At 41.5% G+C, this 136,699-nt stretch overlaps 5 protein-coding genes across 5 annotated transcripts; 1 reads left to right on the plus strand and 4 right to left on the minus strand.

Moving 5' to 3' along the window:
- Positions 1–33,894: 33,894 nt before the first annotated feature.
- On the minus strand, positions 33,895–42,582 carry dhx58 (DEXH (Asp-Glu-X-His) box polypeptide 58). Its single transcript, XM_080724275.1, has 12 exons — positions 42,483–42,582; positions 41,572–41,762; positions 41,222–41,426; positions 40,705–40,895; positions 39,405–39,518; positions 38,834–38,966; positions 37,113–37,298; positions 36,781–37,031; positions 36,111–36,422; positions 35,567–35,757; positions 35,381–35,480; positions 33,895–34,279 (listed from the first exon to the last, which is right to left on the minus strand). Exons 2-12 carry the CDS (start codon positions 41,746–41,748, stop codon positions 34,091–34,093), a joined length of 2,049 nt encoding a protein of 682 aa, XP_080580401.1. The 5' UTR covers positions 41,749–41,762; positions 42,483–42,582; the 3' UTR covers positions 33,895–34,090.
- Positions 42,583–43,410: 828 nt separating this feature from the next.
- Positions 43,411–54,103, minus strand: kat2a (K(lysine) acetyltransferase 2A). Its single transcript, XM_080724102.1, has 18 exons — positions 53,864–54,103; positions 53,456–53,579; positions 52,918–53,063; positions 52,692–52,781; positions 51,824–52,005; positions 51,291–51,482; positions 49,956–50,062; positions 48,939–49,043; positions 48,664–48,800; positions 48,326–48,534; positions 48,103–48,229; positions 47,902–48,012; positions 47,646–47,789; positions 46,877–46,991; positions 46,747–46,783; positions 46,324–46,387; positions 45,691–45,775; positions 43,411–45,177 (listed from the first exon to the last, which is right to left on the minus strand). Exons 1-18 carry the CDS (start codon positions 54,086–54,088, stop codon positions 44,984–44,986), a joined length of 2,394 nt encoding a protein of 797 aa, XP_080580228.1. The 5' UTR covers positions 54,089–54,103; the 3' UTR covers positions 43,411–44,983.
- A 1,442-nt stretch (positions 54,104–55,545) lies between these two features.
- rab5c (RAB5C, member RAS oncogene family) lies at positions 55,546–71,152 on the minus strand. The gene is made up of 6 exons (XM_080724619.1): positions 71,080–71,152; positions 61,808–62,129; positions 58,233–58,384; positions 57,387–57,509; positions 57,096–57,189; positions 55,546–57,000 (listed from the first exon to the last, which is right to left on the minus strand). The coding sequence occupies exons 2-6, from the start codon at positions 61,971–61,973 to the stop codon at positions 56,870–56,872; spliced, it is 666 nt and encodes a 221-aa protein (XP_080580745.1). The 5' UTR covers positions 61,974–62,129; positions 71,080–71,152; the 3' UTR covers positions 55,546–56,869.
- Positions 71,153–87,097: 15,945 nt separating this feature from the next.
- On the plus strand, positions 87,098–91,857 carry LOC308282900 (E3 ubiquitin-protein ligase TRIM39-like; the record flags this gene model as incomplete). Its single annotated transcript, XM_080723289.1, has 2 exons — positions 87,098–88,491; positions 91,851–91,857. The coding sequence occupies 2 exons, from the start codon at positions 87,098–87,100 to the stop codon at positions 91,855–91,857; spliced, it is 1,401 nt and encodes a 466-aa protein (XP_080579415.1).
- Positions 91,858–91,859: 2 nt separating this feature from the next.
- Positions 91,860–121,631, minus strand: kcnh4a (potassium voltage-gated channel, subfamily H (eag-related), member 4a; the record flags this gene model as incomplete). Its single annotated transcript, XM_080723290.1, has 17 exons — positions 91,860–91,874; positions 91,969–92,123; positions 92,589–92,742; positions 93,197–93,273; positions 93,615–93,694; positions 93,783–94,150; positions 95,058–95,272; positions 95,857–96,106; positions 98,186–98,385; positions 99,388–99,582; positions 101,980–102,187; positions 103,087–103,244; positions 105,791–106,040; positions 109,133–109,266; positions 110,020–110,154; positions 110,558–110,791; positions 121,556–121,631. The coding sequence occupies 17 exons, from the start codon at positions 121,629–121,631 to the stop codon at positions 91,860–91,862; spliced, it is 2,904 nt and encodes a 967-aa protein (XP_080579416.1).
- Between the last annotated feature and the right edge of the window lie 15,068 nt (positions 121,632–136,699).

Here is a 136,699-nt window from a genome sequence, read left to right on the forward strand (position 1 = left end):
CATTGAAATGATTAACAATTAAATCAAGTGAATGGATTCCTGAGTGTGACCCTTTCTTTGCAAATATAGTTAGAAGTTAGATCTCAGCATTAAATCATGCAATGACATTCAATAGAAGAGCCAGCTGTAAAAGTGATAATCCTGCACACAGCAAATACACTATTCCACGTTTCCAGAGTCAAGCCATTGACACGAATTTACTGCAAATGCCATAAGTTCTTCAAAGTCCTTGACAGTTTTTATTTTCTTTGTTTAAATCAGTCCACTGTCAAGATCGACTGATGATTAGGGATGGGAAGATATGAAAATTTCATATCACGATTACTGTGACAAAAGAAATCGTGATTTACGATATTATCACGATAATCATTATATAATCATTATACTGGGGGCGGAACATTTGCCAAAAAATAGCCGATCTACAAGCTCACAACGCGCCACGTTGTGATGCGTTGTGAGCTTGTAGATCGGCTATTTTTTGGCAAAGACATCTGATAGAGTGGAAAAAACTGTATCAAGTACTATATTATAAGTCAATTATAGAGGGTTTAAGTGGTACCGGATATGCAGCTCGGCAAGTAAAGTGTAAATTGATCCCAGTGCATGACGGAGTACAATATCACGATAAATTAAATCTCCACGATACGATTATCGTAAGTGTTTTTTATCATGATAAACGATAATATCACGTATCGTCCCATCCCTACTGATGATGTCAAACTTCAGAAATTAATTCATAAGCATAAGGCTGCAACATCTGTCATGTGTGCATGGTCCAGTGGCCCTGGGTATATGTGCAGAATAACTGGCCATCTTGAGGCATAGCTTATCTAAAGTCTCACAAGTTACAATGTATAAAAGTTTGCCCATTTTAGAGACTTAAGATATGCGAAACACGACTCAAACCTCTTCTAGTAGTTTCTTACAGGGTGTCTAGAAGACACTTTACAGTCAAAAGTCCTTCAGGTATACTTTCATTAAATTGGCAAACTGTTTGCTTCCCATGCCAATCTAATAAAAGTACATGAATGACATTTCTGTGAGTGCTGGTAATCCCTCCGAGTCTGACAACTTTAGAGACTGCCAAAAGAAACTCTGAATCAATGTCCAGTCAAAGATTCATTATGCTGCCCTTCTGATGTCTATTCCCACAACTACAGGTAGGTCAATATTATCAAAAATAGCCTATCAACTTTGGTAGCCCATACTCTCTTTAGGACTGATATTTCACCATGACACAATTTAATTCTATAATAGTGAAAACACAGTGCAGACCATCATGGAGGACATTATTGACCCCTTCTAATTGGATAACAGGTGAGATCACTGGGTGCACGCACAGGGCAGAAGGAGGACAAAGCAGGGGTGTCATAAATGTTGCCAGTATTGACCCAATAGCCTATAAGTAAATTAAGTATACTATATGCTAGCTAGACTACCTGGTCTGACCTGCAAGATGTGTTGGAACAGGCCTATTCTACTCCCAATTAGGCGTATAGTGAAACAATGTGTGGAGAAATGATCTTAATTTCCAGTCTTAAACCAAATTAATTTCCAAGACTTTGCCTTTGGGCATCATCAATAGGGGCTTTTTACTGTAGCCTACTGTATGTCTCATATGAACAGGTGAAACCACATTGATGATGACAAGGTGATGATCTCTCAAAATAAAGTTGAATCACTAAATTGTTTTTAATTACGCTGATTAACAATTCTAAAATAGGATTCTTGATGAATGTAAATAAATAATACCCAAATAAATCTAAATACGACATAGGCTATAGGATACACAAAAGTTGGATTCATCATTCAGGAGTCAGGACTCCTGAATCTGTTTTTGAGACTGTCACGTGGAGCTCAAACGGAACTGAACCGCAAAACTTTGTTGGAAAAAGAAAAGAAAAGAAAGAGACAAGCAGCAACGTAAACAAAGAACAAAGACATCGCTGTACCTGTCCCGCTCCGTTTGCGATCACCCCGATGGTCGTCCGTGGTGCCCAACATCATTCATTCGCAGAGATTCACTGACTGCTTGCCAACGTCCAGCTCGAGCGGAGTCGCCAGCCAGCAGAGCTTTGAAAGCGCGCTGTCACAAAACCAATAATGCGCCCTCAGAGGTGTCCACGCACGCACCGACGCATGGTCGTGACCATTCCTTCAAGTGACACCCTTCTTCTACCTCACGACTTTTCTGCTCTATTATAGCCTAAAAATTAAACACAATTCATTTGAAAGCCTATTCATGTTTATTTCCAAAGTAGGCTATCTCTCTTTTTCTCTCTCCCTCTCTCTCTTTCCCGCCCCCTCTCTCTGTATAGCTCTCTCTCCCTCCTCTTGATCATCCCTGCGCCTTACATCACTCACGTTATTATTACTTTTTTCAGTGATTTTCCAGATCATTGTTATATCGACTCATATTCCAAATATAATGAAGAAAATGCGAGCCTCTTGTCCAAATTAACACACACACACACACACACACACACACACACACACACAGGCCTATATATATATATGTTACAGTATATTTGAAAAACCAGTAAGATTGGGAAAAGAGCGCTTGTTTTAGTTCACCTTATGGGCAGTCCTTGGAAGAAGCCCATGTCACAGTGGTAGAGCATTTGACTGCATTGGTCCCACGTCTCATTGTTCCTCCATTGTTCCCATTAGTCCCACACTGGTGAATGCTAACCTGGTGAATGCTACTATGCCTAAACCTAACCTAACCTAACCCTAACCTCAGTAAAACTATGCTTAAACCTAACCCTAATCCTAACCCTAACCTCAGTAAAACTATGCCTAAATCTAACCCTAATCCTAACCCTAACCTCAGTAAAACTATGCCTAAACCTAACCCTAATCCTAACCCTAACCTCAGTAAAACTATGCCTTTACCTAACCCTAATCCTAACCCTAACCTCAGTAAAATTATTCCTAGTTCCCCGAAGGAGGCACCGCTTGCTCCACCTTGTGCCCAAAAACGAGCGCTCCTGTTCTCAATCTTACTGAATCTCAAAAACACTGTGACATATATATATATATATATAGACCTATATATGTGTGACACACACACACACACTATAGCCAATATAGGCCTATATATATATATATATATATATATATATATATATATATATATATATATGTGTGTGTGTGTGTGTGTGTGTGTGTGTGTGTGTGTGTGTGTGTGTGTGTGTGTGTGTGTAGGGGTCTTCAACAGGGGGTCCGTGACCCCTAGGGGGTCCGCGGAGGTACTGCAGGGGGTCCGCGAAATTATTGCTTGAAAAAAAAAAAAAAAAAAGAATTTTCAAAAAATGTTTTTTTTTATTTTTTTATTTTTTTTTTGCCATTTTCCACATTTATGTTAAAAAATAAATCATGATTCTATCCATTTTGAATAGCTTGAATACATGATTACTATGCAATTGACAGATTGTTGATATTATTGACATTTGTTCTCAGTTAATAAGTAGTATGTTTAGAAATGGTAGTGGTACAGCCCACCCTGCTCGCTGTAACTTGTACTTGTTTAAAATAAAAAATATGTCGTAGCCCCGACCCCCCCACCCTACGAGGTGGTAGGGGGTCCCTGCTCCATCTCCCCATCAGTTTGGGGGTCCCCGGCCTGAAAACATTGAAGACCCTGGCTATAATAGCCTATACACACACACACACACATACAGTAGGCACACACACACACACACACACACACACACACACACACACACACACACACACACACACACACACACACACACACACACACACACACACACACACACACACACACACACACACAAAATATATAGGCTATATTATGCTCTTCGGCACACAAGTCATGTTCCCTTGGGGAACTAGCTGTCTGTTCCCACTGGATGAGTGATGGCAGTAGCTTATTCAACTTGACCTCATATTAGCCTATTCATCTGCCTGTGCTTCTATCAAGGAACGTGTAGTAGCCTTACTAGCCTATAGAGTTGGCAGTTTATTTGCCCTCTGAATGGGGTGCTTATCTTGACCGATGTGATGTGATGTGACTAAATTTTGTAGTCCCTATAGACTAAATAAACGCATAGCCTGAATAAAGATGAACCTCCTATGGTTTCTTTTCTCTAAACTAGAAGAATAATAGGCTATGCTTTTTGATTAATAGGCTATAGGCCTACTATTTTATGGTTACCTAGATGCATCGTTTATATTTTAATCAAAATGTGTTGTGGCCTACTATTTCAAAATTGGCCATGGCGATTTTAGCTGTGTGTAAAAAGGTTTGTGTGAACGGACATAATGGCCTAGTGCGCTGCCACAGCGCACAGAGAATAGCCTCTACGAGTGGCGAGCTTCTAAATCACGGAGTTACAAGGAAAAGGTTGTCAGCGGTGAGGTGATGAATGCTCTTGGATACCTATTTGAGGGCTCCAGATATGTCCTTCTCTGCTTCTCCATGTAAATGCATGCGCTGGCACACCATTCGATCATAAAAATAACCCACGGGAAAGAACATAGCGCCCATGGTGAGCGAAACACAACACCATCTCTCCAACAACAGCTTCACCTCCTTCAGCTGACCAACAAACACTCTGTGCCAGACCAGTTCAAAGCCATTAAACCAGGGGTGTTCAACACTTTCAGGCCAAGGACCCACTAGGCTATAGCTGAGAGAGATGAATCAGGGACAGACCCCCCCCATATAGTATGAAATTGTGTTGCAGATACTTTTTTTAAACTTGGTTTGCTTTTTTCCCTTCTACGCCACACCTCTTTGCCAAAAATAGCCGATCTACAAGCTCTGTTGTAAGTTTTTAGATCTGCTATTTTTGGCCAAAGTTCTCCTCAGAAAAGGGAGGCTAGGGTTGATAGAGTGGAATTGACCCCCTATTTGAGTCTGGAAATAACCACGCAGTGAAGAGACAGAAGTACAACAGTCCTTGGTTTTACTCGGAGAATTCTGAAGCATACATTACAAAGAAGACCATTATATACCATAAGCCCTTCCCACAACCTCAGAGAAGGTCGGACAAACATCTTAACACCTACGCAGACTGAGACAAACTTCACACATGGATATTTACAGAGAACAATACTGTCAAAAGACTCCCAATACATTAAACGCAGACAGTCGTTGATTAGCAATCTGAAACAATAGAGCACACTACATGGGTTGGGTGAACCAAACTGGTCAGAGAATATGGGGGGTCCAACCATCACTCTGTCAGGTTTTCGAACATTCAGAATGCAATTCAGAATGTTTGAGTGAAATGCAATGTTTAATATAAACATAAACTATTCTCCTTATCAATCCCCCATTTGTTTATTTTAAACACATGTATTTCACTTGCGTACATAATCAATTTGCAACAACGGGAACACAAAGATACAAATCATTCTCTCTCCTAAACCTGTGAATCATGTGAACTGAGGAAACCTCTTTTTTAGGAAACTCAGGACTATATATGGGGCGGATCCATTATACCATTTGGCCATGATCACGTGGACAATTATTTACATTTTATAACACAAGCTTGGGCGTTTCTCCGAACCGACTTCCAGAGTTGGAGGTCAGATCCTTTCCAGTGTTCAGGGGAAGTTAGTTGCACTGTCTGTTCAAGTATTTGGGGTTGAGAAAATAGCCCAGTCCATTTCTCCATCGTTAATGGAATGTTCAGTGACAGGGAAGCTGAAGCAGCATCTGTATCGCATGTTATGATGAAAAACCCCTCCGCGATCACTCAGCTTTGCAGATAGGAAGAACTGGGGAGAGCAGGATGGCGGCGGTTGCCGTGTCACTTCATCCTTCTGTGGTGTAGAGTAGGCTAATTACAATTTCGTCTCTGGTAGTCCTTCATGAATCCAGTAACCAGGAAGCTAACACACCATCTCTGAAAAGGAAATAGAATAGTTAGTACAAGTCAAATCATCACGTTTTATTTTTTACCAAGGTTTTGTTCAAAACAAATTAAATCACATCCGGATTGGACATGTGCGGTAGGCTTATACAGTAGCTTAGTCAATATACAGATTCATATAGTAGGCTAAAACATGCACATGTCTAAATAATGTTTAAATAATTCACGGCAAGAGGTGATCAAGAAATTATTGCAGTACGATTAGAGAAAAATACAATGTTTGAACAGAAACATATAAATTCCCCTTATCCCCCGTTTTTTCTTTTTAAACATTTGTATTTCTCTCGCATACCTCTTTTCACAACATTCTTAGCAACCCCTCAAATGTGTGATACAAACCATAGATACGTTTACCAAGCCCAAATGCACCTTCTTGACAGACCCTTGTGGTGTTGAGTCCTTGAAGATCTGCCATTCCCTTTTACTGGACAAATAATAATAAAACATCCGACGCGCATGCCAAGTTCAGTTAGAATTAGTAGTTAGTTAGAATTAGTAGTTAGTCGTTAGTCACTCACAACACACATCTTAGGAGAAGTGACACAAATATAAATTCACATTAAAACTGCAAGCATACCCTGAAGGAAATTGGGACATTAAAATAATTGTTACATTAGACAACCTCCAAACCATTTTTATACAAATACCTGGAGAAGAAACACAGATTAAATGACAGACTAAAAGTCTGACGTGTAAACGGTTAAAGAGGATTGCAAACAATTCACCAATGACCTGTAGCCTAAACGGTTTCTGCCGGGCGTCCCCATGCCAGAAACCTTAAAAACTAGGCCAAAAGTTGGTCCCTCAAATAGTGTACATATAACATATAAAACAAGACAACACTTATTAATACCAACTGACTTCAAGTTGGCTAGTAAAAGACAAAATACTGAAACATAAAACAGGCATCAATCTTGTTTTTGACATCTTATATTAAATAGTTGGTAAATAATGGTAAATGGTGCCTTTTATATCGCCGCTTCGTTTGATCCAAGCCGCATTATATCGTGCCTTCCACACACCAATAGTTACCCAAATAATATCATCAATTAGCTTGCTTGTCGCACTGAAATATGAAATCAAATTCAAACACATAAATACCAATTGACCTCAAATTGGCTATGAAATACAAACATGTAACACTAAGACAAACATGTAAAAAAGACAAGACACTATACATCACACGACATCCTAAATAAAACCCGGTAGGCCCATCTTCCTGAATTATTTAGACATAAATACAACTTGACTTCAAGTTGTCTACCTTAACTTTTGCACTCTGGCAAATTAAAACTCTTGCACTCTGGCTTGCTATACTTGCACTCTGGCACTGTAAATAACTGTCAAAATAAAAAACATTTTTTTTTTAAAGTCTGTTTTTAGAATTTAGTACATAAGCAGAATTAATACAAAATATACTACATCAGATCTCCACCTCTAATGTAATATAATTTTATATCCAATTGATCAAATTAACCTATTTTAACGAATAAAACCAATACTTAACCGAATTTGCCGTAGTTCTTTTACTCGTCAATCTGAGCAGTCTGCTGCGTGTAGGCCTAGTTTGTTGAATAACCACGTCCACAGCACAGCAGGCGCAACAGATATATTGAGTTTCCCGGTCAGGGAACCAATTGATAGAGTGGAATTGACCCCCTATTTGAGTCTGGAAATAACCACGCAGTGAAGAGACAGAAGTACAACAGTCCTTGGTTTTACTCGGAGAATTCTGAAGCATACATTACAGAGAAGACCATTATATACCATAAGCCCTTCCCACAACCTCAGAGAAGGTCGGACAAACATCTTAACACCTACGCAGACTGAGACAAACTTCACACATGGATATTTACAGAGAACAATACTGTCAAAAGACTCCCAATACATTAAACGCAGACAGTCGTTGATTAGCAATCTGAAACAATAGAGCACACTACATGGGTTGGGTGAACCAAACTGGTCAGAGAATATGGGGGGTCCAACCATCACTCTGTCAGGTTTTCGAACATTCAGAATGCAATTCAGAATGTTTGAGTGAAATGCAATGTTTAATATAAACATAAACTATTCTCCTTATCAAGGGTTCAAGTGGTTAATGTAAAAACAAATATCATATAATCACACAAATATTTGGCAACCCCCAGTAACTCTGATGACCCCCTACTTAGGTGTCCCGGGACCCGGACCCCCTGTTGAAGTCCCTTGCATTAAACCATTTGGTTAGAATTTCAAGATCGGGTAAAAAAAGATGTCCCATCCCATGCTCTCAAGTTAAGCCTTTAGTTTATATTTGTTTGTTTTGGTTTAAGCTGTATTGGCAGTTCTCAATGTCTGCAATCAGATCCCCGCTTAACGGGGAAAGGCCTGGTCGGAAGCCAAAAATGAAAGACTTAAAAAGGTATTTCACCATCCAAATGATACTGTACATCAATCACACTATCACAGTGGCACCTGCTGCAAAGAAGGCGTTGTCCTTGCTCTTAAATGTCACTTGCCCTTTCAAATCATGGCAATGATTATGAACTGTGTCCAGCAAAGTAATCATCAAGAGACAGGTAGGCCTACTGTAACTCATCTTCAAACATCTGTTGATGTAATTCATGTGGAAACAGATCACAGGTTTCTATAACCGTTTAATCTATAACTCTTGACCGGTCTGTCCATCCTTTGAAACTCCCACTCTCGCCCCAAAATCCTGCCATATGTCCCGGCCTGGTTTCCGTAGCAACCGAAGGTTCCATGATGAACCCTAAACCTCATTTCAACAGTGGCTGGAGAGAAGGGCAAGCGACAAAGACACTTTAAGCGGATGTGTTTCAGTGAGAATACAGCCAAAGGGAAATCTGTAAAAAAAACAGAATATGGAAATGTTAACAGTAGGCTAGCTATGTTAAAATAGAGGGTATGCGCGTGACATCATACCCGGAAGTCATGCGGGAACGCCTACTGAGTGGCAAAAATCTACTTCCTGGCCTTGACAGCACCAACATCCGAAAAGTCCTATCTGATTGCATTAAACAACGTTAAACTCACTTTGCCACTCAATTTGCCACTCGATTTGCCATTCACTTTATGCATGCGCATACCCTCTATTGTTGACAAAAAAGGAATGGATTGTAAATATGCTCAACAGCTCTATTTACATAACGCTGTCATACAGTTGACAAAGCCATACTTTCATTCTTGGTAATTAAAGTAGGCTACAGTCACTTTGGTTGTGTAGCCGTCTTTGTTGGCATTCTGGTTTGTCCTTCAGGATTAACTGACAAACTGATGAAACACCCCAGCACAATCATGCATGATTTCATATGAATGACCTTGCTTGAACAAATAGCAGCCATCCATTCAAACATGACTCAAATGAAAAAAAGAAAAAAAAATTTTTTTTCTAAAAGCTAACATTTTCATGGTTTTGTATTGCCCATTCCATCCACTGCTATTTGGCTGCTGTTTCCTGCACAATGCTATCAAGTTTCCTGCAAATCAGTCATAGAATAAAGTGTCCATCTGGTGTGTCCATGAATCGCATGGCAACTCAAAATACCGTAATCATTCAACTACAGCCAGTATATGATGCTACTGCTCGGTTTATGGCCATTGCCCTTGCCATTGGTCTGTAATTATAAGTGTCCAGTGGGTTTACTATGAAGCTAATTATCCCAGCTGCCTATTGTGGCACTATAGTGGGCTAAATGGCGGGGCAAGATTCTGACCCAGGTAAGGGAAAGAGAGGAAGTGATTTAAATGTTGCTTTGCCCTTGTTTCAGACATGCATCGACCTTTTCCTGTTCATCTCCTCCACATCCAGTGTGACTCAGGCTTGAGCTTCGGTTGTCCCTCCAGGCTCAATCAATTCCCCACTGTCACAACAGCATGCCAGCAGGGGAGACAGATTTGCCTGTGATTGGCAGTTGCCCAGTGAGAAATCATTGCTTACGAATGGAGATGCGTATCTCTCTGAGTAAGATGCTCTGACTGAGTATTTGTTTGGATGCTGTGTTAAGAAAGGAAGGAGACTCTATATCAGGGGTCTTCAACGTTTTCAGGCCAAGGACCCCTTAGCTGAGAGAGAGATAAAGCAGGGACCCCCACTACGTATTGTATAAAATTGTGTTGCAGATTAAATATTTTCATAGATTTCTGAGACAGCTTAGACTTGTTGGACAGCAATATCATTAGTGTGTTGGTTTAATGTGTCTTTTTGGACATTGAACGACTTGAACCATCAATACTTAGTCTGCTTTTATTTTCACTCTACACCAAACCTCTTTGCCAAGAATAGCAGCTCTACAAGCTGAGCTTGTAGATCGGCTATTCTTGGCTAATGTTTCAAATCCACACAGAATAGGGATACTAGGGTTCAAGTGGTTAGTGTATAAAAAAATAAAGTTCTTATCACACAAAGATTTGGAGGACCCCCTGTAGTCTTCAACAGGGACCCCCTGTTGAAGACCCCTGCTCTATATCTCCCTACTACCAACTGATGACTTCTTTGCCAGCTGCCTTTCTGTCCCTTCACTCTATACTGTCGCATGCTCAAACTCAATGATGGCCTGGGTTAAAATAACAAGTTTGTATCGTATCCAATTTATAAAAAAGGCAACTTCTGTTACAAATTGATGATAGACAATAGCAAAAAAAGAAAACTCACACAATGGAATATTAGAAACTGAAAAACCTTTGCACACTAAAGCCAAACATTTCAGTCAATGTCTTTGAAACATGAACTCGCAGATTTCAGAGAATAACTTCATCGAAATCTGTTAATAGCATTTTGGAATGGGAGCACTACTTGCTCGGGGGTTCAGTTGTTCCAGACTCAATCGTTTGGTTATCATTAACAATGACACAGTAAACACGCTGCAGCAGACTCTTTTGGTGTACACCCAGGGGTGTCGCACCACATTCTGGGCCCTGGGTACAAGTATTCACTGCAGGCACCCCATGAATGCTCTTCATAGAGGGAGGGGGTTTAACCCATTTAGACTGGGTGGGAACGCATTATTTTGTGCTTTAACTATTGAAAAACAGCAGATATACAAGCTCACAAGCTATATGAGCTTGTAGATCTGCTATTTTTGAAAAAACGAGGCATTTTGTGCAAGTCTTTGAATGTTTCAAATCCTTCTAAGTTAAAACCTATGTTTCTACTGTATGTCAGTGGTGCGCAAGAAGGACCCCCAAAATTATATGTATTTGGCCACAGACCCCCATCTCAAGCAGAGTTCCAGGGACCCCCCAGAAGCAAAATTTGAGTTACAAATGTTTGCTTAAAAAATACACATATTCAAAGATTTGCACACATTTTCATGCCTTTTCAAAAAATAGCAGATCTACAAGCTCGCAGCGCGGCACTCGGTGCCACGCTGTGAGCTTGTATATCTGCTATTTTTCAATAGCTAAAGTATAAAATAATTAAGGCCCCTCCACCTTGGGCCCTAGTAACTCAGTCACACCTTTCCCCCCCTTGTGACGCCCCTGTTGGTGTACACCAACTGGGTCATGATGATATAAAAGCATCCATAGCCCACTGTCCAGGGTGATGTATGACTTGGCAATTAACCCTCCGGACCTCGCTGCCCCAGGAGTCGACTCACAGCTTCTTTCTCCAGTAGGGAGCCTCGGAGCTCGCTGGAGTACAATGGCCCTTCAATCTCTCACACTCCTATGCACTAACAGCTTTGTATTCCACAGGGAGAGCGCGCTCATAAAAAGCCATACATATTAATAAGCCCAAATGCATACTCCCACACCTACGTACACAGAGGACTCTGCATAGTGCCCAACCACCGTCAATTTAGAAAGAGCCGCGCACCTTCCAGCTTGTACAGCTTATGTGAGCATATTTCTATGAGTACCATCTAAAAATAGCTTACTGAACAACATCTATACTGTGCCTGTAATGGCATGAATTATAATATAAATGCTGATAACAATCTATAAATCATGTGGTCTGCTGGTCTCAGCAAACAGCCTAGTTCAGTCCAGGATCGAGTCACTTCACTGTTACAGGCTGGGGCTTTTTTGATTTGATTTGATTTAAGCTTACATTAAAGATGATACTCAGTCACATACCAGAGTTGTATTTGTTAAAGCAGAACAAAACAGATATGAGGCAGTTCTGGAATTTCTCTTCCACTCAGTTTGCAATCTGGGACACCGGGTGGTCTTGAGATCAATACTTTGGAGCAGACAGTTTCTTCCCTTGAGTGCCAAAATGTTATCCGATTTTTAGCTATCTTTGGGTTTTAAGGTTTATTATTAGACAGTGGAATATTACATTCAATACAGCCATTCTTTGTATTTCCTGTTTGGCAAATAACTACGACTAGACTTGAACTTTATAGAATAGAGATAATAGGCTACATTATATGAGGCATACAAGAGCGCAGCATAATGTTTTCAGTTGTTTCCAATGGAAGTGCTGCATATTTAGACTATGCTAGAAATACTAGCTGCGTACCATCTAGTATTCTGTGCTGAGCCGTACACATCTGACGATTGTATTTCTATTTTGCTTAAAGTTTTGCTGAAAGTAAACATTTTCAACTTTTGGGTGAGCGCAGGGGTGTCGCACCAAATTCTGGGCCCTGGGTACAAGGATTCACTGCGGGGCCCCCATGAATGTTCTTCATAGGAAAAACAAATGTGAACATTTTCTTTGAATATTTCAAATCCTTCTAAGGTTTTTTGAAAAACCTATGTTTCTATGTCAGTGGTGCTCAAACCTTTTCATGTGAAGGACCCCCAAAATGATATGTATTCTATTGATGTGATCACCCATGCTGCTGTTAATTATTTGAAATGTCACTAGAAATGTGACATTTTGTTGGAAATGCCTTTTGTCATGAAGTTGTAATTTTGGAGTAATTGACTTCTTTCCTGAATATAAACCCTAAGTGTCACTAATTGATTGTGTAAATTAAACCCAAGGGAATACACTTAAAAAAAAGAAAAGAAAAAAAGAAAAAGAAAACACGGACAGACACAGACATGATGTGCCAATTCTCATAGTAAACGAGAAGCCCTTCATTGCAGCGTGCAGAACAGGGCGGGGACGGCCCTGGGATGAGAACCAGGGGCCGTGGCTGGGTCGCGGCGCCCCCCCATACCTGTCTCCTCTCCCCGGGGGAGAGGGGTGGATGCAGGGGGTCTCACGGAGAGAAACCGTGAGACCCCCTGCATCCACCCCTCTCCCCCGTGAGACTGTCACGGGAGGACACAGAGGGTGTTCACGACTTTTATTTTTTCAGTCCATACATATGCCAAATCATCATTAATATTACATTTATAGCCGTTATTCTAAAATCTGTGTCGGTGGTCAGACGAGTTGACTTGGGGGGCTGAATCCCCGCTTACTCAGATCACTGCAGAGTGCAGTGGGAGACGGCCGTCCCCGCCCAGTTCTGCAGGCTGCAGTGAGGGATACTTGTAATAAAGTAAGTAATATATATACTGTGTGTGTGTATATAGATATATATATATATTATATATATATACGTATTTCATTACATATAACTTGTGTAGACATCTACATCTGCAAAATAAAGGGAACTAACTAAATACTTTCCACAGTTACTAATGGCAAAGTAAGACAAAGAAGCCATTTGTGGGAAATAAGGTCTCTTGTAATCAAAGTCCATTAGCCACACAGCCACAGAAAATCACTTCCTCTTTCCCTCAGTTTCTCCTGAATTATGTTTGTTCTGTCTGATCAACTGATAAATAATTCTTCCCTATACATTGAGCTATTATTCTTACTCTATTTATAGCTAATGTTTACCCAGCAAGCATGCAATCTGATAGCAATATGCTTTTGGTGAATATTCTATATCACATATGTACAGAATGTGCAGTGTGCTTTCCTGTTACTCATGCCCGTGACAATCTGTTCATAGGTCATTTAACCATTAAATGAATTGATTTCTGTATAATTGCATCTAGTGTGCAGCTCTGAAATTAAAGGTCTATGTTTGAGAATCAAAATGATAATTCACTTGGTAGCTATTACTTTTTCTTTTTCAATTAGTTCCATGGGGGGGGGGGGGAGAAACACTGCACTCCTTCACTGCACCTCTGATTGAAAATGAAGGCGAACAAGTAGAACACAGACTGATTGACATGATTACATGTGCACTGAATGAATATCCACTCACACATACAGACAGTGAAGAGGAGCACTTGTGATGATGCTCATTACCATGTTAAATTTAGTGAGGAAAAAGTGTTCACTCCGTTAAGTACTGCAGAGCTATGATTTGTGATCTGTGAGACCATTATTTTATTCATTTTATGAAGAATAATTTATCTGTCTTTTCATATCATTGCGTGGTGTTCAAGGTTGAACAATTTGAAGCGTTTATATCGGTGTTTGAGAAGGCAGTGAGGTGGAAAGTTGCCAAGAGAGCCTGAGGTTTCATTATTTATTTTCCTTGATCCTCGTTTCTTTCTCTTTTTTGGTGGGGCGTTGTCCATTTGACCTCTGTATGACCCTTGTTCATCTCCTCTTCAACCTGTCAACCTGCTTCCTGTCAATCACTCCTCTCATCCTTCCTTAAAGCAGTGGTTCTCAACCTGTGGGTCGGGACCCCCAGGGGTCACATAACCAAATTATTTTGGGGGGGTCCCCAGATGATTAAATGAATGTGCAACATTGTTTTCTCACTTAACAGTAAACAAATCAACGTAACATTTAAGTTTATAGAGGGTATCTGCACATTTCTAAAGTGACAATTTAAGGACTTTGTAATACCTCTAAAATGACAAATTAAACATTGGCCAAATTGTCAAATATTAGTCAGAAATTGTTGCGAGGCGTTGTGAGCATGTAGATTGGCTATTTTCACAATAGAACTGTGTTTACAAAATGTAATGTCTCAACTCTTAGTGCTCGTCAGGGTGGGGGGTCCCCAGTTAAAATATGATTATTTTTGGGGTCGCGGCCTGAAAAGGTTGAGAACCACTGCATTAAAGGACCACTTCTTCATGGTCCTCACCGCTCATTACGATGTGGTACTATTTTTGTCTACTCTGTTCAGAAACCTAGCGAACATCATCAGCAGGCAGGCTTGGTCATTTCAAACAAGATTTCAAACTTCACAACAATTATTTGTATTAATACAAGAACAGTGACTTCTATTTCAGCATGCTAACTTTCCAAAGAGTTTCTATCTTGGAATCTCCATGGAATATATCATTGGTAGACTGAAATGGGTGTTCTGGATCCATCTTATAATGAGCATTAGAACCAATTATATGAACATGATAAGGTTGAAAATGGCTGAAGAGCTCCTTTAAACCATTAACACCGGGAAAGCCCACAGCGTGTCACTTTTGTCCCTCGCTGCCTGCAAACTTGTACATCAGCTATTTTTTAAAAAAATGGAAAAATCTTAAAATGTGAGAACCAGTGATTTAGGAGGCATTTGTAGAATTGTCCGCATGTCTTAATAGGTTAGCCCACAAATGGCTGGAAAATAATTTCTTGGGCGTTTTGGTCTGACTGTACTTTTTCTTGTTGTTGTTCCCTCACAACTCATCATCCTTCAATGCAATGACTTCTTCTATGCCCCCTCCCCCACCACTCCCCTCTGCCTTTCTTTAATCGTTCCGTTTTCTGCTGAAGGTTACTCTCGCCTGCAGGGCTATGAAAATGTCAGGAAGGCCCACTCCATTTTCAGCTACATAAATAGCCATTTCCCGCCAGAGCAAACCCACTTTCCCAGCTTTGACCCGCCACGTTGCACATCACTCAGACTTCCCGCCTCCTTCTCCACACCACCTGGTCCTGCTGCAGAGGGTGGGCTGGGGGTGGGGTGGGTTGGTGGTGCTGGGGGTGGGCTGCTGTGTGTGTGTGTGGGGGTGGGGGGGGTAGATTAGCAGCTCACTTTCATAATTGTAACCTCGCCTACCAGGCTTTCTGAGGGAAAGCCTGGTGTTCGTTCACAACAGGCCGTTTGGTTTCCGCCTAAAGCGCGGAAACCACTAGAAGAAGCGGCGTTGCTTTGATTTGGTTCCCACCGTTTGTTTCCCCAATCCCAATTAAAATGCTCGAGTAGCCTAGTGTGGTCTTGCCAGTTGCTAAGAGTTTGACTAAAAGATGCATATACCAAACGATCTTTTCAAAAGCACAACTACTCCGCAATCCGCATCAAGGAGTTTATTAGGTAGGCCCTAAAAGTATGTCCTTGAGCACAGGGGAATATTTGGGGTTAAAACTGAATCCGGTTTGATCTGGGCACAATGGATGGAAGTCTGTAGCCAAATACATATCTTAATTTGGGCATCCGTGTCAAGAAATAATTTGAGAAATAGTGATGTATCCGACTACCCCCTCGTCATTTTACCTCTAATACTGTAGAAATTGAAGCCATAGTAGGCCTACAGCATTTTTATTGGATACACCATAGTGTACATTCTAAGTTCAAATGTATTTTACCTGTATGCCTACTTACTTTATATATACTCATTGTTTTATCGCTTATTTTGCATTTTCTTCAAAAGGCTAAACATTTTCTTTTGTAATAATTCAATCTCATGAACATTAAAGACCAATATTCTCATTGTTAGTTAAATTGAAATATTGAAATATTAAAATGTCATTGTGTGAATCAGCCGTACTCGAGGAGAATGTTAATTTTACTTTCTGGGGCTAACAAAATGAGCTGAAATAGACTTAATATCATTGTCTCCAACCAACCTGTATTCCCCCTGAAATGGGCTATTCACAATATTGTAATTTTTCAGCATGGAAAGAAATATGGAAATCTGTGTTCACTGGCAGACAAAAGAAACGCACTTATGGATTTCAAAGGAACGAGAAAAGGAATCCCTACTCTTTTGAAATGACTGGAGGCTTCAAATAAAAAATTTGTCCTAGAGCTTCGCTATCTTTTTACTTGCAATAAATGTTCTCTTGAAGGTGTGTGTGTGTGTGTGTGTGTGTGTGTGTGTGTGTGTGTGTGTGTGTGTGTGTGTGTGTGTGTGTGTGTGTGTGTGTGAGATTGTAATGGAGTAAAGTGAATTATAATAGGTTTTCTGGTGAAATATTGGTAGAAAACTGCCTGTGAATGATAATAATTAATACTGTGCCTGTGGTAATGCTTGGTCTGTGGTAATGCTTGGTGCATCAAAAGTTGTTTTGCATATATGGGTGTAGAAGACCAACTTAGGAGGTCAGCAGAAGAGATACCTGCACATCAATGTCCCTGGGATAGAAAGCAAAAAAACGAAACTAAAGCCAGTTTACTTGTTGAGATCAATGTTCTCAACTTGTCTGAGCCGTTCATACTTGATAAAAGAAAAGTCAGCAAACGTTTCAGTCCTTAACTTCAGAATCATGCACTGATCTCAGCATGAGGACTGTTTTTGCAGGCTTCCTAGCCCAGAAATATTGTTTTGCGGATAAGTCTGCTGTCAACCACAGGGGGACACCAATTATTCAGGGGCTTTTCAGAGAATTCAAAAAACTTAAAGAACCTACTAATTTGCACAAAGTGGAGCGCAAATCTGCGCCAGAAGGCACATCCCATTAATAATACTAGAAGCGGCCAATACTAGTTGGCGCCCTGGCCAACTCAGGAACAATGTAAATAGGGGATGAATGCCCCGCCCTTTAATGCAAACCCCATTATACCTGTTGTCATAGGATCTGTTTTGACCATCTGTTTGCGTGTGTCCATTTATGCCCATATATGGGGATATCTATCTGTCTACGTCCATTTTATGTCCATATATGGAGATCTCTGTTTTGACCATCTGTTTGCCTGTGTCCATTTATGCCCATATATGGAGTTATCTGTCTGTCTGCGTCCATTTTATGCCCATATATGGAGATCTCTGTAGGACCTGTATTGACCATCTGTTTGCCTGTGTCCATTTATGCTCATATATGGAGATATCTGTATCTGTCTATCTGCATCCATTTCATGCCCATATATGGAGATCTCTGTATCTGTTTGTCTGTGTCCCTCTATGCCCATTATGGAGATCTCTGTATCTGTCTGTGCCTCCGACTGTGTTGCAGACACAGTGCCGGTTCCCCCTTTAATACAAACCCCATTATACCTGTTGTCATAGGACCCGTTTTGACCATCTGTTTGCCTGTGTCCATTTATGCTCATATATGGAGATATCTGTATCTGTCTGTCTGCATCCATTTTATGCCCATAAATGGAGATCTATGCAGACACAGTGCCGGTTCCGGAAAACCCTGATGTCAGACATCAGAATCCAAACCTGTCGTGCTGGTTCCAGAAAATCGTGTATCGGATCGGGTCGAGGCCGGGCACTGCACTACCTGCTGCGCCGGGGAACGCGCGTGCCGAATTTGAAATAGGGAATGAATGCCCCACCCTTTAATGCAAACCCCATTATACCTGTTGTCATAAGAGCCGTTTTGACCATATGTTGAACATCAGAATACGTAACCATGGCATTTTTTGTTGACTCATGTGGCGTACGTGATCTCAGAGCCTTTTATGATGTGATGTCACAATGAGTCAGCGCTTGCGCCGATTTCCTCCGGAACAGCCTGATGTCAACAATCAGCCCGCATAAGGAGTTTCCGAACGTTTCGCGGCGGTTAGGGAAAACCCGCGCGGCGGGTCGGGTCGAGGCCCGGCACTGCACTCCGTGCCGCGGCGGGGAACGCGCATGCCGAATCTGAAGCCGGTGGGACGAACGGTTCTCGAGATACGCGGATTACAGACAGACACGCAGACACGCACGCACGCAGAGACTTCTCGTATTTATAGATAGATACTAACGCAGTAACGTCAAACCGTTGGCTTTGCCAATACACACGTGAGGCCGTCATAGGGATCGTGTGGTCAGTGATAGTAATTGTGCCGTGGGTTACCCTTTGAAACTAGCCATAAAGTAATTGTCTGATTGCACATGTGCCCATGTCATAGTCATAGTGCATGGGTTGTTGTTGTCACATTTATTCATGTATGTTGGTGTACTGTTAATCAGATGTGGGTCTGTGTCTCTCTCCCTCTCTCTCTCTGACAAATTATAAAATAGTCGAAAGTGCTGCGATTTGGTGTCAGGTTGCGCAAGACACTTGCTCGGCTGCTCGCTGATACTACTTTGCAAGATTAGCTGCAGAGATTAACAGACAGAATGGAGAAGACATAGCCCACTGTAATTAACCTTTGCCGGCGTGTTTTTACAGCACCCATGTCTGTCCAAAATGTCAAAAATAATAAAGCATTTAGAGCAGGCAGCCAAAGCACGGCAACCAGCTTATCAGTCAATCTATGAAAGTAAATCAAAGTGTGATTGCCCCGACACAAGTTGTGGGTTGCAGCTGTCAGGGAAGCAGCAGAGGAAAATAGCATTTCTATGACATATGGTTTAACTTTTACTCTTGCGGCGCAAGTAGTGTAGTACCAGCCCTGGCAGAGACTGATATAAACTCAAATTGGCAGTCTTGGCTGGCAGGGGGCCTCTGTCTGCTCAGACAAGCATCAATTTGTCCCATCACTTTGGGTTGCCTTTTTTTTTGCAAGACACTGGCATTACTTTTTTATTGTTTTTTATTAATGCCGTTCAATATCCAACATACCAAATATGCACTACTATGGCATTTGCAAATTCAAATTTACATCTGCTCAGTGGCCTTGTGGTTAGAGTGCCTGCCCTGAGACTGGGAGGTCAGGGTTCAATTCACGGTCGGGTCATAACAAAGACTGCAAAAATGGGACCAAATGCCTCCCTGCTTGGTACTCGGCATCAAGGGATTGGGGGGTTAGATCACCACTACTGATTTCCCAAGTGCGGCAAGGCTGCGGCTCACCGCTCCAAGAGATGGGTCAAATGCGGAGAACAAATCTTGCATGCAGCAATGTATGTGACAAATAGTTGGAATCTTAATAAGCCATACCTCATCCAGTTCATCCCCGGGGCTGACTCTGCATTCTTTGGCTTGGGGATCCTGGTGATCTTCATAGAACCACCCACACGGGAGGCCTGCATTGTGTCCTTGTTGCTGCTCTAGCCTCCCCTACTGGTTGGTAGGTCGCCTGCTCAATGTAGAAGGGAACTGGGAGAGATGGCCTGATGAGCATTGGACTCTCCTCGCTGTCAGGTGAAAAGAAAGAACTGTTGACTCCAGCCATGTGTATCCAAAGAAGCACATTAGCTAAAATGCACACTCACAGGCAAACAATCAGGCTAATTTAACTTGGTGTACTCAGTTCTGTTCCTTTCTGAGCAGTAAATGTGGCACGGCTGTGGTCACTCCATACCACTCTGCTGTGACAGACAATAGCTTTCGACAGCTTGATCGAATTAATTGGCTTGATGTTGGGTAGAAGGGGATAGATATACCATTAGCTATTGTAAAGTGAAAGACTGACAAGTACAGCATTTTTCTCCGAAATAATTGAGAGGGAGAGGGAGGACTGAGGATAGTAGGAGAGTGATTGGTACAAAGGAGAAGGGCCTCAGATATGGACAAAGAGATATATTTTGTGAGGAAAATGAGACTGCTTTGTTTCCCCTTCCACAGTCAGTGTCAGATGTTCCGCTGTGCTCCGTCTTGTGACTCCCTTTTCTCCTTCGACACAAAACCTATCATTTGGACATTTATGGATAGAACAGAGAAAACAGCTTTCCGCGGGGACAGGAATAGACTGGTGAGAGGGATGGGAAGTGTGGGGGTGTGGTGACGGCATGAAAAAGTATTCAGAGTCGGAAACGGAGGACATTTGTCGCTGAGAAAAGGTCATGTTACCAGTAGTACTGTCTTCTGAACATATTCAGGGGCAAGATAGTACACATAAAAAGTCACTATATGACTAATTGCTATTATAACATACCTTGCCAGGCTGAAACGGCGTGCCAGTGACGCTATGGTGAAGATGCTGAAGGGAGCAGCATTGCAGACTGAATATCTTGGGCAGACCACAGGTCTGAAGAATGCTCCTTGGAGGTCAAGGCTAAGGACAGGAGGCAGGAGGACGGAGGACATTCTAATTGGATCTGTCAGATCTCAGTTAATGTAGTGCTTCTATTAAGCAGACCTGCATCTCAAGGCTTGCACAGCCAGAACCTCCTACAGCTCACCAGCCCTGATCGATGGCTTTGTTTTGCTGCTTTGCTGTTGGTATTAATGACTGATGATGGCTGCATTGTTGTCTCTGATGCACCATTTCTGAAATGACCACGCAAATATGAACGTGTTTAGTGATACACCACGCAAAGGAATCACTATTACGCTCCAGAGTCTTACAAATAAATCTGTTCATGGCATTTGACCTCATCTAACTGTGAGGGACCAAAGTTGGTCGGCCAGAGAGACACCAGGACAAGAGTGTAGTTTTCTTTAAAAAGTAAATTTTTTAGTACATACTTTTATTTTCTATTATTAAAACATTTCAATAAGTGATTCTGTCCCAAAATCAATGAGGGCAAACCAAAGTGCACTTGACATCATGACAGACTTAACCAAAATAAGACAGGAGGGAAACATATATAGTGGGTGATCAGTCCACTATATATGACACACAGGGGAAAAGAAAAGAAAAGAATAACATTTAAACATAAATCACTACAACATAACCCACTACAACACAAACTCATATTAAATAAAGAAAGAAATTTAGAACTGAAATCTCAAAATACATTTCTTCACAATTGTAATACATTCAAACTCATAATAAATGCCTGCCAACCCCCATATGCACAGGGGACATGGCGCAGTCCAATTACTAATCAGGTCCTTCAATAGATCTGAAGCAGCTGGTCATATTGCCATCCATCTTAACTCCAGCACCTAGTTTCAACTGATTACTCAACAAAATCCCAATAACCGTAAATGACTTCTGATCAAACAATTTGGCATTGATAATAGAAACTTAATGGCCATATAAACCGCCCATAACTTTATCACCACAATTGCAATAAACAGTATGTCATTTAACTCGTTGTTGTGCGTAGTCCTTTATGTATAGTTTGTAGTACTGAAAATAGACATAAACTAAACCAATAACCCAGAAAAAGACAAGTGTCCACCATGTTTTACCAACTTTCTGTGGCAGCTGGTGTGGCCAACATATGTGGCCATCACACTAACATATCTCTGGTTCCATGCACTGCCCAAGTGGGTTGTGAGATTAGCAGGCCCATGGAGACCGCTCTGTCATTGTCCATCTCCCACCGCATCATGTCTTCTCCTGAGCTTGTCCTTGTCCAGGCCAGGTCACAGACAGGGGCGTCACACCAAATTCTGGGCCCAGGGTACAAGGATTCACTGCTGATTCACAGCTTGTAGATCTGCTGTTTTTGAAAAATTGTGAAAATGTGTGCAGGAAACCTGTTTCCATGTCAGTGGTGCTCAAACATTTTCACGTCAGGGACCCCCAAGATGATATGTATTTGGCCACGGACCCCCATCTCAAAATATTTAGTTCTGGGGACCCCCCAGAAGCAAAATTTGAGTTACAAATGTTTGCTTAAAAAATATATATATTCAAAGATTTGCACACATTTTCACGACTTTTCAAAAATAGCAGATCTACAAGCTCGCAGCGCGGCACTCGGTGCCGCGCTGTGAGCTTGTATATCTGCTATTTTTCAATAGCTAAAGTTACTAGGGCCCCTCCACCTTGGACCCTAGTAACTCAGTCCCACTTCCCCCCCCCTTGTGACGCCCCTGGTCACAGATGACGCATGACATCAGCCAAAACAGCCCTCATAATAGTCTTTCTCCTTCATGTTTCTCTTCCTCATTTTCTCTCTTGATTTCATTCACTCTCTTACCCTTAATCCCCCACTCCTCCTTATAAGCTTCTGCCAAGTCTCTTGAATATCCAACCCTTTTCTCTATTCACCCACCCTACTCTTTGCTCATTTCCATCTTTTCCGTCATTTTCCCAGGTAGGTCATTTGCTACGTTTTCCTCTTTCATTTTTGTTTAGTTTGTTCTGTGTGAAAAAATATGGTAGGAAGTTTAAGTTGCTTTATAATGTGGCCTCTTAGATACCTTTATAGGTTATTTTGCCTTGTTCGCTATTTCACCCACACAGCTTTGCTTTGAACATCAAGCCTCCCCCATACATATATATGTTACAGGATGTTTGGGTAACCCAGGACGTTCATTGTAAGAGCGCTCGTTTTGTAGTTCACCACACACTAATCACCACCAGGTGGCGTACGACAGCCATTCACTCATACTCTATGCATTTACTAGTGAAGGCGCTGACGTCACTCGTTTGCGACTATATTTGCGACGTTGTTTACGTAGCCTAGCCTAGCCTAGCCTAGCCTAGCCTAGCCTAGCCATTATCGTGCGCTTGCCCAGGCCTTACGGCCTGGGCAAATATTAATATAACGATTGCGTCCACCACGGCTTCGTAACTCGCGCGGCGCTCCGCCGGCCGCGCGGCCCTGGCCCGCTCTTCGCGGCCACTCGCGCCTACGGCGCTCGGGGGCGAAGAGCAGGACCAAGGACCGCTGGCCTTCGCGCCGCTTGGGGCTTCGTGGATACAGGGGGGCTTCGTAACTCGGTTGGGCTTCGTGTCTGGGGCTCCGCCAGGCTCCGCCTGGAACACGTTGCTGTGGGTGCCCCGGCGCCGCCCCGGCGCCGCCCCGGCACCGCACGGCGAACGCTCCGCGTCTTGAACGTGCTGGTTCTCTATTAGACTATGACATATATACATACACAATTGTACAGTAAGCCTACAGTATATAATTATTATACAAACAAAAAACTATGCCATTATTACCAATTGTTAGTGCAATATAATGAAAAATAGGCTATCAAATCATTGAGATGAATCCACAATAATCCCTATCAACCTGCCTGACTCAACATTACAACGGATTAATAACAGGGATTTAGGAAACAGGATTTCTTTCAGTATATGACCGAAACACCCACCCACTACAAACATACACACACAAACTCATCACAGACATGTATGTGCACACTCACTCACATGACCAATGTCCCACATAAAAAAAAAAATCCTAAATAAAAAGATTTTATACATGCAGAGAATGTTAGAGAGGCAGGGGCTAAAATTTCTAAAAAGGCCTTTTGGTGAAAATATTGAAAATAGCAGACCTCCAAGCTCGCGTTGTGAGCTTGTCGGGTGAATAAATACCAGTCAAATACATTTGCATTACTGTGAAATCTACCAGTAAAGTTAACTTCAAAAACCCAATTACTTTAACTTGTAACCAGTAAGACTCCCTAATCGGGAGGTAAGCGACTGTCAGGTCACATGTATACACAAAGAGGGCTGTAACTGCCATCGCTTCCTAGTTGTGTGGGCAACGTATAGTCTTGGTTGGCTGATAAAATGTGGGGTTAGCTGTGACATGGTTGCGTTTATGTGGGCAGAAAACGTGTAATATGTAGCTGTTGCAAATGTGTAACACAGTTAACTCTCCCCACGCTTTGAACGTTAACGTTCGCCCCATTTTTTACAGAACCTCGATGCCAATACGGCGCTCGTTCGGTTCGTTCGTCTGATGACTGTAAGCTGATGAGGGGTCGCGCGGCCGTGTACTGTAAACACATTTTCCGCGGTGATGGTGTAAAAAATCCATTATGAGTTAACATCAACGGAGAACAATTCACTTCCTTGTTGATTTCCTCTGGCTGTAAGGCTCTGTGGCCAGTGACTGGTCTTCTTCTTCTTCAACACATAACAGGCAAATTCACATTCATTCTCGCATGACGCCGCCCTCTGCTGCCTGGCAGACCAAAGTGCACTATTGCACAATAAAAAAAAAAAAAAAAAAAAATGTCTGTCTATCTACTATAACGTCGCAAAGGTAAGCCGCTTTTTGATGGCACCAGACCCAATAAATAAATAAACCAGTAAGACTCCCTAATCGGGAGATAAGCGACCGTTGGTCGCTTATCTCCACAAATATCACAGCCTCCACCTCTCACGTCATACGGGCAGCCATAGTTACACCTGGAATGTTGAATCTCCATATATGGAGATAACCTACCCATCACACAAAGTCTGACCTCACCAGCCCATACCTGGGCATGGACGACTTATATCTCCATATACGGAGATGGCCATATATGGAGATACGATGACATCACAGAGTCCACAGCTGATGATGTGGCATGATGTCATACAATACACAAACAAGCCCTATATAAAGGGGCAATTCTCACCAGGGAAGAGAGCATTCCCCACTAGCTGAGTATCTTAAGATGGTTGGATGTGTTGATAAGCCACAAATAGGCCAAAAGTTTGTTTTACCAATTATCAAGACATACGGGCAGTTGACAGTTTGCCATTGTTACTCATTGAAGTTGAATCTCCATCTGAATCCCTTTTATGCCCATATATGGAGATCCCTGCTCTGAGTATCTGACATCACTAATCCCTTTTATGCCCATATATGGAGATCCCTGCTCTGAGTATCTGACATCACTAATCCCTTTTATGCCCATATACAGTATGGAGATCCCTAACAGAATCCATTTTATGCCCATATATGGAGATACCTGCTCTGAGTATCTGACATCACTGTGATGTCACCTGTTTATGCCTAAATATGGAGATCCCTGCTCTGAGTATCTGACATCACTGCGATCTCACCTGTGATGTCACAGTGACACATCACCTCAGTATCTGTGATGTCACAGTGACACATCACCTCAGTATCAGGCGTTACACGTATACATTGAGCAGGGCAAAGGTGTGACGTGTGTGACGGACGGACGGACGGACGGACGGACGGCCGGTGGAGGTTTTCATACTAAACTGCGACCTTACGGTCGCAATGAGTTACGGGTAATCTGTTTCTCACATTAAAGGACAACTTTGTTTTTTTACAACAAGGGTTCATATTTTAGAATGTAATTAGAGAAAAGAAAAAGTGAGTGTTAAAATGTTTTCATTTGCTTCGTTCTATTGTTTTATCGCGTTTACCGTGCTAAAATGTGGGGCATGCGTACGCATGGGGGCATGTGTACAAGTGGCTAAATATGTCTTTTTAGACACAATAAGCCAGCAGTTTCTTTATTGCTATTTACTGTAACACTTCTAGCCCCCATAAGTCACATCCAACCATGAAAGCTTTCGTTGTATCTTGGGAATGGGCTTATTCTGTGTAAAATGACATATTTAGCCACTTGTACGCATGCCCCCAACCACTGAAATAAGAATCTCTAAAACAATAGAAATAAGTAAATTAATTAAATAATTTTAACACTCATCTTTTATATTCTTTAATTACAATCTAAAATATGAACCCTTGTTGTAAAAAACTAAAGTTGTCCTTTAAAGACACAGCTCTAATCAAACAAGTGCTCGGTCCAAACGGTGGCAGAAAGCAAGTGGCAGGCAAATGCAAAGTCCCAAAGTGGCGGAGGGAAAAGAGGCTGACAGACATGCTGCTCCCCTTTCATCTGCTCCATTATGGAGCATGAAATGGGCTGCTTAACGCTTGACTCTGGCTCCACACCAACACTGCAGTCTGCTTCACAGAACTACACACAGTCAATCAAATAAGACTGGAGAGAACAAAGCTAGGACTATAATCACTTTTATGGTACCCTGAAAATAAACATGGAATGAGAGAAAATGTCTTTTCAAGCATGCTCTCTTGATCTATTCTGAAATTGTTCTGTTTGGGGTTTATTTTAAGGAAAAGGGCTGTAACCTTCAGAATTCTTCTGGTGTTGTGTGTTTGGAGATTTCAGACACCAGACACCGGCTGGCAGCATGACAAATTGCGTATTTTTTTATTGTATTGTATTTGTTTGTATTTATTTTTATTTTTTAATATATATTTTCTTTTTGGCGGGGGGGGGGGGGGGGGGGGGGGGAGGATAAGCTACTTATTGAGGTCACGTTGTGTTAGGAAAGGGATATCAAAGCCACCCACCCCAGTCCTCTCATATCCCTATGAACTCCACGCCTCCTCCAAACATAGATACCTTGAGCACTGTATGTCGCGTGAGCTGGCGGACCCCTTTGAACTAGACGCACGACAATGGTAATGTCATCAGCTCCCTTGACACCGATGGTAACTCGATCCACTGCGGCTGCTGTGAAGAGAAAGACGTACAAGTGCCATCACCTGCCTCTCTCTGCCGGAAGACTGGCCTGAGCCAGTTTACTGCCAGAGAGAACAGAGCACTGTGCTCATACAGCATGGGCAGCTGGCTGACAAGTAGTCCTATTCCCTGAGGCACATACTGTATGTCCCAATGACCGACACAGTGTACACACAAATTGTACAAGGTATTCGTTTGTGTGCGCGCGGGGGCATGTGAATAAGAGAGAGAGAGAGTGTGTGTTCCTGTGTTTGGGTCCCAGCGAGAGAATACTGTGAACACTGGTTGAGCAAGTGAATCTGCAGACACGCTGTGGGTGTTGTGCTAGACTGGTCTGTCACTGATGTCAGTGTCACAGGGGTATAACTTCCAGGCTGCAGCCAAGAATTCTATCTTGCAATGTTATATGCAGTCCTATACTGTATAATACCCACTCCCCGGTTTACTCAAGTAGGTCGGGAGTGGCTTATTGTTGGTATCAGCCGGTAACACGCAGGAGTCTGTCCCCGTTACAATGAGCTAGACCCCTGGGAGATGGATTGCTGAGGTGGAGCGCCACACCTACCATCAGCTCCCAGTACTTGCCGCATGACTTGTTGCACCCAAGCCGTGCTACTCATACGCTGAGTTAGCTGTGCCCAGGATTGAACCCATGACCTTGTGGTCCAAAGGCGAGAGCTCTACCGCCCTAGTCATCTAGTCATTGCCTAGTCATTTCACATTACTTTCTCCTCATTGGCTGGCCCCATAGCAAATATGGCCACATACATCTATACCCACATGACGTACTGCCATACGCACAGCCATCATCACCCTATTTGCGTGCTCTGATGGTGCAAGTAATAAATAAATGGTAACATAAATCAACATAACACAACTCTCTTACATACCATACATTGTCATGGAGGTAGATCAGACCAGACATCTGCTCAAGGGACCCAGCCAGGACCCTCTTGATCAATTGCTTGGAAGTGGCAGGGGCGTTGACTCAAAACTGATGATAGAGAAACGGTTTTGGGTTGAACCTTTAACCAACTGGAGCCCGGTGTTGACAAGGGGGTCATCAATGCAAGGCAGCATGTAGTATTTGTGGGTCACCGCATTCAACTGGCCTGTAATCCACACAGAAATACGAGAGGGCCAGTATCTTTGGCTGAATTGGTACCATCACCTTGTCTGCTTGCTTGCATTCAACTACTATAGCTTCGTCTCAGCCTCTTCCCCAAGACACTGGAGAGCTGTGATTTCATCAATCTCATCACACTTCTGCCACCAATGTAAAGACCAGTGGCTTTCCGCTGAGGAAGTCATCATGACAAAAACTTTTGATAGAAACACTTTTGAGTGTAATCCAATCATAAACTCCACAAAGTGGGCACCACTTTTTGGGGCATGCCATTAAAGGCAAACATTACATTTTCTTTTTCAGATCTACAAGAGGTTTTTTTTGTGATAAAGTGGCTCAATGTTTAACCACTTAAACTATCTATACTTAGTAAAATAATACTAGTTGACCAGGGTCAATTTACTTCTATACCAAATCTTTTAGATCTGCTATTTTCAGCGAATGTTCAAGTGGTTATGTGGTTTCCCTTGAGCTGGGTACAGTCCTGACAGACTGAGGAGGCAGGAGGACACAGGACACAAGTGAATAAAAAGAAGTAGTAGTTATGGAAAACAATAAACGCAATAAAACACTACAGAATGTGAGACCTGGTGTTCAGCGTGCTTAAACTGCTAGCACACATATTTTCAGCTATACAGAAACACAAACAGATGTTTGCTGTCAGGGGCGTCACAAGGGGGGAGGGGAGTGGGACTGAGTTACTAGGGCCCAAGGTGGAGGGGCCTTGATTATTCTATACTTTAACCATTGAAAAATAGCAGATCTACAAGCAAATCTTTGAATATATGTATTTTTTAAGCAAACATTTGTAACTCAAATGTTGCCTCTGGTGGGTCCCTGGAACTAAATGTTTTGAGATGGGGGTCCGTGGCCAAATACATATCATTTTTGGGGGTCCTTCATGTGAAAAAGTTTGAGCACCACTATAGAAACATGTGTTTTTCAAAAAACCTTAGAAGGATTTGAAATATTCAAAGACTTGCACAAGTTTTCACGATTTTTCAAAAAATAGCAGATATAAAAGCTCGCAGCACAGCACCCAGTGCCGCGCTGTGAGCTTGTGTATCTACTATTTTCAATAGTTAAAGCATTAAATAATTTAAGTGAATCCTTGTACCCAGGGCCCAGAATTTGGTGCGACACCCCTGTGCGCACACACACACACACACACACACACACACACACACACACACACACACACACACACACACACACACACAAACAGGCACGGTATGCACACACACAGACACGTCACGTACGCAACACATACATCACATTCAAGTCTCATACAGAGTGGTTGCTAAACTACTCCAGGCAGCTTTAATTAGCACAGAGCTAATTACAATTAGCATGCACAGAGTGTTCAGCTACAAACTAAAAGGAAGTAATCAGCAGTGATTATAGAGCCTGATCACAGTAAATCACACACTGTGTATGGCCTCCATCACTCTCTGAATCTGCAGAAAAGCATGACACCAGAATACAGCCCGTTTACATCCCTTTTTAAATCCCTCACAGTCACAGCCATTCTGTCTCAGCTCTCTGCTACATTTGAAACGCTTAGGAAACAACAAACAAAATAGAATTAAACCAGAGTGAAACATACCAATGGTAACTACTGTATGAACATCAAGGGACAAATACAGAATTATAGACTTGACAACAGATTTGAAAGATTATTGGGGCTAAAAAAAGGCCATTGAATAAAAAAATAAATGGTTATGGAGGGTGCACACCTAATATCTAATACCTGTTGGTGTGCGCAGCCACGTTTAAATCAAACATAATGGCAGTAACTAGCTCTGCCACCTTTCAGTCTAGTGAGTGGCTGTCTAAAACTCAGTGGTTTTCAACTCTTGAGAGCATAAAATGAAACCAAATCATTTGGTTTAATTTTACACTCTCAAGAGTTAAAGATCTAAGGGTCCATTTGGTTACCAACACTCTGTCATCAAGCTGGGGACCACCTGGAACACCCTCAAGGACCACTTGCGGTCCCCAGACCTCTGGTTGAGACCACTTCACTGGGCTAACTGAAGATATACACAAGAATATGTCTGGTAGTAGGTGAATGATGGAGTCTACCCAACACAGCGAACATTGCCCAACCTGAAATGAATGGTTTCTATGCCAGTTGCCGCTATTTCATAACTTGGGTTTGTTTTGGAAAGTGCTCATTATAGCTGTAGCAAAACTATACTCAGCTTGATTCGTGTATGAAAACACACCAGCAAGAATGAGACTGTAAACAGTTTGAGCAAAGCCAAGACCTTCTGTTCTGTAATTAGTTGTCTAAATCTATCCTTTGGGGATTGCTAAAAAAACAAACATGTTTATTGTGGTGGGTAGTAGAAAGGTTATGCAATTGAACAGATTTGTTAAATATATTTGATTAATTAAGCTTAGCATGTAGTGCATTAGGATGTTACCAGCATTGTAATTAATCATACATTACTATTCACTTTTTTCAATATTGTTAAAAAATAAATTCTAAAGAAATGTTGGTTTCAGTGGCTACTACACATTTATGTTGGGAAAAGGCATGGAGAGATACAACCATATACAGGTCATTCTGTGTAGTATTATTAGGCTAATTGTGCTCCACCACCCTGTCCCACAATCTACTACTATTATATTATAGACAGAGTAAGAACTGTGACCTTATCCATAACAGAGCAGATAAGCAGAGGAAGAATAATATAAGAGGGGACGTTATATATGATGAAGTGAAATCCCCTTGGTGTGTGCACATAGATAAAAAATTATATAGCAGAACCAACAGTGACATCTAGTGGTGTAGTATTTAAAAGCAAAGCAAAACACAAGATCACTTTTGACCACATCCGGTCAACTGCTGTACTGGTCAGCTCCTGGGTTTTAGTGTGTGTGTGTGTGTGTGTGTGTGTGTGTGTCTGTGTGTAGGCAGGCCAGGGCGCTGCTGAAAATGAGCAATTGTGCTCAGCAACTACCCTGGGTAAATAAAGAACAAAACAAAAAAACGTATTCGCCAAGCCGTAGGCGTGGCAGGGACTATGTTTTCGCCCCTGTCCGTCTGTGTGTCAGTGTGTGTCTGACAGTGAGCAGCTAATCTCCAGCACTGTTGGACTGATTGGCGTAAAACTTTGCACATAGGGCCTACTCCTTAAAGGCCAAGTAAAAGCTTTCTCACATCGGCCTGTTATAGCGCCACCAGGAGGCCAATTCTTTCCCAAAACACATTTTTTGATAATTCTCCGAACACGCACATTGGTACACATAATCTCTATGGTCGTCTGAGACCATAGAGATTCATATTCCATCCTGATTGGCTAAGGCTTCCAAAGTTTGCAGGAGTGGCTCGTTTTGAACAAAATGCCTCAAATCATGAACACAGTGTCCAATTACCGTTTAACATTGCTGGCCCAATAACCTTACCTGACCTGGCGGAGACCTGTGCTCCGAGGAGCACATTATTCTAGTTCTAAATATAATTTTATGACATTTATATTAAAACAGACATCAGAAAATTGGCAAGGAAAATGTTAAATGAAATGGTGATCATATTTGATTAGCTAAATGTAAACTCACAAAAATGAGTAGTAATGAAAACAGTTAAGTGAATTGTGAAATGTATTCATCTGTAGTTTTATGTCATATTTGCCCCCCATGTACTGCATATTAACACATGTGCAATACATAACATATTACGACACTGCTATTCTGTCTCTTAACAGAATCAGAGATTCATTAAGTAATAGAAAAGTTCATGTGAATCATTATGAAACATTATGTAGCTCTAAGTGCAAATTCAATAAAAATATCTAAACTGCACTGAAAGCCTGCAGAGATGGAGAGTCCCTTGGGCATAAACAAATGTGTCATGCCAATTCTAGCCCTAATGGAAGTGCAATGGGTTCAGCCTGCCTCTAAATCACTGGCAGCACACACAGGTGATGGCAGCATTTACCACAACAAAAGCAAACTCAAGAAATTAAAAATACTTTATAGAATTTAAAGAATAGGTAAAACATTTGGGAAAATGACAGCAATTAAAAATACTTTCATGTGTCTCATTACTCTCATGTGCAGTATACAGTAAACGCTATATTCATGGGTTGCATTTAGTCCTACACCGTCCATGTTAAGGACCAACACAGGCGTTTCAATTGTCTGATTGGCATAGAACTAATGTGTTGGTCCTTAACATGGCCCCTGTAGGACTACAAATATAACCAATGAATTCTTAAAATTGTGGTTCAAATAATTACTTGATCTGGGAATGAGTCACCACCACACAATTCTCTGAGCAAATGACATACACACATACAGTTTGGTGCAAGAGGATAAAGCCTGTATTTATGTATACTTGGTCGTACAACCATGTTGCTCACCGAAGGTTTTCTCACTGCAAAATCCATCAGTTTTGACAAGCAACATGGACGTACCAGTTGCGATTCATTGGTGTGATTTCTTTGCACCTCAATCATATTTTTCAAACTTATACCCAGTATAAAACCCTGTATAGATATACATTATATTATATTTACTTATTTTAGAACACGTTCGACTAAATTACTTTACCACAGTTAATTAGTCCTCAACATAGGACATACAGGGTATGTGCAAATGTATTTGGTGATAAATACACGTAATCTAACTTGAATGACTGAGTTGGCACTAGAATACAAAGGATGTTATTTTTGTTTAGTTTCTTTTAGGCCTACATGAGGCCCTAGACCAGTGGTTCTCAAAGTGGGGTCCCGGGAACCTTGAGGGGTTTCCATGAAAATGGACCCTTACAGGTTGCTAACTCTGTGAGAGTACAATTACAATTTACAATTTAGGCATTTAGCAGATGCTCTTAATCCAGAGAGACTTACAATAAGCAAGGACAGCACAAGGTAATACATCAAATGCATAGAAATGGTCATCTAAAATCATAGGTAAACCAAGAACCTATCATCAGTCTAACAGTAGAATAAACACAACAATCAATAATTTGTACATTGAAGCTATAACAGGGTTCCCACACATTTTTACCAATTAATTTCCAAAACCTTTCCAGAATATTTAACCCAATTTCCAGGACTATATAACAATAATTCAGCACAATAACAAGTCGCTTACCCCTATGCACAATGCCCGCAGACAGGTAGTGTATGCCAGTGGTTCTCAACCTTTTCAGGCTGTGACCCCCGAAATAATCATATTTTAACTGGGGAACCGGCACCCTGACGAGCACTAAGAGTTGAGGAATTTTGTATAACACGTTTCTATTGTGAAAATAGCAGATCTACATTCATTTCAGAGGTATTAACAAAATCAATAACCAAAGACAATGCATAGCTATTTTTTCCAGGACCTTTCAGGACCCTTGAGCAATTCCAAAACTTTTACAGTACTGGAAAATATTTTTGTAATTTCAAAATATTTCCAGGAATTTCATGACCGTGGGAACCCTGACTATAGGATGCCAGGTCAAAAATGACCTGGTATCAGTCTACATAACTAACTAATACTATCTAAAGCCTGCAAGGTTGTCAAGGCTAGGGAAAGTGCTACAGTGCAAAGTGCTATGGACTAAGGTGAACAGGGGTGTCGCACCAAGTTCTGGGCCCTGGTACTTTAACTATTGAAAAATAGCAGATTTACAAGCTCACAAGCTTGTAGATCTGCTATTTTTGAAAGTTTGTGCAAGTCTCTATGTCAGTTCTATGTCAGTGGTGCTCAAACTTTTTCATGTGAACGGACCCCCATCTCAAAATATTTAGTTCCAGGGACTGCCCACCCCCCCCCCCCCCCCCCCCCCCCCTTGTGACACCCCTGAAGGTGGAGTCTGAATAAGTGAGTCTTCAGGTTAAGATCAGGAGTGAGTCAGCAGTTCTACTTGCAATGGAGAGTTCCTATCACAGTTTGGGGGACGAGTGGAGAGTTGTCCTGGTTGTTTTAGTATACAAATGGAACCAATTCCATTTGTATACTTGTATACTAGTTATGGGAGTGCTTGAAATTAAAAAAGGTTTGAGAATCACTGCCCTAGTCGTCAAACAGATCTGGGTACTTATCTGTGCAGTAATCAGTAAAGCTAAACTCATCCACAGTGAATGGGACATCCTTCCATTTCTTAGCTGTGATCCTACCCTCTGGGGTCTCCAGGGCAAAGTTCTTGATGGACATATTGGGCAATATGACAGACTTCTTGTACTTCATCTCAAATCCCCAATCCTGTGGAAGCACATAAACAAACAATGAGGGCCTGATTATCTAAAAGAATCTGACAGTATTACAACCTTATTTTATACTTTGTCCTATGATATGTCACGTGAAAGTTATTGATACAGTCTAACGACGTGCCCAAAATATGGAAAAAAATCTAAATATGTGCCGTGCATAGTTATAATATGGGTGCCGTGTCGCAGACTTCAAAGGGAAGTTTTAGAGACGACGAAACTTTGATCTGCGTGCACTGCTCATATCCAAAAATGTAAACATAAAGTGCCTGCATGCGTTGAACGGGTTGAGAGTGAAAGTGTCCCACTTGATTAAACAGCAGAGATACTGAAGTGCATACAGTGTCATTCTGAATAACAGTGATCAAAGCTACTGAAGCAACAAATTAAATAATGGGTTGATCTTTAGTTATACAATCATGCTGTTTATTGTGCATGGTGTGGGCTAGAATGCATGTCATTATGAGAAATACAGCAGGAGGAACAGGCAGGAATGTGAGGAATTGGAATGTGGCTGTCAGTCAGACAGTTCAGCCTGCTTGATTCCTCTGGAGAGTCGAGACTTGCATCTAACGTGTGAGTGGAAGATTTGTTTTGCTTTATATAGGTATGGTTTAAATAAAGTATTATCCGAGTGTTGCTGTGTTGTAGGTATGGATATGCTATGTGTAAAAAAAGTGACTGTCCCACTCGGCAGTTATTGATTGGATTTAACAAATTCATTTGGAATGCGCAATGCCTTTGATATGAGGAGGTGCGCTGATTAGTGACAGCCCGGCCCGGCAAATTCGGCTCGACCCGTAGGGTCCTGACTCTGACAGGGGTGAAAGAAAAAAACTTTTGCGGCACACAAGGCTGATGTTTACCCTCCAAGTCTGCCCTCCACTCAAAAGTAAAGTAAGGCACGGCTGTATTTGCCCTAACAATGCGGCTAGTATCGGGTCGCCCAAACCATAAACTTTTAACCACTGAACAACTTAACCACAGATTTTCTAATTTATTTTGAAAATAGCCAACACCAGGGTTAACCCACAACAGAATAGTGGCCAATTTAGTTGTCAAGTGACATTTGGAGTTGAGGCCGATCCAGGCTCACCTTGTTGCAGTTTCCATTATTACAACTGATCACACGCCCAGGTTCCCAGTCTTCAAAACTCCTTTCTAGGACAACCTGACCACCAGCCTTATAGTACTGTCTGAAAACAAATACAAAGGATGAAAGGTTCTGTTTTTAAATGTTCTGGATATATTTGTTTCGGATCGCTAAAGGAGCACAACTTACTCAAAGTTAGGATTGATGTTGACATAGTGCACATTATCAACAAGTCTGATGTCATTTCCATAGGCGACAGGCTCAAAACAGCTTCTGCACCGGAGCTGAATACTAGCAGCGCTGTAGCGACTCTTCTTCTGCACCTTCAGGGTTTCTGCAAAGCGGCTACTTATCACAGCCTCAACCTGAAGGTCAGTTATCTGGAGAAACAGAGAGTGTTGTGTCAGGCAATATGGTAGCAGATCTTCAAAACATGAACAGGGCTGAAGTAGGACAAAATAATATACAATGATATTTTTGACCAAGTATCTCTCAAGTATCTTTTTTCCCTGAAAATAGCAAAAATATCATCATCAATGCATCACCATGTGACATACTGTACATAATAGAAAGAAATAAGTGATTAAAACAAGAAAAGACAACACTTATCATGATATTCTCATGCCATAATCCAAAATCCCAGACGATATCTAGCCTCATATGACGATATCATTCTAATAAAGATATGCTGTTTTGCCCAGCCCTGGGATGAAGCTGTGCAGTGCAATCTCACCTTGCGGCGGAACTCTTTGGGATCCATGCTTTGGACCTCACTGATGGCTTTGCCAGTCAACTCCTCCAAGTACTCATTAGTGTGTTCCCTTCGCACCTCGCGTCCCCCTGCCTCGGCGACCACTGAATAGACACTGTCGCGAGCACGGGCACGCCCACTGGCCTGCTGCTGGGCAATCTCATTTGTAAGCAGCCCATAGCGCACCACCAGGTTGCATTCCTTGATATCGAGGCCTTCTTCGGCCACACTGGTGGAAATCAGGAGGTTAAGACCACCTTCTCGGAATTTGCGGATCGTGTCTCTTTGCTCATTCTGCAAGCATCCATATATAACACAAAGGCAGAGATCCATCAGCATACTAAGACTAAACAACATAAACATTCAGGGAAAAGGCTCGCAACTCACTTTTTTACTGCTACAAACTTTAGAATTCAGTGTTTTGAAGCCTGGATCGAAACACAGTGAATGATGATGTTTGGAGCAGTAAATACGTGAGTTGTGAGTCTTTTTCCTAAATTAATTTGTTGTCCTTACAGTTTGTTTCAGCAACAAGACAGTGGGATACATGTGCATTGAGCTGAACTTGAATACACAACCCATAGAGAGGTCAAACTGTAATTTAAGAATTGTGATAATTGACATTAAGGATGAACATTAACCTGAAACATACCTGAGTCATGTAACTGATGCCATTACCTGCACCAGTCAGGATGGCCGCCTTGATTCCAGCTTCCTTTAAGGCTGGGTTTTTGCAGACCCAGTCATGCAGGCAATTTGTACTTGTACGTGTTTTACAGAAGAGGATACCCCTGGAATTCTCTGTGGGCCCAAACTGTTCCAGCAGAGTTCTCTGGAGTTGGCCCATCTTGGGGTTCTCAAAGCGAGCATCTCTCGCCAGTCTCTTCAGCTCGGCCTGGTTTTCTGAGTAAAGGGAACGACAAAAACTGTGATTACTTGCACATTAATCTCACTCACCTAATAGGTATGAGCAGACAGACTCACCTTGGAAAAGTCCCAGCAGGAAGAAGTCTGTTCCGTCCATGGCTGTGGCATCCTTGGTGCTATAGAAGGCCTCCAGGGAGCAATAGGCATCGCTCATTCGTAGCGTGTCATTGATGAGCAGAGCATCATTGTATGCCCTAAGGTGGAGTGCACACTGTGCAAGCGGTCTGCTGCGGTCATGTATACCTAATACCGGAAAGAAAAAAGAAAAGTGAAAACTAGTGACTGGCTGTGCCTGTGAACATTTGTTATTTTTCAGATGGACTCACTGGCTCCCTCTACAGTTTTCTTTCAAGCAGCCTTAATCACATAAGCCTTTATACTTCATCATACAATAATGTTGTGTGGCGAAAATAGCCAAACAAAAATAAAATTGAAAAATAAATGTCACAATTTGTGGTTAAAGGGTTATACTAGTCTGGCATGTTTAGCCAGAACACATTGAATTGTCTTATTGACTGATTCACAGTATACTTGAGTTGACATTACTGCTGCTGACTATTTTATGAAGCATACCATTTGTTATATTCTCGAGGAAGGCATTGGATTTTATTTAATCAACTAGCAGAGCCCTGAGACTTGCTTGACATAGGTAATCCAACACAGTGAAGTTATTCTTGGGTTTTAGTGCATATTAAAGCGCAGCTTGATCTGAAATGTCTAGACAGAAATAGTGCATGGAGAAAAGATATATGGCCAAAGCTGTGAATAATTACATGTATTGATGTGGTCTTGATATGGTCCATTACATTCCCAAGGCCACACAACTTAAATGTAGTTTAAGTAACCTTTTTTGTTAAAAGAAATCATTGCTATAGATTAGCGTTTGTTCACTAAAGGTCTCTCCAGCTCTTTAAAAAACAGAAAATAGGTTTTCAGGTGGATTGTCAATTTCATCAAATCAGGAGTGAGTAACCATTTATCACCTTCAATGGTCGCAGTTTAAAAAAAATGTCTGCTAATTTCTTTGTATCACTTCCAAATTCATTTATTGTGTATCCTGTACAAGTTCTCTCTGACTGGATTAAATTGGTATCCTGACCAGTTTACTAAAGAGCTGTGGAGACGAGGACTCCCCTGTTACTGAAAAAATCACACCCGTGTGAACTGAGCGGTGGTCGTGGAGGCTGCGCAACAGCAAAACAAATATATACCTGTATATATATATTATAAAAAATATTAAAACAATATTAAACAAAATATTAATAATAAAATGCATGTCACTCAGGCCGCCACTGGTATCCATCCGTGTGTGTGTGTGTGTGTGTGTGTGTGTGTGTGTGTGGTGTGGCCTGAACAACAGCGCCCCTCCCTTAACATGTGTGGTCAAAAAAGGTACTGTAGGCTACATACAGACACGGACGGACGGACGGAGACAGACAGACCCACACACACGGCCACGTATAGGAGCGTTGTGACCACCGCTCAAAAAACACTCATAGCAATGATTGCTCATAATATAGAGCTACAACACTAATTGTAACAGAAGAAAATCATTTACTGTGACTGTTCTGTGTTTTTTAGAGGACCACACAAAGCCTCAGGGCTTTATTGGGTTTTTATCCTGAGTGATATTGTGTCTGCTGTATGTGTGGGAAGTGCTGATGTACTCTTTCCTTTTATCACTAAATATATTCAATCAATCAATCAATCAATCAATCAATATGACTGCAGAAGTCTCGATCTTTGATTGCATGATTAAGAGGAAATGACCCACTGACCCTTCTTCTCTAGATTCACCACATCTGCCTCGTACTCCTGAGTGCCCATTTCCCTGAGGATAAAGTCTGGCGGTAACGTCGTGAACTCATGGATCTGTGTCATCATCCACTTCAGGTGATCCCCAAATGGATCCTGTGGAGATAAACAATGGTCAGTGGTAATAATAATAATCTTTATTGTATTATTATTATATTAAAAAACAACAAATTAGGTCTCCACTGTACACAGAAAACCTTCCTATCGACGGGACAGTTTGTTTAATGCCGTAATGGCCGAGGGGGCAAAACTCCTGCTAAAATGAACGTGATGTGAGCCTGTAAACCGTCTCACTATATTTGAAATAGTGTTCAAGTGTTTAATTCATTTACTGTATTTAAGTTTGGGTCCCAAGGGTCCCTTCCTAGAATTGTAGCAGAGTGAGCTTGCACAAAACCCTAAATACTAAAAAAAAAAAAAATAGTACAGTGATCAAGTAAATGTTGGCAGCTGACAGCCAACAAGGTATAAATGAGGCTAAGTGTCACATCTTCAAATATCCACATCATTATACTTACAACAAAAATGTCTCACCTGGGGTCTTTTGTTCACAATGTCAAACTTTTTGATGGGTCTAGGTACTTTCTTCTTCAGCTCAGGGGCATAGATTTTAGATGAAACAATAGCAGAGTCCAAGTTGGCACAAATCTGAAGGTGACAGAGGCAAGGCTGAGCTGAGGTGGTACAGGGCCAGTGTAATGTTTCATGTCACACCACAAACCCCCCCAAATAAAGACACATTTTCAACTGGAAAAGTATTGACACGAGGCTTTGAATTGTCACCTCCACTGCGGTTGTGGTTCAAGTTGTGGTTAGGAATAGGGGCGTCACAAGGGGGGGGGGGAGTGGGACTGAGTTACTAGGGCCCAAGGTGGAGGGGCCTTAATTATTTTATCCTTTAGCTATTGAGAAATAGCAGATCTACAAGCTCACAGCGTGGCACCGAGTGCCGCGATGCGAGCTTGTAGATCTGCTGTTTTTGAAATGTGAGCAAATCTCTAAATGTATGTTCTATGTATTTTTTAAGCGAACATTTGTAACTCAAATTGTGCTTCTGGGGGGTCCCTGGAACTAAATATTTTGAGATGGGGGTCCATGGCCAAATACATATAATTTTGGGGGTCCTTCACATGAAAACGTTTGAGCACCACTGACATAGAAACATAGGTTTTTCAAAAAACCTTAGAAGGATTTGAATAAATATTCTAAGACTTGCACAAATGTTCAAAACTTACTCAAATATAGCAGAGCTTGTATATCTGCTATTTTTCAATAGTTAAAGAACAAAATAATGCGTAATGATGCGTTCCCAGTCTAAATGGTTTAAACCCCCTCCCCCTAAGAAGAACTGAAGTGAATGAAATATATTATTATATCTTGTTGACTGCTATTTGCTGACCCTGAGACTCAGCTGCTAGACTAGGGAAGAGGGGAGGATAGGTAAGGAGGTCAGGGTGCCACATAGAGCCTCTTTGTTTTACGACTGTGAGAAAGAGATAAGGTTCTTCGCGTTTAATGAGCTAGGGAAAGAGAAGGAATAGATGTTTTTGTTTTAGCAGATGAAATAATGAACTGTGAGAGGGAGGGCAAGGCAGTCTTGTCTTGTCTATCGTTGTTGAAGGATGTATATGTATGTTGCGTGACTGTTACAGCGCTGTAAATAAATGTTTTCTATTATCTTTTAACATCGTTTCTGAGGTCAAGGTTTTGCTGATCTTTGAGTTTCAATTCCGCTATGGAGCCCATAAATTAAGTAGGATTTCTACGTCAGAACATTCCTAACCCCTGGTTAGGAATTCCACAGACACAAACACATGTACAGTATTATACTGACCTGTAGGACATGGTCCACAGCCTTCTGCAGGGTCTTTCCACCCCCTGTTCCAGGAGATGCAGTGAGGCCCAGGATTTGTGGCAGCGGCCCTTCCTTTCTTAGCTTCTTCTCTATGTAGCGCCTCATTATTTTGTTGTAGACACCCTCCTTGTGGGTGTGGTGACACTCATCAATTATCAGCAAAGTAATATCTGTGGTGAACAGACACACACTCACACACACACACACACACACACACACACACACACACACACACACACACACACACACACACACACACACACACACACACACACACACACACACACACACACACACACACACACACACACACACGAGATGGGTACATCCGCCAAGCGTGATTGGCAGGACGGACGTCTCAGTAAACAGTAAAATCCTCAGTGTTCATTTATCGATTATCGATCGTGTACACTCAGAGCTAAATTAACTCTGGCGATTTTACAGTGTAGGAATGGGATGCAGAGTGGGAAAAGAGAGAATAATGACTTGTTCTAACCTGAGAGCTCAACATGTTTGCTGTCCTCTTTGTTATTTAAGGCGTTCTCTAATATTTGGGCCGTGCAGATGACCAAGTCAGAGTCCTTCACCACGTGGCCAAAGAAGTCCTTCTCGTCACATTCCCCACTGACAAGGACCACCTTGTACTCCCCACCCAGGTGAGGCTGGAACTCGTTTTTGTAATGTTGCTCCACCAGATGAACCTAGAAGACATGTCCGCAGCTGGTTGGCACTGAACTCTCACCACTCAACTACATAATAAGGCATAATATGCAAGGCAGAGGTGGTGTGAAACAAGTCATGGTAGTTGTTCTGAACTCATGTGTGCGCTATGGTGTCTATCTCTACCTTATTGACCAGTACCACCACTTTGGCCTTGCTGGTGGTCTCCAGGTGTCTCTTGCTGACATAGACGGCGGCGCGTGTCTTTCCACCGCCGGTGGGAAGCCAAATGATGGTGTTCTCACCCTGCAGAGCGCTTTGTACCACCTCCTCCTGGTACGCATAGAGACCAAAGTCCGACATCCTACACTTCAGTGCTGTTTTAGACAGAAAACACCCAGATTTACATGAAAAGAAGTGTCCATCAGGATGGACCCTTGCAGGTACCTTTTGGGTAGAAATACGTACACGAGTGCAGTAACTACGTACACAAATTTCATTAAAAAATGTGTTACAACTGGTCAGCCAAATGAGATATAGGCATATAAGTGATATTAAACTGATTGTATATCTGTTCTTGAGGTAATTGTTCACCCCCAATATCATGAAGGCTAATTTGATATTTGGGCGACACAAATAGGTTGGTGTGTCCGAAAACGTAGTTACTGCACTCTGCCTTAATAGCTTTATAACCACATTTATAATGCAATTATAACACGTTATCAATGTTAATAAAAATGCATAACGACTTATAACAATTCTATGAAGTATAACTAATATAAATATAATTACAAGTGCTGACCATAATGCATTATAAACTCAGTGGAACAGCACATTATATAATACAGGTAACACTTTACTTAAAGGTCAGGTCTATAATGCATCATAAACACATTTATGATGCATTATAAGGCTTCATAAATGTTTATAATTATGCATAACTTATAACAAAGACACTTAATAACTAAGTTATGTGCTGTTCTACTGTGCTTATAAGGCATTATGGCAAGTTGATATACATTACTATAAACATTTATGAATGGTACAGTACACCAGATATAGACATTATGATAATAATAAGACCTTTTTTAACTCACCGACTGGTCCGATAGGGAACGGTTAAGTATCAGCTGAAACGGCTGGCTTGTCACTGTTTGGGAAATGCAAGCTGTGGGGCTTTTAACTCCTGTTTTGATCAGCTGTCGGCTGTGGCACACCAGGAAAGGAAAACGAAAGAAAACCTTTGCTCTCTGCCAGAGAAAGGGCCCCACCAAGGGAGGCTCTGGAGGAACGACACTGCATTATCCAATGACAGAGTGAGACTGCTTTGCACACATAACTGAAACTAACCACAGCCAAATAGCCCATTGCAAATGTTTAAGAACACACTTCTGGTCAATTGCACTTGTGGTTTCAATTTATGTTATGATGGATACGTTTTTGAGGCTTACTGCAGTGGTTCTCAAAGTGGATTTCACGGACTCTCTAGGTTCCTTTATGGGGTCTAACTTTGACAGTGTACAAATGGAACAAATTGGACCCTAACAGGTCCATTTGTACACTGTCAAAGTTAAGGGGAGACCTTGAAATGTCCAAGTTTGAGAACCACTGGCTTAGCAGGAAGCAATAGGCATTGCTTAATGCTTTTCAGTTAGCGTCTGCAGTGCCTTAAAGGGGCCCCACCGTTCTGTTAAACTGGGAAAACGAAACCTGCAGCTTGCTGAAGGCACTGACGCTGGGAATCCCCTTAAGGTACATCAACAGACTTATCTTCAATGAATAAACCAACTTAATTTACTGTACATAAAACACTTATCTAAAAACAGTTTGCAAAGGGATTTTCTGTACTGCTGTATTACTGCATTTTTGCATATTTACTATTTACCCATAGGCAACTCTGGATATAATATATACAGTAACTGGATAATTAACATAATGAAAAATGTATTTGAAAAAACAATTCTACCTGAAAGAAGACAATTGTTAAAAAAAAAAAAGATTTATTGTAATGAACAGTGTTGCTTTTACAGTAAATTGCAATATACCATAATTAGAGACAGTAGCAGACCTCCTCTAGTTGAAAGTTTCACTCAGATAGTCCTTTGAAAGAAGAATTTGAAATGCAGCATTGGTAAATTAAGGGAGACATTATGTAAGGGACAACCCTGAATAATGTAACACTGACATCACTTCAGTTAATCAAAGCTAGTCATAAAAAATAAAATAAAAACTCAATACAGACTACTCAACTAGCAGGCTCTACCACAAATCAATTGTTTCCAGAAATGTCTTAAAAATAAGACTCGAGTTAACAGCATTGCAGGTACACTTAGGAATCAATCACATACTGACCATCATACAAGGAGTCACTGTTGTACCAACAGTGGAGGTTTGAATACAAGTTTGATTTTGAGTGTTGTGTAATTTTTTATGAATAATATTCCTATACAGTGTCATGCAACGACAACCATTATAGGTAATGACTCATTGGTATGGAATAAATAGTAGAACAATAAACTACCTATCGTGTTATACAGCATGTATCCAACAGAACTAACAAGAGCCACTAGATTGACTCCTGGTCAGTTTTCCACAAGTTAAAACAGGAATGGCAAGCTAACAAGTGGAAATGACTGACAGGGTCTATGTATAAACACACAGCAGAACAATGTCACCAACTGTCACCTGTGGACATCATCGAAAAGCAAAGCTACAACATGGCAGCATTGTAACTGGTCCAGAATGAAGACAAGCAGCAAATGACTCCCCATCTATTAAGCTGTCAAAATGTTTCTCAACAGCAAACTTCTCAAATGTTGTTCCCATCTCTTGGGTAACAATTTTGTTTTGCACAAGACAGTTGGACATCTTTGATGTCCACTTCAACAATCAGCCTAAACTAGTCAAAACTACTGCCTGTCTTGTAAAGAATGTGAAGAATTTAAAGTAAAAAAAAAAAGAAAAGAAAAAAATACTCTCCCACTCAAACATAACATCGTTTTTAAATCCTTCAAAGCTGATTGGCATGTTCAAGTGTATTTCAGTAACGGAAGGCAACGGTGGCTAAGGTCCCATGGTCCAGTCTCTAGAGAGAACTCAAAGAAAATTCAGTTTGTGTGATGGGTTAGGGTCAGGAGATTGGACTAACAAAAACATCATTTTATGTGACAAAATTAGGTTGGTCGCACTAGAATATTAACATGGCTGAAACGTGAGTGAAACTTTAAAAGGATACGATGATTTTCACTGGGACCCAAAACTTTGGTACACTGAATGCAAAAGGTATTATATTTCTCATTAAACGACTGGCCCCTTAGCATTGTCCAAAATCTTAACCATAATTTCCTTACAAGGCCAATAATTACTGTCTCTAATTAGTTTGTCAAAAACGAAACACAAAATTCTCTCTCTCTCTCACACACACACACCCACACCCACACACACACACACACACACCCCTTCATTACTAGTACGAAAATAGCTAGCAATGATTTCCTAGTGACATCTGTTGTTCGATGTTTGTGTGTAACCACGAATGCCACTTGTTCCTCTGTAAATAGGTCCATAAAGTCTATCACCATAGAGTCAATGGCCCATTTCACTTCTCAATCAGGCCACCATCCTTCAGCTTGAAGTAGAAGAACTTCTCCAGTGTGTTGGCACATTTGCAGTACTCGCTGTCTGGAGGGTTGTACTCGCGACAGTTGGTGATAATGCGCTGCAGGTCGGCAATGAAAAGTTTCTTGGTCACATAATATCTATTCTTCAACCTCTCGGTCATGGTCTTCAGGTCTGTGGGAGCAAAGACAGACGTGAAATTGCTATAATTTTCAAGTGAAAGTGAATTCCTCAAGTTATGATGATAAAGGCCGCCTCTTGTTCTTAATCAAATGATAAGCATGCATGTGTCACTAGCTCATTAATGAGCAAAGCACATTATATCATTTTTGTTGCTAGGCTATACGAAGTCTGACAACTAAAAGTCTTTGCACAATGTCTACTATTTTTGTCAGAAAGTAATATAATTCTACAATAAATACAGGTTCATCTTTTGTCCGTATGCAAACTGATCTGTCAAAATTATACATTTTGGATTAGATTTTCTGCATTTCTTTCACATTGGTTCTTAGATACCTTTGCTTGCTATTACTAATGTAGATTATTGCATATTCCTAAATTATGAAAAAGGACATGGTTTTGTAATAGCAATAAAGCAAATACTCAAAGGTGTGTGGCTTTCAGTGACGGTTATATTTTCCAAATCCTGTCATTCGTATGTGTACAGCATGTGGTAGGAACGCTCACCGATGGGGAAACGGATGATCTCATAATAATCTGGAGCTTCTGATTTCTTCACGGGTTCCATGAAAGGCCAGGCATCTGGATGAGTCTGGTGGAGAGACAAAGCTGGTTAGACATTTGTGTACAGTATGTATGCCTGCACACTCATGTGGTGACATGTTCTGATCCCAAACTCCTTCAGGGTGGACCAGGGGCATGACATGATCTACCTAGGCAATTGTAAAGTAGTTTATCACAACTTATTTAATAACAGCAATCTATAAGCCTATTTATCTACATCACGCTAATCTCTCAAGAACAGACTCTCTGATGAGAGAGAGGGGAAAAAACTAGCTAGCCAGATTGACATCACACAAACATCTATTTAACTTTTCAGAACTGTCTGGAAACACTTCCTCTTCGATGTCATGACTTTGCACAGTATCTACAGTACTTCCTGCCCGTCTCTAGGTGCACTCATTTAAGCATGCCTGATACTATCCCAGTCAGATAGTGGCATGTAGACAAAACTAAATTGCTTTTGCTTGCCTTACAGTTGCTGAAATCACAATAAGTTTCACAGTGATTAAACATATCCTCAATATATACACATTATAATCGTCCATATGAATACAGTCTGATCATGGAGTTCCTCACCTTAACCTGGGCCAGGAGGTTCTTCAGCATGTTGTACAAAAGATCAGGGTCCTTTACCTCCTTCCTATAAAAACACATTCAATTCGTAGTTGAACATTATCAAGTTGTAAGTCGATGCTTCCATACACTGTATGGTTGAAAAGATCACCAGCACTCATTTTAAGTCCTTTTAGTATTATTATTTATCAAATGATGGCCCAGCAGCCCAAAGCCCTCAGTGACGATTCATTTATCACGGCAGATATGATATTTAACTTTAATGACATATTTAAATGTATAATGTAAGTTGATCGGGTTGACACCTTCAGGATTGTCATACATAAATAAATATATATGTGAGTTCACAGGCTGTGAATTGAGACCCAGAAGGAGCCATGCCCTTCCTTTGTGGCTCAGTTTTTAAATGATCAAACTAGCGCTTACCCTTTCTCCTTGATACTGGGTTTCCAGCCTGTCTCCCCTGAAAACAAAAGTAAACAGACATTTCTTTAAGAAACTATCTCTTAAAATAATACAGACCATTATGATTTTACAATATGATCTTTCCACTTACTGATGCCTGGAATGCTCTCCACAGGGATCTGGCGTACGCCCTCTTTGAAGCAGGTGAGACCTGGGTACACCTTCCTGATCTGGGTCTGCTTCCTCTCAATCAGCTTCTTGATGATCTGATTTGCCAGTGGAAGACAAATTACTTTTTTAACACACTTTTTTGTATAATATAATATACAAAATAACACACACACACACACACACACACACACACACACACACACACACACACACACACACACACACACACACACACACACACACACACACACACACACACACACACACACACACACACACACACACACACACACACACACACAAATTTGTACCAAACGGGAAAAGGCCACACCATACATGTTTGTTTTCCCCCAGGAGGGATGGGGCAGGGGAGGGTTAGTTTTTGTTACCTCAATATCCTTAAAGAACTTGACAAGTCAAGGTGGGCAGACAAGGCAAGAATGCTGCTGACACTACGCCCTTGAGGCTCGCAAGTGACGTCCGAACGATAAGCGAGCAAAGCATTACGGTACGCTGTACACACCGGATGCAGCTCCCTTTGACTAACTACAATAACTGCAATTGCCATTTTTATAGCATCGGATCTACAACCACAGTCTGTTGTTGAGAACACAGGATTTAAACATGTTGAAGGTGTGTCAACATTTGTGACACACAACACCAAATCGCCTTTCACCAATTATGATCTTCATCAGGGTGTCACGATGAGATTTCGTTTTTTGACAAGTGTTTTAGCGACCATCCCATACCTCCTTCTGTCTCTTGATAATGTGGGAGAGCTCAGTGTAGGGGATCCTTGGGTTCAGCTCGCACTCCATGAGTGTTGCACCCTCGTAATCCTTGATGTAACCAAGGTAACGACTCTTCGGCACTTTGATGTCTTTGGAAAAGCCCTGGGAAGGAAAAAGGGGTGGGAGAAATCAAGTTTACCAGAAAGACAAGACCAAGGTCAGTGGTATGAAGAAAATGGAATTGGGAGTCTTTGGAGATCATTTTTGCGAGTACCTGCTTCTTGAAGTAGCCAATGGCATATTCGTCAGCGTAGGTGAGAAAATAGAGGATGCTGTGTTTGATGTGGTACTCCTTTAGGTGGTTCATCAGATGGGTTCCATAGCCCTTATATCAACAAGGACAGTGAACGTGACAATCTGGCAGACAGTGCTTTAACACAGACTCTGCTCTTATGCTCACAGTAACATACTGTACCTTGACTTGCTCGTTGGAAGTGACGGCACAGAAGACAATCTCTGTGAAGCCCTGAGTGGGAAACATCCTAAAACAGATGCCTCCAATGACGCGGCCATCTTTAATGAGGGCCAAGGTCTTGTGCTTCCTGTGTAGGTAGGAGAATTTCAAAACTCAAGAAAGCTCTGACCAAGTATTATGTAAGGCATCTCATAGATCTGTGGTGTGAGAAAGGTCTACCTACGGGTCAAACACTAGCCGTGTAATGTACTCTTTGGGCATGCGAGGTAACTGATGAGAGAAGACGTTCTGCAGGCCCACAAGCCACATCAGAATCTTTTTGTTAGACTTCTGGGAAAGAGAGTTCCCAATGACATGGAACTCTATGATGCCTCGCCTCTCTTCTAATCGAGCCGTTTCATCACGGGCAGCATTTGGCGTCAGCAAGTTTGTCTAGTGAAATAAAAAAAATTAAATAGGCACCATGTCAATTGCAAATATTTTATACATTGAACTAAGTCCCCAAACCTGATATCTCAAACTGACCAAATGACATGAAATGGCTACTCTGTCTGTGCTCACCTCCGGCCCCAGCATTGCAGCTGGGTCAGTAATGGTCATCATCACCTCATTGACCAGTTCCATGGGAATGTCTCCCATCACTCTGATCCGCTTGGCATCTTCCAGGGTCAGCGCCTCTGGGAGTTTACGCTTCTCTCCTGGCGACACAGCAATACACAAGTCATTTTACAAGACATATTTTGTGAGTGCCCCAAAAAAATCGTATTTCTCAAAAGAGGTACGAGACCCCACTAGCACGGCATTTGACAAAGAGAGCGACAACAGTGCTCAAAGACCTGTGATGGGCTCTGATCCCACGGTGTCCATACTGCCCATCGATGACACACTGGTGATACCCTTTGGGAAAGAGGGGGACCTCGACACAGCAGCAGGACTAATCACTACAATGAAGACAAACACCACAGTCATCAACTGACATGTTACATATGTGAAACTTAAAAGGTGAATTGTATTCAAAAGTTAATATTTTAAATGAAAATGTAAATATCGAAAGCTTTGCATAATTTTATTTAAATATCTTGGTATGAACTGGTGTTCATATCAAGTCCCCAGCTCAGTTCTCTACATGCAGTACCATATAATTCCAATGGAGGGCAGAAGGGTGCCAATTATGTATGAATAATTCACATGCAATCTGAAACATGGCTGGTGGTCTTTAATCTTTTTCTCTCTCTTTTTTTCTTTTTTTTTTAACAAATTCTAAAGACTTCGGCTTATTGGATTTATATATTGAACTCAAAGAAACCTTAGAGTTTAAATCAGGGGCAGGCAACCATGTCTTCCATCACTGAATGGTCGATTTTCAATAGGATTTTTGGTCAATCAGAGTAATTTGAAAACCCATAAGACGACAACCATCTAACATACAGTAGGAATGGCCTTTGCAGCATATCAATGGTCCATGTACAGTATGTAACCCGTTATTACTAGTAATCCACAGTTCCACATGAGACAATGCCCAAGCAGAATGGGAAGATAATTATTTTTGTCATGTTGAATAGAAAATAGCAGAATGGGAAGATAATTATTTTTGTCATGTTGAATAGAAAATGACATGTAACGTAATCTGTCATCTGTTAAAACTGTGCCGCAATGGTGAAGAAAGGGAACTTGGAACAACATATTGTGAAAACAAACCTTTTTCAGTCTACAGTGCACCGAGTAAAAGAAAGTTTATTGGACTGAAATCAACTCAACTAGCAACACAGCAGTCTGTTTTCATGAAGCCATTTGGTAACCCTAATCTTCAGCTAGTTGTCACAGAAAGAACCACAAGGACCCGTTTCCCTGACCTGTTTGGTGTCCAAGCTGTGCTCCATCAGATGCAGGCATGGTGAAGTCAGCCTCCCAGATGGGAGAATTCTCCCCATAGATTTCCTCTTCAAGCATCGACAAGAACCTGCAATATGTAAATACACACTAGACTTATGACATAACAACAAATACCTTTGATTTTGCAGTGTCCTATTTCAGTGCCAATCTGGCTGAACAATCAGACAGTAGTAGGGCCTGTCGCAATAAGCACAATACTAAAATATATATTATGCTATTAATAAGCCAACAACAGGAAATGTAAAACAAGCACCACACCTATGTTTTATGTATCTATTGCATGTATGTATATTCATGTGTAACATGCATTTGTCTTTGTAACAAGTCAGCCAACATCTTTGACTTCATTACGTGAGTGTCTCTGCAAGCAGGTCTGGCGAGGATGCGCTGTGATAGGCCAGTCTTCGCTTTGACTGGCACTTTTGCTTTGGTGCCTTGAAACTCATTGTCTCCCCTATACATAGCAATACAGTCAAGCCCCGAGCATGGACCCCCTCTATAAATGTATGGAAGGATGATTATTGCTTAAACATGTAACTTTGTAATTTAGTGGGACATAATATGCTATATGCTGTAGTTGTTAAAAAGTTAAATTCTGCTACTTTAATGCATGTGGTACTGTAGGTAAATTTTTCAAACTTATTACACTTATTTTATAGCCAGCATATCTGGAAAATAAATCCCCAACTAAGTTATTTTAAATCAAATCTAAATATTTTTCTGTTTACTGCTGCTTTTACTGAGCTTTTTTTCATATAATTGTTTTATTTGATGCATTTCTTTTGCACTCTTTTAGTGCTGTGTCGTAATGTAAAGCACTTAGAATTTGTTGTTAGCTAAACTAAAGCACACACACACTTACTGTAATTAATAAAAGGGATCTGTAGAATAGAGGGTATGTGCATGCATAAAGTGAATGGCAAATCGAGTAGCAAAGTGAGTTTAACATCATTTAACGTTGTGTAATTATGCAATCAGATAGGACTTTTCTGTTTGGATGTATGATAATGGTGATGATGTCACGTGCATATCCAGTAATTGTTTCAGTGTCAGACCAACCTAAAACCTGATGACAGGTAGCGGGTGAAATCTTGGAACTGATATGACAAATACAGGGGAGTGGTGGACCCAAAATATAGGTCCGTGTAGGACTCTATCACATATGTAGAAATATACAGTATTAGTGCCTAAAGCAATACATTTGTTATACTTTAAAAGATCCTACTCTTCATAAACTTGACAATACATAATTACATAATAACAATACACACAAACACTCTTCTGGTTGCACTTACTTGGGAAAGTGTGTGAGAATGAGTGTGCGCTTTTCTGGTAGCAGTTTATCCTTCTCTACTCTGAACTTCTCCAGAAGCTGACGACGTGTTACTGTGAAGATTGACTTGAGCAAGCTACGGCCAAAAACCTGAGTGGTTTCATAGCGTGGTAGGCTGTCGTTACTCTGTGGGACATGGCAGTAGCACAACCATCTGAAATTCAAGAGAATCAAATAATCAGTTAGAAATACTGCCATTGTACATAGTGGTGCCTTTCTTCTATTATGAATCTATTTAATGGTTTAAACTAAAGGGTAGGCACAATAAGCTTAGGCTTCACCTTACACCTTTTTTGGTCTGTTTATTTATTTGTATCGATGAAAGAAAAGGAAAATGCGTTGTATTACCCCAATGACCAAAAATAAAACTACTACTACTACTAGTGGTGGTGACACAAATAGGGAGTCAAGGGAAATTCTAAGAACAGATTATACATTATAAAAGTCCCACTGGAATTATAAATGTTCTTAAAAAGGTTGAATAAGAACACAGACCTAGTATAGTCCACTTTGTATGCTGTTCCATCATCTTTCTGAGAGCGCTGGCGGAATTGTGAGGGTGTCTCCAACTTCCAGTAGTTCAGGCACAAAAGGAACATCTTTGAAAGTTCAAACATGGTTTGCCTCTCCTTCGGTGCCAGGTGGCTGAACTTGTACTGAACAAAATTCAACACCCCCTTTGGAACAAAGAAAAAATATACATATATAAAGAAAATGTATTGTATAAGTAGGGTAGTGGTTGCAATGCTCCATAGCCAACTACTCAACCTCCTTCACTTGCTGTGAGAGGTAGTCTAAAACAACAGCTCAGTACAGTACGGACACTCTCTCATCTGCTTACTGTGGGTTCTCTTGCATTTCTTTTGTCCTACACTCTGCAAGTACTGTAGTGTATATTGTTTTATATTGTATATTTTGATTGAGTTGCATTGAACGTGATTAATTCTACCCTGCTGTATCTAATTGTAACTATCTTCTTAAATGTTGTGCTGCCTTAGGCATCTGAAATTCGCCCTGGGAATAAATAATGGTCTTATCTTGTAGTCAGGAGCCTGTCTCAGACAACTATGTTAGGAAAGCATGGCAGCCTTTCACAATTATTACACAATCACTTAATCAAAAGTAATTGAGATACTCAATTATTTTACATAATCCTCATGATCAATTCCCCCAGAAAAAGTCAATAGCTGAAATGGCAGATCTACCAGCTCACATGGGCTATTTCCACTATTTAAGTTATTAAATTATGTCAATCATTTATTTAGAAGCCTAATGAATGAATGTTCAATGCAACAACAAAAAAACAATTATTTGTATGGCAGTTGACTTTTGTCATCATAGTCCTATATAGCAGTTTGTCCACCTGCTCAATGTTGGGCTTTTCAAAGGGTGGGCTCCCCAGAGATCCCTCTACGATTGGCTGGCTCATCTGCAGGATACATTTTCTCAGGAGCTACAATAGTAAACCACAGAAGCAAAAGGTCCACGTCATGTCAGTGTGTCATTATAATACAGTGAATATATCTGTGATATCTAGGCACTGTGTGTATGTGTGTTATTCATATTGATACAAGTCATTGCTTGGTCACCTTGAAGAGGTAGAAGTAGACCTGCTTGGTGTCTGTGTCCTCTTCTTTATGAACAGACATGAAGAGGTTCTCCACATCCACCACCATCCCCAACAGCCTGTTAATCTCCTCTTCTGACACATTCTCCAGGTGGGACACATGGTCAGCTATAATAATAAGTTATAAACAAATGTTTTGGTTTGGGCTTTTTTAGTTTTTCAAAGGAATGCATACTATCACCTACGTTTAAAGAGATGCCACTGGGCTTTCATACCAAGGATAAGAATAAGGATAAGAACAGTCTGCTACACCAGTGGTTCTCAAACTTTTTTCATGGTGAGTACCCCGAAATTGACACTTATTAGCCCGCAGCCCCCATTTGAAAAGATATGCCAGGGACCCTCATATAAGAGAAGATTTATATTGTAAAATCAATGTTAATTTAACCCCCTGGAACTCCCTCAAGGAACCCTGGGGGTCTTTGAGAACCACTGTGCTACACAATACATTACAATGATGTGAGCCACATTAAATGTGAACCCAAGTTGCTGGTTTGTACCCAGGGCATGTCCACAGCTGCGACAGGGCTCGCTCAAGCTGGCGGCTTGCGGCTGCAGGTCCATACGAGTGGCTGTTGGTGGGTTTGGGTTTTTCCAGCCATTGCACTTGCATGTGTCATTGGCCTGCGAAAAGGCAGAATGTGCACATTACACCGAGGCATTTTAATTTGATTTAAAGCAATACATGTTTGAACTGGCTAGCTAGCTAATTGTAAATCCATATTCCAATGTTTGACAGCACATAACCGTTGCCTAAACTTTACATAGAACGCTGCAAACACGAGCTTATATGGTTTATTAGCTTTTGTTCACGTGCCCGCACGCAGTGTGATACACATTATCCTACATTCTATCGTTACCCTAGCAGTGCTTTGTTGTGCTAAACTTCAGCTAGCGGAGCTAGCTACCTTGCATGCGGAGAATACGCCAAGTTTCTCGAGCTTTTTCGCCCGTGGGAAAGCCCGGACCTGGGCTTTCTTCTGGCTCGCTCTCTGCTGCTGGCTGAGCCCCGGTCGGGCCGGGTCGCTGTTCCCTGAACCAGAGCCTGTCGCAGCGGCAGTCGACCCAGCAGAGCCACTAGTCTGGGCTTGGACAAGCCGGGGTTGCAAGGCCTGCGCCGCCGGGTCCGACATAGTATCCACGCTCGCCGAAACTATTCTCCTCTTCCAGTTCCCTGGTTGTTGTCGCTTCGAAGCTCCTCCTCTCCTCCCCCCGCTGCTACCCCCACCTCTCGTCACTGAGTGAAGTGCATTATGGGTGCTGTAGTCTTAGTGCAGGGGGTCTGGTCCCGAAAGAGACTCCAGTGGTCCTCACTCCTCAGGGTGTTCCAGCCAGGAAAGGTGGAGTTTAATTTCTAGAAATGTTTCACCGGCTAGTTAGAAGATGACATGAGCACCCTCTTTCCACTATGGCTCTTCTAAATCTAATAGAGCTATATAATAACTGTCCTAACCTAATAGGCGATACTGTACATGGCATTGATGGAAATGAGTGAGAACCACTGGCAACAGTCCGCCATTCCGAAACACCGCTATTCCGAAGCAGGGTTAGGGTTAGGGTTAGGGTTAGGGGTAGGGTTAGGGTAAGGGTTAGGGTTAGGGGTAGGGTTAGGGTTAGAAGTCAACGTTCGGAATAGCGGTGTTTCGGAATGGCGGGGTGTAACCAGAACCACTACAGTGTGTTGGAAAGACCTGACACATGCATTATGCATCAGACTGATGTGGAATTGTATTGACCAAGGCTCTGGTATTGACCGTTGTGCTGGCTCAGTTTAGCATTTTTGCTGCATATTTAGGTCCTCCCTGTAGTTACATGTCCCTGGAGTGACACACCCGGCATTTACATTGTTTAAAAAACAACTAATGCATTTCAAGTCTACAGAGCTGCAAACCCAGTTATACAAGGTGTTAATTTCAGCCTTCCAAATTCCAAGTAGCCAACCAAGTGAGACCAGACGGATGGATGGAAAAGAAACTGGAGAAGGAATTTATGGAACACAAACAATAAAATGCTGCATTGGCAGCAGCCATCAACTTTGAGTCACAGATCAAGCAAATATGTTTATGTAATCTCTTGGTTGGCTTAACATTATAAAGCTATTGAGGCTGACTGTTAAAACAATCTCTGGGACCCTGGGAATCTTAATACAGTATGACTAAAACAATCCCGGCTAGCAGCCCTTTGCAGCTTCTATTACACACAAATGGAAATTGGCCTAAAAGCAAGCCATCGGCTAAACAATCAATATCATTAGGCTTCATCCTGGGATATCTAGTGTGATAAGCTGATCTTTTGGCCTGAGGTTGACAACAATACTGACATAATTACTCATCACACACACACACACACACACACACACACACACACACACACACACACACACACACACACACACACACACACGCAAACAGCAGCTGTCAAGCACAAAAGAAAAGTAATTTTATGCCAAAGTTTGAGTGAAGTTAAATCACCAGACTTGCAAGCAACAGCTAATACCTTCCCCTTGTTTATTGGTAAAATTACAATTTATTTTTTATTTTATTTTTTGCATTTTATACCACATGACCCCCCCTCCCCCATATATCCCTGGCCTCACAGCAGTGGCTGCTGTGAAGCTACTGTTGTGCTAGTTGTTGATGTCATAACAGAGGATGACAACACTGGTCAAAGCGATCCCTCCCTGATATGAAAAGTAAAAATAAAAGGGAAAAAAGTAAGCATAAAAGGTAGTTTGAGAGAACATCTGAATTCACAAAGATGACAACACAGAGCCAGTGCACTTAATACCATAGATCAGAGAAAAAGAAAATAATCAAGACAAAAAGAAAATATAAAAAAAAGGGATGAGGAAATGTAGATTGGGAAGATATTGTACTGACAATAACTATTGATTGGTTACAAGTTTGCAAAAAAAGGATAATACAAAGACAGCAACATGTTTATCAATACACATTTGTGATTTTGGTCAAGAATACAAATCTTGCGTTACGCATTTGTCATTGTACATGGATGATTCAAAGAACATTACATTAATGCTAAATTGACTTATTGGTGACAATGTTAATAATGCACTATTTACCGTATATTGTTGGATTAATTATAAAGCCTTAGGTGTCCCTATGCTTTGAAATCATACTGAATAACTTGTCAAAAAGTCAAAGTAATAACAATAGTGATAACAATAACAATGTAATAAATCAGTCCATCTATACAGCCGCTATCTAGAAGGAAATGGCTGTCCAGCCCCCCTCTCCTTTTTGGGACCCTCTCTCTTCACTTCTCCCAGGAAGCTGACGAGGAACAAGAAGGAAAAGTGAAGGAATGCTGCATGCACCTTCCACCAAACTAACTGTGACATCAGCTTATGATCAAAAATACTGGAGTAAATTATGGTACATAGAAAAACAGTAAGTAGGAAAGAAAGGTCAGGGCCAACAAGCCTGTTTAATTATTTTTTAATTCCCTCCAGGTGCGTTTGATTTGATTATTTTTTTCTTTGACAGAAACACAGAGAACCAAAGATGAGCAGATTGCTCCATTAAGTGCGATTGGTACTGATTGATCTTTGTTCTCCTTCCACCAATAGGGCTTTTTTTATGGTTGTCAAATGTCCATTGTCAATCGAGAGATCTTGAGTTGGTACGTCTTGGGGCGGGGGGTTTTAAACTTCATTCTGTAAATTAGTGCGTTCTATTTCTTTTGTCTGTCGATCGGTTCATCAGTTGTGTCTGGCAGTCTACTGGCCAAAAGCACTGGTCTGCCAGACGGTTGGTTGGTTGGTTGGTTGGTACCAGGTGTAGAGTAGCTGGTCTGTCCATGGATTGGTTTGACCAATGGGGTGTGTTTGTCAGCTGGTTGATATCTGGTCAGGTTGGTTGATACTGTAGGTCGCTTGGATCAATTGACTCAGTACTTTAGTTTCCACCCCCACAGCACTTGCCACTTCCACCCTGTGGTGTTGCTTCCTGCAGGTCCACGCCACCTCTGGCACGTCCGCCTGCAGCACTTCCAGCCCCCTGGGGTTCATTCTTCGGAAGCTTCTTGGCTATTTTAAGCGCAAAGACCAGGTAGGAGATGTATGTTAACAAACATGTATGCACTTAAGAAATAGAACATGATGGATCAATGTACGTCTCTTACCTATGGCCATAAAAATCTCATTGACATTCATAGCTGTCTTGGCTGAGGTCTCCATGAAGAGCAAACTGTTGTCATCTGCGTACGATTGTGCTTCCTAAAACAATGAGGATGCAGATATGTTTGGAAACCGTTATCAGACAATTTGAAGACTTTCATTAAAGAAAATGTAGGCAAATGCTTCAGTAGCATTAGTATTGCCTGTTATTAGGCTTTTCCCAAAACAACTACAGTTACAGTATAATGAACATTCTAATTAGATAGCAAATACTGTACTTGGTACAGTTTATGTACCTGGAAATCTACAGCTCTTTTGTTGGCCAAGTCTGCTTTGTTCCCTGCCAGTGCAATGACAATATTAGGACTGGCTTGTCGCTGGAGCTCCTTCACCCAGTTCTTTGCACGTGTGAATGTATCCTAAAAAAAGAAAAAGCACAATACAAAACACACTCAATACACATAATTATAAAACGTTGTAGTTTCACATCCAACTTCTGTGACAATTACAAGAGCAAAGGTCCTTTAGCTCTCCGTATTATTCTGTAATCATCAACCAAAGCTGAAAACCAAGGGTAAATTCACAGCCGACAGTTTCTATAGGTGTTAGTCCAGTGGTTCTCAAAGTGGGCCCCGGGGATCCCAGGGGTCCTTGAACGGGTTCCAGGGGGTCCCCAGCAAAATGAGTGGATATACAGAGCATCAAAAATCAGTTGAACCACTTAACCCCTATTTAATGGGTAGGATATCCGAACTACCAGATCACAATGCATTGCGTTGTGATCTGCCTTTTCTTATGATTATGATTATATGATGTATGATTATACAAATATTCTCTTAAGAGGTCTCTAAAAAAACTTTCAGATGGGTGTCCAAATAAAGATCAATTGACTATGTTTGAGAACCCTGTATTGGTCAATATGCTACATGCCAGGTAACGTACTGTGTTGGTAATGTCGTAAACTTACGGTGCTGGTAATGTTGTACATGCCAGGTAACGTACTGTGTTGGTAATGTCGTAAATGCCAGGTAACTTACGGTGTTGGTAATGTCGTACATGCCAGGTAACTTACTGTGTTGGTAATGTCGTACATGCCAGGTAACTTACTGTGTTGGTAATGTCATACATGCCAGGTAACTTACTGTGTTGGTAATGTCGTAGACCACGATTGCAGCCTGGGCTCCTCTGTAGTACATGGGAGCCAGGCTGTGATACCGCTCCTGTCCTGCTGTGTCCCAGATCTCAAACTTAACTGTTGTGTCATCCAAACATACAGTCTGTGTGAGGAAGGCAGCTGCAGAAAGAGACAATAAAAAACACAGAGTTTATCACGCAATGCAGTCTAGGTTAACAAATGTTAGGTTTCGGGCATATAGCTGCTCCTGTAAAGCAAACTGATTTACAAGTGAAAGTGCAACTACATTCAGTAATGATCAATTTCCCCTTTCGTAAGGTGTACAAGGATCCAGACCAGGAGAATCTTCTGTTCATGGCGTTTCATATGAGAGAGAAGAACCAGGGAAAAAACAGAGCACGAGAGCAAGGAAGATGAGTAGCAAGAGGTAAAACTCGAATTGAACACTAAAGCACATCATACCTATGAGGTTCTACCAATTTACCCATAGCAATTCAATGCCCACACAATGGTTCTTCATCGGGTGCTTTTGTCTATCTGACAAATCTCTCCAGCTCTTTAGTAAAGAGTGAATACATTTTCAGGTCAGGATAACACAAACACACATGAAAATGGAAGTGTTTCAATATTTGGAATGACATAAAATTTAAGCTGATAAATGGGTTCCATTTCCTGATTGGATGAAATTGATGACCCACCAGACAATGCATTTTCTGATGATTAAAGAGATGGGGAGAGCACTGAACACTCTATAGCAATGATTACTATCAGAATATAGAGCTTTAACCCGATGAATTGAGTACAATGGTCCACAAGCCCCTGCAGCCTTTTGTTTAATTTTTTAGCATTTGACTGTACTACCTGTACTGTTAATAACCGTGTTAATAAAGTATTCAATAAATCAAAACAAAATAAACTAAACCCTTTGTGTTAAACAAGCATTTTTAAATGACTCAAATTGCCATAGTAATTAAATTAAGTTTTGAATTTAAAAAGCTAGATCTTAGATGAGAGTCCTACAGGCTGGAAAGGGGAGAAGAGTCAATGTAATATGTAAACAAACAAGATAATTGCAGAGTCATGACAAAAACGAAACAGAACAAACCTACGTAAGCCAGAGACAGGAAACATGGCCGTGTTCCCACTGGCAATGGAATTTGGGGAATATCACTTTGAGAAGGCGTAGTCTATTCCTGATAGGAGTTATTAGCTCATTTCTCCAGTCACTAATAAAGACATGAGTAAATTCATTCTATGCGATTTATACATTTAATAATAGCTAATTTCCCCCAGAACCATCAACATAGTTAGTCATAGTTATTTATAAATGTTTGTAACACAAACGTGAATATCCTGTCAAAAGCTTTCAACGCCAATAACCCTATGAGTGAAATCACCTTTGTGTGTCTATGTGATGAAAATAATAATAATTTGTGTTTTGGAGGAAAAGGGTGTAGCTGACAATATAAGCTCCGACTTACCCTGTTTGTAGTGTAAACAAACGTGTCACTTCTAAACTATTCTGGGCAGACAAACAGCAGAAACACACCAAATAAAAATCAGTTTCTAGAGTGCATGAAAATGTTATGTGAACCCCCCCCCCCCCATCAAAGAAAAAGAAGGCCCATGAAAATCAGGCTGAGAATGAACACAGATTGCATAATAGACGGGAAAGAGACCACTCCACTGTAGACACTACATGCTTATTCAGCCTGCTGTGTCACATGATAGAGGAAAATGTGAGCTCATTGTACATACTTTAGAGCTTTGTGACCTTTGACCGAGCAGGCAGCTGACCACAAGTTAACTAGAGGAGAGAAATGCTGACTTGTTTCAAGTCTTTGACTAGTGTAAGCACCAAGCATCCTGCCCCACATCCTCACGCCACCATTATTCACAGATTGTACGATATGGGATTCCAAAGAGAGAGAAAACGATAGTTGGAAATAAAGACAGGATGTTCTATTACTCATAAAACAGGTTTCCAGATACTACTCAGCATTTACCCATTTAAGCTCAATTCACACTTTATAGTGGATGCGACACATTGTGAGTTTGTAGGTCTGCTATTTTTTTAACCAGGTAAGTTAACTGGGGACAAATTCTTGGAAAGACCACTAGCCTTTCGGGAGATCAGTGGGAAATATCAGTGCTGGTGCCTGGGTCTGCTACCAGCTTAAACAGGAGGCAAAGACTGATATGGCATTGGCAACACGAACATTACATTTGCCCTGTAACATTGCTGACGTTGTAGTTGCAGGCATTTTACATTAATATTGTTATTTATTTAACTCCCCATGAATCTAAACTACAAACATAAGGCTACCTTTGCCAGAACGGGATGATTATACAGAATGCTTCCTTTTTCGGGTGAAAAGGGAAATTTATTTGGCCATCACCACCTTGGCATAAAGGTTTCACTGGTCTACACCAGGTCCAGGAAACCCCCATTGTTGTCTCCTTCCTTCCCGTTTGAAGTTACCGCATTCATCGCTGCCTTCAAAAGGTAACTGACTAATAACAATACAAACTAATTTTATTTTCCGGATTCTTTTGTGAAAAGCTAAAATAAAAAAGGGGGGGGAAAAGAAAGAAAGAATGTGGCCTACTTTCTTCAGCACAAACATACTCAGGTATGTTTGTGCCAAGCGGACCAAACATTGTTTCTGCAGCATCAATTATGATAACATAGAGCCATGACCATACATTTTGGGGGGCAGAGGCTCAAGCAAACTAAAGGGCACTCACCCCAGTAACATTACATTAATTATTATTATAAGGATGCAATGTAATGGCATTCAAACACTCACCTTTCTGAGCTATTTCAAAACCTGTGTAGGCCTATTCCTTTTCTCACAATGAAAATGGATCAGGAATCAATAATGCTCATGGCATTATCAATAAAATGATCAATTTTCATCCCTAACCGTAACTGAACTGGGGCTGGGGGGATGCAGCACTTTTCATGACAAGATGGATTCAGAATGTCAGAAGATGCAACATTGAATGATTGATGGAGACAAACCTTTAGTAGGGGGTGGTTGGAGGGCGGAATACTTTTTAGATTGAACATTTACGTGAATACTACTATACATTTCCATTTTTGAGCAGTGCTAACCGCTCCTACCGCTGTATATGTGACTTTGTGTGTACAGTATGTCCATGTGTTTATGTCCATGTAAAATCAACACTCCCTCTAATACTTATTACGTATCCATATGTTCCTTTCTGCTTGGACAATATGATGATGAGACGTCATGTGGGTCTAGCATCAGCATCGCTCACTTCATTCATTTTTACTGTATATTTGAGATCATTAAAGTACAATGAATACCACCCAAAAATAAACCGTTTCACTCTGAAGGCAAAAGGGCCCCTTCTATCTGTACACATGGAGACAGAGAGGATTAGGCTTGTGAGCTGCTAGTTGCCACTCTGCTTCCATCAAAGGCACTGGTTATTCTGCTTTTGCTGAGAAATTGAGAGATGATGTTAAAGAGACAAAAAATACAAAAATGCATTAACAGAGAGCAGAGACAGCATTGGCAGGAAGGCTGCACAATAGATTGGGAAGGTGCTCACCTCCGATGGTGCTCTCCTGGTACTCATGGAACTGGCCCTTGACGAAGCGGAGCACCAAGCTTGACTTGCCTACTGCCGACTCTCCCAACAGCACTAGCTTGAACTGGCAGATCTTGTTGCTTGCTGCTGTGCCGTTGGTCCGTGCTTGTCCTCCTCGACCTGCCATAGTGCTGTGCTTAGAGCTTCACTGGAGGAAGAGAATGGAAGTCCAGCTGACTCTAGGCTAAGGCTTATCACAGGGGCTGACAAAGCCTGGCTGGTTGAGCTAGGCAAGGCCAGGTATAGTCCAGGCTTCAGACCAGAGGAGCCTCACCGATGAAAGCTGGAAGAGAGAGTACAATAAATAAGAGTCCTGCGCTCAGCAGTCTAACATTGGGCCTAGGGATGGGACGATATGAAAATGTCATATCACGATCATTGTGACAAAAGAAATCGCGATTTATGATATTAATGCGATAATCAAAATCTATTATCCTGGGGTGGAACATTTGCAGAAAAATAGCCGATCTACAAGCTCACAGCTTGGTAAAAGTACCTTTTACCAATTATAGAGGGTTTAAGTGGTACCAGATATGCAGCTCGGCAAATCAAAGGTTGATCCCTGTGCATGATGAGGACGATATCACGATAAATTAAATCTCCACTAAACGATTATCGAGTGTTTTTTTTCACGAAAACGATAATATTGTGTATCGTCCCATCCCTAATTGGGCCTCATAAACAGATTAGCTTGTCCTACTCCGAGAGCACTCATGACAGACTGAGCATATATTATAACACAAAGTTTTCAATCTAAAGAAATTAGTGACAATGAGAAACATCTCTGTGGCGAGAATGTGCTTTAAAAAAAGACCACATACCTGTGTGGATTTACAAGGAGTCATAATTTGCATTTTGCAAGCAGTGCTTTGCCCATCATCACCGTACCACAAGGTAACACTCTACAACACCCTAAAAGCACTGGCACCATGAATTCAAAAATGATTTAGCAAAGAACAAAAAATACATCACAATACCCCCTTCTCAAGTTCTCAAAAGCATTAGATTAACCACTTAAACCCCAGCATCCTTATTGCGGGGAAGGCTTTCACAGAAAATAGCCAATCGACAAGCTCACAACACGTTGCGTTGCGATGCAATGTGAGCTAGTCTCAACAAAAGCCTTGTCAGCTTGTACATTGTTGTATTTGGCAAGTGAGTCCATCTTGTGACATTTTGTGAGTGAGTAAAGTATTGCCCTCATGTGTAAATGAGAAGAAAAATGTTTTTCATAGCAGTGATCAAAGGAATGCTGGAATGCAGGAACAATGCTATCCAATACCGATTATATGTATCAAGACGTATTAATCACAGAGGAGGAAGGAAACGCATTCTTTGCATAAACATATCCTAACTATTCTATCTGCAGTCCAGCATCGGGAATGGACAGAGATGTTATGCAGTGTACCTTTTCATCAGATGGAAGATGATTACGAATGTAGGGCAATTTGTGTGGTGTTCATGGGATGATGAACTAGAAATGAATTAGAAATTGCCAAGTACCACGTTTCAGCATAGGGATCTATCTATACAAAAAGCTTAAGTATTGCGTGCGTTATATATTGGAGTGCCGCTATGTCCATTCATCTAGTGTTTTTTTTTACTGATGACTATCACAGGCTGACGCAGTCAAAACCCAACTCATGAGTCACGATTAGGTCTAGTTGGTAATCCAGAAACCTGACAAACCTTTAGAAGTAGTTCCTCATTCCTTCTAACAAGTAATCCAATAGGCAACAAGTAGTCTACTGTATACCAAAAGGGTTGAGTACAATATATGATAATTAAATTCATTATGTGACCCTGAGCTACTGTATCCTATTAGCCTACACATATCTCTTATGTGGCTGAGGGGGAAACAGACAAACATTTCATCTCATGAAATGGTAATGACTTAGAAACCTACATTGTATTACACAAGGGTTGAGTAAAAAAGATAAGATGGAGTTATCATTTAATCATTATTTACTTTGGCAAAGTGTTTGCGGCAAAGGGCCTCCGCTTGTTTGAAACAGCATGTGGCATTATTTAATCCTTGTCCTCGAGTCACCATCCAATGGTACGGTATGTATTGTTAATTGTATAGACAAAAAAAAACATTTTGTGATATCAAGGTTAGCAATATTATCCCTGGACAGACACAGAGTCACAGAGAGTCAAGCTTTTGTAATTGCATCTTGTATTTGAGAATATTACGTTTTACCCAGAAGCCAAAGGGGAAACATTAAAATCGTAACTTTGATGTAGACAATGGCAAACTGCTTGGCAAGGAAGACGTTTTCCTCACAACGACACAGTGACAGAGGGTGGTTAAAACAGCACATCACATCATCACAAGAACTGAGCCACTTGCCTGGGACCTTTACACCCAGATGGTAGCAGATGCTGGCTTTCTCAATCACCATTAACAAAGGTCAGGAATAATAGAGTGAAAGAGTTGGTGTCTACCTGCCTCATGGCCAGGTGGCCGTGGGTCTACACTACACTCCCTTCTCCAAGGAAAAGAGAAGCAGCATGAATGTTTTTATTGTGGGCGAGGAAGATGGAAAAAATGATTCATATAAACACGTTTGTAATACGTTTGTTTTGATAATGAAATCACATTCTGCATTCCATACAATTTCTCTAATCACTTCTGCTTTTCAGAAATGAAACCACATGCGGCCTACATTTATACTATATATCTAGGTGACAGGGACAGCGGGGAGGAGGGCTGACAGTGTCAGTGTCAAAATATCTGCCACAGATAAAAGAAATATCTTTGGCTGATATTTTTTTTATCTGTATCTACCATCCACTTTGAATGAAAAAATATCTGGAGAAAGAGATTTTTTCTGGCCCAGTGGGAATGGGCCTTGACAGATGCAGAACGCCATGGGCGGCATCTTTTAGTTGCAATGCATGGTTGTCAAAGAATCAAACCGTTAAAGAACCACTGCTCTAGTAGTCTACCAGCCATATTGGTCAAAATAAAATAAAAAAGCAATGTATTGCCGCTTTAAAATCTTGCCCAACTCAATTTCAGTTGAGTGATGCACATCAAGTCCATCAGCTTCTGCTTGGTCAGAGAGACAGGAAACCCAGCTCAGTTCATATCAGGAAGTGAAGATTGCAGAACACATTAGTTGCCTCAACTTTTTCACTGGGAAAATAAAATGCAGGCCGCCAGCACACAGATAATAATATAATATAATAATCTATACCAGTGACTAGAAATAACATTGTACGAAGTATACAACAGGTGTTATTACATTACACTTCATTTACACTTTGTTGTACAACAGAGTATAACTTATGTATAACAGCTATTCGTGAGGAGGAAATAATTACAGAGAATGAGCATGTCAGAGTAAAGATGTCATTAAAGTCAGGCTAGGTCAGAGACATTCAGACCTGAGTTGACTCACTCTGGGCTTTATCTCAGCCCCATGGCTGGGCTGGGCCTAATCTTTAGCATGTGACAGAGCAAAGCCATGTTTGAAATTACTTAAATGCCAATTGTCAGTGTCTACTTTGACCGAAAACTGTTAGCATTTTTAGATCTTGATCTATTAACTTTTTACACAGTTTAGTACATTAGTAATTTCAGAGCAACAATTTCATAATTTTCTATACAGTATTTTTCTGTTTATATTGTATCGTGTTTTTATTATGATGGCTCTCCCTTGGGTCTGAAATAAAGATTGCATTTAATTGTTTAATCTAGTGGTAGTAAACATTAGAAAATATAATCTTAGAGTGACCTGATTAGCTGAATGGTTGGGGTGCAAACCACATGGGCGCAAAATGCCGCCAGTACTCCAGTACTATCTGTTGTGTGTCTCCCTGTCCGCTATTTCCATCTCCATCTCACTGTGGCTATCAAAATACAGCAGAAATAAAGCAAAGAAAATAAATATGTATATAATTGTGTGAGTGACAGTAACCACTCTGGAAGAAGATGAAAAGAATCATCAGTAAAGCACCAATGGCCTGGCTGAAGGCTATGACTACACATATACACAAACACACGCACGGTTCAGAGGGAATGTTGATGGGAGTTTTTCCACACACCATGGAGGCAGAAATGTAGAGCAAATAAAGCTATTCTGTTTACAGGGTCAACAAACTGCACTTCTGAATGCCAAAGCAGAGCAGACAACATTCTATGGAGGAAGCAAACATGGAAGAGGGTAAACAGATTTTATATAGGAGTTTAAAATAATAGACTTTCCTTTTCATTACTAATTTCCATAGCCCTGGCCCCTGGGAAGTGTTTTCTACCCAGGACTTCTGTTAGTTGAATAGATAAAAAATATAAGATGCGACAGTTGGACAAATGATTATAAATAATAAATAATAATAATAAATAATAATACTACAATCAAACTGTTGTTTACTTCTAACATGTTTTAGGAAAAAACAGCTCTGTGGCACTTTTCTGTCATCAAACAGTACTACTAGCCTTGTGGCCTAGGAGACATGCCAAACCTTGGTTCTTTTGAAAATAAACTGAAGTGAACATTTTTCAGCATGTTCACTTATGGCTTTAGTTGTGCTTTAGTTGAGGTGAGAGAAAGAACCCAGTGGCACTTAACTCCAGTAGACCATGTAGAAAGAATGTTCTGTTCAGAGAAATATGTAAAGACCCAAGGATTTACAAATTGTGCGATCAAACGGATCAATAAATGATCACAGCAATGGACTGATCACATTACGTCACAGTATTCAAAGCAACAGGGAAAAGCAATGAAGGAGCCGCCAACTCTGCAATAAATCCAAGCAGTCTCATTCAGATTCACTCATATCGGGTCCAACACTGTATACCACATGTAGCAAAAGAACAAGCCATAGCCATGCCATCAATTTGAGTCAATGTTGCTAAAATCTGTAAAAGCTCCAGATCTTTCTTATCCATCAATGACGCAAGAGAGCGTTGGGACAAATCCTGCTAGAACTTGATAACAAATTGCCAATGTGAACCTGTGTATAGGTTGAAGGCGATTGAACAAGCTTATTTATTTTTGATGGACACATACTGTACTATACGTATCTGCATCACACACGCGCAAAGATATTAATTATGATCATTCCATTTTACATTTGGCTGGTAAATTACAATCTTATCTGCCACGTTGGCCGGATAATTAAATGGCTAGCGGAAACCCTGGCATAGACACAGTCTACACAGATGATTACTACATCACTGGCTGCTGATAGTGTCTACTAGTGCTGCTCAGCCAATGGCAAGAATGCAAGCGTAGGCCAAGAGCCAAATCCCTCCATCAGTAGTGTGGAAAAATAAAGCAGACGCTTACTACAGTCAGAAGGCGAGGGTTCCCTCTCTAACACAGAGAGAGACAGGCCTGCATGCATCTCAAGCAGCCTGTGGCGGACGCTTAATGGTACCCTAATGGGCTCTGGAGCCCTCCACAGGGAAGTGGGTCAGAGAGACAGAAGAGGACATGGATCAGTCACTGAAAGGGGGAGGAAGAGGCAAGATCAAGGAGCCAAAAGCAGGGGTAGACTGAAATATTCATAGTGGCATCGTGTGACCTCTGTTTTCAGTCATGATATCTATTGTAAGCACTAGGCAAGATGTAACGAATTGAAGGCTGTATACAAATTATGCTGAAGATAAAATACAAATACGGAACATTATGGGAAAAGTCTCGAGCAAACATTGATTCAGGGACCAAATTATTGTCTATTAATATCGGCCTGTAGATGATATTTTGTGCCAATATTCAGTTATTACCTCCTCTCTTAAATTGCCTTATTACCTTCAATGATATTGCACAGCCTGAACAAGCCTGAACATGTATAATAAAAATGTGGATATTAATATTAAACCAAATGCAAATATTGTCCCAAAACATCTGCAGATGGCTGCATTTACCAATATTATCAAACCAACAGGATATACTGATTCATGATGTGATTTCCTGTGGCCTTCAATAGAAGTTATTAAGAGTAGGCAAGTGGTTAAGAATAGTAGACTAGACATAAATTAGCAAAGTTATGATTCCTGAACAGGGTGTAACGTCATAGTGTATTTGATGACATACAGCATTTCCTGTATAGGCAAGTGGAGTTGATGAATACTTATGATGGGCATGAATACAGCGCACGCTCAAAATATGCACAGGCAAAGAATAACAACTACACCAACCAGACTCTCTCTATATATACATAGGTATATATTTTTTAATCAATTAATAACTAAAGGCTTTATGAGGGTTTATGACATTTTCCATCAATTTGTGAAGTCTAAAGCAACATTTCAAGTCCATAGAGTACAATGGCATATTAATGTGACAACTTGTATTAGTCATCAATGTTATGTAGTTAGCGGTGCAACACAGAAGAACAACACACTTCTAAGCAGATCTCACTCTACCAGTTACCTAAACAAGTGTTGACTTGAGAACGGCTCTCTTCATTCCAAAGGTGGGGGGCCTGAATAAGGTGGCGATGTTAATGACATCTGTCTGTCTGTTGATGGTTGTTGCGGGGAGTGTGCACTAGTCTCCATGCTCCCAGAAAAATATATTTTGCATTGAGCAAATGAAAGCCCAATTTACTTAGTAAGTAAATTGGGCTTGGCTTTCATGTTTCAGGTTGTTCACGTTGGTCAGGAAGTGTTTGAAATGTTCAAGTACAAAGCCGATCTTAAAGGCCTATGTGGTGCTGACTTTAAGAGTGGCACACTGGTCCAACAGCAAAAATGCTGTTTTAAATTCCTGTCCCATCTCCCTTCAAACCCTTCATATAATTCGATAAGCCACACCACATTTTCCCATTCAAACAAAATGTGACTTTTGGAAGGAGTGACACTTGACACTGGTGATAAAGCTGAGGAAAACACAACAGGATACACATCACCATGAGATAACCCCATAAGTCACAGGCACTTCCTGTATACCTTCTTTTCCTCATCAGTTTTGTCAGTGGAACAATTGGACTTACAGGTTGCAGTTATGTGTATGTGATTGAAACAGATTAGTACTTGGGTTTATTCAGCAATAAAAAGAGTGAACTTTTCAAAAAGTATAAAATCTGTAACACGTGGAAATTCACATATGGTACCTCAGATTGTGTGACAGGTTATGCACCATGATCTGAATGATTTACAGAATATCCCTCCAATAAGCCACACATTGTTGGACTGGATTTGAGTAATGTCATACCTTTAAAACTGACTACTGGCTGACTCTTCTCCAAAAATTGACAACTCATCAATTCCTCCCATTTTCACATTTTCACAAAGTTTTAATATGAATAGTTTCCCTAAAGATTAGCCAAGTGCCCCCCCCCCCCCTTCTTCCCCAGATGTAGTCTAGTTTTTGGATTCACCAAAACAACTAGTCAAAATACCCCTTTTTCAATTACATTGTTAAAATCATGCTATTCTCTGCTGCAAAGAGGAGATAGGAAATTGGGTGTCACCGCCAGTTTAAACACACACACACGCAAACTGTCGAGAAGATATCTAATAAGACTCTAAACTAGCAGTCCTAGTCGTTATGATATAGGACTCTCAGAGACTGTTGATATGCTGTTTACGGTTCCTGTAGAATCTAGCATATCAAGTTTTTGACACCCTTGCTAGGACTCTCAGACACTGTTGATATGCTGTTTACGGTTCCTGTAGAATCTAGCATATCACGTTTTTGACACCCTTGCTATGAGCCACCACTCTCGCAGGACAAGGTCCACACACCATAAACATAACAGCAGCTTAGGACAGTTATTGTAAATCCATCTTGTGTCTCAAAGGTCTAAGCTGTGTTCCCCTTATGGAACCATAAACACAAACACTATGAACACTTGCTGTTAAAATCTCAAGAGGAACAATGCCAAGTCCATTGAAATATCCAAACGCATATTAAACTAGCAAAATGAGCACCCATACATGGCTTAGCATTGATTTGTCACACCTCTTCAAAAGCCAGGACAAAATATTACATATAATGAACTTAAAGTTCAAGTTGGCAGCCTGTACTTGCCTGACTGTCAGAAAGGCCAATGCTAATTAGCTACATCAGGTGATCAGATGACAAGAGTCGACAGACAGAGGCTGTGTTAAAATTCATATGCAAACACCAGATAACTGCATGCCAATTCATAATTTATGCCAAACAAGACATTATACAGTCACCACTTCTTCCCGACTTGCCTTAGCTAGCATGATCCATTTTATAAGAACTGGTGCTATGCCAACGTCACTTCACAGGTACAGTAAACACTTATAATGTCATCAACGTTATAAGTTATGATACCAACTGTAATACTGTAAGTGTACATGCCAATCAATAGGGGAAAATAGCCATAGAGCTATAATAATGGAAAATAGCGCCAACGTTATATTCGTGGGTACGTTTCACGTTGGTGTGCTAATGTTGAACACCTCGTTCAGCTAGCATTAGCTAGCTAACGTTTAGTTCTTCTATCTGTCGACAACAAAAACCTCCGAAACCAAAACCAGAAGCCAAGGACTTGGAACATTTGAGCCCAGATAGGCTGGCTAATGCACACTCTCCTTGGCAAGCCAGGTGTCACTTACTTGCCAAACAAAATAAACAGCTCCCTACAACAAGCTAAGTGACATAGCCAAGTTAGTTAGCCAGATAACGTCATTAGCCAACTTTTCCTTTCCTCGGCCAGACAGGCGTTCAGGTCGTCAGCTGCTTGACAGCTGAGACACCACACCGACAAAACACCCGATGATGATGATCCCACTCGCTCGACAATACAAAAAAAATACCGTTTCTGACTTTTGTCACTTTGTCTTTATGTTACACAGTTTGACAATAACGTAACGTCTCTTTTTTGTTGTTGTTCAACACTTGTCAAAGAGCTCGCGCGACGAAGTAGCCTCGGGTTTTTTCTTCTTCTCTTGGTTCCCGTTGCTGGTCAGCCCAAGTACTCCCTCATATTGTTATATATTATATTATTGTCTTGTTCTATATGATTGGTCTCTATATTGTGTGGATTAAAACAGGTCAGCCGCTGGACGGAGTGTCGATGCGGGCGGTTTGATCCCTGGACTTTAATGCTGCCTGATGGCTGGGTTGACCAAAACGTTAACTGAGGCAATCTGCCCGACCACTTCTTCTCTTCTACGAATCTACGATCTTTAACGGCTCGCTGTCAGTGTGGTTTAAGCGTCCGCTACAAACACGGCCTGGCACCTATTCCCCACGTCCACAAACGCAAATAGTTTTTGTTTATTTAAAAAAACAAACACTTACACTACTTTACTTGTTTTCGCTGACCACACATCGGTACCTCTCTGTTCTTCAGTTCTCGGGCCCTGGCCTTCCCTTCCGGTTAGTGACTTTTTCTTCTTCTTCTTCTTCTTTTAGTTTTCCGGCAGACTGGATGCCTTATGGCATATTGCTGCCTCCCACAGGTCGGGAGTATAACTCATTTGTAACTTCGCTTTACGCGATAAAAAATAATGTCCACCCGTGCACAGTATTCCCCTCCGTGTTTCCATTCCCCACATTACTCTCATTGTCTTGTCACTTGTTACTTGTCTGAGTAGACAAGAACCCTTCTCTTAAGGTATTATCCAGTTCTTCTCCAGAAACATCCGCCACATTAAGGAATCTCCTTGCTGCGTCTAACACCATTTTGATTCTCTCAGATTTTGTCTTTATTTCTGCAGCACAGTTAATGACCATCGCGACAAATGCTAAGAATCGTCTCTTGTCCAAGATTATGTGCTCCTCGTCTGACTTTTCCTCATTCTGTTCTGGTTGAACTACTGTCACCTGGGTCCTCCTCTCCACTCTCTGTACCGCTTCCGCATATGACAACCCCCTGTTTCCTTCTCTCATTTTCTTTACCTTAACCTCTGTCACTTTCCTTGGGCACTGTGCAGCCCCAGCATAATGTTCACCGCCACAATGAAAACACCTCACCTTTTCCTCCTTCTCCTTACACTTCTCCTCACAGCTGTCCTTCCCACACCTCCCGCATCTTCTGTTTCCCCCACAGACGGCAGCAACATGTCCATACTCCTGACATTTAAAGCATCTAAGCGGTGCTCTCTCATATGGTCTAACCCTATAGCATAGATAATCCAAGTACACCCTCTCTGGCAAAACCCTTCCCTCAAAAGTCAACCGCACTGATTTGGTTTCCTCCCGTTCCCCTTCCCTGTACCTAGCTAGCCTTCTTGCTTGACTTACCCCCTCAATCTCAAGGAATGCCTCTGGCTTCATTGTCAGAGGCACACCACTGACAACTCCCCTCTTTATCTCTCTTCCTCCAAGTTCGAAACAATTCACTGGGCACCCTCCAAATTTCTTAATCCTCGTGGCTTTTTCCATCTGTTCCTTGGTTTTGCACTCAATGACCACCATCCCCGTCCTAGTAACCCTCACCAGCTTCACCTTCCCAACTTTCTTCTCCATAAACTGCCCTAGCTCCCGCGGGTTGCTAAAAACGCCGTCCTTCTGCACCACAGCTATCATTCCCACTACAAACTCCTTCTTTCTCTCCTCGACTGACCCCGTCCTCCTTCTCTTTCGACCCTGATCCTCCTTGTCACTCTCCTGGTCACTTTGACCCGACTCCGGATCCGTCACCATTTCAGGTTCAGAATGTTCAGAACCCCCTATGTTCTCCTTTGCCTCTCTCATTGCATCCCAGTTGTCAACCTCGTCCATCCACGGCTCACGTTCCCGGGGGAGCTCAGCCTCCAATTTCCTTAATCTTTCATCTTCTTCATCGCATTCAATCATCCAGGGCTCTCGGGCTCGGGAAACCGAACGGCCCGCCGCCATCCAACCTGTCAGCCGTGACGTCCTCTCTGCCTCTCTTCTTCTTAGTGACTTTTTCCGGGAACCTCCCACTTTTGTCAGCGGGTATGTGACCAATGAGCAGTGGTGGAAAAAGTAGTCAAATTTTTTTTACTTGAGTAAAAGTATTAATACTGCAATGTAGAAATACTCTGTTAGGGCACACCTCACTTGTATTCAAGGCACGGTCAGGTCGGTCACACAGGTCACACCTGAATAATATTCTACCTATTTCTTATTATTTAGATTTCTCCAAAAATCTGCTCCATTCCCATTGAAATAATGCATTGGCAGAATCCACTCTCATATAGCATATAGAATAAAAGTGTGGCAACAATGACTGTGCCCTAAAAGCAGATTCTGCCAATGCATTTCAGTGGGAAATGGAGCGTTTTTTTTTTTTGTTGCAAAAATCCGCATTTGGCAGCAAACCGATCCATTCCCATTGAAATGCATTGGCAGAATCCGCTCTCATAGGTAGAATATTATTCCGGTGTGACCTATAGGCTATGGGCCCTTAGGGCATGCACGGTCACACCAAAGTATATGGCTGCTGGCTGATAAACTCTTTTTGTGGCACGCTGAAAGCTGCGCAAGACCATAAATCCACGGCATTCCCATTGAAATGCATTGGCGGAATCCACTCGCATACTAAGGTAGAATATTTTTGCCCTTAGGGTACGGTCACACCAAAGTATTGTTGCCAGCTGATAAGCGGGATTATTCTGCCAATGCATTTCAATGGGAATGGAGATGATTTTTGGAGAAATCCGCAAAAGGTAGATAAAAAAAAATCCGCTCCATTCCCATTGAAATGCGTTTGCAGAATCAGCCCTCATAGGTAGAATAAAAGTGCGGTGTGTGAAGGTGCCCTTATAGGGTGTGCCAAATGTAGTTCTAAGAGCGGCCATTTCTTGGGACAACACAGCCTTACACAGGTGTTCTGATTAGACTATAGACCAGAGAAGTCATGTCGTCATTTCCACTAGATGGCGCCATTTCGCCTGAAATAAATGGTTCGTTCCGTTTTCATTGCATTGACATCGCCATTGTGGAATCTTAGATCGCCTAATATAAGACCTGTGTTCAACATATAAACACAAAACTCTTGCTTTTCTGTCAAGGGGGTGGTTCTGCATAGTTTATGATATTCATTCATATTTGATATAGCCTGTTGTTAGAGAAAATCGAATCTACAGTGTCTTAAAAGTTGGAAACTACACAGGGTTTGAGACAGACTGTCAGACTGTCGCTGCTAAAATACGTCACGCAGCCCCGGCTCCTTCAAAACATTCCGGAGATTCTTTCACTACGCTGTCAGTGACACAACACAGTGAATCATCATTATTAATTATAGATTTCAAACGTTATTACAAAAGTATAAATAAAATTGCAGTTTCTGTTTTTGATATGTAATTTTTTTAAAGAATAGAAAAGCGTGAAGAGAGGGGAGAATCACTTCAAATCTGACTATGTAGAACAGTGTATGCAAATGGTCATTTTAACTTGGCTGGTCAGAGCCAGCATGCGTGATAGATTATATTGTTTCATTATCATGAAACTGTACTTTTTTTTCTATTGCAAACTTCTAATAAATTCTTCAATAAATCAATCAATCAATCAGTATGAAAAACTAAAAAAGATAAAATAAAATAAACATTCATAGATCCCCAGTGGTAAATTTACCTGCAAAAGCATCTCTCCTCAAAAGCCAAGATGTTTAATTGATGTTATGCTATGCAAAGTAGGCCTACTCTGTTCTGTCAGTCTTTCAATGTTATATGAGACACAAAGTGGCAAAGTGTAAATAAGCTGTAATGCTTAATAGGGTCTCCTTTTAGTTGACCTTGTACCAGTGATTTGTGCTGTCATGAAACAGTACTTTTTCCTATTGCAAACTTCGAATTAAATTAGTGGGACCAATAACTTAGCCTATCTATGGCAAACATGGCTGCATTTTAAGAATTATATAAAACATTAAGGGAAAGTCATAATTAAACCCTTCATCATGGCACAGACACTTCAAATATTCCCAAGCATCTTTAATAACAGATCAAACAAGTCAATTATACAAAAGAAATTTTAATCAACAGTCTGAAAAGTTGGAAACTACAGACACTTCTGTGTCTGAAACAGATGCATTCCCCATGGAGACCTGCCAAGTGACAAGATGTTCAGTGAATCATACCAAAGCTGTTGTGTGTAGTTGGAAATAAAGGAAATAAATATTGCCAAGATTAAAAAATAGGCTAATATAAAATAAATTGCATCAGCTGTCAGTGATACCGGTAAAACAGCCTCAAGGTCGTATTCCCCACGTAGCCTTTTCAGTGATGCGTTTGGCTTTGAGTACACATCCAAAATTGCTGGCTGTAAGACGTCCTTGTCTGTGAGCATGCCACTCCTACTTGTCCCGCTGGCCAACAGTCATCGGCTGGATGATCTGCTGCTGTTCCTCTGGAGAGGATGGCAGCCGGTCCTAGATGTCCACACTGAGCCACATATAATATAAACGTTATACAACAGTATACAACTAGGTAAGACACCTCAGGGTGACGTGACAATTCTTGGCCATCTGGCCAGTGATGTATATCGGACCAGTTACCCATACAGTAGTATATGGAGGCCACATCGGCCACGTACCACACTAACAGAATCCATATATGGCCAAGACAGCCCATATCTGTGTGGCTGGTTCTACAGAAACGGATCTCCATAAGAGGTTATGATGTCAGATGTCATACAGGTCATAGGACTTTCACATAATGAATAACTGAGTAAGGATGTTTGAGTTCTCAAAGCATGTCTCCATATCCAGTAAATGGATCTCCCTATATGGGTACCAGGGGTCATCATAGGACATCATTCCCAAGTCCTGTTAGATGAGAATAGGGAACTCCATATATGAGCATAAAAGGGATTCTGTTAGTGTGACATCACAGTGAATTCAGAGTGTGATGTCAGAGCAGCAAACCCCTTCTGCTAGAGTGGTTCCCCTGAAATCACAGTGACATCAGAACATGATGTCAGAGCGACAAACCCATAGAACCAGTGTAAGGCGTGACAGAGATACATACAGTACACTACATACATGCGGACAAGCTGTGGCCGTTTATAGACTAACAATATCAGTTTCTGTTTTTGACTTCATGTAATCTTTTTAAAAAGAGAAAATTGTGAAGAGAGGGGATAATCACTTCAAATCTGACCATGTAGAACAGTGCATGTATGCAGATGGTCAATTAACTGGGCTGGGCTGGGCAGCACGCACGATCGCATTTCGGTAAACAAGTCAATTACATACCAGAGAATCCTTCATTTGATCTATCAAAGGATCCTGCATGTTCACCAAAACACAACAGACCTGAACTAACACATCAGCATAGCATCGAAGATGGTGTGGAATTAAGCTGAGGAGCTGTGGCTAACCCTTGAACTGTAGTCCCACATAAAAAACATCTAGGAATATTGCTCTGTCTGGCAGACCCTTCTCCATGCGCAGGACATCATCCGGAAGTTCAGAGGCAGAGTACCTAACCCTACAGTACTCTTTTTTCTTATCCCTTAAAGTTTGCAGCTCCCTCATGCACTCTTCATGATGAGCATCGTCAATGATGTTCTGGATTCTTGGCCAATCTGCAGAGGTGCATGCAACAGGAGGTGCCATGGCAGAGGCAGAGGTGCATGGACTTGCTGGTGGTTGCATGCAAGGACAGGGACAGGGACAGAAATGGACGGTGTTAGCCATTAAAATATTATGGTGGGAGTATATTTACAGGCAGATGATGGTGGATGACGCTCAACATTAAAAACAACATACATGAAATGCATGGAACTGGTATTTCCAATGTGCCTGGATCGGTTGCAGAGGTGCTTGGATTTGCTGGGGGTGGAGAGAGAGAGAGAGAGAGAGAGAGAGAGAGAGAGAGAGAGAGAGAGAGAGAGAGAGAGAGAGAGAGAGAGAGAGAGAGAGAGAGAGAGAGAGAGAAACTTGGTCATGAAAAGATTGAGGTACAGGGGTTGACACTAAGGTCTCAGAGGCACTTGCCCATCGGGCTAGTACAGGTCATGTTCTACTTGCCCGAAGGTCATGCCCACTTGCCCGAAAAGTAAATCGTCCATTATAAAATGATAAGTACGATTTTAATTACCGCTCAATTTAACACTTATTTCTGTACTTTCTGGGGCTGTGCAATAAAATGTCATACCTCAATACCAAAATCCAAATACCAAATACTTAAGCTATGATTGAATATGTCTATGGTTTCACACTTATTTTATATTTTTAAATGTAGCAACAGTAAAAACAGCACATTATAGGTAAATAGTGCTCTTATTTTACATTCCACAGACCAGAAGACACAGCGCACTGGCCACGTCCAGGTGTTAAGACAGATATCTTGTGTTGTGTTTATAGACATTTGTCTCAAATGAGCACTTGCCCTGTCGGGCAACCTGAAAGCCAACTTCACCTGCCCTGGCGTTTTATTTACCTGCCAGGGGCAGGTGGGCAAGCCTTAGTGTCAATGCCTGGAGGTAGAAGCATATTTATGAGCAGATGTAGAAGTGGATAAGGGTGAACATTAAACACATAGATGTATGGAAGTGGAGGTGACTTGGTTGAGGTTGCATACCTGCAGAACAGGGCATAACCCTAACCCTAGGGCCTTTTCTACCCTCGAACCATATAGGCCCTTTGGAGATGCCGGCAGGAAAATGACAGCTGCAGACTCTTGAATCTTTACTGGGCCTCCGGTCTTTCCGTCTAAAAAAGAAAATGATAACAGAAGAGGTTAGACATTGTTATTTAGAGAGTAGGGCAGTCACACGCATGACATTTTAATTTACAATTAAGTGTCACATTACAATTAAATAAAATAATACCCAAGAATGTGTCTGCAATAATTGAGATGTTCAGACAAATCAGTAGGGAAAGAACATTTCTTGCAGGCAGGGCTGGCACTTTCACTCACTCACTCAGCCATTTTATCATGCCCTTACATGGGACACTTAAAGGCTGGCTGGCTATGAAAAAATCTCTCCCCTTGCTTTCACTGGGTGAGCCAATTAGATACACTTTATAACCTCCAACTGTAACAGGCGGAGGCCGTAGGATATGAGCCAGCTTGCCAACAGGTGCCCTGATAACCCAGCTAGAACAGACACATACGTAGCCCTGCTTCACCCTAAAGCACACCCTACCACAGGACAGCATCCAGTGGTGGAAAAAGTACTCAAATGGTTTACTGAAGTAAAATCACCAAAACAGCAATATAACACTCTGTTACATGTAAAAGTCCAGAATTTCAATGTACTTAAATAAAAGTACAAAAGTAAAAGTACTTTTTATGCAGAATGTCCCATTTCAAGTTCTCAAAATTTTGACATTTTGAAAATAGATCTACAAGCTCACAATGTGTCTGTTGCCCTTATGGGGTTTATTCTAGGAATTAGGAATAAAACACCAGACATACTGTAGAATCAGGGCTTGCCTTGTTTATAGTTCAGTAGCTTGGTACTGTATATACATTGTCAACACATGAGCATATTGACAAAATGTACAGTAAAAACAAAGGTAACATATCTTCTGCTGTCATGAATACAGTGTATAAAATACACACCACATTGTAATAACAATGTTTGCTGTAATTAAATAACTCAGCATTTATAACAACACACAGATTTCAAATCCCAAATGCACTTCTGCTGTAATAAAATAAATCGGCCTACTGTATATTTCAAGTGTACAGATGTAAGTGCACAGATCTACCAAACCTCTACTTTAGTTAGCATTAAATCCAAACAGTATCCTATAACACCAGATGCCTGCTGAGCTAACCACTAATGGCAATAAACTGGATGTCAGCAATTTCGCTAGCATCATGCTAACGTTAGCATTCTTTGTTTGAGTTTAACAAATTCATTAAAAGATTCATTAAATGAAATGCACAAGCAAGCAAAATAAGCTTCCTCAGTAACAAAACGGACAGCATTGTTCAGCACTCATTAACCAGTGTTCTATGTGTGTGTTTTACCTACCTAGGAATTGGGAATAAAACACCAGACATAGAATCAGGGCTTGTTTATAGTTCAGTAGCTTGGTAGCCTACTGTATGAACTAGTCAAGACCCCAGCATGCAGTAACAACACAACCATGCTGCCCCTAGCAGATGTCACAAATGAAATAAACAAATGGGGCTAAATGGGGGGTATAAAATGTACCCATATTATTACGATAACATGCTCTAGTGTACCACATGTCTCAAGCGTGTAGATAGACTATTTTCAAATGACCAAAATGTCGAGGCATTTAATGTATGTTTTGTAATAATATTAAATCCACAAAGTAACTAGTAACTTATGTTTTCAAATACATTTAGTGGAGTAAAAGTACAATGTTAGGGCTTGAGATGTAGTGGAGTAGAAGTAAAATAAATAGGACATACTCAAGTAAAGTACAGATTTGTACAAAGGTATAGTACTTTTAACATTTTAGCTCAAAGTTTCCATGAATAGAACTTACCGTATCCTTTCAATCCAAGAGCGTCTTGTCCTCTCATGGGTTGGAAAACGGTGAAAAGAACAGCCATGGCCACTTACTTGGTCCGCTATAATGATTGCAATCTGGCACAAAACACAGTACCATTTCTGCAATTTTGTAAAGGTTTTCTTTTGAGTTTGTTGAAACGTTCAACCTCCAACAACTGTATCGCGGTCCAGAAACAATACTAGTCTTCTTCTCTATGGTACTAGTCTAGAGCTGTGTTGTTTTGGCTCCAGCCGCTCCACGTTGCTGAAAACGGCTGAAAACACACTGCGCGTGACGTATGTTGTGTGCGCCAGGCAGCAGCGGCGTTCATGGGAAATGTAGTTGTTGTGTTTTGTTAAAATCGTTTCTAGCGGTTTATTGTGTTAATCGGTGGGTAGATATGTACATTTCCACCTCAGTCAATGCTTTATATCCATTTGAGTCAAAAAGCAAGAGTTTTGTGTTTATATTTTGAACACAGGTCTTATATTAGGCGATCTAAGATTCCACAATGGCGATGTCAATGCAATGAAAACGGAACGAACCATTTATTTCAGGCGAAATAGCGCCATCTAGTGGAAATTACGTCACACTTCTCTGTTCTATAGCGTTAGTTCTATGCAATCAAACAATTGAAACACCTGTGTTTTGTCCCAAGAAATGGCCGCTAAGGACTACAATGACGTAGCCGCTGGCACACACTATAGGCCCTAAGGGCACCTTCACACCGCACTTTTATTCTACCTACGGCTGCCTTATATAGGGTATGTTCTCACCAAAGGATGGCTGGCGGCGGATAAACTCTTTTTTTGCTCAGCCGACAACTTTTTGCAGCCAGCGGATTCTCCCAATAACCAATGACAACCACTTGTCACTTCTTGAGTCTTGGGACGGTCCACCTTCGACCTCCCCCACGTCCACCTTGGACAGAGCCTGCCCTGAGGGGGAAAACAGTGCTTCAAGAATAAATGCAAGGTCTGCGAGGCACGCTGAAAGCTGTGAAAGACATTAAATCCACGCCATTCCCATTGAAATGCATTGGCGGAATCCACTCTCATTGGTATAATATTTTTACGGTGTGACCGTGCCCTTATAGGGTGTGCCAAATGTAGTTCTAAGAGCGGCCATTTCTTGGGTAAACACAGCCTTACACAGGTGTTCTGATTAGACTATAGCGTTAGTTCTATGCAATCAAACAATTGAAACACCTGTGTTTTGACCCAAGAAATGGCCGCTAAGGACTACAATGACGTGGCCGCTGGCACACACTATAGGGTACGGTCAAACTATCTATGAGAGTGGATTCCCAATTCCGCCAAAGCATTTCAAATGAGAATGGAGAGTTTTTTCTTTTTTTTTTTTTTCTTTTTTTTTGGCAGAAATCCGCAACTGGCAGGAAACAGCTCCATTCCATGGACGGGTTAAAGTGAAAATGGGCCCTGTCGGCCCCTGTGCACAAAAGCACCAGAGGTAGCCACCTCCTTTAATGCCTTGTCTTTATATGATCAAATATAGCCTACATTTTCAAGCATTTCACGTTACATTGTCAAGTGCAACAGTCAACAGAGGCAGGGTCATATGAATATTGAGTATTTAAAATCAATAGGCCTATCATCCATATAGACAACTATTCAACAGACTGCAGATTGTGTACAGTAGTTCTGAGCATAGGCTCTACTGTAACCAGATGAGATAATTAGACTCACCTGCTGCCAAGGAAGGAGCAGCCATCTAAAGAGAGAACACACTTCCAAAGTCACAAGCACATGGCTTTCTTATTTAAATATGAAGTTTTGCAATTATTGTGTTTAATCCAGGTCTGTTGTTTTGCTTGTCAAATGACAAATAGATTTCCTCGTACAACTGGGTGGCTGTCAACATAAGAGTTTAGTTTATTTTAAACAATTGGAAACCTGTCACGTCATTAGAAAACACAAGTTTTAATTTGACATCTGCCAAGTGGAAGTAGATGAAATGGACAGAGGGGTCTCCAGTCCAACGTATGAAAAGTGTCTCCGACTAAATGACTAAAGACTAAAATGTTGACTTTCAGGTGGCAGTGCCAGGGCCCTCTTTGCTCTAGCTAGGGCCCCTGTGCATGAGCACGATGTGCTCAAGCCATATCCATCCCTGCTCCATTCCCATTGAGATGCATTGGCAGCCCTGACTAACCCAACACGCAACAAGCTTTAATCTTTCTACTCTGCTTCCTTCATACTTCCTTCCTTCCTTTCTGTAATAATCTTTATTTCAATGTTTGTTTCATTGGAATTTGACGTGGAACCGTCCTGGGGATTGTGGGTGGGGGGAGGGGGGATAGGGGATGGGTTTTTTCACTCTCTTAATAATGTACATTGATATCTACAGATGATGTATTCATTAATGTGAGATTGTCTACCCGCCTCTGGGTTATTTCTATTTGAAAAATGTAATAAAAAGATTTGAAAAGAAAGAAATGCATTGGCAGAATCGGGAATCCACTTATTGCAACCGTAGGTCGCATTTACTTTAGAAACCTCCACAGGCTGTCCGTGGGTGAGTCAGTCAGTGCGTCAGTCACACTTTTGCCCTGCTCATATCTCCGCAACCGTTGACCCGATCCATGCCAGATTTTGCACACAGACTCCTTGACTGCCAAACTACAACCTCCAAGGACCCCATGGAGCCCCAGGGACCCCCGGGTCCCTGGGGGACCCCCAGATGTAAAAAATGACCAAATGTGGTCACAAGTCAGACGTCACACTTTTTCCCTGCTCATATCTCCGCAACCGTTGACCCGATCCATGCCAGATTTTGCACACACACTCCTTGCCTGCCAAACTACAACCTGATCTGAGATAGGCTGAGTAGCCTAGAAGTAAAAGCACAGAACATGGGAAATGTTGATATGGGAAGTGTTGATATGGCAGTGTGATAGGCTACTTGTGTTGCATGACTGCATTGACTAGCTTTATGTGCACTTTTTTCTGTTTGGCACTGTTTGTTAAGTTATGCTTTGAGTATAGCTTTTTTGTGTGTGTGACGTGTCACTTATGAGCGTTGAATGTTTCGTGGTCACTTTATGTATATATTCTTCTTCTTTTCTTTGCAATAGCTTTCGACACTTATATGTTTATTATTTATCTTTTTTTGTGCTTGCTCTTTGGACTGTACACTACAGTACTCTCTTTCTTTTTCTTACTTCTCTGTAACTTGTAACCTTAACTACTGTGCTGCCTCTGGGCAACTACATTTCCCCCGTGGGATAATAAAGGTATCTATCTGAATAAAGTAAAGTACAAATACCTCAAAATTGTACTTAGGTACAGTACTAGTAGGCTACTCAAGTAAATGTAGGCCTACTTAAGCCCCGTTTCTACTGCAGCTTTAGCACCACACGACACAACACAGCATACACATATCTATGTTTTCCAAAAGTACCCCTATCAGTTAAAACAACATTTTAACTATGATTATAACACAACATAAATTTGTTTTACAACTATCCTAATTATAATGCACTATAATGGATTATAACTGTGATTATAACACACTATAAAGTATTAATATATTACTATGATAACTATAATACACTATAATAGATTATAATTAGGTGGTTATTAACACAATAGAATCTTATCATGTAGGCTACAACTAGCTTGTTCCGCTGCACTGAATGTTGTGAAACCATAAATAAACCATAGAGCAGTATAGATGTTTTACTGTGGTTACTTTTCACCACTGAGTGGCGCTACAGATCTACGTAGAAGCCTACACCATGATCAAGAAGCCAAGAACATTTTAAAAAATCCCATTTGCACAGACTTAGGCCTACTACATAATGTGCAAACAGAAAAAAAGGCAAATTATGTTCAGTATTTGTTTTATTTATGCTCTGTGACAAATTGTCACTGCTGAAGTCATCATTCATGCAGTAATGTTACATCAATAATAATGTAAAAGTAATACATTTTATTTATATTGTACTTTACATTTGAAGAAAATCTACAGAATAAAAACGTTTGCAAAAGAACAATCTAAAAAAGGAGAGTTAAAAACAATGAAACCAGTAAGACTCCCTAATCGGGACATAAGCGACCGTGAGGTCGCATACACAAACTTTAGAAGGCAATCGTAGCCAATCAGGAGGGAATAAGGGGCAAAGAAAACCTAGGGCATAAAACCAGAGCAACCGAATGCTTTAGTCCTCTCTTGAAAGCATCGACAGACTGTGGAGCTCTTTAATAGCTAGTCCGGGAGTGAGTTCCACAGTCGGTCTCCCATGTATGGAGTTTGCTGGTGGAGACCTGGAGGTGGCTAGTGTTTCCAGAGCGGAGGTTGCAAGTGGAGGTTTGTGGCTCGAGCATCCTTAAAGGGATATTCCACTTTCAAAAAAACTTTTGGTCATCTTATCATCTAATCAGGCTTTTATGAACATCCTGAAGTTTTTAATTTGCTTCATTCAATATTTAGATATTTGATGTAAATGTTACCAGGCTCTCCAGGCTCAGGGCCTCTCCCCATACACACCCATTGTAACTTCAAACTCCATTTTAACCATGATAGATTCATTAAAAACACCCATTATTTTTTTCTGGTAACTCATAATACCCTCCTAATAAATAAATATTATTGTATTTAATTTCTTCCATTTTCCCAAAGAATTATTAAAAATAAAAGAAAAAAGTTATTGAAAAATCACGGTCTGCTCACGTATTAGGAGGGTATTATTGCGGCCGTAGGTCGCAGTTTAGTATCAAAACCTCCACCGGCCGTCGGTCGGTCGGTCGGTCAGTCGGTCACACGTCACACCTTTGCCCTGCTCATATCTCCGCATCAGTATGACATCACACCACATGTGTACACAAACCTCTTCTGTTGGTTTCTGCACTGATCATTTATACAATTCAGCTGTGTTTGCTCGTGTCATCATGATGAGGTCATAAATCAGCCATGCCCAAATATAGATTTTACGGGTTTACATGCTTACTCAGTTATTCGTTATGTGAAAGTCCTATGACGTCTATGATATCTGACATCATCATACATACATTCCCTTTTATGCCCATAAATGGAGATCCCCTCTGTAGAACCAGCCACTGACATCACTGTAATGTCAGGGGAACCAAATCCCTTTTATGCCCATATATGGAGATCCCTGTGATGCCAGGGGAACCAAATCCCTTTTATGCCCATATATGGAGATATGGAGATCCCCGTGTTGCCAGGGTAACCAAATCCATTTTATGCCCATATATGGAGATCCCTGTGATGCCAGGGGAACCGAATCCCTTTTACGCCCATATATGGAGATCCCTTATATGTCATCAATATTAAGCCCATATCTGTGAATATCTATGGGTACCAGATGTCTCCATATATGGTTAAATGGTCCGATATACATCACTGGCCAGAAGACCAAGAAATGGTGCAACCTCGCCCTTTGCTTTTCTCCCTTAGGCATCTTACTGGTATAATATACCAGTATGACTCCCTAATCGGGAGATAAGCGACCGTTGGTCGCTTATCTCCACAAATATCACAACCTCCACCTCTCACGTCATACGGGTAGCCATAGTTACACCTGGAATGTTGAATCTCCATATATGGAGATAACCTACGCATCACACAAAGTCTGACCTCACCAGCCCATACTTGGGCATGGACGACTTATATCTCCATATACGGAGATGGCCATATATGGAGATACGATGACATCACAGAGTCCACAGCTGATGATGTGGCGTGATGTCATACAATACACAAACAAGCCCGATGATGTGGCGTGATGTCATACAATAAACAAATAAGCCCTATATACTGATGCGGAGATATGAGCAGGGCAAAGGTGTGACGTGTGACCGACCGACGGACGGACGGCCGGTGGAGGTTTTCATAGTAAACTGCTCCCTGACGGTCGCAATCAAGACAATACGGGCAGTTGACAGTTTGCCATGGTTACTCATTGAAGTTGAATCTCCATATATGGAGATAACCTACGCATCACACTAAGTCTGACCTCACCAGCCCATATTTGGGCATGAGCAACTTATGTCTCCATATATGGAGATATGATGACATCACACAGTCCTCAGCCGATGATGTGGCGTGATGTCATACAATACACAAACGAGCCCTACAGTATAAAGGGGCAATTCTTGCCAGGAAAGAAGCATTTCTTCGACTCAGACCTTATCGCCAGGGTTGGCTTATAGCAGCTGTCGGTAGGACCATATATGGATTCTGTTAGTGTGGATCTCCTAACAGGGCATCATCTGGGATACAATCCCTTTTATGCCCATATATGGAGATCCCTAACAGAATCCCTTTCATGCCCATATATGGAGATCCCTAACAGAATCCCTTTTATGCCCATATATGGAGATCCCTAACAGCATCCCTTTTATGCCCATATATGGAGATCACTAACAGCTAACAGAATCCCTTTTATGCCCATATATGGAGATCCCTAACAGAATCCCTTTTATGCCCATATATGGAGATCCCTAACAGAATCCCTTTTATGCCCATATATGGAGATCCCTAACAGAATCCCTTTTATGCCCATATATGGAGATCCCTAACAGAATCCCTTTTATGCCCATATATGGAGATCCCTAACAGAATCCCTTGTATGCCCATATATGGAGATCCCTAACAGAATCCCTTTTATGCCCATATATGGAGATCCCTAACAGAATCCCTTTTATGCCCATATATTATGGAGAAATCCCTGCTCTGAGTATCTGACATCAGTGTGATGTCACCTGTTTATGCCCATATATGGAGATCCCTGCTCTGCGTATCTGGTTGCTATGGTAAACAGTTGGTTGCTAGGGTAAAAAAACATGGTTGCTATGGTAAACAGTTGGTTGCTAGGGTAAACAGTTGGTTGCTAGGGTAAAACCATGGTTGCTAAGGTGGTTGCTAACGTACACTAACAAACCAGCAACAACAGACTGTTGCCACAGCAACGTACACAAAGGTTTGTGTACACATGTGGTGTGATGTCATACTGATGCGGAGATATGAGCAGGGCAAAGGTGTGACGTGTGACGTGTGACCGACCGACCGACCGACCGACCGACGGACGGCCGGTGGAGGTTTTCATAGTAAACTGCTCCCTGACGGTCGCAATAATATCTGTTGTTGTGCTAGAGACGCCAAAACGAGAGGATTTGTTTTAAAAAGGGGGGAAAAAAGGAAGAAATCACAGTAAAAATTTTAAATAAAATTACAGATTTAAAGCTCCCAGTGAGCTTGTACATCTGATATTTTTGAGATCCACTTTTCAAAATTTTGGAGAAAAATAAATAAATAAATCAAATAAAAGGGGCAAAAGATTTGTAATATGTGTCCATGTGTCCATTTATGCCCATATATGGAGATATCTGTGTCTGTCTGCATATATATGGGCACTGCACTACCCGCTGCGGCGGGGAACGCGTGTGCCAACGTCTGTGTTGACTCATGTGGCGTACGTGATGTCAGAGCTTTTTGTGCCGGTTCCGTAGGACGACCTCGGACCACCTACGTTTTCAATAATCAGCTCATGGTAAGGACCAAAGTACAGTGTCGCTAGCCGACAAAATGAGCCGAACTAGTTCGGGATAGGCACTAGAAGAGTTAACTGTACAACATCTATGTGTCTCTCTGTATCATTTATGCCCATATATGGAGATTCCCTCTCGTAGATTTCCATGAGAAATCAGTTTGTTGATCTTTAGTTCTTGGAGGCCAGTGTGACATCACAGGACTCCTTATTTGGGTGAGGCTGATGCAGATTTCTGTGTGTGGGCGTGGCTTGTCATCATAGTGACATCACAGTGACGATGCAAAGAGCCTGGTATAAAAGTAGAGCCCACACAGAGAACACCATTCACCAGCTCGTACCGACGCACCATCGCCCCCTAGTGGACTGTTCAACACTTCTTTTATCGTCAGCGCGTAGAAATGGCCTCTGCCTGCAGTCTCCTGTCTGAAGATCACTTCCTGTGTTCTATCTGTCAGGATGTGTTCACTGATCCAGTCTCCACTCCATGTGGACACAACTACTGCAAAGCCTGCATCACACATTACTGGGACACCAGTGATGTGTCTAAGTGTCCACTGTGTAACAGAACATGCTTTAAAAATCAAGAATTCTTTGTTAATAAAGTCATCTCTGAGATGGTTCAACAGGTCAGGAATCACAAGATGAAAGAAGAATTCAAAGCAAAGACAGAGGCTGAAGTTCAGCAGATGATCCAGGAGAGACGAGAGAAGATTCACCAGATCCAACACTCAGTAGAGCTCAGCAGGAAAGATGCATACAGAGAGAGAGCAGACAGTGTGCAGGTCTTCACTGCTCTGATCAGCTGTTTTAAGAGAAGCCAGGCTGAGCTCATTGATGTGATTGAAGAGAAGCAGAAAGCAACAGAGAAACAGGCTGAAGGCTTCATTAAAGAGCTGCAAGAGGAAATCACTCAGTTGGAGAAGAGAAGCTTTGAGCTGAAGCAGCTCTCACACACTGAAGACCACCTCCACCTCCTCCACAACATCTCATCCATCAACACTGGATGGAGACCCACCAAGGACTGGACAAAGGTCAATGTCCACCAGTCTCCACATGTGGGGACAGTGAGGACAGCTGTGTCTCAGCTGGAGAAGACACTCAGTCAAGAGATGAAGAAGCTGTGTGATGCTGAGCTGAGGAGGATCCAGCAATATGAGGTGGATGTGACTCTGGATCCTGATACAGCACATCCCAACCTCATCCTGTCTGAGGATGGAAAACAAGTGAGTCATGGAAACCTATGGAAGAATCTGCCTGACAACACAGAGAGATTCTCTAGTACCATTGTCTTAGGAAAACAAAGCTTCTCCTCAGGAAGGTTTTACTATGAGGTTCAGGTTACAGGGAAGACTGAGTGGTATTTAGGAGTGGCCAGAGAGTCCATCAACAGGAAAGGTGAAACCACACTGAGTCCCAACAATGGTTTCTGGACTATAGGGTTGTTGAATGGAAATGAGTACAAAGCTGCTACTGGCCGTCCTGTCCTCCTCCCTGTAAGAGAGGAGCTCCAGAAAGTGGGAGTGTTTGTGGATCATGAGGAGGGTCTGGTCTCCTTTTATGATGTGGAGGCCAGAGTTCATCTCTACTCTTTCACTGGCTGCTCCTTCACTGAGAAACTCTTTCCATTCTTCAGTCCTCAGCCTAATGATGGTGGTAGAAACTCTGCTCCTCTGATCATCTCTCCTGTCAATCACGCGTTATTGGAAATGACACCCGGGCTCCAGACGGAGCCGCTCGATTGTCCACGACACTGCAAGCGGCGTGAAGGCCAGCGGACCTTGGTGGGCTCTTGGTGGGCTCTTGGTGGGCTCGGGGGCTCTTCGCACCCGAGCGCCGCAGGCGCGAGTGGCCGCGAAGAGCGGGCCAGGGCCGCGCGGCCGGCGGAGCGCCGCGCGAGTTACGAAGCCGTGGTGAATGCAATCGTTATATTTAGCCCACGATAAACGCGACTACAATTGAGCGCTCCCTAGCTCCGCTTCAGCCAATCAAAAGCTTCGGTGGGCGGGGTTTCCCTGGAGCCCGGGTGTCCTTTCCAATAACGCGTCAATCACATACACCAGTAGCCAGTCCAGAGGGGAGGGGGGGGGGGGGTCTTTAACCCATTAAAGACCTGAGGCAGATTCCACAAATGCCATTGATTGCCATCCTCACTGCCACGTTCCTAAATTTCTAGTGCACAGATCAGTTTTTAGTGCACGGATCGTGCACGCCCATGCCTAGATGATGCACCCTATGTGTAGTACTTTTTAACAGCTTTCAAACAAAAAAAATCCACTTGGAAATCCGTTCAGGCATTCATGAGATAGAAGCCTTCAAAGTCAGACAAAACAAACATTTTGCCATTTTGAAAGATGTGTTTGTTATGGGGCTAAACATGCAATTTCGCGATTGCGATCATGCCTAATACATTTTAGGCATTTTTGAAAAAAAAAAATATTAAAAAAAAAAAATATATATATATATATATATATATTTTTTTTTTTCAAAATGGCTGCCAACTCGGGAAACTCGGGCTGTGGCAGCCTGGGACTACTGTAATAGACCGTTTGTCAGCCTTCTGATTGGTCCCTGAGACTCCCTGACTGGCCAACCAGAAAAAACATTCACTTTTTGCTATCGGGGGTGGAGTTTGTGCAGTGGAGAATGTTGCTTCAGCCTTTCAAAAACTGTCCCCACTGCGCGACACGGCAATCGCCCGGTACGGCCGCGGTAGGTGATAGCGATCACGCTCATCATAATGAATAAGCTTCAACAAACTAGTTCACATGGACCTTAGCAATGGTCTAACTAGTTACAATTGGGTACATATATTTTAAATGGGCAGAATTACGAAAAGCCAGCCTATTATGTGAGGAGAACAGATTATAGTTCTCCTCTTCCTACCCAAGATGCAATGCGCTTTCTATTTCTATTTCTATTCTCTCTCTGATCCAGAGGATTAAACTAATTAAAACATATATTTTCGGGGGGAAACTACTGTTTTGCTATGTAATTACTGTACCCTTTTCTTCCCTTTTTATTAATATCACGTAGATGTGTTTTTTTTTGGTACTTTATATAGCTGTAATGAGGCTATGAACAAAAAAAATCCCATCCACTTCCACTATAAAAGAATCTGCAATAGTGATTCTGTCCCACTGGGATTAAACAAATTAAAACATATATTTTCGGGGAAACCCCCTGTTTTGCAATGTAACTACTGTACCTTTGTCTTCCCTTTTTATTAATATCACCTAGATGTTTTTCCTTTGGTACTTTATATAGCTGTAATGAGGCTATGAAAACATAAAAAAATCCCATTCACTGCCACTATAAAAACAATCTGCCCAGGGAAAATGTCCCATCATAGTAACAGGGCAGAATGGGGCGGGATTTGCAAACTAGTCCATTACTCGGGAAACTCGGGCCTTGGCAATCAATGAGTTAAATGAGTAGTTCTCCAACTTTGTTACTTTATATAATATATAATATCTGTTGCTGTGCTAGAGACGCCTGAACCAGAGGATTTGTTTTAAAAAGGGGGGGAAAAAGAAGGAAGAAATCACAGTAAAAATTAAAAATAAAATTACAGATTTAAAGCTCCCAGTGAGCTTGTACATCTGATATTTTTGAGAGCCACTTTACTACATTTTGGAGAAAAATAAATAAATAAATCAAATAAAAGGGGCAAAAGATTTGTAATATGTGTCCATGTGTCCATTTATGCCCATATATGGAGATATCTGTGTCTGTCTGCATCCATTTTATGCCCATATATGGGCACTGCACTACCCGCTGCGGCGGGGAACGCGTGTGGCAAAGTCTGTGTTGACTCATGTGGCGTACGTGATGTCAGACCTTTTTGTCTGGCATGTGATGTCAGACATCAACTTCGCATACTTGACCTAGAGCAGGGGTGGGCAACTTTGATGATGACGAGGGCCACTATATTTCCACCTTCACTCCAGAGGGCCACATTGCATATTGCTACGTCCTACTTTGTCATTCTAGTATCTCATATACTAGAATGACTAGATCTCATATACAAAAGAAGCAAACATAGCAGATCTACAAGCAGATCTACAAGCTCAAAGCGCGATGCGTTTTGAGCTTGTAGAACGGCTATTTTTGGTTCTTTTGAATTGGAATCCTGATATAATTTTTTTGTTGCGACCGTCAGGTCGCACTTACTATCAAAACCTCCACAAAGTGTAAGTCCGTCAGTCCGTCTGTCTGTCACACCTCACACGTCACACTCTTGCCCTGCTCATATCTCCGCAACTGTTGGCCCGATCCATGCCAAATTTTGCACACACGTTCCTTGCCTGCCAAACTACAACCTCCAAGGACCCCCGGAGCTCCAGGGACCCCCAGGTCCCTGGGGGACCCCCAGATGTAAAAAATGACCAAATGTGCAAAAATGACCAAATGACCACCCCAACGGGGCTGCTCACGGGGAATTCCCGGGGACCACCGACTCCTGGTGCTCCAGAACGATGCAAAAGTGGTGGCGCCCCCAGTGGAGGACCCCCTCCACTGCAGCTCACATAAAATGCCGTAACTCGGGCTAGGAGCGTCCGGGAGAGCCAGGGCCGGTACCTATTCGTCCGCCAAGGCAACGCGGAGACCCCACCCCTCATTTCTCACATGCCCCTCTTCTAGCGCCACCATGAGGCCGATTCTTGCAAAACACATTTTTGGACACTGCTCCTACAGATTTTGCCCTAAAATCACACAAATCGGTACACACTATGTCTACACGTCCCCCTACACTCAGGAACCAATGCCACTTACAGCCCTCTTTGTGTATACATGTCACCTGACGGTCGCTTATCTCCCGATTAGGGAGTCTTACTGGTGAGTCACCAGAAAAAATGATGGGTGTTTTTAATGAATCTATCATGGTTTTTGAAAGTGGAATATCCCTTTAAGGTAACTAGTGTGTGTTTGTGTGTGTGTGTGTGTGTGTGTGTGTGTGTGGTGTGTGTGTGTGTGTGTGTGTGTGTGTGTGTGTGTGTGTGGGGGGGGGGGGGGGGGGGGGGGGGGGGGGGGGGGTCAGGCTTGTGTCACCTCCACTGTCCACACCCTAAATGTGTCCAACCTCTACGGTTGGAGTACTGCTTCTTGTCTCAGAATGTGCAACCTCTTTGTCTGTCCTCTCTGGATGCTTAGGAAGTAGGCCTACGCAATCTGGTCCTGTAGAAGAAGACCCCAGCACTGTGTGAATAAGGTTCTCTGTCTGGTGGATAGGGCTGCATCCAACCAGATCATTCTGTCTTGGACCACTGACAGAACCAAGGGGGCCCTGGCAGTGTGTTGTGCTTGCTGAGGTATAGACCCCCGAGGGGGACAGGGAGGTGAAGGTGGTGTGGACCTCTCCAGTAGGGGTGACAGAGACATGGATGGGTGTTTGGAAGTTGGGAGATGGTGTGAGATCAGAGTTGGCTGGCACACTTAGAGAGGGATAGGACTGGCTGAGATTTCTTGCAGAACACATTAGGTGACAGCTGCTGCTCAAAGTGGGAACAGAGGCCTTGCATCCCACCTGGGGGCCCTGGCAAGTCGCTGGGAAGCTTTGAAAGGCAGAGCTAAGTCCAAGCAGGGATGGGCCCCCCTGACCATGAGTTTGGGTCATGTAGGCAGTGTTGGGTATTGTTCTGGAGGTTTGTAAGGGGCCACATTGACTCTGTAGTCTGTGAGTAGTGGTTGTTTCACTGTCAGAGCAGCATATATGTAAACAAGATGACATGGGACTGGACGGTCCATGCAAATGCTCAAGCCCTTGTGTCTGGCCTTTTGTGGGATTTAGACCATGGCTGGGCACTCCACCGTGACCCCACACATTTCTGGCAGGGTGGGTAATTGGCATGTGATGGAGATGAGGTCCTGTTGCCATATTATAAGGCACACGTGTCACACTGGCGCTGGAAGCCATCTGTATGCTACAGGGGTATGTCGAGACTGGGGTGGTATAGTGCGGTAAGGTCACACGGGTCTGCAAGAAATGCATCATCCCACGGAGCTCCTTGGCCAGGTTAGATACTTCTTGATTCAAGTTGTTCATCTGAAGAAAAAGAAAAGGGAAGGAAAATGTATAGTAAGATTGTCGGCTTTTTAATGTTGTATGCTTAAGCTACTTCTCATTGCTAAGAAATAAACTTGAGAGGAAGGTGTAATACAGTATGTAGCTGCATCAAATTACACATACAAAATTGGAGCATCTACACACTTTCTTCAGTTCATAAAGTGCATTCAACTTTGCCTGTAACAATCTTTTCATGCTAGCATAACCCGAACATTTAACTTGTGTCCTGAAAGTGTGTCAAGAAAAAGTCTGAAGTCCTGTTTTTAGATATGTACCCCAGCCCTTGAGGAGCTGTGAAAGTAGAGTAGTCACTATCTGAAGGAGGAACGAAATGAAAATGTTTGTCACCTAGTTAAATGTTTCTATTCCTAGATTGCGTTATATGTCTGTGTCATTCAGTTGGTCTAAGCTCTAAGGTCACTACATACTGTACCTCATTGTTGAGCTTGCTGATATTCTGTCTCACCTCCTCTGTCTCCAGAAGCAGGTTAGCACTCATCTGGAAATGGTCTATAAAAGGGTATAGGACACAAAGTGTAGGACATTAAATAGAAATGATTTTCAAGTATAAAGACATACAACCCCACACACCCCACCCCTCCCCAGTTCTCTCACACACACAAAAATAAATAAATACATATAAAAGAAAAAAGAAAGGGCATTACACCCCTCGCCCCCTCACACGCACATTTTGCTTCACAAAAACTTGGATTCTAACATTTCTCTTCTGTATGTTGAACAAACTTTAAATGAATATGTAATGTAAAGTTCTTACCCCTGAGATATCCTTTTGATCAAGATTTTCATTGTTACAAGTAAAATCAGCCTACCAACTGATGTGAATGAATTACCTTTTCCATTAGTCTTTGCCTCACTCTGCTCCACATTAAAATGAAACGCATGGCCATTATCTTCAATTCCATCCACAACCCTGGAAGAGACAGGAATAAGGGTTACATCATTACAGAGCAATCGGAAATCCAATTAATATCTGGATAAAACTGATTGGAATAGATTACCTGGGGCTCAAGTCTAGAGGACTGACACAATGTACGGATGGGATGAGCAGTTTGGCTGGTCTATGGCTCATGTCTGTGTCGTGTAGAAGAGTGGGTAATGGAGAGGACAAGAGATTGTCAGTGTTGAGCGGCTGGGGAGATGGGCTACGGCCTCTACATCCCTGAACGGGTGATCGAGGGCGAAGGGCATGGATGTGGTGAAGCTCTTCTCCCAGCCGAGGGGTGCTGAGGCTGGGTGGGTGAACAGGGCTGCCCATTGCGTGCAGAAGGGGTACCCTCCTTGGAAGCCAGTGGCCCATGTCTTCCACATGTTCCACCTTGTCCGCCTCAACAATGAAGGGTAGTTTGTGATTCATTCCAAGCCGATCCTAGGGAGATGAGAGTTAGAAACATTGTTCATGATTTCTTAGTTAAAAGGATCATTGAAATTATGTTTGTCAAAAAAAGTGATTTCAGAATCAGATCACTATCTTGTGTGAACAGCTCCAAGACTCGAATAAAATGTTTTGTTGCTTTAGAACAGATGTTTTGCCTCATACTATTTAGCATAATGTTTTCTCAAGCTACTGCTGGTTCACAAAATAATCTATTCAGCACTATATTGGCTATAGTTATTAATTAATCATTAATTTTATTTTGCACATGTTCTAAATTAGAATCTGACTCAACTACAGGTGGTGTGAGTCATATTATCCGGTTGTGGGTTTCTTTGAATCCACCGTGGTATATTTGGCTCTGTCGAGCGTCTAAATGAATACATGTAATGTAATAAGAAATAATTAGTTCTGTGAGGCAGAAATACCTGAGACAGCCTGGGAGATCTTGAAAGTCTTGTTCGTCCCTATAGATATATTATCAAGGTTAGTAGATATACAAAACTGTGGTCGCAAAGTATATGACTACAAGCATCTGAAGTATACATATATTACATACTACCGTACTACACTACTACTACTACATACTACTACACTGGACTTCAAGCAACTCTGACTTCAGAAGGTTGAATTTCTTCTATTATAAATCCTAGTTTTGAGTGGTCTTGTGTTGTCTTTTTGTATTCATGAGCTGTATGCCATACAAATTCAAAATTTTAACAAAAAAGGTTTGGAATAATTCAATGAATGTGCAATGTATCTAGAATATATGAAAGTTTCTAGAAAATGTACTTTTACACAATATTCACATTTTTGGGGATAGACCTGTATATGGTATAAACTGTAGTGATTCGGAACTATAATAAAAATGTAATTGATTTAACCTATGAAATTGTCTTACTTCAGCATCACTGCCTTCTCGCAGGTTGTATGTGAGGTTGTGGTGGATGTCTGAGTTGAAGCGGCTGCCATACTCTGGGTAGAGCCCCAGGACCTCCTGCAGAGCCTTGACACTGATGTACTGCAAGTCACAGTAGGTCAAAGCCTTCACATCTGCATTGGTCTTAATCACTTGATCCTGCACTGGTAGGTCGGCCCCAATTAGATCACCTTTGCCTGCACAGATCAGGTAAAAAAAAAGAAAATCAAACAGAAGGGTTACAAATGCATTGAAGACAAAAAAAAGGTATTGATTTCGTTGACTAAAACTATGACGAAAAATGTTCGTTGAATACCTTTTTTCATTTGCGAAAACTAAATAAACACTAAGCTATGATAATTAAAACTAAAACTAAATATATTGACAATTTCGGCAACAAATGATAAATGGTAGGGAGAGACTAGAGGAAAAGAGATCCTGTAGAACTAAAAGAAAAGTTATTTTCTGTTTGGTTGCGCTCGGATGTGGCGCTCTGAAAATAGCAGATCTACGAGCTCACAACGCGACACGTTGTGAACTTGTGACGAGTTGTGAGCTTGTAGATCGTCTATTTTCAGCATTCAACCAAGAGTAAAATCCACCATTACGACCCCATCAAGGCCCGCCAAAATACATTTTCATCAACAAAATCAGCTGTAGACTTAGCCGACTAAAATCTTGTGATATTTAGTCAACTAAAACTAGACTAAAACTTAGACATTTCAGGTGACTAAAATATGACTGAATCTGAAATGTGCTGTCAAATCAACGCTGCACTAACCCAGGATAGCAAGAACCATGCCGTCCTTCAACACTTCCAGGGATCCGGAGCAGACAAAGTAATTGGCTTGCAGGGCATCACCCTGGCGGATGAGGTACTCCCCAGGTGCACAGAAAGAGGTCTTGACGTGCAGGGAGAGAGAGCGCAGACACCCCCTGCTGGCTCGCTCAAACACCGGCAGCTGCAGAATGTCCTTGTTTAAGTGCATGGCGATGTCTGCTCGCAGCTCATCTGGGAAGTCATGCAGCAGCTAAGAGAGAGAGAGAGAGGAGTTGAAAAGACCTCATCAGTCTGAACAAGGCAATGTCTCTAGAAAGCCCTTTAAATTCTGTAGAGGTCTCTTTCTAGCAGGGACATGCTGGGCCCCTGATTCAGGAAAAAGAGTTGGAGAGGCCCTCATTGCGCGCCATAGAGAGAGATCTCTCTCTATAGCGCTGCTGCTACTCAAAGATTTGCCATTTCAGATCATGACCAGTGACAAGCCAGTGGGCCATTTACATGAGTTATATTTCGTCGTTGTCGGGTGGAAACCTTATGTCCAAAACCGTTTGTTTTGTATTTATCATTTTAAAAATGATTTAAACTAGTGAAAACAGCCGATCTACAAGCACACAACGCCTCGCGGTGCGAGGCGTTGTGTGCTTGTAGATCTGCTGTTTTCACTACTTTTGTGCAAACAGTTTAATTTTTACTTTTGTGCAAACAGGTTAATCTTTTCCTAATGGCCGGCCTGGACCTGCCGGGAATGAACCGGCCGTTCGGGAGTTGTCCCGCTTTTCCCAATGGCCAGCACGTCCTTGCTTTCTAGTCAGAGTTGTTGAGAGTTGATACGAAATATGTGCTTCTCTCTGTTGACATAGTCAGTGTCTCATTATGTCGATGACATGTTTTCACACCTAAAAGAGCAGTTCACCCAAATTAATTATTTTCTATCAATTACACACACATGAAGCCTTGTATTCATGGAGATTCTTTTGTTTTTGTCGCCAATAATTTGATGACTGGTTCATCGGTCAATAGGAGACTCAATAGCCGGTCATCAAATTATTGGTTTATTCGAAAAAAAGGGAATCTTCATGAATTCAAGGGGGTGTATAATTGATAGAAATCTACTTTGAAACACATTCATTGGATAGCAGTCATTTCCATGTTTGACCTGACACCAAATTTTGGCAAATTCTTTCCAAAGGATCTTTCCAAAGAATTTCAATTTTCAATTTTCTAAAGTGACATGTAATTAGAAAAACCATGCATAGAGTTTAATCCTACAACATACAGTGCCTAGAATGCCTAAAATAGCAGAGAATAACACTAAATGCACAGATCTATTATAACACTTCATATGATAAATGGTGGACAAAATCTTCTAAAACCAGCATTGTTAGGCAATGATTTCTGTTGTGTGTGAGAGAGAGAGACAGAGACAGACAGACAGACAGACAGACAGACAGACAGACAGACAGACAGACAGACAGACAGACAGACAGACAGACAGACAGACAGACAGACAGACAGACAGACAGACAGACAGAGTGAAAGAGTTGCACTGACTGACATAAGGTTGCAAAACAGATGCAAGATGCTAAAGGCAGCATATGTGTTGACTGTCACACTCATTGACTGTCTCTTATAGCTTCAACAGTGAATACATTCTCCCCAGCTAGGGATGATGAGAGTGTTAATGACTATTCGCTCTTTTTCCACTCTTATCCATATAATTAGACAGGGTGCTGCTCTTAGGACTGATGCTGCGTTTGGTGCCAAAGTCCCTAATTTTAAATGTCTAATCCTAGTTACAGTAAGACACTCACAAGTCGATGTCTTATATTTATATTTTTATTGTGAGCATGTAGCTGTTTGCTATTTAAACTAGTGGTTCTCAAGGTTGATGATGAACTTAAGATGATTAACTTAATGTGCAACGTTGTTTTCTCACTCAACAGTAAACAAACCAACATAAAGTTTATGTGTATAGAGCACATCGGCACATTTCTAAAGTGACAATTTAAGGACTTTTTAATACCTCTAAAATTAAAAATGGGTCAAATTGTCAAATATTAGAGGCAGGAATTGTGAAAATAGCCGATCTAATAGTAGATCTGCTATTTTCATAATAGAACCGTGTTATGCAAAATGTAATGCCTCAACTCTTAGTGCTCGTCAGGGTGGGGGGTCCCCAGTTAAAATGTGATTATTTTGGGGGTCGCGGCCTGAAAAGGATGAGAACCACTGATTTAAACCATATATTTGTGTATTTTCGCCTTTTAGGACATGCCTAGATTTATAGGGTTGCTAGGGTTAGAAACAGTCACTTCTTCAGTTTACCAACCTCATTGGCGTTGATGCCATTGTTCACAGACCAGGTGGCCTGGAAGTATTCCAGCATCCGCTGCTTTAGCAGTTGAGGCAGACGATGTACGCGGATGAAGTCCTTGAGGTCCTTCATTCTTGTGTGGTAGAGTGAGCGTCTGGAGTACATGCGCTGGATGATAGCCGTAACATTACCGAAGACCACCGCGTGCATCAGGGCTGTAGGTGGGACAGGGGAGCAGAAACAGCGTTTGGAGCTCGATAGCTTGTCTGGCTAAATACACAATAAAATGTGTGTTACAGTAAATCTGCAAATTAACTATTAGTTTAAAACACAGGACTGTCGAATAAATGTAGTTGAGTAAAAGGTACAATATTATACTGTACAGTAGGCCTATAAAGTATAGAAAATCCCAAGCGCAGTAAAAGTACCTTGAAATTGCACTTTAGTACAGTACAGTTTTACAGTTTACAGTTTAAGCATTTAGCAGACGCTTTTAATCCAAAGCGACAATAAGCAGGTAATACACATTATCTTGCTTATTATAGTGAAGCAAGATAATATGTCAGTACATTAACAACAATATAACAAATGCATAGGAATATCAATCTAGAAAAACAATAACATAGGTAGACCACGCACCTAATCAGTAAAAAACTGCTATCTAGCTTCATGAATGGTCATTGAGGGAAGGGGGGGTGTTACAGTAGTGCTATGGGTTTAGGTGGAGTCTGAAGAGGTCAGTCTTCTTACAGTACTTGACTATTACTTAGTTACTTTACACTACTGTCTGCAATCCGTACATTTTATATTCCTACCCAGGATTCAACCCTTGGTCCTCTGTGCAAACGTTGAAATTGCTACTGTTGAGCTACAGTATAAAGGAGAGCTTGTTTGGGAGGGTGAGACATTTCCCTTTGAATTTGATGCAATACCTCTAGTCAGTCACCATAATATAAATTGCTCAATGGAAGAGCAGAGTGAGAACAAACAGAGTTACAGTTACCATACAGATTCCTTGAAATAATGTTTTATTTGACCAACTAAAAGTTATGGATTACAGCTTTAATTTAGCTCTGATGGTGTAGAAATGGAACCGAATAGACACATCACGTTAGGGTCTATTTGGTTCCATTTGGTTCCATTTGTACACTCTCTGTTTGTTTTTAGTCAGCAAATGAGTCACAAGAAGGAGCGTCAACAGTTTCTGATGAACTCACCACCCATGAGCATGATACAGATGGAGAAGACTTTTTCCGCGTCAGTGTTGGCGCACACGTTGCCAAAACCCACACTGGTGAGGCTACTGAGAGTGAAATAGAGCGAGGCGATGTACGCACTGGGCATGGACGGACCCCCCATGGTGCTGTTGATGTAGGGGGTCTCCAGACGCTTACCCAGCTCCTGGAGCCAGCCTTGTGGACCAAGGGAGAGACAGAGAGAGAGAGAGAGAGAGAGAGAGAGAGAGAGAGAGATGGGTGGAGGTGGGGGTCAGTAAAACAATGGTGGACAGTAACAAAGCACATCATTTACTTGAGTACTGTACTTAAGTACAATTAAGAGGTACTCTTACTTTACCTGGATATATTATGTTTTTCATAATGTACTTCTATACTCCACTACCTCTCAGAGCCTCTCTGAATATTTTGCTTTTGACCCCACTACGATTATTTGAAAACTTTATTCACTAGTTACTTTGTAGGTCTAGATTATTATTACAAAATATACATTATCCACATAAGCCCTATTGTATTTGTATTTATTTATTTTACTTTCTTTTATGCTTATAGACTACCGATATTGGAAAAATAGCTGATCTGCTATTGTTGAAAAGGTTTAGAAATATTTGGTTCTGTAAGTATAATATATTGATGCCAAATTTTGAATGCCTTTTACTTGTAGCAGAGTATTTTTATATTGTGTTTTTGTTGTTTTCACTCCAGTAAAAATTCTGAGTACTGCTTCCACCACTGCATCGTAAAGCGATCAGCAGAAAGCTTACTCTTTTCAGTGTGTCTTTTCTGGCTTAACCGATGGCCGCCGTTCCATGGCCTGTAGGCAGTGGCGTCAGTTCAGAAAAAGGTAAGGTATGGCAACATGACTGGTGTCTTGCACGCGCGCGAAGGCGCGCGTGCAAGACACCGGTCAAGTTGCCATACCTTAGCAACAGGCATGATAATTTATTTTAAGAAGTACATTCTAATTTTTTCCCCCAAAATGTCTATGGTTTCTTGGGCTGGATATGGCAATAATGAATTGCACCTGTGCAGCTGGCCTGCAGAACCTGGGAATATACCATTCTGTCAAGATGGGGAGAATACAAGTGTGGAGAATATAATTATAATACAGGTACCTTGTTAAATTTTGCATTTGTAGTTATTTTAATGTAATTTAACAACATAACCAGCAGATAGACAATGAGACATAAATGGATTGATATTTTAAAGTAACTTGTATTCTCCCCCCTGGACCCAGGGTATGGCAGCTACATACCCCTGCCATACCCAATTGACGCCCCTGCCTGTAGGGAGTCTTTTTGTGTGTTACCGGGGAATTAATTGGATTCACGCGTGCAGTGGGGGGCATTACTCTGTGCCCATTACTCTGTGACCTGAACTTCCTGGGTTGCCACAGCGGAGGCAGCAGGGGAGCTAAGGAGAACCAAAGAGGTTCAAGCGCTGCAGATGCATTCATGCTTGGCTAGAGGTGTGTGTAGTGCTGGGCCAGTCCAATTAGCTGCAAGGGGCTGTTGCTCATGGAAAAGTGATATGCAATTATGCGATCGCAGAATTTCCTGCATAATCAGCCAAATGGAGCAGATTATGCGTGGGTACATTTTTCAAAAAGGCAGCATATTCCAAATATTTCTAGTATTTCGCAACTTTACGCATATTCCGCAACTTTCTGCAATTTTACTGCATAATATCACATAATATTTCATATTTCATGGCAAAATCAATCATTTTAGCCTGCATAATCAAGGATCTTTGCATGCATAATCAAGGATATTTGCCTGTGTTTTTTCTGTAGGGTTTAGATAGCATATTGTTATGTGTGGGGGCTGTCAAACACACAGGAACATGTGCACACACACGCGCGCGCGCACACACACACACACACACACACACACACACACACACACACACACACACACACACACACACACATACACACACACACACACACACACACACACACACACACACACACACACACACACACACGTAATCATGATCACATTCAGAGTATATGTATTGACATGACAAACCGGCGTGTTTGCCATCAATGTTGTGACGGGTACCAAAGATAAAGGTTGTATTTAGGGGGCACAACTTGCAGTCACGCTCTTATTGTAAACTTGAGAAGTGATTTGTCTATGTTGAGGTTAGCACAGAATGAGAAACGGCGTGGTGTGGTCAATGCGGTCACACAAACGCACGCATGCAGACACACACACACACTAAAATATTTAGTTTATAAAGCTTGGCTAGATAGGAACTTAGGAAGTCATAAGAATGTATGTAGGTATTACATTTAATGTGACTCTGTTCCGCAGATAAATATTGTGAAAATAGCAGATCTACATGCTCACAACGCCTCGCGCTGCGAGGCGTTGTGAGCATGTAGATCGGCTATTTTCACAATGTTCGCCTCTTGCTTACTTAATATTTGACATTTTGGTCCTATATATATTCGACTATTCGAATACTTTGAGGTCGAATAATTAGAATACTAAAAATCACTATTCGTGAATGCCCTAACGCACACGCACACACACACACACACACACACACGTGCATGTGTGTTCTCACCTATGTCCCACGTGACAGGGTCAGTGCTCTCTATCTGCTTGCGTCCGATGACGTACCAGACGCACGCCATCCAATGGGCCAGCAGGGCAAACACAGACATCAGCAGGGTCAAGACCACAGCGCTGTACTGCGAGTAGCGGTCCAGCTTCTGCAACAAGCGCAGGAGCCGCAGTAGACGCACTGTCTTCAACAAGTGCATTAAAGAGGCCTGGGATGAGATGTGTAGCATATAGAAATGGGGGGGGGGAAAGGCACTGAGAAAAATACAGAAAAGGCATTGAATTATATCAGGAAAGAAGTAGTCGCCAGCACTCAAGGAATCTCCTTTTAAATACAACGCTGAAGAAGACCGAAGGGTCGAAACGCGTCCGTTGATTTGACTCTGTCCATTGAGGTAAATAAAATCATGTTAAAAGGAGATTCCTTGAGTGCTGGCGACTACTTCTTTCCTCATATGCTATTTTGAGCCGTGCACCTAAAAGCCTTCATCTAACTTGGAGTGTTGCGGGCTTTCTGCTTTGTTGCAGATACCTTTCTCTATTGAATTATATCAATCTACAGTGTCAAAACTAAGAAGACTATTCGAGAAATCTACTGGCTACTATTTTCATGACTCAAGGGCTGTGAAAAAAGTTAAACACTGAACAACTTAACAACCAAAAAGTCTATACATTCTTTAGAAAATATAGCTGATCAACAAGCTCACAGTTTGTTAGTTTTATTCTTCTTTTTTATTTTATTATATTTTATTGCCCCTAATGACATTGCCAAAATGGCTTAAGATCCAGGAGTTCATTATTTGTTCTTGTGCACAGCCTGGGCATGTAAAGAAACAGACCTACAATTGGAGCGAAAGACAGTAGGCAGAGATAGCAGTCTGCGTCTGTCCAATCTGGCTAGCCATCGTCAAAGAAAAGGTCCTTTTGTCCTTTTCACTGGAGCTCAGTTGTAACTCGAGCTCAGTTAGTCTGTTCTCGAGAGACTAACGTCTGTCTGACACGGGATTGAAGATTATGTGGAACACATCCAAAAATAAACACAGTCAGTCACACGCACGCACGCACACATTCACGCACGCGCGCACACAGACACACAGAAAAATCTCACCACTGTAATGTTGAAGGCATAAAGCAGGTCAAAGGGTAGTGCAGCGATCAGATCTATAAAGAACCAGGAGGTGCAGTAATGCAGGTAGATGGACCGGGCATCGTACACCACCTGACCAGACTGGCTCACATAGGTGGTCCGGAAGTTCAGGACGATGTCTGAATATGAACAGTGAAAATATGCACGGTCAAAAATACTGAGAGTGTACATCAGGGTTCCCCAATTAGTTTTCCCCAAGGAATTATGTCTCGGGTACCAAGCCGAGGGCCATAACATTGCGGGGGGCGACGGTGGCGTTCCCGCTACTCCAGCGACAGTTTTCGTCGCTGTCGGGTGAAAATTGTCCAAAACCGTTCGTTTTGTATTCATCATTTTAAAAATTATTTAAACTAGTGAAAACAGCAGAACTACAAGCACACAGCGAGGCGTTGTGTGCTTGTAGATCTGCTGTTTTCACTACTTTTGTGCGACGGCCTTGTATGATTTGCGAAAGAACGTTCACATTTGGAGATACGATGTTTCCACCCAACAACGACGATATACTAGTGTTGTTGCTGCTCTTATACCACCATTATTATTGGGGTTGGTGTGGGCCAGACAGTAGCCCCCTGCGGGCCGCAAATGGCCCACGGGCCGCCTATTGGGGAACCCTGGTGTACATGCATCCATTTGTACACCCTCAGAGTTACAATGGATAAATGAATACTGAGAATTTAATCACCAGCCAGTCTGCAACCTTTTTAAATGAAGTGCCATGTTTTTATTTTCTAGATAGTCAGTGTGCCATGTCAACAATCAACATGCTTTTTAATGACACCCCATTAAATATTCAGACATATTTTGATTGTCAGGACATTGTTATAACGATCATTAGACTCGGAGCAATAACTATCTCCCCGACTCCCTCCCCAGTCAAAGTTCAGAATTTTAATGAACGTAGAATTATGTGCAGGATGTAATTTGCTGCAATTTAGGTGAATTATTTTAACTGACAACAATATTTGATTTTAAAATAAAAAACCTCTCTCTCAAACTTCTGCCAGTGTGCCAGTGATCACCCTCCCCTGTGCCAATGTTTGGCATCAGTGCCTGAGGTTGCCAACCCCTGATGTACATGGAGATGTTTAACAAGGACTATCAATAATTCATGTGAATTGAGGCACATTAATTGATGCCAAAATTATACATAAGCTAAAGCACATCTGAAATGTCAGATTAGGAATTACAGTAATTTAATTACTAAAAGTCGTTATCCAAATGTATCGTCTATTTACAAATAAGTGTGTTTAATTACTGAAAAATATGTCTTTAGGCGAAAAGGAATTTAGTCTGTGGAAGTATATCTTTATGAACTAATGAAGAACTATAAAATCTAAAAATGACATTTTGTAGTACGTTCATGCTTCCAAAAAAAGGATTTTTTTCTCAGGCATTTCACTGTGCATAATTGTCACCATACAAAGTTATTGACAGACAAAGAAGGAACCGGAGCCCGATGACAGCTGTGCTATCACACTCCTCTGGAAGCTGAAAGTGGGACGACGCGAGAACGCTCTAATTATGATCCGTAACCGGGGGCAACGGAGACACCCTGCGTGGGCGAGGACAGGTGGGATATATGGGGTGTATAGTCATTTGTTATCCATTGCCACGACAACCATCACAGTTGCACTGATATGTATAATTATTACACATCAGGTTGGTTACTGGTATCTCTTTATAGCACTGCTGGAGGCACGCCGCAGCAACTTAAAGGGACAGTTCACCCCCAAAATGACTTTTTTTTCCTATCGATTATGGAGACTTGAATTCATGGATATTCTTAGGTTTTTGTCGCATTCCTAAACCTATAATCTGAGCTGACTCTTTGTGTCTCCATAAGGAACAAAGCAGGCTCTTTGTGTCTCCAAAGGGAACCACTCAATTATTGGCTTAGGAATGTGACAAAAACAAAACAATATCCATGGATTCAAGTCTCCAAGGGGTGCTGAGTAATCGATTTGACAAAGAAATCTTTTGGGTGAACTATCCCTTTAAGGTAGATTATTTTGAGTGGATCTGCAGGAGGCGAGCCGTCTAGAAATGGGTCTGTCTCTCTTGTCTGTCTGTCTGTCTGTCTGTCTGTCTGTCTGTCTGTCTGTCTGTCTGTCTGTCTGTCTGTCTCTCTTGTCTGTCTGTCTGTCTGTCTGTCTGTCTGTCTGTCTGTCTGTCTGTCTGTCTGTCTGTCTGTCTGAGGACAATGTCAGATGCTGTTATGCCCGCTGCCAGTAGGCCAAGGAGGAGGCTATAGTGGTTCCCAAACATTTTAGCTCGAGAGACCCAAAGGAAAAATCTGATATCTCCCCAGGACCCAATCTAGAGAAAATACCCAATCTACAAGCTTGTAGGTCTGCTATTTTCAACATAACGTTTTTTTCATATTTACACACAACCCATAAAAATGGGTCCCGGCAATTGTGTGTGTCTGTCTGTGTGTTTGTGTGTCTTGCCCTGAGTCATATACTGTACGAGATATGTCATAGGATAGATCACTGATGTCACAGGCTGGCCACACTAAGTCCGAGAGCCACATGAAGCCACAACGTTCCCATGTGGATCTCGAGATCAGCGTGGTTCAATTTGTTTCACATTAAGTTTTACATATTTGTTTGAATATGTATCTTTTATAATGGAAGTCTACAGCGGTGGTCGAATGGTATCATACCTAGTATAAACAGTATCTCCACTGCGATGTCACTGCCTATGGTGGCGCGGCTGGCACTTTCAGGGTCATCGTCTTCATCGTGACTGACAAAACAGACATCGTAAGGCACAGTGACTGCGACGTAGAAGGTCGCCAGCAGGATTAGCCAGTCCCACAAGGCCTTGGAGATGCTGTAGTGGAGCAGGATGAAGCGTGACTTCTTTACAGCGGCCACCTTGTACTCGGGCAGAGTGGGCCTCTGGAACACACTCTGACAGAGGGAGGAGAGGGCAGCCATGAATCATAATTAGAAAAGTTGCAATTCTGGGAAATTGCAAGTGAGTCACACTTGCAAATGAATTCCGTCTTACCATTAGAATTTTCCCCATTCAGGTCAATGGGGGCAATTAATTCACTAATACATTAATGGCCATATATGGAGATCTCTGTGTCAGTCCTTGTTCCTTTTATGCCCATATATGGAGATCCCTGATGTCATCAAATTATGCCTATATCTTGGAATGCCCATGTATGGACATACTGTGTCAGTCTCATGTCGTCTATGACGTCAGACATTTATGATGTCAGTCATCTCCATATTTGGGAAAGTAAACATTTTGCATTTTCCCATTCAAGTCAATGGAGAAAATGTATTCACGTATAAATTAATATAAGTTAAACTATATAACATATAGTTATATGATGATAGAGTAACCACACTAAAAAGCAATCCATCCACAGCATCACATTAGATTGCACAATGTTGAAAGGTGAAGGGCAAGGGCATTTCTCTGCTCATGTACCTCACATCATTTTGTGCACACAGTAAAAGTCCTTTTCATTGTCAAAGCGACATCGATCCAAGGTGATCACTAACTATGTGGACAGTGCTGTCAATAACCACATTTCTTAGCATTTGTCTGGATGAAAAAGCTCTCGTAAGTAATACACCATCTGCCAAAGAACAGCTCTGACTGACTGACTGACTGACTGACTGACTGACTGACTGACTGACTGACTGACTGACTGGATGGATGTATGGCAATTTATTTCTTTACCAATCTAACCATTCAACCTTAATTCTGTATGAAGACATATAGCACGGTATATATTGTCGCTGTCAGGTGGAAATGTATGTCCCAAACTGTTACCCAGGGTTCCCACGGTCATGAAATTCCTGGAAATATTTTAAAATTAGAAAAATATTTTTCCAGTACTGGAAAAGTTTTGGGATTTATCAAGGGTCCTGGAAGGTCCTGGAAAAAATAGCTATGCATTGTCTTTGGTTATTGATTTTGTTAATACCTCTGAAATGACAAATTAAACATGGGCCAACTTGTCAAATATTAGAGGCAGAAATTGTGAAAATAGACGATCTACATGCTCACATGTAGATCTGCTATTTTCACATATACAAAATTCTTCAACTCTTAATGCTCGTCAGGGTGCCGGGTCCCCTGTTAAAACATGATTATTTTGGGGGTCACGGCATGAAAAGGTTGAGAACCACTGGCATACACTACCTGTCTTTGGGCATTGCACATAGGAGTAAGCGACCTGTTATTGAGCTGAATTATTGTTATATAGTCCTGGAAATTGGGTTAAATATTCTGGAAAAGTTTTGGAAAAATTTGTGAAATTAATTGGTAAAAATGTGTGGGAACCCTGGTTACCTTTCAGGAAATGGAAAACAAGAACCTGTGTTCCAATGTATCCAGTGTAGTAATTATTTAGTCTCAAGTTATTTTCATTCGTTAAATATTTATAAAACCCACAGAGAGACTTAAATCTCTCTCAATCCGACATCCCTATTTATGTTATTATAGGCAAACAGTTGTGTGACATTAACAGATCTGCAAGGTACGAGCTGCATTAATGGATGAATGAAGAATATAACATGTTTATGCCCAGCAGTACGATATACAGTACATTGCATGTGTGTGTGTGTGTGTATGTGTGTGTGTGTGTGTGTGTGTGTGTGTGTGTGTGTGTGTGTGTGTGTGTGTGTGTGTGTGTGTGTGTGTGTGTGTGTGCGTGCGTGCGTGCGTGCGTGCGTGCGTGCGTGCGTGCGTGCGTGCGTGTGTATCTGTGGCTTAATGTAGTGTTGTGAAAAGTATTATTTCAGCTGTTCTGTTGATAAAACATCACCTGTGGAGTCTGTGAGAGAATGTGATTTTGTTGGAGACAGCTGTTCAGTGCTCATTTACTGTAAATTTGGTTTGTCCTGGCTTGGGAATTATTACAGCAAGCCTGTCCTCTTTGAAGGCAGCCCCTTTGCGCAGAAGAGCATGTATGCCTGAAGATATTCCCAGCGAACAAAAGCACACAGCAAATGGCATGCACATGCAGCTGAGCTGCCAGAGATGTGAGTGAAGTGAGTGACACTGCTTGTAAGACTCGAGCAAGTAAGGCGTCTGTGTCTCTTTTATAGCCATATAATATAGAGATTCCTGGAGTCATCAATAAACTAGCTACTAATTACTATGGTAGTGAGTACCGGCAATTACAACAGGTACTCAGGCTCAGACAGTACTATGGGCAGTGCATAAACAGTTAGAGACATGCATTCCCAATTTGGCTGCATCATTCCCAAGTCCCAACTTGGATGGTTTCCGAGTTAATATACAGTGGGGCCCGAATTATTTTTGCCCCTGTTTTAGAATAGTTATGGTAATGTTGTTACCGGCCTGTGGCCAAGGAGTCCCACCCAAACAAATAAAGGTTGATCCAAGCCCACAACTTGTCGCTGCCTCGACGCCTTGTGGGCTTGTAGATCTTCTATGTTCGCTTCATGCCGGTTGTGGTGGGCCGTCTGGGCCAAAATGCCAGGGCCGAATTTGTCCCAGTCCAGCCCTGACTGTCCAATACCTATATATAATATATAATACCTAATAATTAAATAGTGGTCTGTAAAATAGAGGGTTACTAAAACATTTTACCAAAGAACCTTTCTTGAACCTGTCAACCAATATACAGTATGTAATCAATACATCAGATCAGGCCACCCATTGCTCCCTGTTAATGGCTGACTGAGGTTAATGGTTATTTGTCATATTTCAAGGAGGGTTTTAAGTGTATAAATGGATTATAGTTGTCACTTCAGATATTGCAGGAGCTCTAAAGACTGTGGATAATCTTAAAAGATGTACAGCAAGCACAAGGCAGGAATGTGAAATCTGTGCAAACAGTCCAAGCAAAAATGTGAAATCCAAGACAGTTGGTTAAACTAAGAAGCAGACGCATGCCAAGCCTCATTCACTAATGCTTTGTCATCTTAAGTAATTCATAGCTTAGCTATACCATGGTGGAGACAACAGATTGAGCCAGTGCTCTTTAATCCACAGAGTAAGGATTTGGACTCACATTGGTGAGCTTTCCTTTGCTTCTCTTAGAGAACATGTTGGTCAGCTGGTACACAACCGTCCTCCCCCTCTCTTGGGCTTGGGAAAAACGGGACTGGTTGCTTTTCCTGTTTTGGCAGGAATCATCTGACGTACCTGTTTGAAATAAAGGACATGCTGTAAAGACAGCTCATTACACTTACTGTACATTTAAGCGAAATATTAAGTTGGATACCATGATGCTGTGAAGCTCAGTTCAAGTGCTTTATTGCCATTTGTAGGCATTTTAATTAGGAGCTCAACAACGGTTAGAGGGAGAAAATACAAGATGCATTTAAATAATATAAAATATAAATATTGAAACAAATAGAGGGTTTTGCTAATTTCATTACCTGGCCTGAAATAATGATTTTGGTAATTTAACTGACTGACAGTTTTGCTAACTAGAACCAATTATAATTGTGAAAGATTAGATCAAACACAACTTTTGTTTAATTGAATGTTTAAATGTTACACAGAAATGACTTTAAAAACTAGCTGTTGTGAAATGCAAGAATTTTTTTTTTATGTTTTCCTTCTTTTTGTTTTAAAGATTTGTTTTGTGGCTTTCATGCCTTTATTGATAGGACAGTAGACTGTCAGGAAATGGGGGAGAGATGGGGAGTGACACGCGGCAAAGGTCGTCTTGATCGGGATCCGAACCGGCGACTCCGCCAGGTATCCATGCCTATGTGGCAATGCCTACAGTAAGTGGTATATGCATGTTGTTTTCTTTTTAATTTGTGCTAAGCGCCACTGCTTTGGAGCTAGGTCCCTCCCATTTTGTGGTGTTCCAGGATGCACTAATACCCTTCGCTTAAAAGTGGGGCTGGTAATTAGCTAGGAAACATGCAGCCGCAATAAGCTCACCATCTCTCTTCTTGCTGTTGTGGTGGCCTTTCCCATAGGAATCACTGACATCTTTAAACGAGAACAGGAATAGAACCACCTCGCCTTTCTCATTCTTAATCGGTACAATGTCCAGGAGACACCAGAACGGATTTCCTGAGAAAAATGAAAAATACATGATTAAACTCAGGTAATTCACCAATGTGTGCATATAAACATATATAAGCAGGCAGGCAGGCTGGCATTCATACAGTACATACATACTGTAAGTAAAAAAGTAAGCCTTGCCAAGCCATGAGGCCCATTGGTCAGGAGCCTATCTCCTGTTTCTGTAGCGTGAGGCAGCTTGATGTCGCAGCGCATTCATACATACATGTATTCCGCCGACCTTCACCCCTCACTGTGTATGTGTGTGTGTGTGTGTGTGTGTGTGTGTGTGTGTGTGTGTGTGTGTGTGTGTGTGTGTGTGTGTGTGTGTGTGCGTGCACGTGTCATATAAACACGTGTGTCATAGTACAGACACGTGTGTGTTTATAGGAATAGGTTTGTCTCTCCTCACCATTCTTCCTATAGAAGCGGACGTGGCCCTGGTACTCCTGTTGACCCTCCAGAGCCTTGTCCACTTGCTCGGTGACCCTCTCACAGGTCTCGCCCCCATGCAGGAAGCGACACGTGCAGTTCTTCTGCATCACTTCTGTCCTGGCAAAGCCCGTCAGTTCGCAGAACCCATCTGAGCAATACACAATGGGGTAGCCATGGCGGCCGTGGGCATTTCCCAGCAGAAAGTTACTGTCTGTGAAGGAAAAGAACATGAAAGGCCAGAGGTTCAGTGGTGGAAAGTAACTGCGGTATACTATGATATTTATGAACAAAAGGCAATAGTCTGTCCTGACATTAGCCATCATGCCACAAGCATAGCAATATTGCAAAGGATTGACAAAATCTGCCACATTTCTAAATGGTTATGTATGTGTACTGTACTGTATATGTCAGACATAATTTAGTGCCTATGTAGATGTCAAGTGTGCCGCAAGTAGGCTACCGTATACAATCGTTCAACAAAATATAGCTTAAGATATATTGTATGAGTTCAGAAGAAGTGGCCTCCCTCTATTTTGAGTATACCAGGTGTAACTACCATCCTATGCTTGTGTTTGTGTCACGTGTGTGTGTGTGTGTGTGTGTGTGTGTGTGTGTGTGTGTGTGTGTGTGTGTGTGTGTGTGTGTGTGTGTGTGTGTGTGTGTGTGTGTGTGTGTGTGTGTGTGTGTGTGTGTGCGTGCGTGCGTGCGTGCGTGCGTGTGTGTGTGCGTGCGTGGGTGCGCGCGTGCGTGCGTGTGCGTGTTTGACATATCCAACATCATAGACCAACTATGAGTCATCTCCCCTGAAGGTGACAATGAGGATCACGCCACAGAAGTGAATCGTTGTGTCACTCACCTTTGAACCTTGGCAGTATTGAAAATTATATGTATTGTGATGGGTATACAGTCTATACACTGTGTACAGCGTGGGTACAGCATGTATAAAGGTGTGCAATCACACATAGATGAATTAAACCCACACATAGAATGAGTCCCATGTCCATCTAGCTGGATTGAACACGTTTAACTGCTGCCTGGAGAACAAAGAGGTATTTTTGTTCATATACTTCATCCAAATGAAAATAACTGTAGATGCCTGCTGTCCGCTCGTGTCAGCAGCCAAAGCAGTATGCATTAATAAAAAATAAATAAAAAACACAATCCAGTCACTGTCACTCCATGGAAAAAGTGAGGAAGATACCCAAAACCATGGGGCAGGGATGCTGGTCCTATCCCCGGAGCCTACACATTCATAATACTGCTGTAGCCTCGGCCGGGAGGCAAATCCTGGACCCTGATATCCGATGGCAAGGGCGTTACCACTCAACTAAAGAGCTAGGCTTGTTAGCCGAGCTGCAACGCACACACCGTATAGCCTACTTGTTATCATCAGCAACAGTATATGTAGTTTGCTGTTTATTTTTTTCCAATATTTCCCCATTGAAGGGGGGCACATGTCAGTCTGGCATCTCATTAACCCATTTAGGCCTAGGATTATTGAATGCTTTAACTATTGAAAAATAGCAGATATACAAGCTCACAGCGCGGCACCGAGTGCCGCGCTGCGAGCTTGTAGATCTGCTATTTTTGAAAAATCTTGAAAATTTGAATTTTGACCAGATTCTATAAGTGTCTTTTGAATCCTTCAAAGGTTTTTTGAAAAACCTATGTTTCTTTGTCAGCAATCTGGCTTAGACATCATCAAAGAAAAGGTCCTTTTCACTTAAATGGAGCTCAGTTATAGAATCAAAGTTACAAACGTTCGCTTTGAAAATACATATATTCAAAGATTTGCACACGATCTACAAGCTTGCAGTGCTGTGAGCTTGTATATCTGCTATTTTGTAATAGTTAAAGCATCCAATAATTTTAATAGCCATGGCGTTGCCACATTGATCACTCAAGTCGGCATCACTCACAGGTGAGAATGTGTGAGTGATCCCACATGATGAGTGTGGCAACTCCAGGCTAGAGATTGTAATGCTGCGAAACGTTGGTTACTTATTAGGAGGCTGTCATGATACATAACCTACTGATCCTTCTCTCAGCACTTCACATCATTGAAGCGATCTAACCACATCACAAGGCTTGATGTAAATGCTATCCTGCTGGGTGGATGTAGTCATAATATCCGCATGCATTATTTACACAGGAGATTGATGTCTAAATCCCATAATGCCCCAAGATAAAAACATCATGTGGACTCAAGCTACATTCGTGTTTCCATGACAACTCGTGGTGGCGGTGCTGGTAATAATATACACCGTATGTTACCAGAGCTTCAATAAGTCGTGATTACATAACTGTACACTCGCCCACAAGTTAGATAGATACCTAGAGTGTTTGTGAGAGAGTATTGTTTTTCTTTCTTTTGCTTTATGAGAAAAGCTAGAAAGTTCTGGCTTGAAAGGGAGATCAGAGATATTCAGAGCTGTTCAGAGCTATGCTTGTTGCATGCACAGATACATACCGGTAGGTGAAATAGATACAGAGGTGACACTAATGAAGTACAGTTACTTTAGTAGGCTACTGTACATAAGTAAATATTTTGATATAATATAATATCTTATCTTTACTTGAATATTTGTATTTTTCGGAAACGTATGACTTTTGCTCCAATAACAGTTCAAAGAGAAATATTGTAATTTTGACTATATATATATATATATATATATATATATATATATATATATATATACACACTATATTTCTAGGCAGGTTAAAAAGTACATGAATTATGAATTAACCACTTAAGCCATACCTAAAATATAATGAAAATAGCATATGTCTAAAAGCCAGTTCAGTAATATTTGACCAGGACTATCTACAGCAGTGGTTCTCAACCTTTTCAGGCCGTGACCCCCAAAATAATCATATTTTAACTGGGGACCCCCCCACCCTGACGAGCACTAAGAGTTGAGGCATTACATTTTGTATAACATGGTTCTATTGTGAAAATAGCAGATCTACATGCTCACAACACCTGGCAACGCGAGGCGTTGTGAGCATGTAGATCGGCTATTTTCACAATTTCTGCCACAATTTTGCCAATGCTTAATTTGTCATTTCAGAGGTCTTAAAAGGTCCTTAAATTGTCACTTTAGAAATGTGTAGATAGATACCCTCTATACACTTAAACTTTACGTTGGTTTGTTTTCTGTTGAGTGAGAAAACAACGTTGCACATTAAGTTAATCATCTGGGGACCCCCCAAAATAATTTGGGGACCCCCCTGGGGCTCCCGACCAACAGGTTGAGAACCAGTGATCTACAGTATATTTAGACTCGGGTACTGGGGTTGAGTACTTTGTCCACCACTGCAAAAGAGTCATGGGTTATGTCAAGTGGACATTCAATTAAACATCTATTCATGCTTGGACCAGACTCTAACAAGAAGCACAGCAGCCCTTTCTACCTTGGCCTCTTAAGTTACACTTGTCAGAAGGATTGTGCGTCAAAGAAATAATTAAGCCTACTTCATACTTGATCAGCAAGTGAAAAACCCACTTGAACATCTAATGAAAATTGGCTAGCAACACAAACAAAGCATAAATTAGGTTTAAACCTTTATGTCCTATAATGGCGAGTGGTATAGCTCAGGGTAGCTGTGTCCTCAGCTGTGTCCTGGGGCGAACCCTGCACTGAAACTACTTAGGATGGGCTAAAACAGGCTTCATTCAGGTCAACACACAGTGGCAGTAAATCTCTCCTAGGATGACAGGCAGGCAGGCAGGCAGGCAGGCAGGCAGACAGACAGACAGACATTAGAAGCATGACAAAAACAGCCCAACTGACATACTGTATAGTTCAGACAGCAATAACGCTGAAAGAAATGTCCTCATCTCAGGTTCCATCATTTTAGGTAATTTTATTTATTTATTCTGCCTGGGAAGCAAACACTCAAATAACACAACAGTGTTGTGTGAGTAATATAATCCACCCCAGTTGCCCAGCCACGATCTTCAACCTGCAGAGCAATCTCCATGCATTTCAGCCAATCCATGGCACTTCATTTGCTTTATGTGGGCACTGCACCCAAGGCTCTGTTGTTGAATAACAATGCATCTCAGCCATCGTTTATTAGCCAGTATGTGTCTGCTTTCACCTGTCACATTTGCGATGTGGGCTTGTACGTAGTTTGGCTATTTACGGAGCAAGAGACAAAATTGGGCATGTCTTTGAATAAGCTCCCATTATTGCAATATAAACAAAACGTAGAATAATCAAACTCCTGGCAATGTTGTTTGTTTGAATGTATAAACCTATCATCATTTTATTGGATTTACATTTTAGTTTTGGAGTCAGTCCAGCCTGCCTGAAAAAAATTATACATTTGCATTCCCGCTGAGGAAAGAGAAATGCTCATTATACCAACACATATGAAATCTGCAGTTCGATGACTTTTATGGCTTTATATTGAGGAAAATACACAGACATAGTGTGTCACGACAATGGCTAAATTAAGAAATGAACTGCCCGTTGTGTGTGTGTTGCCATAGCAATTTGTGCAGTAAAATCATATGGCAAAGCTGCTATTTGCATCTATGGGGTTACAAAGATGCTGTTCCTTGTCAGGTGCAAGTGTAGGCACTAATTGATCTATCTTCATAATGATTCATACTAAATGGTTTACTTTGATGGAATACGGAATTGTTTGGAAAGACAATTCATTGCTGAGATTTACTATGATTGTGTGTGCTCACACACATATTACCCACCAGACGAAAAAGGAGAGTACATTTGTTTGGGAAGACAAACATTCTAATCTCAAACCAAGCTTTGCTATTTTAACCACGTAAACCCATTGAACAGGGTCCCTCAGGGCTCTACACCAAATCTCTTCGCTGGAAATAGCAGTTATCTACAAACTCATAATGTGTTGCAATGTGTTTAATATGTGCATTATTATGATGTTGTGAGCTCAAAACAGAACTCTGTTGTGAAGAGCTGCTATTTTTTTTGGCTATAAATGTTCGACTTTTGCCAAATGTTACCCTAATTTTTGACTTGCCCAGAATTTGGGATGCTAGGGTTCATGTGGTTAAAGGGTGTTCAACGTCGTCGACGGTCATTACACTGTAAAATCCTACAATTAACACTGAGGATTTCACTCTGTAGAGCAGGGCTTTTCAAACTTTTTTGTCTCAGGGCACCCAATAAATATTCTTTTAATCCGAGGCACCCCTACATTATAATTTTCACTCCCAGCACCTTATATTTATACTAGCATATCGTCGTTGTCGGGTGGAAACCTTGTATGTCCAAAACCGTTCGTTTTGTATTTATCATCTATAAAACGTACTAAACTAGTGAAAACAGCCAATCTACAAGCACACAACGCCTCGCATCGTGAGGCATTGTGTGCTTGTAGATCGGCTGTTTTCACTAGTTTTGTGCGACAGTCTTGTATGATGAAGCAGGGCTTTGCTTTACCAAAAGACGTACACATTTGAAACTTGGAGATACAAGGTTTGTGCCCGACAGTGACGATATTTTAGTGATTATGTTGCGAGGAAAACGTTGAGATAATAGCCATTTTGGTTAGAACTGACTGAAAATAACTTTGTACTTCAAGTTTAAAATGATACTAAATATTTTTTCAAGTGTCCAAATAAATTCCAAATATTATCAAATTATCTCGCGGCACCCCTGGACTGCTGTCACGGCACCCCAGGGTGCCCCGTCACCCACTTTGGGAACCCCTGCTGTAGAGGACTTGGTTGGTAGCCTACTGTAAATCCACAGTCAGTGAGGCAGTTATTATCCCAGTCTGAAAATGCTGTGCAATCAGCTGTCAGCTCCCCCATTATTAGCTATGCCAAATCCACACTGTTACACTTTTTTTTTTTTGTGCATCAACTTTCTCCCAGCCTTTATAAGACTTGATTGACTTTTTGTGTGTCTGTAAATGTGGTTTAATTGTATTAGATACAAACAGAATAACGAAATATTACCATGTGCAATGCAAGCCCAAATTGACTCAGTAGTGCAGTTATGTAAAAGATTATTATTATATATATTTTAATTCAAGGTGAAGAGTGGGAATCATTGCATACGTGAAAATGATTGAATAGTTCTTTTTATTTTTTCTAGGCCTATATAGGTCTAGTGCAGTTATGTAAAAGATTTTTCAAAATAATTTTGTTTGCCAGTACATGTTCCTACAGCACATTATAATATTCAAGGTGAAGAGTGGGAATCATTGCGTAAGTGACAATTATTGAATAGTCATTTAACATTTTTCTACAGTAAAAGATTATTATTTATTGCCAGTACATGTTCCAGTACATTGTATTATCCTAGGTGAGGAGTGGGAATCATTGCACAAGTGAAAATGATTGAATAGTTATTTTTTAATTGTTTACCTTTTCAGGCTTAATTGTCACTAGTTGCTGGCTTATTTCTATCAAGTGCACTTATTAAAATGTACCGTGCTCCATTCTTCCTTCTACTATAGTCTAATGAATGAACTATGGCTCTCTTTTGAAGGAATGCGGGGTGTCGTTTCACAAATTATCCTTGGCAGAAACTAAGCTGTCCATGAGCAGCAGCAATTCTGAAGCCTGATTTATACATAGCCGTACGACGGTGTCCCGTGCCAAAGAAAGCCAATCTACAAGCTCACACTTTGTTCCAATGGGACCTGCCGTGAGGCTTGTAGATCGGCTGTTTAAGGGGGCGCAGGACACCATGGTACAACAGAATTTAAATTAGGCATAACGCCCACACGGTCAATTACAGTGGAGTAGACCTGCAGGAAGGGTGCATAACAAAGAGCTAAAGCATGCAGTGGCTGATATGTAGGGATACAGAGATATAGACAGGGGTGTCTCACCACATTCTGGGCCCTGGGTACAAGGATTCACTGCGGGGCCCCCATGAATGTTCTTCATAGGGGGAGGGGGTTGAACCCATTTAGACTGGGAACGCATTATTACGCATTATTTTGTGCATTAACTATTGAAAAAATGTGAAAATGTGTGCGGAGTCTGAATATTTCAAGTCCTTTTGGTTCAAGGTTTTTTGGAAAACCTATGTTCCTATGTCAGTGGTGCTCAAACATTTTCATGTGAAGGACCCATCTCAAAATATTTAGTTCCAGGGACCCCCCAGAAGCAAAATTTGAGTTACAAATGTTCGCTTAAAAAGTACATACAGTATATTCAAAGATTTGCACACATTTTCACTACTTTTCAAAAATAGCAGATCTACAAGCTCACAGCGTGGCACAGATAGCTAAAGTATAAAATAATTAAAGCTCCACCTCCACCTTGGGCCCTAGTAACTCAGTCCCCCCCCCCCCCCCCCCACCCTTGAGGGTGACGCACTTTGACCCCCATGCTGTCCACGTGGTGACAATTACAACCCCTTACACGGCTAAACATTCAGTCAATCTTTAATTCATGTTAACCTGTATTAGGCCAAATGTCAAGATTATATCTTTAGCTGTCATTAATAGCCCATGCTGGGAGTTGGTGATTGAAATGATTAATAATTTAAGTGGGATCTTTCCCCCTCCACACATGTCAAAGAGCATAGCTGAGTAAGATTCATGGGTAATCTTTGATTGACTCATTGCCTCTACATAATTCATTGTAATTATCTTCCCTGCTCACATGTCAGTATATGTGTTGGAGATCTGCTCACCAGGGTCGCTCTTCATTTATCATCATTGTCCCCCTTAACCACATCCTCATAACATTCGCAGAAAATAGCAGATCTACAAGCTCACAATGCATTACAATGTGCAGCACTGCAATTCGGGCAAAGAAGTGTAGAGGGGAAAAAAGAGCAGACCAAGTAGAGACTCATTAAGTATTGTAACTATTTTCTAATTATATATTTCTTTTTTTATTACTGGCAGTGTTTGAGGAGTGCGTTCCATTTTGCAAACATTTTCTTATCTAAAATGAAAACTCACAGAAAAACCTTTAAACACCTGCATTATCCCCCACAGAGATCAATAAACCCTTTGGGTCCCCCAGGGGTCTATTCTTGATCCTCTCCTTTTTTCAGTCTACAACAAATCTCTTCATCAAAAATAACAGATCTACAACATCAACGCATTGCAAAGCATTGTGAGCGTTTTTCGATCGGTTATTTTTGTGCAAAGTTCACTTAGCATGACATGCATGCACAGAACAGGGAATCAAGTTAAATTGTGACAAAATATATATTGAAATTGTTTTAATTTGTCCTTGCTCAAAGTCATCTCCTCTCAAAAAGCGCCTTTACCTACAGTTCAACACAGCTTCTTTGTCTGTACACCCACACAGTCTGCTACACTTCTCTCTCTCTCTCTCGCTCTCTCTCTGTGTGTGTGTCGTGTGTGTGTGTGTGTGCACACGCGTGTGTTTGCGTGTGTGGGTGTGTGTGTGCACGCGCGTGCGTGTTTGTGTGATCTTGCTGATCCTAATAGAATTGGCTCTGTAAAGGGAACATTGTGAAGCGGCAAAGTATGATGAAAAAGAAAAAAATAACCAAAAAATGTCAAGGAAAAAAGAAAAATAATCAGCACTGAAATTCAGGTAAGGACGAACTGTAACTTGCTGAATACAAAGCTATCACAGCTGCAGTGGCTAGAGATCTAGAGGAGGAAGAATGAAGGCTCTACACACCAGTGGTTCTCAACCTGTGGGCTGCAAGGATACTGCAAGTGTTGGACCCTGGGGCGTCACAGGGGAGTTACTAGGGCCCAAGGTGGAGGGACCTTAATTATTTTATACTTTAGCTATTGAAAAATAGCAGATATACAAGCTCACAGCGCGGCACAGAGTGCCACACCGCAAGCTTGTAGATCTGCTATTTTTTTTTTTGTCGAAGAAATGAGTGCAAATCTTTGAATATATGTTTGGGGGGTCCCTTGGAACTAAATATTTTGAGATGGGGGATTTTGAGATTGGACAGTAAAGCTGTGAGCTTGTATATCTGCTATTTTTCAATAGTTAAAGCACAAAATATTGCGTAATAATGCGTTCCCAGTCTAAATGGGTTAAACCCCCTCCCCCCATGAAGAACATTCATGGGGGGCCCGCAGTGAATCCTTGTACCCAGGGCCCAAAATGTGGTGTGACACCCCTGGTTGGACCCCAAATAATTGGCAAAACTAAAGACTCGAAGAATCCTTCTTTGAAACAACATGTTATCCACAAACACTTTCGAGATTTTCAAGTGAGCCCCCTGATCCAGAATAGGTTGAGAACCACGGCTCTACACAACCTTTTGATGATTGCCGCCCATTGCTGAGTGGGTAGAGAGAGGTCTGCTAATCAAAGTGTTCCAGAGCAAGACACTTAACCCCACTTCCCCACTGCTCCTCATAGCTAGGATTATTCAAACCACACTATTGTACACTCTGGAAAATATAACAGCATTTTAAAATGTTATGGAAATAATACAGCATCACACTTTTGAGTAACGTGCATTTTTTAGTATAAAACTAATAAGACGCCTCAGTGTGACAGCGCCATGTCTTGGCCGTCTGGCCAGTGATGTATATCGGACCAGTTACCCATAATGGAGATCTGTGTATGGAGATATGCTGTGAGACCCCAAACATTACTCAGTTATTCGTTATGTGAAAATCCTATGACATCTGACATCATACATACAATCCCTTTCATGCCCATACATGGAGATCCCTGTCTGAACCAGCCACACAGATATGGGTCGTCTTCCTCCATATGGGCATTCCCATTAATCCCATATAAAGTCCTATTGGGCTTAATATTGATTGATGACATCAGGGATCTCCATATGGGCATAGAGTGGTTCCCATGACATCACATCATGCAATGCCTTTTTTGCCCATACATGACTGAACCAGCCACACCACTGTGATGTTACCTGTTTATGCCCATATATGGAGATCCCTGCTCTGAGAATCTGACATCACTGTGATGTCACCTGGCCGTGATGTCACGGTGATTTATCAGGGGAACCACTGTATCAGGCGTTACCCGTCCAGACGGATACGGACAATCTGTGACGGTTCTGATTGTAAACTGTAAGCAATAAGCACAAGCAACAGCATGGCCTTGACACCTGTCTTGCAATATGATAGCTCTCTAACCTCAGTCCCTTTCCCAGACCTGTTGCATCTCAGCCCAGTTTTCTAGGTTACTTTAGGTCCACATCTGGGTCAGAAGTCAACGTTGGAATACAGGCATCTAAAACAGGTCTCTGATTTATACCTGTGTGCTAGATGTAGCATTTTGTGAGATTTGTTGAGACATTAATTAGCCGCATCAATTTCTATTCTGTCTGCTTTAATCTATACTTTTCTACTTTCTCTCTACAGTTTTATGTCAAGCATTTGTAATGTAACTTAGTAATGATAGGTGCTAGCTATATAAATACATTTTATTATTATTTGTATTATACTGCTTCTTGCACAAAAAGCCATTAAACGCTATATACTGTCTTTGACCAGAGTCCCCATAGGCCACCTTCTTTTCTACCTCATATCAAATCTCTTGATTAAAAGCAGCCAATCTACAAGCTCACGATGCATTGTAACACAACATGTTGTGAGCTCGTAGGTGTGCAATTTTGCTGAATGTTCTCACCAGAATAAGGGTTATTAAACTGTAGCTAATGTACAAAATGATTGATTTTGAAAGTGGTCTCTAACTCCCATTTCTTGAAGAATATTTCACTGTGCTGCACATTTTACCTGGAACTACACAGTAAAATCTCTGTGCTCATTTTATCCATTTGCAGTTCAGAGAGTGTACAAATGTAACCAAATGTATGCATACACAGCTTACTGTTCTTTTGGTCGTTTCATCAATTGTACAGTTGAACCATTGCTGTTTGATATTCTGTAGCTCAAATGCATCACAACGTTGTAAAAGACAGTGTACACAACTTTAACACATGCCCTTTTCTGTAATTCTCCCCAAAACATGCACACATTGTGAGAGCGAGGAATGAATGACAAATGGAGGTGCAAGCAGTGTGTGTACAGTACTTACGGGTCCCATCAAAGTGGTTGGCGATGGTGTCCAGGAAGGTGTTCTGTGGAGCGAGGAGGCCCTTCATCACAGGCATCTTGCCTGGGGATAAGAGAATGATGCAGAGTCTTGTCACTTCATCCCCCCCAGAGAATCTGAAAGAGTTCACTGGTGAAACTGACCTCCACACACCGCAAGGTAGGTAGGTAGGGATGGCTTCTAGGTAATAGTTGTCAATCAACAACGGCAGACTTAGAAACAAAGAGTCAGATAGACATTCTCCTACTCTCTTCTGCCTTTGTCATCACTCAGTAAGAAAGCTTCTCTCTTCTGCACCTCTCTGCTCTCAGCCCTCTGCTCCTTTCTGCCTCTTCTCTGTGAGTCTTCTCTCTCTCTCTCTCTCTCTCTCTCTCTCTCTCTTTCTCTCTCTCTCTCTCTCTCTCCTCTCTCTCTGCGCCCTCCTCAGTTCTGCTCCTCAATGCATTCTTCTTAGTAGCCTCAGCCTGCTGTCTCAATACCTGATTTTACATCTTTTTGCTCTTCCTGTATATCTAAGCTATTAATCCGCGTGTCTTTCTGTCTTAGTACCTAAATTGAACGGTTTTACATCAGAGAAGCTAAGAAGTTAAATGCATAGTGCAAGGTATTTTTTAATTAAGACAAATATTCTTGAAATAAAAAATAAAGATTTACTTTTATTGATTTAGTGTATATTTAGGAGTGAGAATAGAAATAATCATTGTCGAGCAAGGGTTGTGGTGGATTTAAAATAATAATAACGTGTTTTCTGTTTGCCAGTGTTGCCAATGTCTGCTTACAATTAGCGATTTAGCTTTTTAAATCAGTGGTTCCCACATTTCTTCATGTCAAGGAACCCCAGGTGTATTTATCCGCGAATATTTTGTGCCAGGGACCCTTTTCAAATAGCTTAAATGTAAAATGGTAAAACCTAGCCTATAGTCACTTCTTTTGGGCTTGTTTTCATAGCTTGTTTCTCTTCTGACAACTGCTGATTGGCTGCATTACACCTGCAGTAGCCTGCTGGGGAGGAAATGGACAAATATTGAATGAAGCATCACACAGAGAAACCCTCAATGGTGCCGCCCTGAGGGGTCATGAATAGGGTGAATAGGCTACTGTGGATAGATAGACTAAGACGCCTCAGGGCGACAGGTCGCGCCAATTCCTGGCCATCTGGCCAGTGATGTATATCGGACCAGTTACCCATATATGGAGACCCCTGCGTGATAGTCAACAATGTTATGTCAAAACATGCCCATATATGGGCATTCCCAGATATGTCCTTGATGACATTGGGACAGGGATCTCCATTTATGGGCATAAAACATATGTTAATTAGTAAAGCCAAGCAGGGCCTTGGCGAGTTAGGGCCTGGGTTTGATGCCTGGGGATCTCCATATATGGGCATAAGGGGGTACCCTAACAGGGCATCATCTGGGAATGCCCATACTGTATATGGACATTTTATTTATTTTATCCTTTATTTATATATATCCATATATCCATATAACGTTAATATTAAGTCCATATATGTACAGTATATATCCATATACATATATGGACTCAATATTAACGTTTTCGGGGAAGGTAGGGTGTAAATCAGAGTAAAGCAGGCTCAAAATGGGTTACAAAATCGTGGGATAAAAATTAAAGTGAAAAAAAAAAAGTGTACTGACACAGACAGACAGACAGACAGACGTAGACAAGCTGGGACATTTCTCTTGGTAAACTGCGACCTTCGGTCGCAATAAGTAGTCAGTGGTTCAGAACCAGTGGTTTTCAACCTTTTTCATTTCAAGGTCCCCCGTACCTCTGACAGTGTATACATGGAACCAAATGGACCTGTAAGCGTCCATTTGGTTCCATTTGTACACACAGAGTTACAGACCTGTAAGGGATAATTTGACACCCCCTCAAGGAACCTTGAAATTCCTGGACCCCACTTTGAGAACCACTGAGTTATTATCACTTATATAATAATAGGCAAGTAAAGACAACTATGAAATGTTTTACCTTAACCTTATTGCAATAGTATTCAACGAAGCATTGCATGCAAGTGCTCCAGGAAGGCAGATATAGGCAAGAGAGGCCTAAATAGACGTTTGAAGAGATGATTATGTTATAAGAATCTCTCCCTGATATCCCTCATCCGTAACCTGTGTCACATGACTTAAAAAAGTAATTAATGAAAATAAAATATACATAAGCATGTTTAATTCTCCAGATTTAGTAGGCAGTTTATTATTATTATTATTATTTTCATTATTGTGTACATTAGATAGCCTATTTGATATCCATTTTATCAGACCCTGGTCTGGTGACTGATATTGTCCAAAATGTGTGAGTGTGCAGTGCTTTTTCAATTACTTTCCCCCCATTATTTTATGTGTGTGTGTGTGTGTGTGTGTGTGTGTGTGTGTGTGTGTGTGTGTGTGTGTGTGTGTGTGTGTGTGTGTGTGTGTGTGTGTGTGTGTGTGTGTCTGTGTCTGTGTCTGTGTCTGTGTCTGTCTGTCTGTCTGTCTATCTAGAGTCTCTCTCTCTCTCTCTCTCTCTCTCTCTCTCTCTCTCTCTCTCTATCTATCTAGCCTATCAACACTGATTGACTATGTGACTCGTATGTTAGTTCATTTCTAAGGCATATGGAGAAACTCGTTGATCTTGTCACTCTGACAAATCACTGGAAGAAAAAGTTGAATCAAGCAACTTAAAAACTGTCTAGGCCTACTCTAGGTGCATTCCAAAGCGTAAAAAAAAATCAACATACATTTGAAAACAGTCCCAACGCAGTCTCTTCTTTCTTTTCAATCAGGCAGTGATATGGGGGTGAAGCCAGGGACCCATATAGCCTACGGCTCCTCAGCGCCCTCTTCTGTCCTCTTCCCAAAACGCAGTCGTTCTCCATTGCATTGCTCAGCAATACAGAATATATTGAATATTTCACCTGAAGACGGAGAGCCTCAATATTCTTCTCCCTAGGCAGTCTGCATCACCATAAACAGAACCCCTTTTTTTGCACCTGTGAGAAAGGAACCCATGGGCAGCGCTTCGATCCTCCTTCTGTTTTAAACATTAGCTATGTCTCTTTGTCAACCTGGATATTTAGAATAAAATAATATATTTCTAATGATCAATCAGTGTCTTCCAGAAATTAGGTGAAAAAGGTTAGTTTAGAAGGTTAGTTTAGGTTAATGAATAATACTGCTCCAATGCACTGCAGACTTTCTTTTGGTTGTGGTGATGGCTGCAGATGGCTTGATGATTTGGTCTATTGATTTTGCACAGAAGTCAAGATAAAGCCAATTAAAGACCAGGCAAAAAAACAGGGTTGACCAACTTGATCTGGTGAATATGACAATGAGTGCAGTCTAGTTTATATTTGTCTACAGCAGACCTGATGAAGCGCCATGATTTAATTTTCTAGATGGTCAGTGTGCCATGTCATTGTCAACATACATTTTAATGACACCCCATCAAAACGTCAATCATATTTTAATTATCAGGACATTGTTATAATGATCATTAAACTCAGAGCAATAACCCGGGGTCCTCTCGCCATTCCGACATGTCACCATTCCGACATTGACTTCTAATTGTCGGAATGGTGATACTTCTTCATTTTGGAAACATCCCACCATTCCGACAGAAAAACATCCCACCACTCCGACTAGTTAAATTGTGTCGGAATGGTGACATTCCCACCATTCCGACAAGGGCAGCAAATGGTGACAGTTACACTTTTCAGCCACTAGATTGCACCATTGTATTAGAAATCCTCAGGAACAAAATGGCATGTAACTGTGGAATGAATTAACCTTTTTAAATAATTTAAAAAATCACTGAATCAGAGGGGCAACCTGCATCAGTGGACCCCCACAGACTGTGCTAGTTTCCATTGTGGCTCTGGCAAAGAGATTGGTTAAGCCCATGAGGTGCCTCCAAAAATCGTATCCAATCAGGGTAGAGAATGGGCCAGGCAGGGGTTTGTTTATAAACATTCCTGGCGGAATGAAAGAGGGTCGTTAGTCAGGCAGGGGTTTGTTTATAAACATTCTCTTCACCCCACCACCACCCCAAACCCCCTCCCCCCAGAAAGATTGCATACTAGGCTACATCTTTCAGGGAGTACCAAGGGGTCCCCAAGGGGTCCCTAGCTTAATGATGGATAACAGGAACCAAATGGACCCTTGTCTATAACTCAGAGCTTGTGATACCAAATACACTTCTCTGCTTCTCTGAGATAAGTTAACATTGATTTTACAATATAAACTGGAAACATGTCAAGGCTTTTTCTTTTTCTTGCAAGGGGGTCCCCAGGGGTCCGCTGTGTCTGCGGGGGTCCACTGATGCAGGTTGTCCCTCTGATTCAGTGATTTTTTAAATTATTAAAAAAGGTTAATTCATTCCACAGTTACATGCCATTTTGTTCCTGAGGATTTCTAATACTATGGTGCAATCTAGTGGCTGAAAAGTGTAACTGTCACCATTTGCTGCCCTTGTCGGAATGGTGGGACTAAAATGTGTCGGAATGGTGGGATGTCGGAATGGCGACATGTCGGAATGGCGACATATGTCGGAATGGCGACATGTTGGAATGGTGACATGTCGGAATGGCGACATTACCCCCAATAACCCACCTATCTCCCCGATTCCCTCCCCAAGTTCAACATTTTAATGAATGTAGAATTATGCGCAGGATTTTATTTGCTGTAAATTAGGTGACCTAATTTAATTGACCAAAACAATATTTGATTTTAAAATAAAAAATCCTCTCTCTCACACTTCTGCCTGTGTGCCAGTGATCACCCTCCCCTGTGCCAGTGTTGGCACCCGTGCCTAAGGTTTACCTGGGCATCAATGTGACTACAAATATAACTAAACTAGAATATGCAATTCTGTCTGTTTGGACATTATATTGTCCAAGATAGCCGGATAACATCACTCAAAAGTTAAAGGGGTACTGTCACCCAAAGGGGTTGAGGGGCAGATTACACTGTGACATGAGCTTCTCTGAAAACGGTCTGAAGCTCATGTCAGTGTAATCTGCCCCTCGCCCCCCAACAACAGCTGACCAGTACAGTAAGTAGTCATACAGTCAGGCTATACAGACAATTAATTTGATTGGCTTATAATTGTGCATCCCCACAATCATGAAAAATATTAACTTGTTTTTTAAGATGATTCTTAAAGTGACAGTAACCCTTTAGGTGACAGGCCCCCTTTAAAAAAAAAGAAGAAAAAAATAAGTTTACAAAACACTTTGCCAGCAAAGTGAACCTGTGTCTCAAACCACTAGTTGTGATCTGAGACACCTCCCCAGCACTCCTGCATCAATAATGGCATCCAGGTCCCTGTTCTTTAGCTCGATGACACGTTGTGCATTCAAAAGTTGGTCAATTTCTTTTCTTTCTGGAAAAGTGCTATAGCTTTACTCGCTTCTTCAGAGATTCTTCTGCAAACATGTACGTAGGTGCCTCAAGAGCGCTTCTGAGGAGGTCCAAGCACATTATACTCTCCATTTGAACACTTGTAATCAATGGGTTTAATAGAAAGTTCCCTTCTTGAATTCTGTCTTGTATTTATATTAAATATTGTGATCACTCCTGTTTAATTGGACATTATATTGACAAAAATTATATATTGTGATTTCAAGCGAAGCATAACCCATCGCATCTAATCGGACATTACATTGGACATTACAAAGTCTGTGCATTTCAGCCTCACAACCCGGATAACATCACTCATCACCTGACAAGGATCCATCACCAGGACACTTCTCTGGAACTTTCACTAACTGCTTTTGTCAAAACATGCCGTGATCAGGAGTGGTGAAAGAGAGAAGTCGATTAGACTGTGTGTTTTATGACACGTTATTTCTAATTTGAGTCTCAGTCAAAAGTGATTCTAATGAGGGTTCATGTGTTCTTCTCAATCTTTTCAAGTACTTGGAATAGTAGGAGTTGAGGCATTACCTTTAGTTTGACTCGGTTCCACAGATAACTAATGTGAAAATAGCAGATCTACAAGCTCATAAAACCTCATAATGCTCATAACGGTTGTGACCCACAGGTTCTTCATACAAGATGTCATGGAGTAACTACAAAGACGCTGAAAAACAACTAGAAATGTACACTAAAATGAACATTAAAGTGAAAAGAAACAGAGGAGACAGGATTAACAATGAAGCCAGTTTTAATGGGCCACTTAAAAGAGCTCTAACAGAATCCACACTCACTTTGAAGTGAAACTTTGACCTCCCAACCCCACTGACCCACCCCATGTTGTATGTGGAAGGGGCTAACCCGTAATCCCTATCCCAGTTTGTACATACCTGATCTGCACCACTAAACAATAGTTATCAAGTTGCTGTTTTACACAGAGTTAATGTTTATAAAATAATAATGATATCAATATAACTAACATGTATAATATTATTGTTTATATTCCAACTTGGTTTATATATACAACAAACAGGTTGTATGAATCTGCCAAAAACAAATACAAAATATAGCTGCAAGCAGCGATAAAGTGGCCAAGGCATAAAAAGCAGGAAAGCAAAAAGGCATCAAGGGAAAGCAACGAAGACATCAAAGAAAAACTAGAAGCAGTGTTCTTCCGAACAGGACTCCGGCAGGTCAGGTAGGTTTTTTTGGCCTAGTGGTGACTCTATAATAGGCCAAAGTGAAAAGGGTGCCACGCGTTCTTGGGCCTTTCACGGCAATCGTACGCTGCATGCGGGATTTGAAGCATTTTGTTCCAAAAATGGGTTTTGCAAAAATTGACCCGCTGGTGGCGCTATAACAGGCCAATGTGAGAAGGGTGGCATCTGTTCCTTGGCCTAGTGGGAATGTGTGTGCAAAATTTCACACACATAGCAGGCTACGTTCATGATTTGAGACATTTTGTTCAAAAAGGAGCAATCCTGCAAACCTTGGAATGCAATGTTAGCCAATTAGATAGAATATGATATCTGACAAATCTGTCATGATTACATCACTGTAGAGACTACTGTGTACTGATTTGTGTGATTTTCGGATAAAATCTGAAGGAGTAATATCGAAGAATGTGTTTTACATACTGTAAGTCGGCCTTCTGGTGGCGCTATAAATGGCAGATGTGAAAAATGCAGGGCACAGGTTTTTCCTTGGCCTCTGGGAAGTGTGCATACAAAGTTTTACACTAATCGGTGGTTATAGGTAAAAGCACAAATTGGCCTCTACACAACATGTATGCAAAAGACTGTAGGCCTATATGCAACAGACATAAAAAAAAAACTGTGATACTATGCACAGTTTGATGATGTACATAGTAAGCCTTGCTGAGCTATGAAGACCATATGAATCAGCCAGGCTATGAATCTCATAGGGCGGGAGCCTATCTCCTGTTTCTGTAGCGTAAGGCAGCTTGATGTACAAGTACATCATGACGCTAGTATGTCGCAGGGAGTTACCCCCAATCCAACCCTTGATGCTGAGTTTCAAGCAGGGAGGCAATGGGTCCCATTTTTTAGAATCTTTGGTATGACGCGACCCGGGTTTGAACCCGGATCTCCTAGTCTCAGGGCAGACACTCAAACCACTAGGCCACTGGAGCTGGTACATGATATCATTGCAATCCTTGAAAATCACAACATAGGTGTAGACATGACAGTTTGTATTATAATGCTTGTTTCAGGATTTATGATGCAAAATACATTATTTAGTAATGGCGGATATTAAAATACGCATCAAGGGGGGTTGGGGGACATTTTTAGGAAGGCTCCATATCAGACATTGTTCAAGGAACCAAACTGTAAAGTCTACTAAATGTCATGGTATTATGCTTATATAAACCCCAAGCGGGATTCGATCCAACAACCTTCTGCATGAAAGGCATATGCCCTGACCACTACACTAGGCAGCCACAGGATCTGTTAACCATGTTTGATTAAAAAAAAAGTTCTATGTAGTTTGAGTGCCTTGATTTTATTGATTTATTTTTTATATTTTGGAGGCTTGGGGTGAAATCAATCTGAGTAAATGTAATCTGAGTATTTCTGACATTTTCGAGTGATCATATTTTCTTTTACTCAAAACAGAAAAAAACAGCCGGTAGAGAAGGGCTCATTTTACTCAAAACAGAAAAAAACAGCCGGTAGAGAAGGGCTCATTTTAAACATGAACGTGATCTGGAGCTAGATCAGACGTGTCAACATTAAAGAGTTTGACATATGCACATGCCATGGGCATCCAGGATGTTAACATCAACTCAACCCGACGTGGGGTTTGAACTGCCAACCATCCGTATACCAGGCACAGGCACTGACCACTACACTACGGCAGTCACACATTATGGACCTGTCATTTAAAAAAAAAAAGAAAAGAAAAAAGAAAAAGTTTCATGTAAATCTACAGTAGTTGTGGGGCTCATTTTAAACATGAACGTGATCTGGAGTTAGATCAGACGTGTCAACATTAAAGAGTTTGACATATGCACATACCATGGCATCCAAGATATTAACATCAACTCAACCCGATGTGGGGTTTGAACTGACAACCATCCGTATACCAGGCACAGGCACTGACCACTACACTACAGCAGCCACACATGATGGACTTGTCATTTTTTTTTAAAAGAAAAGAAAAAAGAAAACGTTTCATGTAATGTACTTGACGCCTTCTTTCAAAATGATATAGTGCCCCCCTTTGGCCAATTGGGGTAAGATTGGTTTCAGCGATGTTTGGACTAACCCTCTACAGTAGTTCATCATGAAAATTTTACTTTGCATGTATGTTTTAGAGGCAGAAGAATAATTTGCATACAACTTGCAATATTTATTGAATTATTAAAAATGCATGTTTCAATTTTTTAAAAATCCGATCTGACAGATCTTTAGATATTGGTCCAAAGTTCATGTAAAAAAAGTTCCGTGCACGTGACGCGAAAGTTCCGGAATAAAAGCGGATTTAAGTGTTTTACAAACTGCTCAAAATTGCGGAAAATCTAAGGACGGAGCTTACTTAACAAAGACACGGATGGCTTCCGCTTGAGTCAAGGCACGCGTGTAACCAAGTTGCATGTCTTTAAACGAAACGAGGCATGACTTATGCCCCTTTAAAGTTTGAGTTTTCAAACGCTTCGTATAGCGCCCCCCTTTGGCCAATTGGAGTAAGATTGCTTTCAGTGATATTTGGACTAACCCTCTACATATTTGCCAAATGCCATGAACGTGTCACTTTGCATGTATGATTTAGAGGCAGAAGAATAATTTGCATATAACTGCAACATTGAGTGAATTATTAAAACATAATGTTTCGCTTTAAAAGAAATCCGGCCGCTGTGCGATGACCGTGTTGGTCCAAAGTTCATGTAAAAAAAGTTTCGCGCACGTTACGCGAAAATCCCAGGAGGAGATAGATTTTTACTGTTTTTCATATAATTCAAAATTGTGGGAGAGGTAAAGGTCAGAGGTCAAAAGTCAGAGCGTAAAAGTTGTTCGGCATGAGGAGACGCATACTTGTATACAGGTTTCATTGCTGTACCTGAAACAGGGCATGAGCTACACCAGTTCAAAGTTTGCACTTTCGAAGGCTTCCTACAGCGCCACCCTTTGGCCGATTGTTGCGAGCTTCGCGTTTTAGCCGTTTGGCATAGTCCTCTGCCATACTGCCATGAACGTGTCACTTTGCATGTATGATTTAGAGGCAGAAGAATAATTTGCATGAAACTGCATTATACGGTTAATTATTAAAAAATAATGTTTCGCTTTAAAGAAAATCCGGCCGCTGTGCGATGACCGTGTTGGTCCAAAGTTCATGTAAAAAAAGTTTCGCGCACGTTACGCGAAAATCCCAGGAGGAGATAGATTTTGACTGTTTTTCATATAATTCAAAATTGTGGGAGAAGTAAAGGTCAGAGGTAAAAAGTCAGAGCGTAAAAGTTGTTCGGCATGAGGAGACGCATAAGTGTATACAGGTTTCATTGCTGTACCTGAAACAGGGCATGAGCTACACCAGTTCAAAGTTTGCACTTTCGAAGGCTTCCTACAGCGCCACCCTTTGGCCGATTGTTGCGAGCTTCGCGTTTTAGCCGTTTGGCATAGTCCTCTGCCATACTGCCGAGTTTCGTAAAAAGCGACTGCACGGTCTAGCCGCTAGAGAAAAAGTGGCGGAAGAATAATAATGACCAAGTCCAATATCAATGAGTGGCCATTTGCCACTTCGTGGCCTTGGCCACTAAAAATAGAACAAATGAAGAGTGCAAAAAATTCCACCAATGAATGAAAACAGGTATAAAACTAAGAGAAAAAACACCTAAACTTTAGAAAGACCACTTTGCTTCCTCTCCTTCAGTGCGAGGCCCTCGCTGACCAGGAAGTCTGCGATGCAGACATTTTCTCCTGTCTTGTTGCTGGAGCAGGACAGAGAGACGGGGACGGGACGCTGCTCTGTCAGCTCCTACACAACACACGAAACAAAACAAACATGAAAACAATCACAACAATTTCATAGACATACACTATTCATCAGTTTCAAATTCGGCCCAGTTGTCAAATTGATCGACCAGAATAAATGTAATAATCATTGCAAAACAGTCTTCAAAATAAAAACTAGAGGATGGGGGGATATGGTTCTCTGGGGTGGTAACATGAGTCTTAAAAAGAACCCACCCATAAACTTAAACTTGTGCAGATTACCGATCAGGCCGTATACATCGCCAATTGAGGGGATGATCACTGAATGTTTTTTCCTACGCTGATATTAAGGACATTTTTTATAATTTACTATCAGTTATAAAAACGTGCTAGAATCTGCACCCTACTGTGAATTTAGAGATTTTTCTGTTGTCTTTCCCCCCCATTAATCACGACTGACGAGCAAACACGTCACATTGTTAGCTTGCAGATCAGTTATTTTTAGCAAGTGACACATCGTGTGATGGCATATAAATTAAAAAGGTACAATTACAAACTAGTAAGGCATCGGTTTTCCATGGTTCTGACACCCTGCATCTCCATTCTCCAAATGTTTCCCTCCACTACATACAAGTAGTTGTTAGGATATGATTTGGATATAATATTATTTAAGTTATACAAAATGTAATGCCTCAACTCTTAGTGCTTGTCAGGGTGGGGGGTCCCCAGTTAAAATAAAAAAAAATATTATTTTGGGGGTCGCAGCCTGAAAAAGTTGAGAACCACTGCTGTAGGGAGAGAGGCAGACCTTTATGGTCATGGTGGCCACAGCTCCAGTCACATGATCGGAGATGAAGTCACAGGCGGTGGCGGTCCAGGTGGAGCGACCTCCAGCTGGCCTGCAGGACGGGGGGGGGAGAGAGAGAGAGAGAGAGAGAGAGAGAGAGAGAGAGAGAGAGAGAGAAAGAAAAAAGGCATTGTAATTTTTTATTCATTGACAGACCAATTCCGGTTTCCATATTAGTTGGAATAACTTGTCATCCCATTGCAGCAACACCAGAGGTTCTATATGACTGGACAAAATCTCAGCTTCACTCCTTGACCTTTTACCCCAACCTGGGTTTACATTGCAACACTGATCCTCACCTCTAACCCAGATCATCAAAATGTACGCACACCCAAAGGTAAGGTGTAAGTACTGGTTCCATGTGCTGATTACAGAAAGTATTTATGTCATTCTTTATGCGACTCCTATAAAGCACATTGAGTTCATGCGAGTATACATGTAAAGTTTCTGTCCACTGACCTGATGTCACTCAGAGCACACTCTAATGCCAGGGAACCAACCAGGGAATCCTGTAGGGGCCTCAGGTTGCTGAAGTGCACAGAGACTCTGTTGCCAAAGTCACATCGTCTCACCTAAAAACAGCCACCAGAGAGAGATAGACAGACATTAGTAATATCTGCATATCGATTCCTTTCCATTATGATTTAGATTAGTTCATACTACCAGTAGAATGTATCTCACATAACTTAATACAACTTCAAATCAAGAACAAGTAGTTAGATAACGAATTTGTATGCAAAGATATCAGACATTCGTCTTTGCTTTTGTCAAATTAACAAAAACTGGCCTCAGAACCTTTGCTCGTCTCATTTCTTTACCCAAGTGTCTTCAAGGAAAATCAGAAATCAAATCCCTAACCCTGACAGTGTGTTAAACAGTTTAATAGTGGGCTGAAGATCAGGGATACCTCAGCCATGTTGGTGGATGCAACAGTGTCACAGATCTGTCCTCTCTCCCAGAGCCCATTGATCAGGGCAGCAACGTACATGTCTGCCTCCCACCGGACATCCTGGGGCCCCATAGAACCGTACTTCTGCTTCAACATCTCATTCAACCTGGTTAGAATAAAATGCAGAGTGTGTCATCCCCCACAGAGAGACAGACAATACAAGACAAAGTGGACATAACAGACATAACCGTCGAGTGCACAATATAAGACGGATGGCAAGAACACAAGACAAACTAGAAATACTGTTCCTTCGAAACAGTGTGGGCTCGCTTCCACCCAAAAAATAATAGTAAAAGGTGTCAAGGTCCCAGGCAATGCTCTCTTTCATTTTACTGACGGGCCCAGGCAATGCTCTCTTTCATTTTACTGACGGGCCCAGTCCGGCCTGTTCGAAGTGGAGCGGTGAATCTGAGCAGCTATTAGTTGGGTCGAAAATGGCAGTTCCGTGACCGTGGAGAGCAAAGGTCCGTTTCTCAATGGATTTGTCATCTAGGAGGGTTATTAAACAAATTTGGCTGGGATGTCTTTTTTAAAATGGCTGGGAAAATGTTTGACAGCTAGGGTAATTTTCAATCTCATTCACTTGCTATACCAAAAATGACTCCCAAAAAATCTGCTTTAAGTGGGATGTGAGGGGTCAAACTAGGGGGTTTTAATTATTCTGAATTCATTGCAAGCATTTGTTTTGCATGAAAAACATTCCTTGGGCAATCAATTTTCACAGCCTTTTGGGGTCCGTTTTTAGCCCAAGGAATGTTTTTCATGCAAAACAAATGCTTGCAATGAATTCAGAATGACCCCTCACATCCCACTTAAAGCAGATTCTTTGGGAGTCATTTCTTCCTGTATAGTGTAGTAACTGAATGACTCCCAAAACATCTGCTTTAAGTGGGATGTGAGGGGTCAAACTAGGGGTTTTTAATTAGGGATGCGGTATCGGTATACTCGTGGTATCGGTACTTGCCCCGATACCGGCCTATTTTGCGGTATCGGTACTCGTCCGATACTGCTCACAAAGCGCCCGAGTACCCTGTGTGTTCCGCCACTTCGCCTTTCTCTCTCTCTCTTAAAGTATCAAAAGTAAAAATACAAAATGTTTGAGCATAGCAGATCTAGAAGATCATGCACAGTACAGGAATTTCCATGGGCTAAACCTGAAAAAAAAGGTGAAATGTGTGGCAGTTGTGCCATGTTCTGGGAAAGCAATGCAATGTAATGTGTTATATACAGCCAGAAAGTGAGGAACATCTGATAAAAAAAAACAAAAAAAGAAAACGTAATTTAAAGACATTTTGTACTCGTATCGGTACTCGGTATCGGCGAGTACTCAAAATGAAGTACTTGTACTTGTACTCGGTCAGCAAAAAAGTGGTATCGGGACATCCCTATTTTTAATTATTCTGAATCCATTGCAAGCATTTGTTTGGCATGAAAAACATTCCTTGGGCAAGAAATGGCCCCACAATACGATGGTTTAGTGATGAGTCATCAATTTTCACAGTCTTTTGGGCTCCGTTTTTAACCCAAGGAATGTTTTTCATGCAAAACAAATGCTTGCAATGGATTCAGAATAATTAAAAACCCCTAGTTTGACCCCTCACATCCCACTTAAAGCAGATTTTTTGGGAGTCATTTTTGCCTTTATAGTGTAGTGTATAGCAAGTGAATGAGACTGAAAATTACCCTAGCTGTCAAACATTTTCCCAGCCATTTTAAAAAAGACACCCCGGCCAAATTTGTTTAATAACCCTCCTAGATGACAAATCCATTGAGAAACAGACCTTTGCTCTCCACGGTCACGGAACTGCCATTTTCGACCCAACTACTATGGTACCACATCAATACAGCTTTGGTTTCAAATTCTCTGAAACAAGAGTTGGGTCCTAAAGGTTCTAAAAATGAATTGTGAAAAATATACAGTAATTCATGTATGCATGAGACAGGCAGACAGCCTATACTGTATGGTGACTTTATTATTTGTCTTCATTTCATTTATTGTATGTGATGAAAAAACACACACACACACACACACACACACACACACACACACACACACACACACACACACACACACACACACACACACACACACACTTAGTTGAACAGATACTTTTTTAGTTGTTATATTGGTGAGTTATTTATTACTAGTCCTTACCCGTTCAAAGATATGAGCTCCGAAATGATGTGCAGTGTGTGGGTTATGGGATGTGCACTGTGCACACGGTATATGAGGGATGGAAAGTAACTTTAACTGGTACTTGCATGATAATATGTAGGAGCATCAATGTAAGAAATACCCGTTTCGTTTAATGGCTATGTGTGTGTGTGTGTGTGTGTGTGTGTGTGTGTGTGTGTGTGTGTGTGTGTGTGTGCAGCGGTTTGGACCGTGAGACCATCCGCAGAGTAGTCTGTGTTTCTTTTTGAGAGGGTCGGTCCGCCTGAAAAACGCGCTTTGGAACGAAACGGTTACGTTTTGCGCGTTTGTGACGCCCTCTACGGGTGGAATTGGAAATGCTTCTGGGGATTCGTTGAGTAAGCCACCCGCAACCTGTGGCAGAAATTCAGTGTTGACTCGACGTTTTGTTTGTGATTTATGGATATTGTTTGCAAAACGGGCCCCTCCCGCTAACTTTGGAAGCCCGTTACGAACGAACGGTATGGACTATCAAAATATCCCTTGACTATGTTCATTGCATGGGTTCACAGATCATGTGTACCCATTTTTGTGACATTTGAAGAAAATATGTAGGAAAAGGAGCAAAAAGTGTGTTTTGGAGAAAATTCAAAATGGCGGAAAATCTATCCTGACGCAAATGGGCGGGGCCTATATGGGGAGATGCGTATTGACCCAAGGAATCCAGGGAAAAAAGAATTTTAATTTTTCGACCTACGGTTCAAGAGTTACAAGGCAAGTAGGCCGTTATAGCGCCACCATGAGGCAGAGTGGAAATGCTTTTG

The sequence above is a fragment of the Nannobrachium achirus genome, assembly GCF_963921795.1.
Source record: "Nannobrachium achirus genome assembly, chromosome: 4".
Lineage (NCBI taxonomy): Eukaryota > Metazoa > Chordata > Actinopteri > Myctophiformes > Myctophidae > Nannobrachium > Nannobrachium achirus.

What these genes read in the sequence shown, in the direction of transcription:
- dhx58 (XM_080724275.1), bottom strand. Translation starts at nt 41,748, where the DNA reads ATGTCGGACTTTGGTCTCTATGCGTACCAGGAGGAGGTGGTACAAAGC. An exon ending in TGGTGGTACTGGTCAATAAG is followed by an intron (nt 41,427 to 41,571) that starts GTAGAGATAGAC and finishes CATGTCTTCTAG; the next exon opens with GTTCATCTGGTGGAGCAACA. An exon ending in GCATCAGTTACATGACTCAG is followed by an intron (nt 36,423 to 36,780) that starts GTATGTTTCAGG and finishes GGATGCTTGCAG; the next exon opens with AATGAGCAAAGAGACACGAT.
- rab5c (XM_080724619.1), bottom strand. Translation starts at nt 61,973, where the DNA reads ATGGCAGGTCGAGGAGGACAAGCACGGACCAACGGCACAGCAGCAAGC. An exon ending in AAAGAGCTGTAGATTTCCAG is followed by an intron (nt 57,190 to 57,386) that starts GTACATAAACTG and finishes TCATTGTTTTAG; the next exon opens with GAAGCACAATCGTACGCAGA. An exon ending in TGAGATTTTTATGGCCATAG is followed by an intron (nt 57,001 to 57,095) that starts GTAAGAGACGTA and finishes CGCTTAAAATAG; the next exon opens with CCAAGAAGCTTCCGAAGAAT.
- kat2a (XM_080724102.1), bottom strand. Translation starts at nt 54,088, where the DNA reads ATGTCGGACCCGGCGGCGCAGGCCTTGCAACCCCGGCTTGTCCAAGCC. An exon ending in TTATCAAGAGACAGAAGGAG is followed by an intron (nt 46,992 to 47,645) that starts GTATGGGATGGT and finishes CTGGCAAATCAG; the next exon opens with ATCATCAAGAAGCTGATTGA. An exon ending in GGAGAGCATTCCAGGCATCA is followed by an intron (nt 46,784 to 46,876) that starts GTAAGTGGAAAG and finishes TTTTGTTTTCAG; the next exon opens with GGGAGACAGGCTGGAAACCC.